We start from the raw sequence: 144,179 nt of genomic DNA, 5'->3' as shown, positions 1-144,179 counted from the left end.
ACCAGCTTCAGTGGCTCTATTAGTTCTCAGCCCAGTTGGGTACTTTCTATCTCTCAGGCTGAAGAAGTACCACTCTTTCTCTCCCATTTTTGCTTTCTCTGCAAAATATGGAATAAACAACAGAAATTTAGAAACTTTAATATGTGGTTGGTTATTTTTGTGCATCTCACTGAACAAGGACTCAAGTGAAGAGAATTAATTTATTACCAGGAAGCTCCCATGGCTCGCACTTGTTCAGATCCACTTCAGCAATGGCTCTACCAGTGAAGTTGCTATCAAGAACCTTCTTGAGTAGATAGCATGTGATAAGCTCCTCGTCGGTTGGGTGAAACCTAAAGCCAGGAGGTAAACGGGCATCACCGGTGTCAAAATGGCGGTAGCTATCCATAGAATTAAATAAACCCCAACTTCAAGAAACAAGCCTAGTTAAGCTCTAATACCTAGAAGAAAGACAAAGTAAGTAAAAATCCTAAACACAATATCAAGTAACAGTCAAAACGCACATGGCAAAATGTCTAAAGACCAAAGCCACGGAACGCCATGCAAAAAGTTCAAACCTAGAAAAGAAAAGAAGAGAAGAAGAGGAAGAGGAAGAGGAAGAGGAAGGGGAAGAAGAAGAGGGTATTCTTAACTTTGTTATCTAGTTAGAAGGTTTGGTTTGATTGGGCTAACAAAGAGTATTATAAGGGGGAGATGAGCAGAGGGTTTCATGGGGATTTGATGAATCGAGCGGCAGATGTAAAAAGGCAAGAAATGATAATGAGGAAGTATATGATTTGGGCTGGCTTGCAAAATCTCTGTGTTTTCTCTGCACTGTCTCTCTCTCTCTCTCTCTCGCTAGTGGATATGATAAGGGCCAAAGAAGAGAGAGCGATGAAGGTGATGTATGCGTCTGAGGAGTGGGGCTCTGAGTATGCGTGCGTGCGTGAGAAATTGTGCAGGTATTCTCTGTCAGTGAAGAAAATGAAGGGGAGGGAACAGAAAGTAGTTTTAATGAGAGAGGTCCATTTTCAAAGATAAAAGAGAAAAAAACAAAACAATACAAATTGTGAGATGGAAAGAAAAAAAGAAAAGAAAGAAGAAACAAGAGATGAGAGGGAGAGATTTCACCATGAATCGATAAAGCTGTTTGATATCTCCTCTGTCAGCATAGTACAAATATTAAATTATTATCTTGTCAGAGACATTGTGATTACACGCCATCTCTCCCTATCTTCCCACTCTCGTGTGAGAGATTAGATTTTTTCATTCACTGGCTGCTTATTGAGCACGATCATCTGTATTCTCTTGGTTTTCTCTTCATTTTTTAAGCTTTGATGAGAGGTTTAATCTAAGAACCCAATTTGTTTGATGAGAGATTCTTTGTTTTGCATATTTAATTTGATGGTGGACAATTTATTTGGCTAATAAAGGTAGGCAAGTCACAGTTTGACACATGAGGCAAAAGAGATCTCCTCAGGAGTAGCTAAATAAGCCAGATCGTAGATGAGCTTTTTACCCTCACACCCATCCCCCTACTCTCTACCTTCTCAGCCTCGCTTGTTTAGGGCTTGTTGGGTTGGATAACTCAGCAAGGAAAATTTAAGTCCATGTAGGGTGAGAAATATTAGTTTATTTGATTGAATTGATTATGGAAAATTTATTATTTAATTTTTATATTATAAAAAATTTATTAATTAGTCTATTAATTTTAAAAATATATTAAAATATTTTTAACATTTTAAAAAAATTATTAGTTAATTTTTATATTAATTTTACTTATTAATTATTTTATTATTAAATTTTTATAATTTAAAAAATTTATTAATTTATCATTTTTAGGAAAATTTTAACAATTAGTCATTATTAGTTAATTTTTATATTAATTTTACTCATTGATTATTTTATTATTAAATTTTTATAATGTAAAAAATTTATTAATTTATCATTTTTAGGAAAAATTTAACAATTAGTCATTTTCTACTGTGGGTATTATAAATTTTTTTTAATATTTAACAGATAAAATTAATAAAAAATTAGTTAATAAATTTTTTCAAACGTTAAAAATATTTTAATTTATTTTTAAAATCAAAATATCAATTACTAGTAAATTTCTCCATAATAGATGAATTAAATAGTTTTTAATTTATTCAAAGCTTATTTATTATCTTATAAAATTATATTTAAAATATAATTATCTTTTAAAATTTAAAAAAAAAATTATTCAAAAGCTATTTTGTAAATCAAATATATTTTTTGTTGTACATTCTAAGAAATAAATTCTTTGAAAAATATACCTCCTAGAAAATAAATCATATTGAATCAAATAAAGTCTTAATATAATAAGTAAATTCACATATTTAATCTAAATATTTCTTATTAATACTTTGTTTGGTTTAAATTGATTGTTTTTTCAAAAAATCATTTCTTATTAAGTGAATTAAATGGATTAAGAGAAGTGACTTATTTCTTTTACTCCAAATAAAATAAATAAATTTAATTTTCCATAAAATTAAGAAAAAAATGATAATTTAATAAGTATAATTTTAATAATTTCTTAAAATTTACATTTTTTAATTGAGTTATTTTCAACTAAACAAAATCTAAGTATTAAATTTGTATACTTTCATTTTTTTAATCCTTTCATTTTTCTTTATAATTGAGTTTTTTATCAAAAGATTAGTGGAAAATTAATGAATTGTCCTATCTATTAATAACAGCAGTTTATAAAAATCTCAATATCAAAATCTAGAATAAGATCATCAAAAAAGCATAAGCGCTAAAAATAAGAAACAGAAGAAGCTCGAATTGGACAATCTAGTGAATGGACAATCCACGGTGAGGAATGATTTTATATACGCACATGGAGATAGCTCTAAAGAATTCTAGAAGTTACTGGATCTATTTACTGTGCTATTTGTTACAACAGATTAATAAACTTGCTTCCTATTGCTGCACACCGTCTCATCTTAATTGCTGCACACCGTTTTACAATTTTTCTTTTTTTTATCTGTTGTGCACCGTTTTGTGTCGCTTCACACGCTATAGAGAAAGAAAAGACGATTCTTTAATAAACATTCATCTCCGAGTCAATTTGATTGATTCATTTAACTGTTTATTCTGCTTTTTTTTTCAGATTGTAAATCTTGCAAATTCCTCATATTACAAACAACACGTGACATCCATTATCCATCTCTTTCACTCATCACATCGAAAAATAGCAAAGATCACTGCTCATTTAAACGGAGAAAACGCCATGCTTGGGGATAATGGATTATAATTGGTTTAAAATGAATTTAAATTTGAAAAATAAAATATTTCTGTGGAATTTAGATCTAATTTGAATTTTACATATTCATATTTAGTATTTAAATATATTCAAGTAAATAAATATTTTTTTATATTTTAAGATAATATTTATCCTTAATTTATAAATTATATTTTATTCATAAAATAATATTTTCATTAAATTTCACCTTTTTTTCATTAAATATAAATAAAAATTTAGTTTTTTCCAAAATCTAGAGACTTACCTTCCTTCCCAAATCCGTAACTCCTCTCTTTTTCCTAAATCAATAAATTTCTATTGTCCTTTTCTCTATCATTCATCTCATTTGATTCTTCTCATCTCGAGATAAATCATAATATTATCATCCAAAGTATGGCTTGAATCAGTGAGAGAGTCACCAATGCATGCCTAGCATGGCCTTCATCTCGGCAAAGGGAAGTTTGCTGCGTCCCATGGTCTACTTGTCGATGTTGCATACAGATAAATACTTATCTGGTGGAACAAGATAAGGCCAAAGGGCATGTGTCTCTCTGAGAATTTTTAATTTTTTTAAGAATATTTAGATAGTTTTATATAAAATAAAAAAATATAATACATTTTTATGTATTTAAAAAATTTATTAATTAATCTTTATTTTAAAATTATTTAATTAAACTCTTTAATCTGTTTATTGAATAAATTTTTCATTAATTTTAATATTTATACTATTTAGTTCATATATTTATAGTTATACATATTATATTATTTCATTCCTTTCTTTATTTATTATTTTTAATTTAAAATTTTTATTTTTTATTTTAATATTTCAATACTTTAAATAATAAAATTTTTATTAAATTATTTACTCGTTAACTATTATTTTATAAAAAAATACACCATTAATTATATTTTGTTAACTCTATACTAAATATATATTAAAAAGTAATAATTTTTTTATTTCATTAAAATTATATGTTAAGCTATTTAAATTTAGAGATAATAAATTTTTATTTTTTAAAAAATAAAAATATTATGAGTAAATGTTAGATTATTTAATAGATTTTACTAACCATTTAAATTTAAAAAAATAAAATTTAAAAAATTTATAAATATAAATTTAATAGGTAATATATTAGATAATAAATAAGAATTATTATAATTTAATTATATTATTTTATTAATTTAAAAGAATAATTCTAAATATAATAGGTTTTTTATATATTTTATTTTATTTAATCACTTATTTAAATTGAATTTAAATTTCTACATCCACCATTAATTTTTATGGGTTCAAGATTCCTTCTCCCTCACAAACGGAAAGAAAGGAAGAGATTTTGAAAGAGAAATCTTGGCATGCATGCATGAATTTGCATATGTAGTGGGAAAATGAGGGCCGCAATCACGGATGAACAGAGGTGAAAGACAGTGGCAATGACATATATATTATATTTGTTATGTTCTTTTCTTTTTAATTTGTGGTTACAGCAGGAAGTGATGTATATTGATGCTGTTGAATTTGGAAATGATATTGTTTTTGGATTTATGAATTTAATTAATCAATTATTGAAGTTAAATTTGAGAAATGATATTAATTTGAGAGAAAATTTCAAATTTCAACCCTTTTCTTATCTACACTCAGTACAATGAAACAGGAAAAGAAAAAAAAAAAAAAAAATCTTACTCGAAGTGGGCAATATCCAATCAAGAAAGTGTAGAATAAAGAGAAATACCCAAAAAGGCTGAGAGAAGCAGTAGTTCTTAATCCTTGACTATTTGAAATATTATGGTAATGAAAAAATAAAAATGGTTAAATCAGCATGCATGCATCAATTCAAGCAATCCAATCCCATCCATCAATAAAATTGAAGAAAAGAGAGATTGATGGTATGGGATTTTGACACATCATGCTCGGATTTTGAGAGAAATCTGTAGCAGCAAACCTCTTCTCTTTCTCTTTTCTACAGGCTTTACATCAAATCATTTCTCACGTTACCAAATATATCTGTTATCTTTTTCTAGTTGTCAAGGCTTTTGCTTGCAGAACCTACCCAAAAAGGCCTATATAAAATCCAAATCCCTTCTCTGCTCACCTCAGTTTTTTTTCACTTTTTTACTTTTGCATTTTCCTCTTCTCTCCTTCATAAAATTATTTAGACTATCAACCATCAGAAATTAATATACAAAATATATATTTTTTGTTTTTATTTAGATAAAAAAACTAAATGAATGAGGAATGAAAATAAAGTGATTTTATCTTATTTGGAAATATAAGAAATAAATGAATCAGTATTTTTATAGTTTTAATATACAGAATATATTTTTTTTAATTTGATATTTTCTTTTAAACATGGAAAAAGTAATAAGAGAAAATTTTTTTTTTCATCTTTTAGACAAAAAGTAATTAAATATTTATTTTTTATAAAGAAAGAAAAAGAAGAAGAGGCGCAGTTATCAAGAAGCTGCCTTAAGGGTTACGCATGACGACAATATTATGTCAGCCACAGCTTCCCCTTTCCCTTTCTCCCTCCCTCCGCCGCCCTCCGCCTACGGCGCATCGTAGCGCGAGCCATCCCTTCTCTCCCTTCCAAATTGCGCAGTACGCACCCCCCTTCTTCTTAATAATAAATGCGCTGCGTTGGTGTTGTTTTATTATTATCATTATTAGTGTATACTGTCAGTCCAATAATTGTGATCGTATGTTTATGATTCGCACGGCTGTGATTAAAGATACGTCTACCTCTGATGTGGGCCCCTATTTCCTTTTATTTTTGTTTCCCTCTTTTCCTGAATTGTTTCTTCTCACGCCTACTCTAAGTAGTGTTTTTTTTATTTATTATTATTTGAAAATAGTATTTAGTCACCACTTATAAAAAGTTTTACTAATTAAAATATTTTTAAATCTGTTAATTAATTCTTTTATTATTTAATTTTTATAATATAAAAAAATTAATTAATAAATTTTTTATAAAATTAAAAAATTAATTAATTAATTTTTTATATTAGAGAATTTTAAAATTTTTTACAATATTTAACAATTAAGAGAATAATTAATAAATTTCTTTTATAAGCCATTTATAAATTTATTATATTATTATAAATAAAGGGATGATTGAAGTGCTAAACACTCTCTAATTATAATAAAAAAAATAAAAAATTTAATAATTCAACCAATTCAGTTAATAATTAATTTTAAACTTTTTTAACTCAATTTAATTACTTTTTTCAGATAAACTCAAGTTTTTCTTAATTTTTTTTCAAAAAAGGCTACCCAGCCAACAGAGGCCCAGTATTTGAAGAAAAGAAAAACTCAGGCCCAGTGCCGGCCGAGCACAACCCACCATACACCTCCCAACCCTTTTATTATTTGAAAAACTAAATATATTTTTTTATTTAATAAACTTAGTTTACATTAAAAATCATTTTTTTATATGGTATTCATTTTTATAATATAATTTGAATTTTTAATAATTTGAAATAAAATTATTTAATTTTTAATTTGTAAAAAATTGCTATTATGTGGAAAATCCTTTTGGTTGTGGTATAATATTGATTTACATATGAAAAATCATAACATTTGTTATAAAAGATGATTAAAAAATTAATATTTTTGTGTAAATATAAAAACGTATATAATGCATTTAATAAATAAATGATATGTCATTGAAATTATTTACATTTTAATAATTATATTTAGATAAAAATTTATTATTTTAAAATAATACCTTATTATATTAATTTTAGAGCCCAAAAAAATTATTTACAATGAAATATATTTTATTTTCATTTTTAGAGCCCAACTAAATATATCTCACTATGTCTTGTTAATTTCAAATTCGTGTCAAACTCACGTAGACGCCAACACGACTGGCCAACCTCAATTGCCACCTTTCGAGTGTCGTACTTGACAAAAAGGGAACAAAGGTTGTTTTCTCTCATTAAGAACAAGGGAATAATATTTATTTTTTTTTATAATAAATAAAAGTGTAATTTTTTTTTTTGAAATAGGGATCGGAGAGTCGAACTTAGACCTTTTAAGGCTACAAGATACACTTTCCACCAGACTAAGTCTTGGAGTGCAATAAATAAAAGTGTAATTAAAATTATAATTTTATTGAATGTAAAATAAATTTTTAATTAAAGAATATTATTATATATAGTAAAAATATTAAAATTTTTTTATAATAATTTTAAAATACCGTAAAACTATTACTTTAATAATATAATATTAAAATAATAATTTCACAATGATAATACCATTTACAACGCAATAAAATTAATAGTGGAAGCCCATAATATAGATGAGCAAGCCGACAGAGAATGAAGATGCAACGAAGCTCATTTATCAAGATCAAGTATTCTGATCATAGGCAATGGAGCACTTATATCCACTGCCTATAGGGAATTCTTTGCATATAATTCCAATATTATAATGCTAAATTATCAATTTTGTCCTCATAGCTAATTCAATACTTTAAATACCTTATTTATTACACTCAGATACAAATCATTATTTTAATTTTAATTATAATGCTACTCAGACCTTGAAAACAAATAAAATTATCAATATATCAGATCAATTTACTATTATAACACATATTTTTTATTCAATTTCATTAATAATATTTCAAAAATTTAAATTAAAAATATATGTATTATCTTAAACAATAAAATATTATGTTGAATTTAACATCAGTTTGGGAGGCGAGTAATGTGTCTGATTCATCTCTCTTAGTTAATTTTTGAAAAGAGTTAGATTTCACCCAAATTTAACATGATATTAAAATCTCTCATAAATATTAAATCTCTTTAAATAAATTATTTTTTGAATAAATTACGTCTAATTTAAATTTTTTTAATAATATCTAAGTTAAATAAAAATATTATTTTATATAGTTATTATATATATATTATAGGGTGATTTATATAAGTGTAAAATTTTTGAGGATTATGAAATTATAAAAATTTAACATGATTTTCAATTTTTGTGATTTCCTTTCTTTTTCAGACAATATAACTCCATTTATGTGGGTAATGTGATAAATATGGTAGACGTGCAAAAGTTGTACACTAATTCGTGAAATTTAATTTTTAAAAGAAAAATATGAATCAGCAAACTTATCCTCAAAGATTGAGATAAAAATGCCTAAATAATTAATTGCAAACCTCAATCCAAATCCATATATAACAGTATCCTTGGACATCGGTTCCCATTCACTGCTTCGCTCAAAGAAACAAAGATTCATCTTACAAATTACAAGCACTTACTCAGGTATGTTCTGTATTCGAATTTTTTATTAAAATATATTATTATTTTTTCATTCGTGTTAATTTATAAATTACTTTCGATTTTAAGAAAATAGTTTATTGATTAATAGTAATTATTTCATTGAATAATATGAATTGAGAGTATAAAGAAAGGGTTTGAATAAATGTTATTATATTTATGAAAAGAAAAATAAATTTATTTTTGTGGAAGTGTTAGTATTTTTCTTAAATGTTGTAATGTAAATTACATTTTAAGACCCAAAAGCTAGAAGCATATAATCAATAGATCATAAAAGTCCAAAAACAATCCATCGAATTGATCCAAACAAAACAAATGGTCCATCCAAACAAAAACAATTATCAAACATCATCTTTCCCGATCCTAGAAAACTAGCAACAGGAAAACCAATGTCCTCGACAGCTTAAACAAAACTACCATACACTTCAAAACCATCAAGCCTACCAGAGCTGTGAGAGAAGGCCAAAATTGCAGAGTTACAACTTTCAAAAAAGACAGCAATACAAAGCAAGTAAAGGAGAACAAAAACTCTATAACAGCGGAGATTCCAAGCTATTCATCGAAAGAAAGCTGAGCTATACGAGAGGATGCGATAGAGCTCTGAATCCATTATACATGCGATAGAGCTATGCATTGAAAGAAAAGCCACATCAAACCTCACCATTGGCTCACCCAGACAAACCATAAATAAACCATTATACATATCTACTTACTCACAAACTCTCAAAATCATAGCAAATTTAAAATACAACTTTATAAATTAAAACAATCACAATTGGAGGAGTTGCCGATATACAACCAAATCCTCCATTCCTCCATTGGCGACTAAAAAACTCTCTGGCTATTTCTCTTTCTCGTTTCTCTCTCTCTCGCCGACGGCAATCCAAATACATTTACATTCCTACTTCATGATTTTTCACAATTCAATTTAAGAATGGAATGGCATAAAACAAAAATAAAATATAAAATTCTTTATTCCCTATCTTAAATAAAGGAAAATTAATTATAGTTAAGGGGCCGCATCACGAGGCGTTTGTCAATATCTAACGGTGACGATGTACTTGGAGAGCATGGATTATCTGCGGCAATTCTACAAATGCACCAAAAATAGTATCCAATTAAAAAGCCGGTTACATATAACTGCTGCCCGCTTTAGAAGTTATAAGACGAAATTGGGATATGCCACGTTCTGATTGGACCCCACCATGATAGGTCTTATCCTTGTCCAATCATCTCGTGCTGTCCCTTCCGTAGTTTGCGTCCTTCCTGTCAAATTTATCATCGTCCTTTTTGCCATTAAATTATTGAATTTTAATTTATAATATCTATATTTTTATTTTAAGTATTATTTTAACTTATTTTGCTCAATTAATGCCTTTTTTATTTAAAAAAAAATTTGTGGAATGCACACATTGATCATGTCCATATAACTTTTTCTTTTTTCTCAATCAAAATTTTTAATCTCTAAATTAAATTTTATTTTCAAATACTTTGCAAAATTTTTATATATTATTTTTAGTCCATCTATTCATTTCATATAATCTATTTCAACTTATTTTGTAACTTAAAATGAATAGTTTTTATTATTACTATTATTTTTCCTAATAATACCCGCCTTTCTATTTCCAGCAATTTGAAGTAAATTCAAGCACCTTTCTCCATAGCTAATGATTACGCACAAAAAAGTCCAATTTCAGAAAATTTAATCAATTGATCGAAAGTACAATAAATATTTTAAACATTTAAAATATTTTCGTGTATAGTCAAATTATTTTTTATGTGTAAAAAAATTTGGTATTGTGTAAATTATATTTTTAAAATTAAAATTTTAAATATTTTTATATTTAATTTATTTAAAATTAAAATTATTTTATCTATTATAAGTATTAATTTAAATTTAGTAGATAGTTACATTTTTTTTCAAAATATAATTTTTTAAAATATTTTTTATAAAAATTTATGACTTATTTAAAAGTTATTTAGTATTACTTAAAAATAACTAAAATTATAAATAATTTTAAAAATATTTGATGTTATAAGCGTTGAAATATTTTAATAATTAAAAATTAAAAAATAAAAAGTGTTAAAAATTAGTTAAATGAGATATTATAATTAATGAAAAAACTTAAGTATTATTTTAAATACAAAATGAATAATTAAAATATTTAAATTATAATAGATAAGAATATATCGATTATAGAGAGATTTAAGTATATAATTTAAAAAATATAAAAACAGATGTAAACTCAATATTGTGATTTATTTATTTAAAAAATAATAAAAATATTTTTATATTTTTAATAATAAAAGTAAAGAGAGATATTTTTAATTTGAAAAAATAATTATAAATAAATTTAAATATTTGATTTTTAAAATATATAGAATGATTCATTAATTATACTAATACTCAAATATTAAAGTGTAATTTACAGATAAATATAAATAAAAATAATCACAGTTACCTTAAACAATAATAGAAACAATTATGAGCCCGCTAATAAATCACCCATCACCACTACACAGTTAAAGGAATCCTTCAAACTCCACAAGGAAATCAATGCACATAAATTAAATAAACCTTTAATCAGTATGATGTTGAGAAAGATCTATCTGGGATTGAGCTCGTGGGAAGGATGATGGTAGTGGTATTTGATGCTTTTGATTTTATTTATTTAAATTTTTTTTTGTTAAAATCAAATTGAATTCATAAAATTTGAAAATTTTAAAAATTAATATTAAATTAAACTCAACATAAAATAAAATAAAATAAAATAAAATAAAATAAAATTTTAATTTTAATTTTAATTTTAATTTTAATTTTAATTCGATTCGATTAATTTAGTTTAATTTGAATTGAATACCGCTGCATCCCATCAAATAGGAAAGAAACAAGGGAATGGAGAGAAATTAAAACAAGGGAAGAAACAAGCAAAGCCCACGTGCCATATAATCCAAAGCCCCAAGCAATTTGAAACTCGACGCCATTGATCCAGCGTCACCGCTTCTATCTCAGCCATGGCCAGAGAAGAAGAGAACAATCAGCTCAGAGCAAAGAACACAACATGTATGCCCAAATAATTATTGATTATAAGCTATATATGTAATTAATATATAAAATTATATTAGCAAATTTAAATTCACTGATATAATTAACAACAATAAATAATTAATATATTTAGGAATAAAATAATAAATATATACAAACATAAACACATATATAAAATTAATTTAAATAATATAAACTATAATTAATTATTTAAATTATATTGTTAGATATTTTTAATAACTATTAGAATATATAATTATTTTATAATATTATTAATAACGATTTAATAATCGAAAGGATAATTATATTTAAATTATATAAATAATTTATTTTAAAAAAATGATTAGATAATATTAAATATAAAAATAATAAAATAAAAAGTGCATGGATACACAATAAACTAAATTTTTATTTAATCAATAACTCACAAATAATTATTTTAATTATATCTATATTTATTTATGATTTTCATTATATATTATTTAAAAAATTTATTAAATTAGGACTTATATTCTTTAAATATAATTATATAATTTTTATAATATAAATTTATCAAATTATATTAAATTATATGAAATATAAAATATATTATTGAAACTATAAAATAAATTTATAATATCATTAAAATCATTATATATAAAAAATTAAATTTTCCGTAAATAATTCCAAAGTGTGGAGGCATCTGTCGCAGAGACTTGCCTTCCTATCATCAACCCAGAAGATCGCTATCCGCGACACAACAAATCGGGAAAAGCACGACATACACCGCTGTAACCGCTTCCATACACCGACTGACTAGGCAGGGGATTCCAAACTCTCAAAAAGTGAAGACTAACCACTGAGAAACTACAAAACAACAAATAACAGTAAAAAAAAAAAAGAAAAGAAAAGAAAACAGGGGAAAAGGGTGGGCAAAACGCCCACCAGAACCCCTTTCTTTAGTACTGAACCATAAACAAAAGGAGCTGTGTTTTTAGAGAAAAATTGGAAAAAACTGTAGAGATTGACTTGATGGGTTTATTTCTTCAAGTAGTATTACACGAGTTGCGCCTAATTGAGTTAATAAGTTTGAAAAGTATCCTTGAAATTATTGATATATTTGTAGAATTTTGATAATGATGATAAATGACTTACTTAATTTGTATTTATTTATTTTTTGTGAATTTAATATTTTTCCAATTGTGATGCAGCATATTTAGAAAGAATAAAATTGAATAATAAAGGTTTACAAAATCTTTTATTCTTATTTTACAATTTTATTTTTTTAATAAATTGATGTTATTTTTAAATAGCCCATAACTCAGCTCCTAAAACTGATGACCTAACAAAATTAGTCACAAATCCAAACTATCCGAAATTAAACCATCACGAAATGCAATACTATTTGCACCAAATGGAAGAGAACCATTTATAATTTAATTTAGTTTACCAGGAGAAGGATATTTCCATAAAACTCATTGCAATTCTCTTATCTGTATTGGTTGAGAAATTTCATCAAACACTTGCTGAGCGTCATGAATCCGACTGTTGTATTGCACAATCTGCCCGCCAAACCTTCCACCTGCACAATTTTTAACATTAATTAAAGTAAATTAGTAAATAACTTTAAAAATTTGGCATAAATAATGAGTTAGCTTCAATAAACTTTTAAAAGATTATTTATCATATTCTAATATTTTAAAACCATTAATAATTTATTATATCTTAAATTAACCATTAAAAAGACATCAATATCCTTATAATTATATTTATTCCTTCACTCTCCCCCTCCTTGGCTCCTTTCCTGTATTCTCTCTCTCTCTCTCTGTCAAACTCTCTTCCTCGGACTCTTTTCCACCCACGAATTATTAGGTTGCGTGTCCGATAACTAAGAAGCAAGCAAATGTGGTGCTTGTTATTTTCCCATTTTTTCCTTTACATAGAAATTGACATGTCAATCTCTTTTTTTCCACAAAGGTTTTCTTTTTTTTTTTTTCTGTAAAAAAAAAAAAAAAAAAATGAAATGAAACATCTCTATCAGAAGAAGAGTTTTTGTGGAAGCAAACCCATTCTATTTTAATTTCGTGATTAATTTTACATGGACTTAACTGGTTAACTACGTAACTGAGTTTTCTTATTGCATGTGGCTCACAAAATTTAGTTTGAGTAATAAATATATTTGGTTTGATTTTGTTTTTTTTTATTATAGATAAAAAAATATATATTAATTCTAATTCTATATAAACTTTTACTCGTACAATCTTTATAATCAACATGAAATTCCGAAGAATCACCTAATGAACTTCAAATAAAGTAAAGAAAGAAAAAACATATTTTTGTATGATTTATTTATTTATTCAGTCATTTCGGTATAGCAGTTATCTTGGAAAGAGAAGCAAAATGAAAATTTTGTAGCATGTGCAATTAATTGAAGAAAAAAAATAAATAACAAATTACGTCAGTCTTTTAGAGGAAAACTAATTTGGAAAAGAAGACAATTTTCTTTTGTTTTGATGTACTAATGAGAACTGTTTCCAAGCAACTGCCAAATTTTGTATTCATGCATGGATTACAGGTGGAAAATTCAACGTGTGGTCTCACAAATTCACTTACTTCAATCCACCAGTTTATCTCTGCAACTCCCTCTTGTAGAACCCCAAAAATCCCAGCTTTCAAGACACCACAGCAGATTCAAAAAACCCAACAAGCTTATCAACATAGATGATAGAAAGGATAGGATTGTCGATGGAGAAGGTGAAGGAGAATGGAACCATGAACAATTATGAAGTGGAGACGCCCAAAAATATAACCATCAAAGGAATTCTAAGTTTGCTGATGCAAAGTATTGAAGAGAAAGATGGTAGGAGTGTGATTTCTCTGGGCATGGGTGACCCTTCTGCTTATTCTTGCTTCCACACAACACCCACTGCTCAACAAGCTGTTGCTGATGCTCTTCTCTCTGATAAGTTCAATGGCTATTCCCCTACTGTTGGCCTTCCTCAAACTAGAAAGTAATCTGCTATTTTCTCCATTCTTCTCTTTTATGATTACTTTGTGAATTATTGATTTTGTAGAGTTTTGTTCAATTTAATGTTAACTCTTGCAGGCCAATTTGGGTTTCTAGGTTTAGATTTGAGAATTTTCTTCATTTCGAATTGAATTTGATGTTCTAAATGGCCAGTTTAATGTGCTCAAATTATTGGGTTTCTTTAATTTAGCTTAATTGCAATTGCAGCTCAAACAACTCAAAATTACTACTTGGGGTTTGAATCATTAAATTTCTTTGTCTGTTTCTTACAGTTGGTGTGTTGAAATTAATCTTTCTAGTAGCCTTTTTTGCGTTTTTAAACATTATTTCTGTGCAATTGTTGTTTAAAGTGATGGAATCCTATCTTAGTTTCTGAAAATAGGGCTTAATTCTAGAGTTATGGTAGGAAGAATTAGAGCACATGAAACTTCTAGTTCAAAATTAGAGAAGCCTCTTCTGCAAATAATGTGATGTATATTATTATTTATTCATTTAGGTTTTGGCTTTCTGTTATTCTACAGGGCGATTGCTGATTACCTATCGCGTGATCTTCCTTACAAGTTGTCATCTGATGATGTTTTTATCACATCTGGTTGTACACAAGCCATTGATGTTGCTTTGACAATGCTTGCTCGTCCGGGTGCGAATATCTTACTTCCAAGGCCATGCTTCCCTATTTATGAACTTTGTGCTGCATTCAGGGGTCTCGAAGTTCGACACTTTGATCTTCTTCCGGAGAAAGGTTGGGAGGTTGATCTTGATGCAATTGAAGTTCTTGCAGATCAGAATACTGTAGCATTGGTCATTATAAACCCGGGGAATCCTTGTGGGAATGTATACTCTTATCAACATTTGAAAGAGGTTAGTGCTCCTGAAAAAACATGTATCAAGTTAGATTGTATGGTTTGCTGTATCCATGGTAGTGAGTCTTATTTAGTTGCTTACTGAATTTAGATTGCAGAGACAGCAGAAAAGCTTAAAATTCTTGTTATTGCTGATGAAGTTTATGGACATCTTGCTTTTGGGAATAATCCATTTGTGCCAATGGGAGTTTTTGGATCCATTGTTCCTATTCTCACACTTGGTTCTCTATCAAAGAGATGGATTGTGCCCGGTTGGCGACTTGGCTGGTTTGTGACGACTGACCCTTCAGGCATGTTTAGAAAGCCAAAGGTTTATTCTCTTCTCTTTGCTTTCTGTGTAATAAGGACATGGCATTTTGTTGGTAGCCAGTTTCTCTAATCAATATGGTGGTTCCATTATTTGCATCAATAAACAAAATGGTTCTATATTCCGAATGTACCGAATAATCTGCTTGGAAATCTGTACAAATTTGTTGAAAGTATATATGCAATCAGCTTATCCATTATACCAATTCTTCTATTCAGGTTGTTGAGCGTATTAAGAAGTATTTTGATATTTTGGGAGGACCAGCGACCTTCATCCAGGTTTGTGCATTTGGATGCTTATATAATATACCGTGATTCTATACTGTCATCTCCCTCTCCTATCCTCTAGTCCCCCACCCACCTCTTTATTTTTGTTCAAAATTTTATTCTCTGGTTGATGTCAATATGCTAGCTGTTTGTAGAGAGATTTGATGGAACATAATCTGCATGCATACTGTTCCTTGTTTCTAGAAATAAGCAATGGCAGGGGAGGGATATTGAACTTGATTAGCTGCGGTTAATCTTCTTTGAATAAGTTAATGAATTTGCCAAGCTTGAGTTAGATGTTGTTGTCCTGTTTGAGCCAATCCTGGTTCAAATGACTTGAATTTTGGGACGGGCTGATAACATAGAGTTTTTGTTTAGATTTTATTCATGCAAGTACCATCTACCCCCCCCCCCCCCCCTTCCTTCTTTGTTTTTTCCCTCTGATTTGCATTGAATCATTCTGGCATGTTAGGCAGCAGTACCTTGCATTCTTGAGCAAACGGATGAAGCTTTTTTCAAGAGAACCATCAATATACTGAAGCAAGCATCGGAGATTTGTTATGATAGGACAAAGGAGATCCCTTGCATCACTTGTCCACACAAGCCTCAGGGATCTATGGCTGTTATGGTGAGCAAATGGAAGAATTTGCAGTTCTCTTTGCATTTAAATAAATGAGATTACATTACAACTGTGACCTTGCTTGTTGAACCGTCAATGTAATGCAGATGAAACTGAACCTTTCACTATTGGAAGATATATATGATGATATTGATTTCTGCTTCAAATTGGCCAAAGAAGAATCTGTTATTATTCTTCCAGGTAAGAAATATACGATCAAAGAACTGTGTATTTGTAAGCATAACAGGTCCTAGAGGCTAATAAGTGCACAGTTCTGTCATTTCTTTTGCAGGAACGGCGGTGGGGCTTAAAGATTGGCTTCGCATAACTTTTGCAGCTGATCCAGCTTCGCTCGAAGAAGCTTTAGGGAGGGTAAAATCTTTCTGTCAAAGGCACACCAAGTATATACGCTAAACTACAAAGTCAGGCAGTGGCCAGAGCAAGCTACAGTGATTACATGATAGATTCTTCCTAGTTGTGAAGCAATTGAAACTTGAAAAAGGATTAAATGCAATTTATTAATGGCCATTTTGTTAAATTTCTAAACAAAAACAGACCTTAAAGTATCTGTACCAGTGAAAGACATGAACTTAATCGGAGTTCAATGCATACAAGTCCAAGTTACATATAGATGATAAGTTTTACCATTTGAAGATCTTACTGATCAAAAGATCTTTCATTTGTTTCATGGGAATGCAAATTTCTTAGAGGTCAATGAATTCTATTCAATTTAAGATTTCTCTCCCTTTTTCTTTTTGTTTAATTCTGACCGACTCAACAATAAACTGGCTGATGCCAAGTATAATTCTCATTTGTTCTTTCCACTATTTGAATGTAGTATAGAGATATTTTCTAATTTCCCTCTTCTTATAAACTCTCCATTTCCCAAAATTCAAAGGTTATTTTTAAGAAATAATTGGTCATCACTAATTTGTCTATTGTTATGAACAGTAGACATTAATTTGTCACAAAGAAATAAGCTATTTTTTCAGTTTTCTTTACTGACTCTTAATCATATAATACAAATTCTCCTCTGTTGGGTACAATAAAATAATATGAACTCATTAATCCTTTTTCATCTAAAGTTCCATTCCTATCTCTCATCCAAGTGCAGTGCAGGCCATATGCTGACATGGCCAACCCATGTTTGGTAACAAAATTCCAAGGAAAAAAAAAAAAAGAAACCAAAACTCCCACTTCTGTGGTTATTGTCAAGTCTCTAGTGCATGTTCTCAATCTCAAAGGTTGTCCAATTAAGAGACAAATTGAAACTATCTTGCTCTTCTTCATTATTGATCAATTATTTGCTTGAAAACATACATGAGAAATGGAGTTCAGTGAAAAGCAACCATACCCAGCAATTTATTCCATTGTGCACGGTGGAATTATTCTTGGTCCTGCAATAATGGTGATTCTTATAGATCATCACATGGTTCATTGAGGGCATTGCGCGTTTCTTACAGCTATCATTTTTATGGCTATGCATAAACATTTTTGTGAAGATCTTATACTAAAGCCAACATCCTTTCAATTACACTTCTCTTTTCTGCTATCTCTTTTGAAGTACAATTGGAGTTGCAATCTTTGAACAATATGGTATCTATATGAGCTCGATGTTCATTTGGACCTCTATAATCAGCAGCAAAAGCAAATATATCCTTTCAATTCCCTTGCTCAACTGTTTAAAGCATTCTTATTCAAATGACTGTAGCATCAAAATACAAGAAATAACACCAAGATTCTGGGTCAGTGCAGGCTCAGGAGAATTATTGCTTTCACCTTCTGGGTGCCCCACTTCTGTTTTCTATGCTGTAGTTATTGATGATGGGTTCTCCCAGCTCAAGGAAGGGGGTTAAAGTGATAACTTTCACTATTCCCATGAGGTAAACGATTTCTGCAACTGTGAAGAATGTGAACTATCTTCCAATTATCTCTCGATAATGGAAGCTGAGAAAAAGGAGCATTAATTTTTTTTTTTTGATAAAAAAGATTTTTATTAAAGAAACCAGGAAAACTTAGCATAGTGATGGTGAAACCATACTAAAAACCCAAATACATCCATCCAATCCTTGGTCATGCTAAGTACTCAAAGATACATCATAGTGCACAAAACAAAAGTAACGAGCAAAAGAAGTCAGGACAATATGTACCATACAAGGAACATAAGAAACCAGTTGCACAAAATCAAAGAAAACAAAGAACAATTTCACAACCATCCAACAAAATCCTATGATCTGTTTAGACCTTGTTTAGCCAAAGCATAGCTTCACGCGGAATATGATAGATGGAGAAGGCAGGAAACAAGCTTGAAAGGGTGGAAATATAGTTGTGAATACTTTGGCAAGCTTCCATGGATGTTGTGTATTGGATTGAACCCAAGATACAACAACTTGAGAATCAGATTCAAGAATCACACCAAGTTTTGAATTCCAAACGTCAGGTCTTGATGCTAACACTAAGAGCTTTTTCAATAGCAAGAAATTCTTCAGTGCTGAGTCCCCTAAACCTGTTGAGCAAGAAAAAACACACAAAAAGAGTTGATGAAAGCTAATATCGGTGAGGGTCCAAACGTGAATGTGGCTTTAACACAAGATAATGAGCTTATCTTGCCTTCGTTTGCAGTAAGGCTTCTTCAACTAGCAGTACCTAAATTGGTCGAGCAAAGGCGGCCGCTAGAAAGCGTTAAACAACTGATCTTACTGTTGAGGAGGCTGAAAGGGCAGCTCAAATGATGTGTATTGGAAGCAAACTTCCTCTCGTGCCAATTCTTATGTGGGATGAGAAACCCATTGAAGATGTCACACACTTGATTTTTTGTGGTTTTTCATTTGGAAGCTCCTGATTAGAACTAGAAGAAATATAAACCTTTTAAATGCTCAATTATTCGTTGAAATATATTCAGCTTTCCTTCTTGCATAGCATGAGCACGGTTTAAAAGAACTGCACTCTCTTTGCACTACGGACTAGGTATTAATTCCTATAGGAACTCGCCTATTTGCTTTGGGATTGCAGGCGTTGGTACGCAAAGAACGATTTATACTTATTATCAAGTTCTTGAGAAAAAAAAAGAAAGAAAAAGAATGATTTCAACTCAAACTTTAGCTTCTACAATTGCTCAATGATCTTTTGGCGTTAACATTTATGAGGATTTCCTTTGGATAGTTCATTGTTCATGTTGAAGTATAAAATCAACATACTTAATTAGACCTTCAATCACCACCACAGCAACGAAGTAAGAAACTTTCTTTAATGCCTTGAAAGGCATTTTTAGCAAGAGAAACTGATAAGTTGAGACTACCCTTAAACTGGTTTTGTCAACTACACCATTTGTAACCAAACTTGCACAGTTTCACTTGCAGATAGACAGATCTATGCTTGCAGCTTCTAAATCTATTAAGAGTTGAGTCCTCTACAATTCTTTCTCCTAGGAAATAGCCCTCTTCTGCGACATTGAACATCTAGCATTTTTGAAGGAAATCATAAAACCTAATCGAAATTTGTAGACAACATTCTATAGCACAGACTAAGAATTAAGAAAATGATAAAGTCATATCTGAACTCAAAGATTTATTGGGATACAATCATTATATAAAAATAAAGTTCGCATTGTAAACAATCCATAGTAGATTGAACTGCTACTATGCAAGTAAAGTGCATATCTGATACAGCTTAGTTGCTAACAAATCTCAAGAGCTGAACCAAAATACAAGAAAACGCATGAAAGTTTCTAACTTAATCACATGTTTATATATATCTATATACCATTAAAACACTGGTAATGTAAAATAATTTAGCTCAGCACTTGCACTGATAGTCTCCACAGAACGAAAAGAAAATGAAGAAGTTGTCTCGTTGAAGACAACTCTCATCTCTTTTCCACATCTCTGGAGACAGCCAAGAAATTTCCCATGTCACCCATTTCGAAGAAGGAAGACTTAGTAGCAATGAATAGCGAAGCAGTACTAGGCTCTAAGGAATCATGAGAGCCAACAGAAGCAGGAGGCCTGAGGCTGAGTTGCATCATGTGGGATACAAGAAAAGGAGGTAGCTAGGAGAACGTATTTAAAAGAGTGCAAGGATCAAGGAATGTGAAAAACACGAGTTTTTTTTTGTGGTTGAAGTTGGTAGAAGGAAGCTGTGGTGGTCTATGAAGTGGACGTATAAAATGATTTACATATTTTTTTAATAGCTTTTATGATGTAGGTAGTTGTGGGCTTTTATGTGAAGTCACAGTGCTTTTCTTTTTGGAATTATTTGAGGAATCATCCAGCCTAACATACCATAATTGTAAGTATGTTACAATTATTTTAGGGTAGAATCTCTCTTTCTTTGCCCCTTTGTGAGCGTTTTGTTTAGGATCCTTCCCTTTATCTGTCACCTATCAGTCTCACTCTGCTCCTTGGTGCAGAGGGAGGCCTCACCTCCCCAATTCCATATGGGAGAGCTGAGATATAGATAATTTTAATTTTTAATTTTTTACTTTTGAATGGAGCGGGGTTAACATGTAGAGGGTTCTTTTTGTCTATTTTGTATTTTTCTTTTATTTGCAGGTTCAAAAACGAGGAATCATTTTTCCAAAGGGGAGAGGAGGCTGACTAGTGTTTGGGCTGAGCGGAGTATCTTCTGCTGGTCCGAAATCTAGCTAGAGGTTCTTGCCTTCTTGATCCGCTTGTTTCTTCATTCCTATTGTCTCATATATTTTGAGGTGCTGAATAGCATTTGGTACGGAGCATCTCTAGGATCTTTTGCTGCTTTTTGCTTCATAGACGGTAAATCCAGAAGGCAAATCGTCATTGAAGAGCGCTGCTTAATATCCCCACTTATAGCTAAGATGTTTTTAGGCATTGATCTTTTCTAATTGGCAATTGGGTTTCTTGTTGATCTATAGTCCTCTCACTTTGATCCGTGGTCTCATATAAAATGTTATTACAAATTAAGTAGTTATGATATTGTTATTTAATTTATTTGAATTATTAATTAAAACATGTTAAAATTTTTATACGTAAAATTAATTATCTAAATGTAAGCGGTAATAGACAAACAAATGATTTATAACCTTTTCGAAGTTATAAATTTAAAAAGATTAAAATAACTATTAGTTTATTAAACCTAATAAATATATCTATTCGAAAGTTGAACCGCTATCAGCGTTAGAATTTAGATCGACTTAAAATTATTGAAGCCCATAATAAGTCTACTATACATCACGTTACACCTGATATAATTTCATATATGATCATATAACATATAAAAATATTTTCATTTTATGAATTAAAACCGACATGTGCATACATCATAACTAAAAATATAAAATCTATACTAGAGTTCTCATCATATGCACCAATATGGTTAACCTTACATATTTTAATTTTGGTTTAAAAGTAATTTAAACTTTAAAATTTTTACATAGAAATATCATAAGTAAAGGATTATAAAAAGAAATTCGGGTAAAATATAATTCTAATTTATGATAAGAATTATATGTTCACAGCTAAATTATTATATCAAAACTATACCAAACAATTCTGCTGAACTTTCAAATTAACTTTTAAAAATAAATTATGAAAAAGAGAGCCAGAGACTTATCTCTGCTATGTTTAAAATGGAGAAAAAGTTATTTTCTTTTCCAGTAGAGCCTTTTTATAGGTGGCCGAAAAAGTTTTTAAATTTTTAAATTTTTTTTTTACATAATTTCAATAAAAATTTTATTGAAAAATTAAAATTTTGATACTACCGAATATTATTAATGGATATTACAATAAATATAAATATTAATATTAAGCTAAAATAATCGATAGTTTAATAAATTAATGAGAGCAAAATTTTATTTTTAAGTGAAAATAATGGTAAAAATTATATATATCTAAATTTTAAAAACATCGGATAAAATTTTATTTTTAAGTGAGGAGGATGGTAAAAAATATATCTACTTATAATAAAGATTTTAAGATTAATAGAGGGAAAATTTTTAATTTTGAGTGAGGATAATGGTAAAATTATGGTAGAAATTTCAGAAGTAAAGAATAAAACTTACATATAATTATAGAGAAATTCTTGCCTCACTGCTCTGACTGTGTATCCGCCCCTGTGACTCTAATTATTTCTCTCCTAGTCAACCTGATGAAGGACGTTGTTCGGCGAAAAGGGCTCTGGTTCATGTCTAAAAAGGCAAAAACTGAAGAAATAAATAAATAAAAAGCAATTATGGCAGATTGCAGGCCTTTAGGGTTCTTGATAAGTTTACCATTTGCTTTCCTTTCTTTGATATTATCCCTTGTTGGTCTCATTGTCTGGATCATCGGGTGAGTTTCCTTCTTCTTCATTCTTTTAAATATATTGATTAATTACACAACCAATAATCAAGAATTCTGTAAATGGGTTTAAAATTTTAAATTATTTTTCAATAAAATTTTCTTAATTATTTTAATATGTTTAGATTAATTAATTAATTATTGTAAAATATTGATAACAGGAGTGTATTGACTTGCATCTGTCCTTGTTGCATATGCTGTGTCGGAGTTGCAAACTTTGCGATTGAGCTTATAAAGCTTCCTGTAAATATCATTTTGTGGTTCATTGAACTTATTCCTTGTTGATTATAGTTATTTAATGTATATCATAATTCTGCTTATTTAATGAATTTGAATTTATATTGATTGGTTAATTTTTTATGGAAAAGGTTGGCCTGTTTATTATATCGTTTTTCTTTCATTTTCGTTTGTCTGAAATAGCACTTCTCTTCGATCAATGGAAAAGTGTGACGCTGACAAACCTGTCCTCTTCACTCTTTTTGTTGCGGATAGTACTACTTGGTGGTTTTGGGTTTGCCTTATTCTGTTGGTAGCACTCTCTCAGAGTGATTGGCAGTTTGGAAGTTGTGGATGAGTTGGGTTATGGCCTTATGGGTGGTTGCTCTAGATCGGATTGAGTCTTTGGTTGTATGGTTTTGAGATATGCAATTGAGCCCATACGTACAGATAACTTTTTAAGTTTAAGAAATTTAAGTGGAAAAAAAAAATAAAACAAGAAAAAAATAAATTGAGACTAGTTCAAAAGCAAGAGACCAACACAGACGAGCTGGTCAGCAACGCGCATTGGCTTATGAAAGTCAGGTCCAACACAAGTTTTAAATCTCAAGCCCAATAACTCTCCCAATTAAAGATCACTCGGTAAAAATATATATATTTTTTAAATTTAATAAAATTAAAATATAAAAATTAAACTATTTATTTTTTAAAATTTAATTGACATAAAAATCAATTTGAATATAGTGCAGGAATTAAAAATTATTATGTATTTCAAAATATTTTAATAATTTCATAGTTAGTTAAAAATCGAAACAAGTGCTCTGATGAAACTTTTTTTTAATAAATGCTAGATTTATAGCATTGGTGAAAGGCGTATAGGACTATAAAGGGGGCAATAAAAAAAATTAAATAAGAAAATAAATTGAATCACAAAATTAAATTAGAATAGATAAAATAAAATCAATTCAAAATAAACTATTCAAACCAACTCGACCGATTAGAACAAATGCGAGTGAGTGCAAAACCCCAAAAAAATCAACCACGACAATCTTAACATGGATATACGTGTTAACGTTCTCTTGTCAATGTGTCATGTGTGGCACTCATACTTTATTTAAATTTTAGAAAATTATCAATTGCTTTTGATATATCACTTTATTATTTTTAATGATATAATAAATTAATAGTTTATTAACAAATTATTAAAAAAATTTATAATTAATCTCTAAGTTCAAGTTTACCCATTACTAAAAAGTGCATGATCACAAAGAAGATAAACTAAATTTAAATTTATTAAGTCTTAAATTTTTGAATGATGATAAAAAAAATCTGAATTATTTACAGTTTAACAAAACACTTCAAATTATAAAAATTAATATATTGTAAATTAATAATTTAAATTTATCTGTATTCTATTATTAAATTTAACGGTTAAATTTAATAAAAAAATTACATTATCATCCTAATCAAAACTAAAAAGATAATTTTTTTTTTATATAAATCATTCGATATTCAAAATTTATTATTCCTTTTAAATTTTTAAAAATTATTCCATTTCACTCTTTTAAGATAAAATAATAATAATAATAATAATAATAATTTAATACAACTCAAAATAGATAATTATAAAAAAATTTAAACTTTATTAATTTTAATAATTATATTTTGCATTCATAAGTCTTGATAGAGTGCATCCAAGAAATTTCAGATTCTACCATTTCAATTTCATTTCAAAAAAAATTATACTTTAATTTTTTTTAATAAATATACTCTAAATTAATTTTTAATTTGGTTTGATATTTAATATTATTTCGATTTATTTATAATTTTAATTATATTTATTATATTCACCTTAAATAAATTGAAAATCAATAATTACTTTAATAAATTCAAAATGACTAAATTTATTAGAGAATATATAAATCGTAATTATAAATTGAATTTAACTTAATTATTTATTTTCAGCTATATTAAAATATATGTATAATTAATTTCTCTTGTAATTTTAAATTCAACATTAAAAATCAAACTAAATCGAAAAACTGATTTGTGAAATATATTTGTTAAAATAAGAATTTTAAAATATAATTATTAAAATTGTTAAAATTTAATTTTTTAAATATTTATTTATTTTAAGTTATTGAAATATTAATTTAAATATTTCAGATAGATTTAATAATTAAATTTAATGGTATGATATAAATAAATTTAGGTGATTAATTTATAATATATTTAATAATTTTTATAATTTGTAATTTACGTGTTAAAATATTAATAATTTTGCTTTATAAGGTTCACTTAATTTTTTATTTGAATTTTAAATAGTTAACTCTAATTAAATTACAGTAAAATCTCCGATTAGGTGTATATATGATTTTTCCAATGTGGATTAAATTTAAAAGGAAAAAATAAAATTCTTTGAACTTATATAGTAAATAATCATTTTTTTTTAATTTATTGCGGAGAAATAACTTAAACATCCAACTGGAGATTTCATTGGATTCTTATTAGAATTACTAATTAAAATTCAACTAGGAAATTTAGTGTCGGTTATGAAATAAATGCTAAAGTTTAATAAATGCGAGTAAAAATTATCCTTTTTTTTTAAAAAAAGTTTTTTTATTGGGTTATTTGTCAATTAAACAAAATTATGCTCATTCAATATAAATAAAAAATAACAATAATTTCGTAATTTTGTATTTATTTTTATACTATGCTTACTAAAAGTATATATATATATATTTTAAATATGAAAATTCACCACTTACTAAACACCAATTTAATTAAATAATTACGTTAATTGGTCTTAATTAACAATTACACACCCATCAAGATGTCGGGTTTAAATAAATTCTGAATCCCAATTTTGTGGGAAAGTTTCAGACGTTGTCTTGAAACTTTAGGCATCATAAACTGATGATGAATTTATAAACGTAACAAAAAAATCTTTAATCTTGAATTTTTGCATGGTTAAATATTTTTAAGCCCAATAATTTATTTATTTTTATATATTTTTAGTTATAAATTATCTTTTTAAAATAGTAATTAATTTATTAGATTTTACATATATACTCCTATTAATATACACTAAAAAATATAAAATTTATTAATAGTAAATTAAATTTAATAATAAAATGATATAAATATAAAATATATTAAAATATAATAAAAAATTTATTATTTTTAAAATCAATATATTATTTATTTTTACCATCATACTCGTGTTAAATATTTAAAATTTTGAGCGTAATATTTGGAAAAAAGAAAAAGCGACTCGATTTCAGAAAACCCGAAACTAAGTATTATGTCTTTAACTATTAATGTGATTATTACAGTCCGTTCGTTCGTGCTATATGAGAATATACTTTCGTTCCACTAGAGATTTTGCATGTGCCTATAATAATATCTCGAAACTATTTCGTTTAGTAATATACTTTTTAATTGTAGTTGTTTAAAGCGCCGTCGTTTATTGTTTCAGTGATATGCGTTTTATACCCTTATGTGATTCATTGAATTTATTTCTTATTGATTATAGTTATTTAATATTAATTATTATATTAATCATAGTTCTACTTATCTAATGAATTTAAATTTGTATTTTTTATCAAAATTGGTTAATTTTTTATGAAAAAAGATGGCCTGGTTATTATATGGTTTTTCCTTCATTTTCGCACTTCCCTTCAATCAAAGGGAAAAGTGTCACGCTGACAAACTTGTCCTCTTCACTCTTTTTGTTGCGGATAGTACTACTCGGAGGTTTTGGGTTTGCCTTATTCTGTTGGTACTTGGTAGCACTCTCTCAGAGTGGTTGGCAATTTGGAAGTTGATTGAGTTGGGTTATGGGTGGTCGTTCTAGATCGGATTGAGTCTTTGGTTGTATGGTTTTGAGATATGCAATTAAGCCCATACTCACGTACAGATAACTTTTAAGTTGAAGAAAATTTAAGTGGAAAAAAAAAAAAAGAAAAAATAAATTGAGACTAGTTCAAAAGCAAGAGACCAACACAGACGAGCTGATCAGCACATTGGCTTATGAAAGTTAGGCCCAACACAAGTTTTAAATCTCAAGCCCAATAACTAGTAAATAACGTCAGATATATTTCCACTCATAATTAAAGGAAATTATTTTTACATAGAATATGTATGTTTCTTTATTTTTAAAATTTAAATTTTAAGTTTTTATATTTTAACTCTCCCAATTAAAGATCACTCGGTAAAAATATTTTTTTTTCAAATTTAATAAAATTAAAATACAAAAACAAAACTATTTATTTTTTAAAATTTAATTGACATAAAAATCAATTTGGATATAGTGCAGTAATTAGAAATTATTATGTATTTCAAGATATTTTAATAATTTCAAAAGTTAGTTAAAAATCGAAACAACCAAGTGCTCTTATGAAAATGGTCGATTTATAGCATTGATACAGGGCCTATACGATATAAAGGGCAATAAAAAAATTTAAAATAAGAAAAGAAACTAAACTATGAAAATAAATTAGAATAAATATAAAATAAAATCAATTTAAAATAAATTGTCCAAATCAACCTGTCCGACTAAAACGCGAAAATTAAATATCCGAATATCAAATATCACTAAAATTAATCCAACGCTACCGCCACAAAAAAAAAATTAAACACTATTAAAAATTCGAAAAAAAAATTAGAAGAAATCGACATTTAAACACACATATTCAAACACATATAATAAGAGGCCAACAAAAGATCACGCTGAAGAGCAACGGAAGAGAGGATGCAACAGAGTTGAGCCTATCAATAGCGTTTAAGAGTGTTAGTCGCTAAATTTAGCAATGCAGTCTTTATATGTTTATATCACCGAAAGAAAGCTGTCAGACACCTCAAAAGCATATTCATATAAACATTTCTTGTCATGCAAACTCATAATGTAAAAAAAAAAAAAGGAAAATCACCAAAACAAAACAAAATAAAGACCAATCCAGATTTCATGAAGGACGAACGAAAAGAGAGGCTCAAACAATACAAAGAAAATATGAAAAGAAAAGAAAACCATCTCTCCTCTACCCAAAAATATGGGAAATAGTAAAACCCAAAAAATCAACCACCAATAGAAGAAAACAACAAAATAACAGAGCAAAACAACGATAATCTTAATATAGATATGCGAGTTAACGTTGGCCTTGTGGATATGTATGTGGCCTCATACTCTAGATTTAAATTTTAAGAAATTATCAATTGCTTTTGATATATCACTTCATTATTTTTAAGGATATAATAAATTAATAATTTATTAACAAATTATTAAAAAAAAATTATAATTCACCTCTAAGTTCAAGTTTATCCATTATTAAAAGGTGCATGGTTACAAAGAAGTTAAACTAAGTTTAAATTTATTAAGTCTTAAATTTTTGAATAATCACAAAAAAAATTTTGAATTATTTACATTTTAACAAAACACTTCAAACTATAAAAATTAATTAATATATTATAAATTAATTATTTTATCATGTTGTTATTTTAGTTAATATTAAAAAATATGTTTTATATAAATTATTCGATATTCAAGCTTTTCTTAAATTTTTAAAAATACTCCATATTAAGGATTTGCGATATCCCATTTCACTTTTTTAAAAGTAAAATAATAATAATAATAATAATATTTTAATATAACTCAAAATAGATAATCATAAAAAATCTCAAATTTTACTAATTTTAATAATTATATCTCAAATTTTTTTAACAAATATATCACAAATCAATTTTTTTGTTTAGTTTGATATTTATTATTGTTTTAATTTTTTATAATTTTAGATAACACATTTTTAAAAGCCGATTAACTCATTTTTTAATTTTTTTTACGATTACAAGTGTAACTTTTTGTATAGTTATGAGTCATAATTATGATAATATTATTGTTAGTAAATTAAAACTCACGAATCTATTTATTTAAAAAATTAATTATATTTATTATATTCATTATAATTAAACTGAAAATTAATAATTATTTTAATAAATTTAAAATGATTAAATTCACTAGAGAATATATAAATTATAATCATAAATTTAATTTAATTATTTTAGGTTAATTAAACTTATTGCTGATTTTCAGCTCTACTAACGTATATCCTATAAGTATGATTAATTTCTTAAGTAATGAGAATCGTAATTCTTAATTTACTATATACGATATTATTACAATACTTATAACCAATAACTATGTAAAAACTTGCACTTATTATTATAAAAAAAATATCAAAAAGTAAATTATTGGGACTAGAAATATTTCATCCAAAATTATAAATAATTCAAATCAACATTAAACATTAAACTAAATTTGTCGAATATATTTGTTAAAGTAAAAAATTTAGTGTAGAGTTATTAAAGTTGATAAAATTTAAATTTTTTTGACATTTATTGAAATATTAATTTAGTATTGACTGAAATAGTGACGTGATATTTTTTGTTAAATTTAATAGTTAAATTTAATAATAGGGTATAAATAAATTTATATGGTTAATTTATAGTATATTAATTAATTTTTATAATTTGTGATATATGTATTAAAATATAAATAATTTAATATTTTTTAATTATTATTCTTAAATTTTTTTAATAATTATAAAACTATCAACTTATATTTTAATTAATAATTTATTTAAAATATATTTTTTATTAAAAAAAACATGATGGAAGAGGATGGTCCTGTGCACCGGAGCACACGTAAACGGAGGAAAGAACTGGATGGTGAGTCAGAATTGGAAGATACTGACGAGGATATGGAGGACAGTATTAAGTGGAGAATTGATGGATGTAACGACCCGAAAATCGGACCGCTACCGGCGCTAGGATCCAGATCGACTTAAGGCCGCCGGGACCCGTAGCAAGCCAAACATTCATCCTGAATACCTGTTTAATCCCATACATAACCAACAACATACATAAAAATTTTGAACTTTTCTTTCCATTCAATCACCAAACTCAACCTGTGCATGCACTATTCATGAACATAAACATTAACTCCACCTTGGAGTCCTCATCAATGCTCCAATGGGGTGACATAACATAAATTAAGTTTGGTTTACAATAATCATCATTAAACATTAAGATCATGTACTAGAAAGGGATTAACATAATACTATGGTCAAGCACAACTCTAAACTTTCATAAGCATCATTACATAACATTTCTATATCATACTTTTACATTACATCATATCCATGCCCACATCTAGCTATTACATAATACACAACTCTACTCCTGCTGACCTCCTGGTCTACCCTGTACCTGCAAACCTGGGGGTTAAGGGAGAGGGGTGAGCTATAAAGCCCAGTGAACAGAATAATAAAACATAGTATTTAAAACATATGATAACATGGAATGCATCACAGCACAAACAAATCACATCAAGGATGAACTTGTCACCATTTAACCCTCCATACAGTCTAATCATGCCAGGGGCGTAGTGTAGGCACGCCTGGACTTCCGTAGCATAACATACATATCCAATAGTGCCGGAGGCGTAGTGCAGGCACGTCTGGACTTCCATATCACAACATCATGTCATAACATGTGAGGGCTAATGGATCATTCAACATTCATCCACATCAACAACATAATATGCAATGCAACATATTCGTGAATTCTAATGCAAGCACCCTAGTATATCTCATGGCATTCATGATGCGTGTATCATGCTCAAAATTTATTTATTTACTTTGAAACCAAATGTAACGACCCGAAAATCGGACCGCTACCGGCGCTAGGATCCAGATCGGCTTAAGGCCGCCGGGACCCGTAGCAAGCCTGACATGCAACCTGAAAACCTGTTTAATCCCATACATGATCAACAATCATGCATAAAAATTTAAAACTTTTCTTTCATACATTCTATCATACACCAAACTCAACCTGTGCATGCACTGAACTTATACATAATCATAAACTTGACCCCTCTGTGGGATCTCATCAATGCCCCCAATGGGGTGACATAACAAGTGTTGAGTTGGCTAAACATGGGCATCAATAAACATTAAGATCATGTATCAAAATGGATTACAATATACTATGGTCAAGCACACTTCTAACCTCAATATCGATACATTACATATCTATACATCATTATACAATCTGTCATGTCCACTTTCTAACTATTACATACATAAGACTTCATTACTCTTCTTGACTTCTCTGTCTAACCCGTACCTGCAAACCTGGGGAATTTGGGAGAGGGGTGAGCTACTAGAGCCCAGTGAGCAGAATAGTAAAGCATTTAAAACATATGATAACATGAAATGCATCACATCACAACTAATCATATCAAGGATGAACTTGTCACCATTTAGCCCTCTACATAATCCAATCATGCCAGGGGCGTAGTGCAGGCCACACCTGGTCTTTCTCTTATATATAACATAACATAACATACATAATCCATAATGCCGGGGGCGTAGTGCAGGCCACTTCCGGTCTTTCTCTTACATAGTGCCAGGGGCGTAGTGCAGGCCACACCTGGACTTCCATATCATATCATCATGTCATAACATATGAGGGCTAATGGATCATTCAACATTCATCCACATCAACAACATATTATGCAATGCAACATATTCGTGATTTCTAATGCAAGCATCCTAAAATATCACATGGCATCCGTGATGCATGAACATGCTCAAAACTGATTTATTTATTTATTTAAAAGCATAAGAGTCATTCCACTCACCTCGGCTAGCTCTGACACTGACTGAAGCAGCTGACTCACTGCTGGGGTCCTCGGTTCCTCGGGTCCGAACCTACACAGGTGGACTCAAATGAGGGACCAAACAACTAGAACATAACTCTAAAAACATCCCCCAAAAACCCCCTAAAACACCTCAAAACAATCATGTAAAAACATGCAAAGGAAGGCAGAACAGGGCAGGTTCGGCGGCACCTTCAGCGGCCGAAAGTCCCTCCAGAGCCGAAACCCAGGCAGGTTCGGCGGCACCTTCGACGGCCGAAAGTCCCAGACAGAGACGAAAGTCTCTTTTCGGGGGCAACTTCGGCAGCCGAAAGGCCTGCCTCCCCAGCCATGTTCGGCGGCCGAAAGTTCCTTCGGCTGCCGAACCTGGTTTCTGCCAAAGGGTAGAAACTTGGCTCCTTCAAGCACATTTGCCTCCAAAACCTCCAATCATGCATTTAGCTCAACCAAAACATGCAAATATACATACATTGGCTCCTAGGGGCTTCAAACTAACTTAAACCCCAACTACAACACACAACAACAACACAAATCCAACATACATTGTTCAAAACATAACATTAACTCAAAGACCTAACTATGAGCTAAACATGCATTCTACCCCATAGATCTTGCATAAAACTTACTTTAAACATGAAATGGGCTTAAGATCGGCTCTTACCTCTTGAAGATCGAGGGAGAGACGTCCTAAACTCGGAGGTGGGAGATTTTGAGTTCTTGAACTTCAAAGCTCCAAAACTTGCTTTAAACTCGAAAATCTTCAAAACAACGTAAAAACTTGTGAGAATCTTGAAAGATTTGAAGGAAAGAACTCAAGAATGGTGAGGAACGGCGGAAGGGCTCACCTTGGCCGAAAATGGGGAGAAAGCTCGCCCATTTCGGCTAAGGGGCTCTTTTATAGTGGCTGGCCAGGCCACATTCGGGAGCCGAACGTGCCCCCGCATGCATGCCATGTTCGGCGGCCGAACTTGAGGTTCGGCGGCCGAACCTGGGCTTCCCTCACTTATGCCTTCGGGGGCCTAAGGCTCACCCGAAAAGCATGCATGTTCGGCGGCCGGACTTTGAGTTTCGGTTGCCGAACCTGAGTTTCCTCCAAGGGTGTTTTTATTCTAAAAACTCATTTCCTCTTTACTTAAAATCATCAAAAACATTAAAACATTTCATGAAAACATGGTTTTACCCTTCTAGAGGTTTTCGACACCCGAGATTCCACCGGACGGTAGGAATTCCGATACCGGAGTCTAGCCGGGTATTACATTCTCCCCCCCTTAAGAACATTCGTCCCCGAATGTTCCTCAACTAACACATAGCATGGCATACACACATCATACACATAAAACACATGAAACAAATAAGAAACTAACCTTAGAAAAGGTAAGGGTATTGCTGGAGCATGGACTCCCGTGTCTCCCAAGTGCATTCTTCCAAATTGTGGTGGTTCCATAGGACTTTCACCATCGGGATTTCCTTGTTTCTTAGCTTTCTGATCTGGGTGTCTATGATCCGCACTGGCTGCTCAACATAGGTGAGATCCTCTTGGACCTCCACATCAGGCTCACTAAGAACCTTGCCCGGATCTGACACAAATTTCCTCAACATTGAAACATGGAAAACCGGATGGATTCTTGCCATTGAAGCAGGCAAATCTAGCTTGTACGACACATTCCCAATCTTCTGCAAGATTTCGAAGGGTCCGATGTATCGTGGGGCTAGTTTACCTTTCTTCCCAAAGCGAACCACTCCTTTCATTGGAGACACCTTGAGCAATACCAGATCCCCCTCCTGAAACTCTACCTGTCTTCTGCGGATGTCTGCATAACTCTTCTGTCTGCTTGCAGCAGTCTTGATTCTCTCTCTGATTATGGGTACCACCCTGCTGATGATCTCTACTAGCTCAGGCCCTGCCAAGGCCTTTTCTCCAACTTCTCCCAGCAAACAGGTGACCTGCACTTCCTCCCATATAAAGCTTCATATGGAGCCATCCCGATGCTAGCATGATGGCTGTTATTGTAGGCAAACTCCACCAAAGGTAGATGCTGCCTCCAAGAACCGCCAAAGTCCAGCACACACATTCTAAGCATATCCTCGATAGTCTGGATGGTCCTTTCGGACTGTCCGTCCGTCTGGGGGTGGAAGGCAGTACTGAAATCCAATCTAGTACCCATGGCATTCTGCAGACTCCGCCAAAATCTGGAGGTGAACTGGGGCCCTCTATCCGACACTATCGAAACCGAAACCCCATGCAGCCTGACGATCTCATCCACATATACCTGCGCCAACTTGTCCACAGAGTAGCCACTCCTGACAGGGATGAAGTGAGCAGATTTGGTGAGTCTGTCCACAATCACCCATATGGAGTCCAATCTGTTGGACGCCGCCGGTAACCCCACTACGAAGTCCATAGCTATATTCTCCCATTTCCACTCTGGAATAGGTAGCGGGTTAAGCATTCCAGCCGGCTTCTGATGTTCCAGCTTCACCCTCTGACACACTTCGCAGGCTGACACAAACTGTGCCACTTCTTTCTTCATCACTGGCCACCAATAAACTTTTTTCAAATCTTGATACATCTTGGTGGCTCCGGGGTGAACGCTGTATCTTGCATTATGAGCCTCCCTCATAATGTCTCCTTTTAGCCCTATGTCATCTGGTACACACAATCGACTCCCATAGCGGAGGATCCCCTTACTGTCAAATCTGAACTCACTATCCTTGCCCGACTGAACAGTCCTGGCAATCTTCACTAACTCTGGGTCCTCATGCTGTTTCTGAGCCACTTGCTCCATAAACACAAGTGTCACTCTCATCTGGGCCACTAAAGCACCGGTACCAGACAACTCCAACTGTAGACCTTCATCAATGAGCTTGTAAAACTCCTTCATCACTGGTCTCCTCTCTGCCGTGATGTGGGATAGACTGCCTAGTGACTTCCGGCTTAGGGCGTCTGCCACGACATTCGCCTTACCCGGATGATACTGAATCTTGCAATCATAGTCACTCAGCAGCTCTACCCATCTCCTCTGTCTCAAGTTCAAGTCTCTTTGACTCAGGATGTACTGCAGGCTTTTATGATCTGTGAAGATCTCACATTTTACCCCATAGAGGTAGTGCCTCCACATCTTGAGTGCAAAGATTACTGCTGCCATCTCAAGGTCATGTGTGGGGTAATTCAACTCATGCTTCTTTAGCTGCCTAGAAGCATAAGCAATCACCCTCTCATTCTGCATCAGTACACAACCCAGTCCCACACGGGACGCATCACAAAAGACTGTAAAGTCCTCATCACTAGATGGCAGAGCTAAAACTGGTGCTGAAGTCAACCTCTTCTTAAGCTCTTCGAAACTCTCTTCGCACTGGTCGGTCCACAGAAACTTCTGATTCTTCCTGGTTAGTCTGGTCAGAGGAGCTGCTATTTTCGAGAAGTCCTGAACGAACCTCCTGTAGTAACCTGCCAAACCCAAGAAACTCCTGATCTCTGTCACTGAAGTGGGTCTAGGCCAGTTAGCCACAGTTTCTGTCTTCTTGGGGTCCACCTCTATTCCATTTTCTGACACTACATGCCCCAAGAAGGAAATGCTCCTCAGCCAAAACTCACACTTGGAGAACTTGGCGTATAAGCCATGTTCCCTCAAGGTCTGCAGAACCAACCTCAGATGATGGGCATGCTCCTCTGCATTCTTGGAATACACTATCATCTATGAAGACGATAACAAAGTGATCCAGGTACTGGCTAAACACTCTGTTCATGAGGTCCATGAATGCTGCAGGGGCGTTAGTTAACCCGAACGGCATTACAAGGAACTCAAAATGCCCATATCTGGTCCTGAAAGCCGTCTTTGGCACATCCTCATCTCTGATCCTCAACTGATGGTACCCAGATCACAGATCTATTTTGGAGAAACAACCCGCTCCTGCTAGCTGGTCGAATAGATCGTCGATCCTTGGCAAAGGGTACTTGTTCTTGGTAGTGACTTTGTTCAACTGCCTGTAGTCGATACAAAGTCTAAGGGATCCATCCTTCTTTCTGACAAACAAAACTGGAGCACCCCAGGGTGAGGTACTCGGTCGGATGAAGCCCTTGTCTACCAGCTCTTGCAACTGTTCTTTCAATTCCTTCAACTCGGCTGGAGCCATCCTGTAGGGAGGGATAGAGATCGATCGGGTTCCAGACATCAATTCTATCTCGAACTCTATCTCCCTAGCAGGTGGTAAACCTGGCAACTCGTCTGGGAAGACGTCTAGAAACTCTCTAACCACTGGCACCGAGGCGGGCTCTCTAACCTGACTGCTAAGCTCTCTCACATGAGCCAAATACCCCTGACATCCCCTCCTAAGCAACCTACGAGCCTGAAGAGCTGATATCAGACCTCTAGGTGTACCCCTCCTGTCTCCTCTGAAGACAACCTCTGACCCATCCTGACCTCTGAACCTGACTACCTTGTCCCTGCAGTCCAAGGTAGCACCATGGGTAGATAACCAGTCCATCCCTAGAATGACGTCAAAATCTGTCAAGTCTAGAACCACAAGGTAGGTGGACAAGCATCTCCCCTCAACAAAAATAGGACTACACTGGCAGACTGACTCTGCCACTGATGGATCACACTTGGGTCCACTGACCCAGAGAGGACACTCTAACTCAGAGATCATCAACCCTACCCTCTGGACGGCTCTCGGTGCAATAAAAGAATGAGATGCGCCCGGGTCCATCAAGGCATACACATCTGAACAACCAATGACTAAATTACCTGCCACCACGGTGTTAGATGCATCTGCCTCCTGCTGTGTCATTGTGAAGATCCGTACTGGAGCTGATGGACCTTCACCTCTGAAACCCGCTGAAGAAGAGGCTGCCCCTCTCCCTCTACCTCTGCCACTGGCCTGAGTCGCGGCTGGAGCTGCTGGCTGCGCTACACTACCTGAAGCTGTCTACTGGAACTGTGCCATCGGGGCTGCTCTTGGACATTCTCGAGACATATGCCCCTCCTGACCACATCTGTAACAGGCCGTCGTCCCAAACCGACATACTCCTCGGTGTGGCTTACCACACCTTACACAAACTGCATTATCCGCACCAGAGCTTGAGCCACTCCCTAGTCCCAGACTGGACTTAACCTTGTTCCAAAACTTGTTCTTCTTAGACTTCCTGGGACCTCTGTCCCACTTCTTGCTACCTGAAGTTGCTGCACTCATTGAAGAAGAGCCTGGGGTCTTAGAACTAGAAGGCTGTGCCACTGACTGTTTAACTGTCCCCTGAACGATGGCACTGGCCTCCATTTTCCGGGCCATATCCACTATGGCATGGAAGCTCTCCCTATCTGCTGACTAGATCAAGGAGGAATATCTGGAGTGGAGTTTCATGATATACCTCCTTGACCTTTTCTGGTCTGAGTCTAGGCTTTGCCCTGCAAATGGCAACAGCTCCAAAAATCTGTCTGTGAACTCCTCTACACCCATCTCATCAGTCTGCCTCAACTGCTCAAACTCTATCATCTTCAGCTCCCTTGAACTATCTGGGAAAGCCCATCCTGCAAACTCATTTGCAAACTCCTCCCAAGACATGCTATCTACTTTCGGGTTCACATAATTCTTGAACCATTCTCGTGCCTTCTTGCACTTAAGTGTGAACCCAGCCATCTGAATGGCTCTACTATCATCAGCCCCAATCTCATCTGTGATCACCTTGACCCTCTCCAGATACACAAACGGGTCATCCCCTTTTTCATACTGGGGAGCACCCAACTTCATGTAGTCAGTCATCTTGACCTTGCTCCCACTGGCTGAGCTAGGTCTAGGAGGTTGGGTAGCTGGGGCTGCTGTTTTTGTTGGAGGAGGAGGAGGTGCAGCATCCCCTGGGGTAGGGTTTGCTGGATTTGGATAGTAAGGTGGGGGTGGATACATTGGGTATTGTGAATATGGTGGATAATAAGGTGGGTATGGCATCTGTGTGGGATAAGGGCTAAAGCTGTGGTAGTCCGATGTGCCTCCCATCGAATACCCAGGGTTTTGTGAGAAGGGTGGGTAGTAAGGTGGCTGAACAAATCCCGAGGCCTGAGTGCCTCCTTGGGATTCTCCCATTCCTTCTTCTGACATACTGACTCCCAGACTGCCATCCCTCCTCTGCTCTACATCCATATCATCCCCCAAGTCCTCTGACGCTCCTCCCTGAACTGTTCCTCTGACTGATCTGCTTCTACCCAGATCCAAAGACCTTCTAGGGTCTCTTACTGCTCTTTCTCTGCTAGACCTACTAGACATTGCCCTGGGCAATGCTGGAGGACGGGCGCTCGTGCCCTCATCCTCAGGGGGTACTCCAGTCAATCTTGCTGATCGACGAGTTCCTCTCATCCTGTTTTCTGAAAACAGTACACATCACATAAACATTAGCATCATATGGTTCATGTGGGCACACATGAACCCGCATCACACATCATAGCATATCATTAATGCACATGCATATAATCATGGCATTTCACATCATCATGTAAGACAGGACTCCACATCCTATCCTAGTGGACATGACCTTTCCTATTGTGCTTGACCTTCTATAACATCTATGAGCCCGACACTCTAGGTCCGACCATATGAACCTAGGGCTCTGATACCATTCTGTAACGACCCGAAAATCGGACCGCTACCGGCGCTAGGATCCAGATCGGCTTAAGGCCGCCGGGACCCGTAGCAAGCCTCACATGCAACCTGAAAACCTGTTTAATCCCATACATGATCAACAATCATGCATAAAAATTTAAAACTTTTCTTTCATACATTCTATCATACACCAAACTCAACCTGTGCATGCACTGAACTTATACATAATCATAAACTTGACCCCTCTGTGGGATCTCATCAATGCCCCCAATGGGGTGACATAACAAGTGTTGAGTTGGCTAAACATGGACATCAATAAACATTAAGATCATGTATCAAAAGGGATTACAATATACTATGGTCAAGCACACTTCTAACCTTAATATCGATACATTACATATCTATACATCATTATACAATCTGTCATGTCCACTTTCTAACTATTACATACATAAGACTTCATTACTCTTCTTGACTTCTCTGTCTAACCCGTACCTGCAAACCTGGGGAATTTGGGAGAGGGGTGAGCTACTAGAGCCCAGTGAGCAGAATAGTAAAGCATTTAAAGCATATGATAACATGAAATGCATCACATCACAACTAATCATATCAAGGATGAACTTGTCACCATTTAGCCCTCTACATAATCCAATCATGCCAGGGGCGTAGTGCAGGCCACACCTGGTCTTTCTCTTATATATAACATAACATAACATACATAATCCATAATGCCGGGGGCGTAGTGCAGGCCACTTTCGGTCTTTCTCTTACATAGTGCCAGGGGCGTAGTGCAGGCCACACCTGGACTTCCATATCATATCATCATGTCATAACATATGAGGGCTAATGGATCATTCAACATTCATCCACATCAACAACATATTATGCAATGCAACATATTCGTGATTTCTAATGCAAGCATCCTAAAATATCACATGGCATCCGTGATGCATGAACATGCTCAAAACTGATTTATTTATTTATTTAAAAGCATAAGAGTCATTCCACTCACCTCGGCTAGCTCTGACACTGACTGAAGCAGCTGACTCACTGCTGGGGTCCTCGGTTCCTCGGGTCCGAACCTACACAGGTGGACTCAAATGAGGGACCAAACAACTAGAACATAACTCTAAAAACATCCCCCAAAAACCCCCTAAAACACCTCAAAACAATCATGTAAAAACATGCAAAGGAAGGCAGAACAGGGCAGGTTCGGCGGCACCTTCGGCGGCCGAAAGTCCCTCCAGAGCCGAAACCCAGGCAGGTTCAGCGGCACCTTCGGCGGCTGAAAGTCCCAGATAGAGACGAAAGTCTCTTTTCGGGGGCAACTTCGGCAGCCGAAAGGCCTGCCTCCCCAGCCATGTTCGGCGGCCGAAAGTTCCTTCGGCTGCCGAACCTGGTTTCTGCCAAAGGGCAGAAACTTGGCTCCTTCAAGCACATTTGCCTCCAAAACCTCCAATCATGCATTTAGCTCAACCAAAACATGCAAATATACATACATTGGCTCCTAGGGGCTTCAAACTAACTTAAACCCCAACTACAACACACAACAACAACACAAATCCAACATACATTGTTCAAAACATAACATTAACTCAAAAACCTAACTATGAGCTAAACATGCATTCTACCCCATAGATCTTGCATAAAACTTACTTTAAACATGAGATGGGCTTAAGATCGGCTCTTACCTCTTGAAGATCGAGGGAGAGATGTCCTAAACTCGGAGGTGGGAGATTTTGAGTTCTTGAACCTCAAAGCTCCAAAACTTGCTTTAAACTCGAAAATCTTTAAAACAACGTAAAAACTTGTGAGAATCTTGAAAGATTTGAAGGAAAGAACTCAAGAATGGTGAGGAATGGCGGAAGGGCTCACCTTGGCTGAAAATGGGGAGAAAGCTCGCCCATTTCGGCTAAGGGGCTCTTTTATAGTGGCTGGCCAGGCCACATTCGAGAGCCGAACGTGCCCCCGCATGCATGCCATGTTCGGCGGCCGAACTTGAGGTTCGGCGGCCGAACCTGGGCTTCCCTCACTTATGCCTTCGGGGGCCTAAGGCTCACCCGAAAAGCATGCATGTTCGGCGGCCGAACCTGAGTTTCCTCCAAGGGTGTTTTTATTCTAAAAACTCATTTCCTCTTTACTTAAAATCATCAAAAACATTAAAATATTTCATGAAAACATGGTTTTACCCTTCTAGAGGTTTTCGACACCCGAGATTCCACCGGACGGTAGGAATTCCGATACCGGAGTCTAGCCGGGTATTACACCAAATAAGGTATTCCACTCACCTCTGGCTGAAGCTCTAACAGACTCAGAAGCAGCTGAACTCACTGCTGGGGTCCTCGGTTCCTCAGGTCTGAACCTACACATGTGGACTCAAATGAGGGACCTAACATACATAAACATGACTCTAAAATACTCTCCAAAAACCCCCTAAAATACCTTAAAACAATCACATAAATCATGCAAAGGAGGGCTGAACAGGGCACTTTCGGCGGCAGGTTCGGCGGCCGAAAGGCCCTCCAGAGCCGAAAGTCATGCACCTTCGGCGGCCGAAGGTTCCCTCCAGAGACGAAACTCATACATGTTCAGCGGCACCTTCGGCGGCCGAAAGTCCCTTCCAGAGCCGAAAGTCCTCTTTCGGAGGTAGGGTTCGGCAGCCGATACATGCTACCACAGGCAGGTTCGATGGCCGAAAGAACCTTCGGCTGTCGAACCTGAGTTCTTCCCAAAAGGGCAGAAACTCAGCTCAACATGCATAAACGCCTCCCAACTCATTCAATCATGCATTTTCCTATTCTACAACATGCATACTCAAGCATACAAGCTCCTAGGGGCTTCAAACTATCCTAAACCCCATCTACAACACATCAAACATACATAACCAACATACATTGTTCATAAACGCACAGTAAACCCATAAAATCCACATAGACCTACACATGTATTTCTACCCTAAGAAACTTCATAAAACTTACTTAAAACATTAAAGGAACTATGGATCTACTCTTACCTCCTGAAGAACGAGAGGAGAGACGATCCAACTTGGAGATGGGAGAGATCTCAACTCTTTGGTCTCCAAGCTTCCAAAACTCGCTCTTTTGTTTAAATATCTTCAAATCAACATAAAGCTTGTTAAAAACGTGAAAGATCAAATGAAAAACATCTAAAATGAACCATGGGAGAGCAAGAACTCACCGTGGCCGAAAATGGGAAGAAAACTCGCAGCCTAAAGTGCCTCCAAAACTCATGCAAGTTTGGCGGCCGAACATGAGGTTCGGCGGCCAAACCTTTGAAACTTTCGGAAGCCTAACTTGCCCCCCTAAACCATCCCACGTTCGGCGGCCGAACTTGAGGTTCGGCGGCCGAACCTGGAAATGTCTCATTGGTCTTTTTCATTTAAAACTCAATTTCCTTTTTGCTTAAAACCATAAAATACATTAAAACATTTTGTGAAAACATGATTTTACCCTTCTAGAGGTTTCCGACATCCGAGATTCCACCGGACGGTAGGAATTCCGATACCGGAGTCTAGCCGGGTATTACATTCTTCCCCCCTTAAGAACATTCGTCCCCGAATGTTCACCAAACAAACACATGGTATAGCATAAAACATAAACATTCATACAAAAGCACATAAAAACTCACCTTAGAAGAGATGAGGATATTGCCGGAGCATAGACTCCCGTGTCTCCCAGGTACACTCTTCGATGTTGTGGTGATTCCAAAGGACTTTCACCATCGGGATTTCCTTGTTCCTTAGCTTTCTGATCTGGGTGTCTAGGATCCGTACTGGCTGTTCGACATAGGTGAGATCCTCTTGGATCTCCACATCAGGCTCACTAAGAACCTTGCTCGGATCTGACACGAATTTCCTTAACATGGAAACATGGAAAACCGGATGGATTCTCTCCATTGAAGCAGGCAAGTCCAGCTTGTACGATACATTCCCAATCTTTTGCAAGACTTCAAAGGGTCCGATGTACCGTGGAGCTAGCTTACCTTTCTTCCCAAATCGAATCACCCCTTTCATTGGAGACACCTTGAGCAATACCAAATCCCCCTCCTGAAACTCTACTTGCCTTCTGCGGATGTCTGCATAACTCTTCTGCCTGCCTGCAGCAGTCTTGATCCTTCCTCTGATGATGGGCACCACTCTGCTGGTGATCTCTACTAGCTCAGGCCCTGCCAAGGCCTTTTCTCCAACTTCTTCCCAACAGACAGGCGACCTGCACTTCCTTCCATACAAAGCTTCATATGGGGCCATCCCTATGCTGGCATGATGGCTGTTATTGTAGGCAAACTCCACTAAAGGTAGATGCTGCCTCCAAGAACCGCCAAAATCCAGCACACACATTCTGAGCATATCCTCTATTGTCTAGATGGTCCTCTCTGACTGTCCGTCCGTCTGAGGATGGAAAGCAGTGCTAAAATCCAACCTGGTACCCATAGTGTTCTGTAGACTCCGCCAAAACCTGGAGGTGAACTGGGGCCCTCTATCAGACACTATTGAAACAGGAACCCAATGCAGCCTGACAATCTCATCAACATACACCTGCGCCAACTTGTCCACAGAATAGCCACTCCTGACAGGGATGAAGTGAGCAGATTTGGTCAGTCTATCCATAATCACCCATATGGAGTCCAATCTGTTGGACGCTGCCGGTAACCCCACCACGAAGTCCATAGCTATATTCTCCCATTTCCACTCTGGAATAGGTAGTGGGTTAAGCATTCCAGCCGGCTTCTGATGTTCCAGCTTCACCCTCTGACACACTTCGCAGGCTGACACAAACTGTGCCACTTCTCTTTTCATAGCTGGCCACCAATAAACCTTCTTCAGATCTTGATACATCTTGGTGGCTCCAGGGTGAACACTGTATCTGGCATTATGAGCCTCTCTCATAATGTCTCCCTTCAGCCCTATGTCATCTGGTACACACAATCTGTTTCCATAGCGGAGGATCCCCTTGCTGTCGAATCTGAACTCACTATCTTTGCCTGACTGAACAGTCCTGACAATCTTCACTAACTCTGGGTCCTCATTTCTGAGCCACCTGCTCCAGAAACACGGGTGCCACTCTCATCTGGGCAATCAAAGCACCTGTACCAGACAACTCTAACTGTAGACCTTCATTCATGAGCTCGAAGAACTGCCTCACCACTGGCCTCCTCTCTGCTGAAATATGGGACAAACTGCCAAGTGATTTTCGGCTTAAGGCGTCTGACACAACATTCGCCTTACCCGGATGGTACTGGATCTTGCAATCATAGTCACTGAGCAGTTCTACCCATCTTCTCTGCCTCATATTCAGCTCTCTCTGACTCAGGATGTACTGCAGGCTCTTATGATCTGTGAAGATCTCACATTTAACCCCATAAAGATAGTGCCTCCATATCTTGAGTGCAAAGATCACCGCTGCCATCTCTAGGTCATGTGTAGGGTAATTCAACTCGTGCTTCTTTAGCTGTCTAGAAGCATAAGCAATCACCCTTTCATTCTGCATTAGCACACAACCCAGTCCCACACGGGACGCATCGCAAAAGACTGTGAAGTCCTCATTACTAGTCGATAGAGCTAACACCGGTGCTGAAGTCAACCTCTTCTTTAGCTCCTCAACGCTCTCTTCACACTGGTCGGTCCATACGAACCTCTGGTTCTTCTTAGTCAATCTGGTCATGGGAGCTGCAATCTTAGAGAAGTCCTGAACGAACCTCCTGTAGTAACCTGCCAAACCCAAGAAACTCTTGATCTCTGTCACTGTAGTGGGTCTAGGCCAGTTAGCTACAGCTTCCACTTTCTTGGGGTCTACCTCGATTCCATTTTCTGACACCACATGCCCCAAGAAAGAGATGCTCCTCAGCCAAAACTCACACTTGGAGAACTTGGCATACAAGCCATGTTCCCTTAAGGTCTGCAGAACTAACCTCAGATGATGGGCATGCTCCTCTGCATTCCTGGAATACACTAAGATATCATCTATGAAGACAATAACAAAGTGATCCAGGTACTGGCTAAATACTCTGTTCATGAGATCCATGAATGCTGCAGGGGCGTTGGTTAACCCGAACGGCATCACAAGAAACTCATAGTGCCCATATCTGGTCCCGAATGCTGTCTTCGGTACATCCTCTTCTCTTATCCTCAGCTGATGGTACCCCGATCTCAGATCTATCTTGGAGAAACAACCTGCCCCGGCTAGCTGGTCAAATAGATCGTCAATCCTTGGCAACGGGTACTTATTCTTGGTAGTGACCTTGTTCAACTGCCTGTAGTCGATACAAAGTCTAAGGGATCCATCCTTCTTTTTCACGAATAACACTGGAGCACCCCAAGGTGAGGTACTCGATCGGATGAAACCCCTATCTACCAGCTCTTGCAACTGTTCTTTAAGCTCCTTCAATTCTGCTGGTGCCATCCTGTAGGGAGGGATAGAGATCGGTCTAGTTCCAGGCATCAATTCAATTTCAAACTCTATCTCCCTAGCAGGTGGTAAACCTGGCAGCTCGTTTGGAAAAACATCTAAGAACTCTCTGACCACTGGCACTGAGGCGGGCTCTCTGACATGACTATCCAGCTCCCTCACATGAGCCAGAAAACCCTAACAACCCCTCCTGAGTAGCCTACGAGCCTGAAGGACTGATATCAAACCTCTAGGTGTACTCCCCCTGTCTCCTCTGAAGACAACCTCTGACCCATCTTGACATCTGAACTTGACTACCTTGTCTCTACAATCCAAGGTAGCACCATGGGTAGATAGCCAATCCATCCCTAGAATGACGTCAAAATCTGTCAAATCTAGAACCACAAGGTCGGCGGACAGGCATCTTCCCTCCACAAAAACTGGACTACACTGACAGACTGACTTTGCCACTGACGGGTCACACTTGGGTCCACTGACCCATAGGGGACACTCTAACCTAGAGACCATCAATCCCAACCTCTCGACGGCCCTCGAAGCAATGAAAGAATGAGATGCACCAGGGTCCATTAATGCATACACATCAGAACAACCAATGATGAGATTACCTGACACCACGGTGTTGGATGTGTTTGCCTCCTGCTGAGTCATGGTGAAGATCCGTGCTGGAGCTAACGGGCCCTCACCCTTGAAACCCGCTGAAGAAGAGGCTGCCCCTCTTCCTCTGCCTCTGCCACTAGCTTGAGTCGCGGCTGGATCTGCTGGCTGAGCCATACTACCAGAAGCTGTCTGCTGAGACTGTGCCATAAAAGCTACTTTAGGACACTCCCGAGCCATGTGTCCCTCCTGCCCACATCTGAAGCAGGCTATCGTCCCAACCAGACATACTCCCTTGTGCGGCTTCCCACACTTCATACATGCTGCATTATCTGCACCCGAGCTCGAGCCACTTCCTAATCCCAAACCTGACTTGATCTTATTCCAGAACTTGTTCTTCTTTGACTTCTTGGGGCCTCTGTCCCACTTCTTACTGCCTGAACTCAGAGAAGAAGGGTCTAACCTTCCCCCACCTGGGGTCTTGGAACCAGAAGGCTGTGCCACTGACTATTTAACCCTTCCCTCGATTATTGCACTAGCCTCCATCCTCCGAGCCATATCTACTATGGCATGGAAACTCTCCCTCTCTGCTGACTGAATCAAGGAGGAATACCTGGAATGGAGCTTCATGATATACCTCCTTGACTTTTTCTAATCTGTATCCAGATTTTGCCCGGCAAACGGCAACAGCTCCAAAAACCTGTCTGTGAACTCATCCACACTCATCTCATCTGCCTGCCTCAACTGCTCAAATTCAATCATTTTCAGCTCCCTGGAACTGTCAGGGAAAACCCATCCTGCAAACTTATTGGCAAACTCCTCCCAGGATAGACTATCCAACCTCGGGTTCACATAATTCTTAAACCACTCTCGGGCCTTTTTGCATTTTAGTGTGAACCCAACCATCTGAATGGCTCTACTGTCATCAGCTCCTATCTCATCTGTAATTGTCTTGACCCTCTCAAGGTACACAAACGGGTTTTCACCGGTTTCAAACTTGGGAGCACCCAGCTTCATGTAATCGGTCATCTTGACCTTGCTTCCCCCAGATGAGCTAGGTCTAGGCATTTGGGTTTCTGGAACAATAGGTGCTGCTGGTGGTAGAGGAGGTGCAGCATCCCTTGGGGTAGGGTTTGCTGTACCTGGATAGAAAGATGGGGGTGGGTACATGGGGTACTGTGGGTATGGTGGGTAGAAAGGTGGGTATGGCATCTGAGAGTGATAAGGGTTAAAACTGGGGTAATCCGATGTACCTCCCATCGAATACCTGGGATTATGTGAAAAGGGTGGGTAGTAAGGTGGCTGAACAAATCCCGAGGCCTGAGTGGCTCCTTGGGACTCTCCCATTCCCTCTTCCGACATACTTACTCCGAGACTGCCATCCCTCCTCTGATCCACATCCATCTGATCCCCCATATCCTCTGACATATCCCCTTGCACTGTTCCCCTCACTGATCTGCTTCTACCCAGATCCAAAGACCTTCTAGGGTGGACCTACTTGACATTGCCCTAGGCAATGCAGGAGGATGGGCATCAGTGCCCTCGTCCTGGGGTGTTACTCCAGTCAATCGTGCAAATCGACGAGTTCCTCTCATCCTGTTTCTGAAAAACAGCATACATGACATAGAACATTAGCATCAAATGGTTCATGTGCAAACACATGAACCCGCATCACATACATCACATACATAGCATATCATTAATGCACATGCATAAAATCATGGCATTTCACATTATCATTCAAGACAGGACTCTTCATCCTATCCTAGTGGACATGGTTTTCCTATTGTGCTTGACCTTCTAGAACATCTATGAGCCCGACACTCTAGGTCTGACCATATAAACCTAGGGCTCTGATACCAATCTGTAACGACCTGAAAATCGGACCGCTACCGGCGCTAGGATCCAGATCAGCTTAAGGCCGCTGGGACCCGTAGCAAGCCAAACATTCATCCTAAATACCTGTTTAATCCCATACCTGACCAACAACATACATAAAAATTTTGAACTTTTCTTTCCATTCAATCACCAAACTCAACCTGTGCATGCACTATTCATGAACATAAACATTAACCCCACCTTGGAGTCCTCATCAATGCTCCAATGGGGTGACATAACATAAATTAAGTTTGGTTTACAATAATCATCATTAAATATTAAGATCATGTACTAGAAAGGGATTAACATAATATTATGGTCAAGCACAACTCTAAACTTTCATAAGCATCATTACATAACATTTCTATATCATACTTTTACATTACATCATATCCATGCCCACATCTAGCTATTACATAATACACAACTCTACTCCTGCTGACCTCCTGGTCTACCCTGTACCTGCAAACCTGGGGGTTAAGGGAGAGGGGTGAGCTATAAAGCCCAGTGAGCAGAATAATAAAACATAGTATTTAAAACATATGATAACATGGAATGCATCACAGCACAAACAAATCACATCAAGGATGAACTTGTCACCATTTAACCCTCCATACAGTCTAATCATGCCAGGGGCGTAGTGCAGGCACGCCTGGCTTCCGTAGCATAACATACATATCCAATAGTGCCGAGGGCGTTGTAATACCCGGCTAGACTCCGGTATCAGAATTCCTACCGTCCGATGGAATCTCGGATGTCGGAAGCCTCTAGTAGGGTAGAAACATGTTTTCATAAAATGTTTTAATGTATTTCATGGTTTTAAATAAAAAGGAAATGAGTTTTTGCATGAAAACAACCTTGGAGGAAAACTCTGGTTCGGCCGCCGAACATGCATGCCTTCGGGAGCGCTTTTAGGCCCCCGAAAGCATAAGTGAGGGAAGTCCAGGTTCGACCGCCGAACCTTATGTTCGGCCGCCGAACATGGCATGCATGCGGAGGCACTTTCGGCTCCCGAACGTGGCCTGGCCAGCCACCTATAAAGGGGTCCCTTAGCCGAAAACGGGCGAGTTTTTCTCCCCATTTTCGGCCAAGGTGAGCTCTCCGCCATCCCTCGCCGGTTTTGAGTTCTTTCCTTCAAATCTTTCTCGATTTTCATTAGTTTTACCCTTGTTTTGAAGATTTTGAGCATTTGAGCAAGTTTTGGAGCTTGGAGGTTCAAGGAACTCTCTCTCTCCCATTTTCCGAGCTAGGGTCGTTCACCTCTCGATCTTCAAGAGGTAAGGGTCGATCTTGAGCTTATGGCATGTTTTAAGTAAGTTTTAAGTAGATCTATGGGGTAGAATGCATGTTTAGCTCATGGTTAGGTTTATAGGTTTATGTTATGATTTTGGACAATGTGAATGCTTGATGTGTTGTAGATGGGGTTTAAGTTAGTTTGATGCCCCTAGGAACTTGTATGCTTGAGTATGTATGTTGTAGATTAGGAGAAATGCATGTTTGGATGGTTTTGGGAGGCAAATGTGCATGAGGAACCAAGTTTATGCCCTTTGGCAGAAACCAGGTTCGGCAGCCGAAGGACTTTCGGCCGCCGAACCTGCCTGGGAGGCAAGCCTTTCGGCTGCCGAACCTGCCTGGGAGGCAAGCCTTTCGGCTGCCGAAGCCTGCCCCCCGAAAGAGGACTTTCGTCTCTGGAGGGTAGTTTCGGCCGCCGAAAGTGCCGCCGAACATGCATGAGTTTCGTCTCTGTCTGAGAGTTTCGGCCGCCGAAGGTGCCGCCGAACCTGCCTGACTTTCGGCTCTGGAGGGACTTTCGGCCGCCGAACTTGCCACCGAAAGTGCCCTGTCCAGCCTTCCTTTGCATGTTTTCCTATGATTGTTTCATGATGTTTTAGGGGGGTTTTTGGGGAGTAGTTTAGAGTTATGTTCATGTATGTTGGTCCCTCATTTGAGTCCACCTGTGTAGGTTCGGACCCGAGAAACCGAGGACCCCAGCAGTGAGTCAGTTGCCCCAGTGTCTGGTCAGAGCTATCCAGAGGTTAGTGGAATAACCTATTACGTTTTTAAAGCAAATAAATGGACATTTTAGCATGATTCACGCATCATTAATGCCATGAGATATACTAGGTTGTTGCACTAGAATTCACGAATATGTTGCATTGCATACTCTACTGTTGTTGTTGTGGATGAATGTTGGATGATCCATAGCCCTCGATCTATGATGTGACGATGTGACATGTACGGTACGGAATGTAAGACCAGTCTATGCTCCAGCAGTACCCTCATCTCTTTTAAGGTTAGATCTCTATGTGTTTATGTGCTATGTGTGTATGTTATATTGATTGCTATGCTTGTGCTAGTTGAGGAACATTCGGGGACGAATGTTCTTAAAGGGGGAGAATGTAATACCCGGCTAGACTCCGGTATCGGAATTCCTACCGTCCGGTGGAATCTCGGATGTCGGAAGCCTCTAGCAGGGTAGAAACATGTTTTCATAAAATGTTTTAATGTATTTCATGGTTTTAAGTAAAAAGGAAATGAGTTTTTGCATGAAAACAACCTTGGAGGAAAACTCAGGTTCGGCCGCCGAACATGCATGCCTTCAGGAGCGCTTTTAGGCCCCCGAAAGCATAAGTAAGGGAAGTCCAGGTTCGGCCGCCAAACCTTATGTTCGGCTGCCGAAGATGGCATGCATGCGGAGGCACTTTCGGCTCCCGAACGTGGCCTGGCCAGCCACCTATAAAGGGGTCCCTTAGCCGAAAACGGGCGAGTTTTTCTCCCCATTTTCAGCCAAGGTGAGCTCTCCGCCATCCCTCGCCGGTTTTGAGTTCTTTCCTTCAAATCTTTCTCGATTTTCATTAGTTTTACCCTTGTTTTGAAGATTTTGAGCATTTGAGCAAGTTTTGGAGCTTGGAGGTTCAAGGAACTCTCTCTCTCCCATTTTCCGAGCTAGGGTCGTTCACCTCTCGATCTTCAAGAGGTAAGGGTCGATCTTGAGCTTATGGCATGTTTTAAGTAAGTTTTAAGTAGATCTATAGGGTAGAATGCATGTTTAGCTCATGGTTAGGTTTATAGGTTTATGTTATGATTTTGGACAATGTGAATGCTTGATGTGTTGTAGATGGGGTTTAAGTTAGTTTGATGCCCCTAGGAACTTGTATGCTTGAGTATGTATGTTGTAGATTAGGAGAAATGCATGTTTGGATGGTTTTGGGAGGCAAATGTGCATGAGGAACCAAGTTTCTGCCCTTTGGCAGAAACCAGGTTCGGCAGCCGAAGGACTTTCGGCCGCCGAACCTGCCTGGGAGGCAAGCCTTTCGGCTACCGAAGCCTGCCCCCGAAAGAGGACTTTCATCTCTGGAGGGCAGTTTCGGCCGCCGAAAGTGCCGCCGAACATGCATGAGTTTCGTCTCTGTCTGAGAGTTTCGGTCGCCGAAGGTGCCGCCGAACCTGCTTGACTTTCGGCTCTGGAGGGACTTTCGGCCGCCGAACCTGCCGCCGAAAGTGCCCTGTCCAGCCTTCCTTTGCATGTTTTCCTATGATTGTTTCATGATGTTTTAGGGGGGGTTTTTGGGGAGTAGTTTAGAGTTATGTTCATGTATGTTGGTCCCTCATTTGAGTCCACCTGTGTAGGTTCGGAGCCGAGGAACCGAGGACCCCAGCAGTGAGTCAGTTGCCCCAGTGTCTGGTCAGAGCTATCCAGAGGTGAGTGGAATAACCTATTACGTTTTTAAAGCAAATAAATGGACATTTTTGATTCATGCATCATTAATGCCATGAGATATACTAGGTTGTTGCACTAGAATTCACGAATATGTTGCATTGCATACTCTACTGTTGTTGTTGTGGATGAATGTTGGATGATCCATAGCCCTCGATCTATGATGTGATGATGTGATATGTACGGTACGGAATGTAAGACTAGTGGGACCCATTCTACGTTCGCTGGCACTATGTAAGAGAAAGACCAGGACCCATTCTACGTTCTGGCACATTGGAATGTTATGTTATGCCATGTAAGGGAAAGACCAGGACCCATTCTACGTTCTGGCACAGTTGGACTATGTAGAGGACTATTGGTGACAACTTCATCCTTGATGTGATTAGCTGTGATGTGATGCATTCCATGTTATCATATGTTTTGAATGTTTTATTATTCTGCTCACTGGGCTCTAGTAGCTCAACCCTCTCCCTAATTCCCTAGGTTTGTAGGTACAGGGTAGGCCAGGAGGTCCGCAAGAGTAGTGAAGTCATGTGTTTGTAATAGATAGTGTGGACATGATAAATGTATTTGATGTTATGTAAAAGTACAGTTTAGACATGTAATGTAATGAGGCTTATGGATGATAGAGGTGTGCTTGACCATAGAATGTTGTTATCCCTTTAATACATGATCTTAGATGTTTTATGATGTTTATGTAAACCAACTCAACATATGTTGTATTGCCCATTGGGGCATTGATGAGATCCCACAGAGGGGTCAATGCTTATGATTATGACTATGTTCAATGCATGCACAGTTTGAGTTTGGTGTATGATAGAATGTATGAAGGAAAAGTTTTAATTTTTATGTATGTGGTTGATCATGTATGGGATTAAACAGGTTTACAGATTGCATGTCAGGCTTGCTATGGGTCCCGGCGGCCTTAAGCCGACCTGGATCCTAGCGCCGGTAGCGGTCCAATTTTTGGGTCGTTACAGAATGGTATCAGAGCCCTAGGTTCATAGGATCGGACCTAGAGTGTCGGGCTCATAGATGTTCTAGAAGGTCAAGCACAATAGGAAGATCATGTCCACTAGGATAGGATGTCTAGTCCTGTCTTGTATGATGATGTGAAATGCCATTATTATATACATGTGCATTGATGCTATGATATGAATGATATGTATGTGATGCGGGTTCATGTGTTTCCACATGAACCATATGATGCTAATGTTTGTGCGATGTGTACTGTTTTTCAGAAAACAGGATGAGAGGAACCCGTCGATCTGCAAGATTGACTGGAGTACCACCTGAGGATGAGGGCACGAGCGCCCGTCCTCCTGCATTGCCTAAGGCAATGTCATGTAGATCAAACAGAGAAAGAGTGTCAAGGGACCCTAGAAGGTCTTTTGATGCTAGCAGAAGGGGGACTGATAGAGGAGGAAGTTCTTCAGATGTGAGGGAGGTTATGGAAGAGGATCAGAGGAGGGATGGGAATCTGGATGTCAGCATGGCGGAAGAAGGGACAGGGGAGTCACAAGGAGGCGCTCAGGCCTCGGGGTATGGTTTTCCACCCCATTATCCACCCTTCCCACAGGGTTCAGGGTATCTGATGGGAGGCACATCAGATTACTCTAGCTTTAACCCCTACCCTACCTACATGCCTTATCCACCTTTCTATCCACCTTACACACAGTACCCAGCTTATCCACCCTCACCCTTCTATCCTAACCCGGCAAACCCCACCTCGGGGAATGCTGCACCCCCACCTCCACCACCTACAGAACCAGCAGCCCCAGTTACTCAACCTTCTAGACCTAGCTCAGCCGGTGGGAGTAAAGTGAAGATGACAGATTACCTTAAGCTGGATGCTCCCAAATACAAGTCAGGGGATGATCCCTTTGAGTACCTGAGAGTAGTGAAGACAATAACTGATGAGCTAGGGGCAGATGACAGCAGGGCCATTCAAATGGCAGGGTTCACTTTAAAGTGCAAAAAGGCACGGGAATGGTTCAAGTGTTATTGTAATACCCGGCTAGACTCCGGTATCAGAATTCCTACCGTCTGGTGGAATCTCGGATGCCGGAGACCTCTAGAAGGGGTGAATCATGTTTTATAAAAATGTTTTAATGTGTTTTATGATTTTAAGTATGAAATTAAATGAGTTTTTGCATGAAAAGTCCTTGGAGGAAAACCCAGGTTCGGCTGCCGAAAGTCAAGTTCGGCCGCCGAACATGCATGCGTTTTGGAGGCACGTTAGGCCCCCGAAAGCATGAGTTAGGGAAGTCCAGTTTCGGCCGCCGAAAGTCAAGTTCGGCCGCCGAACATTGCATGGATGCGGAGGCACATTCGGCCCCCGAACGTGGCCTGGCCAGCCACCTATAAAAGGGGCACTTAGCCGAAATGGGCAAGTTTTCTCCCATTTTCGGCCACAGCAAGCTTCCGACCTTCCCTTTGCAACTCTTGTGTTCTTCCTCCAAATCTCTTCCATTTTTCTTGAGTTTTAAACTCACATTGCAAGTTTTGAGCATTTAAACCAAGTTTGGAGCTTTGGGAACTCAGGAGCTCATTTTCGTGGATCTCCAAGTTTAGGTCGTCTCCCTCTCAATTTTCAAGAGGTAAGAGCCGATCTTAAGCTCCTTATGTGTTTTTAAATAAGTTTTATGCAAGATCTATGGGTAGAAATGCATGTTAGGTTATATGTTGAGTTATGGGTTAATATTGATGTTTTGAACAATGTGTGTTGATTGTGTATGTTTGAAGTGTTGTAGTTGGGGTATATGACTGTTTGAGACCCCTAGGAACTTGTATGCATGTTTTGGTTGAGATTTATGCATGATTTGAGGTTTTGGGAGGCAAGGGGTTCATGTGAACCAAGTTTCTGCCCTTCTGGCAGAAACCAGGTTCGGCCGCCGAAGGGAGTTTCGACCGCCGAACCCCCTTGTGGAGGCAGCATTCGGCTGCCGAAGCTTGCCCCCGAAAGAAGACTTTCGGATCTGTCTGGGAGGTTCGGCCGCCGAAGGTGCCGCCGAACCTGCCTGACTTTCGGCTCTAGAGGGACTTTCGGCCGCCGAACCTGCCGCCGAAAGTGCCCTGTTCAGCCATTTCTTGCATGTTTTTATGTGATGTTTTCAGGATGTTTTAGGGGGTTTTTGGGGAGTATTTTAGAGTTATGTTCAAGTATGTTTAGTCCCTCATTTGAGTCCACCTGTGTAGGTTCGGACCCGAGGAACCGAGGACCCCAGCAGTGAGGTCAGCTGCTTCGGTGTTGTCAGAGTCAGCCAGAGGTGAGTGGAACTAAACTTAATCTTTTAAATTAAATGTTTTATCATGTTTCATGCATCATGATTATGCTATAGGATGATTGCATTAGCTTCACGAATATGCCGCATTGCATCTATTGTTGTTGATGTGGGTGAATGTTGGATGACCCAATTAGTCCATGACAGGAAGACCAGGACCCCATGCTACGGCCTGGCACAATGTTAGCTTGGACTAATTGGTGACAAGTTCACCCAACCCTTATGTGAATTGTCTGTGTTATGATGCATTTCATAGAGCATAGTGTTAATATGTTTTATAGTCCTACTCACTGGGCCTTTAGCTCACCCCTCTCCCTTTACCCCCAGGCTTGCAGGTACAGTATAGTGCGGGAGTCCGGATAGAGTAAAGAAGTCATGTTTATGTAATAGCTAGTAATGGACATGATCATATTGTAATGTAAAGTCTTAATCAGTATAGTTATGTAATGAGATGATGTATATGGATGTTAGTGGTGTGCTTGACCATAGATTGTTGTATCCCTTCTAATACATGATCTTAGAGATTTTTATGATGTTTATGTAACCAACTCAGCATATGTTATGTCACCCATTGGGGACACTGATGAGATCCCACAGAGGGATCAATGTTATGTTAATGTTTATGCACAGGTTGAGTTTGGTTGATGTTCATGTAAAGAAAAGTTTTAATTTTTATGTATGTTGTGGATCATGTATGGGATTATACAGGTTTACAGGTTATATGTCAGGTTTGCTACGGGTCCCGGCGGCCTTAAGCCAATCTGGATCCTAGCGCCGGTAGCGGTCCGATTTTCGGGTCGTTACAGAATGGTATCAGAGCCCTAGGTTCATATGGTCGGACCTAGAGTGTCGGGCTCATAGGTGTTATAGAAGGTCAAGCACAATAGGAAAGATCATGTCCACTAGGATAGGATGTGGAGTCCTGTCTTGTATGATGATGTGAAATGCCATGATAATATGCATGTGCATTAATGATATGCTATGATATGATACGTATGTGGTGCGGGTTCATGTGTGCCCACATGAACCATATGATGCTAATGTTTGCTTGTGATGTGCACTGTTTTTCAGAAAACAGGATGAGGGGAACTCGTCGATCAGCGAGATTGACTGGAGTGCCACCTGAGGATGAGGGCATGAGCGCCCGTCCTCCTACATTGCCTAGGGCAATGTCAAGCAGGTCCAACCGGGACAGAGCAGTAAGAGACCCTAGAAGGTCTTTGGATCTGGGTAGAAGTAGATCAGTCAGAGGAACAATTCAGGGAGGAGCGTCAGAGGATATGGGGGATGATATGGATGTAGAGCAGAGAAGGGATGGCAGTCTGGGAGTTGGCATGTCAGAAGAGGGAATGGGAGAGTCCCAAGGAGGCACTCAGGCCTCGGGATTTGTACAGCCACCTTACTACCCACACTTCTCACAACACCCCGGGTATTCGATGGGAGGTACATCGGATTACCCTAGCTTTACCCCTTATCCCACACAGATGCCGTACCCATCATACTACCCACCATACTCTCAGTACCCAATGTATCCACCTCCGCCCTACTATCCAAATCCAGCAAACCCTACCTCAGAAAATGTTGCACCATCTCCACCACCAGCAGAACCAGCAGCCCCAGTTACTCAACCTTCTAGACCTAGCTCAGCCAGTGGGAGCAAGGTCAAGATGACTGACTACATGAAACTGGGTGCTCCTCAGTATGAAAAAGGGGATGACCCATTTGTGTATCTTGAAAGGGTTAAAGTAATCACAGATGAGATTGGGGCTGATGATAGTAGAGCCATTCAGATGGCTGGGTTCACGCTTAAGTGCAAGAAGGCACGAGAGTGGTTCAAGAATTATGTGAACCCGAGAGTGGACAGCATGACTTGGGAAGAGTTTGCAAACGAGTTTGCAGGATGGGCTTTTCCCGATAGTTCAAGGGAGCTGAAGATGATAGAGTTTGAGCAGTTGAGGCAGACGGATGAAATGAGTGTAGAGGAGTACACCGACAGATTTATGGAGCTGTTGCCTTTTTCTGGACAGAGTCTGGACACAGATTCAAAGAGGTCAAGGAGGTATGTCATGAAATTCCATTCCAGGTATTCCTCCTTGATTCAGTCAGTGGACAGGGAGAGCTTCCATGCCATAGTAGATATGGCCAGGAAAATGGAGGCCAGTGCCATTGTTCAGGGGACAGTTAAGCAGTCAGTGGCACAGTCTTCCGGTTCTAAAACTCCGGGTGGGGGAAGATTAGATCCCTCTACCTTGAGTGCAGCAGCTTCAGGCAGTAAGAAATGGGGTAAGCCCAAGGGTAAGAAGAATAAGTTCTGGAATAAAGTCAAGTCTAGTCTGGGATTTGGGAGTGGCTCAAGCTTTGGTGCGGATAATGCAGTTTGTGCGAGGTGTGGTAAGCCACACAGGGGAGTATGTCGGTTTGGGACGAACACCTGTTTCAGATGTGGTCAGGAGGGGCATATGGCTCGAGATTGTCCAAGAGCAGTCCCGATGGCTCAGTCCCAGCAGACAGCTTCAAGCAGTGTAGCGCAGCCAGCAGCTCCAGCCATGACTCAGGCCAGTGGCAGAGGCAAAGGGAGAGGAGCAGCCTCTTCTTCAGCGGGTTTCAGAGGTGAAGGTCGATCAGCTCCAGCACGGATCTTCACAATGACTCAGCAGGAGGCAGATGCATCTAACACCGTGGTGGCAGGTAACTTAATCATTGGTTGTTCAGATGTGTATGCCTTGATGGACCCTGGTGCATCTCATTCTTTTATTGCTCCGAGAGCCGTGGGGAGGTTAGGTCTGATGACTTCTGGGTTAGAGTGTCCTCTCTGGGTCAGTGGACCCAAGTGTGATCCATCAGTGGCAGAGTCAGTCTGCCAGTGTAGTCCTGTGTTTGTTGAGGGAAGATGCTTGTCCGCCGACCTAGTGGTTCTAGATTTGACAGATTTTGACGTCATTCTAGGGATGGACTGGTTATCTACCCATGGTGCTACCTTGGACTGCAGGGACAAGGTAGTCAGGTTCAGAGGTCAGGATGGGTCTGAGGTTGTCTTCAGAGGAGACAGGAGGGGTACACCTAGAGGTCTGATATCAGCTCTTCAGGCTCGTAGGTTGCTTAGGAAGGGATGTCAGGGGTATTTGGCTCATGTGAGAGAGCTTAGCAGTCAGGTCAGAGAGCCCGCCTCAGTGCCAGTGGTTGGAGAGTTCTTAGATGTGTTCCCAGATGAACTGCCAGGTTTACCACCTGCTAGGGAGATAGAGTTCGAGATAGAACTGATGCCTGGAACCCTACCGATCTCTATCCCTCCCTACAGGATGGCGCCAGCAGAATTGAAAGAGTTGAAGGAGCAGTTGCAGGAGCTGGTAGACAAGGGCTTCATCCGACCGAGTACCTCACCCTGGGGTGCTCCCGTTTTGTTTGTGAGAAAGAAGGATGGATCCCTTAGACTTTGTATCGACTACAGACAGTTGAACAAAGTCACTACCAAGAACAAGTACCCATTGCCAAGGATCGACGATCTGTTCGACCAGCTAGCAGGAGCGGGTTGTTTCTCCAAAATAGATCTGAGATCTGGGTACCATCAGCTGAGGATCAGAGAAGAAGATGTGCCAAAGACAGCTTTCAGGACCATATATGGGCATTTTGAGTTCCTTGTGATGCCGTTCGGATTAACCAACGCCCCTGCAGTATTCATGGACCTCATGAACAGAGTGTTTAGTCAGTACCTGGATCACTTCGTTATTGTCTTTATAGATGATATCTTGGTGTATTCCAGGAATGCAGAGGAGCATGCCCATCATCTGAGGATGGTTCTACATACCTTGAGGGAACATGGCTTGTATGCCAAGTTCTCTAAGTGTGAGTTCTGGCTGAGGAGCATTTCGTTCTTGGGGCATGTAGTGTCAGAGAATGGGATAGAGGTGGACCCCAAGAAGACAGAAACTGTGGCTAACTGGCCTAGACCCACTTCAGTGACGGAGATCAGGAGTTTCTTGGATTTAGCAGGTTACTACAGGAGGTTTGTTCAGGACTTCTCGAAAATAGCAACTCCTCTGACCAGACTGACCAGGAAGAATCAGAAGTTTGTGTGGACCGACCAGTGCGAAGAGAGTTTCGAAGAGCTTAAGAAGAGGTTGACTTCAGCACCAGTTTTAGCTCTGCCATCTAGTGATGAGGACTTTACCGTCTTTTGTGACGCGTCCCGAGTGGGACTGGGTTGTGTACTGATGCAGAATGAGAGGGTGATTGCTTATGCTTCTAGACAGCTAAAGAAGCATGAGTTGAATTACCCCACACATGACCTAGAGATGGCAGCAGTGATTTTTGCACTCAAGATGTGGAGGCACTACCTCTATGGGGTAAAATGTGAGATCTTCACAGATCATAAAAGCTTGCAGTACATCTTGAGTCAGAGGGATTCGAACTTGAGGCAGAGGAGATGGGTGGAGCTGCTGAGTGACTATGATTGTAAGATTCAGTATCATCCGGGTAAGGCGAATGTCGTGGCAGACGCTCTAAGCCGGAAGTCACTAGGCAGTCTATCCCACATCACGACAGAGAGGAGACCAGTGGTGAAGGATTTTTACAAGCTCATTGAGGAAGGTCTACAGTTGGAGTTGTCTGGTACAGGTGCCTTGGTCGCTCAGATGAAAGTGACACCCGTGTTTCTGGAGCAGGTGGCTCAGAAACAGCATGAGGACCCAGAGTTAGTGAAGATTGCCAGGACTGTTCAGTCAGGCAAGGACAGTGAGTTCAGATTTGAAAATAGGGGGATCCTCCGCTATGGGAGTCGATTGTGTGTACCAGATGACATTGGGCTAAAAGGAGACATTATGAGAGAGGCTCATAATGCAAGATACAGCATTCACCCCGGAACCACCAAGATGTATCAAGATATGAAGAAAGTTTACTGGTGGCCAGCTATGAAGAAAGAAGTGGCACAGTTTGTGTCAGCCTGCGAAGTATGTCAGAGGGTGAAGCTGGAACATCAGAAGCCGGCTGGAATGCTTAACCCGCTACCTATTCCAGAGTGGAAATGGGAGAATATAGCTATGGACTTCGTAGTGGGGTTACCGGCAGCGTCCAACAGATTGGACTCCATATGGGTGATTGTGGACAGACTCACAAAATCTGATCACTTCATCCCTGTCAGGAGTGGCTACTCTGTGGACAAGTTGGCGCAGGTGTATGTAGATGAGATAGTCAGACTGCATGGGGTTCCTGTTTCTATAGTGTCAGATAGAGGGCCCCAGTTCACCTCCAGGTTTTGGCGGAGTCTGCAGAATGCCATGGGTACTAGGTTGGATTTCAGCACTGCCTTCCACCCCCAGACGGACGGACAGTCGGAGAGGACCATCCAGACTATCGAGGATATGCTTAGAATGTGTGTGCTGGACTTTGGCGGTTCTTGGAGGCAGCATCTACCTTTGGTGGAGTTTGCCTACAATAACATCCATCATGCTAGCATCGGGATGGCTCCATATGAAGCTTTGTACGGGAGGAAGTGCAGGTCACCTGTTTGCTGGGAGGAAGTTGGAGAAAGGGCCTTGGCAGGGCTTGAGCTAGTAGAGATCACCGGCAGGGTGGTACCCATAATCAGAGAGAGAATTAAGACGGCTGCAAGCAGACAGAAGAGTTATGCAGACATCCGCAGAAGACTAGTAGAGTTTCAGGAGGGGGATCTGGTATTGCTCAAGGTGTCTCCAATGAAAGGAGTGGTTCGGTTCGGGAGGAAGGGTAAGCTGGCTCCGCGGTACATCGGACCCTTTGAAGTCTTGAAAAAGATTGGGAATGTATCGTACAAGCTAGATTTGCCTGCTTCAATGGAGAGAATCCATCCGGTTTTCCATGTTTCTATGTTGAGAAAGTTCGTGTCAGATCCGGGCAAGGTTCTTAGTGAGCCTGATGTGGAGATCCAAGAGGATCTCACCTATGTTGAGCAGCCAGTACGGATCATAGACACCCAGATCAGAAAGCTAAGGAACAAGGAAATCCCGATGGTGAAAGTCCTTTGGAACCACCACAATTTGGAAGAATGTACTTGGGAGACACGGGAGTCTATGCTCCGGCAATATCCTCATCTCTTTTAAGGTTAGTCTCTATGTATTTCATGTATGTATGCTATGTTGTTTGCTATGTATGTACTAGTTGAGGAACATTCGGGGACGAATGTTCTTAAGGGGGGGAGAATGTAATACCCGGCTAGACTCCGGTATCGGAATTCCTACCGTCCGGTGGAATCTCGGATGCCGGAGACCTCTAGAAGGGGTGAATCATGTTTTATAAAAATGTTTTAATGTGTTTTATGATTTTAAGTATGAAATTAAATGAGTTTTTGCATGAAAAGTCCTTGGAGGAAAACCCAGGTTCGGCCGCTGAAAGTCAAGTTCGGCCACCGAACATGCATGCGTTTTGGAGGCACGTTAGGCCCCCGAAAGCATGAGTTAGGGAAGTCCAGTTTCGGCCGCTGAAAGTCAAGTTCGGCCGCCGAACATTGCATGGATGCGGAGGCACATTCGGCCCCCGAACGTGGCCTGGCCAGCCACCTATAAAAGGGGCACTTAGCCGAAATGGGCGAGTTTTCTCCCATTTTCGGCCACAGCAAGCTTCCGACCTTCCCTTTGCAACTCTTGTGTTCTTCCTCCAAATCTCTTCCATTTTTCTTGAGTTTTAAACTCACATTGCAAGTTTTGAGCATTTAAACCAAGTTTGGAGCTTTGGGAACTCAGGAGCTCATTTTCGTGGATCTCCAAGTTTAGGTCGTCTCCCTCTCGATCTTCAAGAGGTAAGAGCCGATCTTAAGCTCCTTATGTGTTTTTAAATAAGTTTTATGCAAGATCTATGGGTAGAAATGCATGTTAGGTTATATGTTGAGTTATGGGTTAATATTGATGTTTTGAACAATGTGTGTTGATTGTGTGTGTTTGAAGTGTTGTAGTTGGGGTATATGACTGTTTGAGACCCCTAGGAACTTGTATGCATGTTTTGGTTGAGATTTATGCATGATTTGAGGTTTTGGGAGGCAAGGGGTTCATGTGAACCAAGTTTCTGCCCTTCTGGCAGAAACCAGGTTCGGCCGCCGAAGGGAGTTTCGGCCGCCGAACCCCCTTGTGGAGGCAGCATTCGGCTGCCGAAGCTTGCCCCCGAAAGAAGACTTTTTGGATCTGTCTGGGAGGTTCGGCCGCCGAAGGTGCCGCCGAACCTGCCTGACTTTCGGCTCTGGAGGGACTTTCGGCCGCCGAACCTGCCGCCGAAAGTGCCCTGTTCAGCCATTTCTTGCATGTTTTTATGTGATGTTTTCAGGATGTTTTAGGGGGTTTTGGGGGAGTATTTTAGAGTTATGTTCAAGTATGTTTGGTCCCTCATTTGAGTCCACCTGTGTAGGTTCGGACCCGAGGAACCGAGGACCCCAGCAGTGAGGTCAGCTGCTTCGGTGTTGTCAGAGTCAGCCAGAGGTGAGTGGAACTAAACTTAATCTTTTAAATTAAATGTTTTATCATGTTTCATGCATCATGATTATGTTATAGGATGATTGCATTAGCTTCACGAATATGCCGCATTGCATCTATTGTTGTTGATGTGGGTGAATGTTGGATGACCCAATTAGTCCATGACAGGAAGACCAGGACCCCATGCTACGGCCTGGCACAATGTTAGCTTGGACTAATTGGTGACAAGTTCACCCAACCCTTATGTGAATTGTCTGTGTTATGATGCATTTCATAGAGCATAGTGTTAATATGTTTTATAGTCCTACTCACTGGGCCTTTAGCTCACCCCTCTCCCTTTACCCCCAGGCTTGCAGGTACAGTATAGTGCGGGAGTCCGGATAGAGTAAAGAAGTCATGTTTATGTAATAGCTAGTAATGGACATGATCATATTGTAATGTAAAGTCTTAATCAGTATAGTTATATAATGAGATGATGTATATGGATGTTAGTGGTGTGCTTGACCATAGATTGTTGTATCCCTTCTAATACATGATCTTAGAGATTTTTATGATGTTTATGTAACCAACTCAGCATATGTTATGTCACCCATTGGGGACACTGATGAGATCCCACAGAGGGATCAATGTTATGTTAATGTTTATGCACAGGTTGAGTTTGGTTGATGTTCATGTAAAGAAAAGTTTTAATTTTTATGTATGTTGTGGATCATGTATGGGATTATACAGGTTTACAGGTTATATGTCAGGCTTGCTACGGGTCCCGGCGGCCTTAAGCCGATCTGGATCCTAGCGCCGGTAGAGGTCCGATTTTCGGGTCGTTACAGTTATGTGGACCCGAGACTAGACGGCATGACATGTGAGGAATTTGCGAATGAGTTCGCTGGATGGGCTTTTCCAGACAGTTCCAGAGAACTGAAGATGATTGAGTTTGAACAGCTGAGGCAGATAGAACACATGAGTGTAGAGGAGTTCACGGATAAATTCTTGGAGCTATTGCCTTTTTCAGGGCAAGCTCTAGATACAGATTCAAAGAAAGCCAAGAGATATGTTATGAAACTGCATTCTAGGTACTACTCTTTGATTCAGTTAGTTGAGAGGGAAAGTTTCCACACTGTGGTGGATATGGCGCGAAGGATGGAGGCTAGTGCTATAGTTGAGGGGTCAGTGAAGCAGTTAGTGACACAGTCTTCAGGTGTTAAGACCCCAGGCAGAGGAGGGCCAGGTCTCTCTTCTCAGAGCTCAGGTAGCAAGAGGTGGAATAACACCACCAAGAAGCCGAAGAAGAACAAGTTTTGGAGTAAGTTGAAATCCGGTCTGGGATTAGGCGGTGGCTTGAGCTCAGGTTCAGACGGTACAAAATGCCTAAGGTGTGGGAGGCCACACAAGGGAGTGTGTCGAGCTGGGACTAATACATGTTTCAGATGTGGACAGGAGGGACACATGGCTCGGGAGTGTCCTAGAGCACCTTTTATGGGCCAGCCCCAGCAGACAGCTTTCGGTAGTGTGGCGCAGCCAGCAGCTCCAGCCACAACTCAGGGCAGTGGCAGAGGTAGAGGAAGAGGGGCAGCCTCTTCTTCTGGTTCCCGAGGTGAAGGTCCATCAGCTCCAGCCAGGATCTTCACCATGACTCAGCAGGAGGCTAACACATCCAACACCGTGGTGTCAGGTAATCTCGTCATTGGGTGTTCTGATGTGTATGCATTAATGGACCCGGGTGCATCTCATTCTTTTATTGCTCCGAGAGCCGTTGAGAGGTTGGGTCTGATAGTCTCTGGGTTAAAGTGTCCCCTATGGGTCAGTGGACCCAAGTGTGACCCGTCAGTGGCAGAGTCAGTCTGCCAGTACAGTCCAGTTTTTGTTGAGGGAAGATGCCTCTCCGCCGACCTTGTGGTTCTAGATTTGACAGACTTTGACGTCATTCTAGGGATGGATTGGCTATCTACCCATGGTGCTACCTTGGACTGCAGAGACAAGGTAGTCAGGATCAGAGATCAGAACGGGTCAGAGGTCGTCTTCAGAGGAGACAAGAGGGGTACACCTAGAGGTCTGATATCAACTCTTCGGGCTCGTAGGTTGCTTAGGAAGGGATGTCAGGGGTATTTGGCTCATGTGAGAGAGCTTAGCAGTCAGGTTAGGGAGCCAGCCTCGGTGCCAGTTGTCAGAGAATTTCAGGATGTTTTTCCAGACGAGCTTCCAGGTTTACCACCTGCTAGGGAGATAGAGTTCGAGATAGAGTTGATGCCTGGAACTAGACCGATCTCTATCCCTCCCTACAGGATGGCCCCAGCTGAGTTGAAGGAATTGAAAGAACAGTTGCAAGAGCTGGTAGAAAAGGGCTTCATCCGATAGAGTACCTCACCTTGGGGTGCTCCAGTCTTGTTTGTGAGGAAGAAGGATGGATCCCTTAGACTTTGTATCGACTACAGGCAGTTGAACAAAGTCATTACCAAGAACAGGTACCCTCTACCAAGGATCGATAATCTATTCGACCAGCTAGCAGGAGCGGGTTATTTCTCCAAAATAGATCTGAGATCGGGGTACCATCAGCTAAGGATAAGGGATGAAGATGTGCCAAAGACAGCTTTCAGGACCAGATATGGGCATTTTGAGTTCCTTGTGATGCCGTTCGGGTTAACCAACGCCCCTGCAGCATTCATGGATCTCATGAACAGAGTGTTTAGCCAATACCTAGATCACTTTGTTATTGTCTTCATAGATGATATCTTAGTGTATTCCAGGAATGCAGAGGAGCATGCCCATCATCTGAGGTTAGTTCTGCAGACCTTGAGGGAACATGGCTTGTATGCCAAGTTCTCTAAGTGTGAGTTCTGGCTGAGGAGCATTTCATTCTTGAGGCATGTAGTGTCAGGAAATGGGATAGAGATGGACCCCAAGAAGATAGAAGCTGTGGCTAACTGGCCTAGACCCACTTCAGTGACAGAGATTAGAAGTTTCTTGGGTTTGGCAGGTTACTACAGGAGGTTCGTTCAGGACTTCTCAAAGATTGCAGCTCCTCTGACCAGACTAACCAGGAAGAATCAGAAGTTTGTGTGGACTGACCAGTGCGAAGAGAGTTTTGAAGAGCTTAAGAAGAGATTAACATCGGCACCAGTGTTAGCTTTGCCAGCTAGCAGTGAGGACTTCACGGTCTTCTGTGATGCATCCCGAGTGGGTTTGGGTTGTGTGTTAATGCAGAATGAAAGGGTGATTGCTTATGCTTCTAGACAGCTGAAGAAGCATGAGTTGAATTACCCCACACATGACCTAGAGATGGCAGCAGTAATCTTTGCACTCAAGATGTGGAGGCACTACCTCTATGGGGTTAAATGTGAGATCTTTACAGATCATAAGAGCCTGCAGTACATCCTGAGTCAAAGAGATTTGAACTTGAGACAGAGAAGATGGGTGGAGCTGCTGAGTGACTATGATTACAAGATTCAGTACCATCCGGGTAAGGCGAATGTTGTGGCAGACGCCTTAAGCCGGAAATCACTCGGCAGTTTATCCCACATATCGGCAGAGAGGAGGCCAGTGGTGAAGGAGTTTTACAAGCTCATTGAGGAAGGTCTATAGTTGGAGTTGTCTGGTACAAATGCTTTGGTAGCCCAGATGAGAGTGGCACCCGTGTTTCTGGAGCAGGTAGCTCAGAAACAGCATGAGGACCCAGAGTTAGTGAAGATTGCCAGGACTGTTCAGTCAGGCAAAGATAGTGAGTTCAGATTCGACAGCAAAGGGATCCTCCCCTATGGGAGCAGACTATGTGTACCAGATGACATAGGGCTAAAAGGAGACATTATGAGAGAGGCTCATAATGCAAGATACAACGTTCGCCCCGGAGCCACCAAGATGTATCAAGATCTGAAGAAGGTTTATTGGTGGCCAGCTATGAAGAAAGAAGTGGCACAGTTTGTGTCAGCCTGCGAAGTGTGTTAGAGGGTGAAGCTGGAACATCAGAAGCCGGCTGGAATGCTTAACCTGCTACATATTCCAGAGTGGAAATGGGAAAATATAGCTATGGACTTCGTAGTGGGGTTACCGGCGGCGTCCAACAGATTGGACTCCATATGGGTGATTGTGGACAGACTCACCAAATCTGCTCACTTCATCCCTATCAGGAGTGACTATTCTGTGGAAAAATTGGCGCAGGTGTATGTCGATGAGATCATCAAACTGCATGGGGTTCCTATTTCGATAGTGTCCGATAGAGGGCCCCAGTTCACCTCCAGGTTTTGGCGGAGTCTGCAGAACGCCATGGGTACCAGGTTGGATTTTAGCACTACTTTCCATCCACAGAGGGACAGACAATCAGAAAGGACCATCCAGACCATAGAGGATATGCTTAGAATGTGTGTGCTGGACTTTGGCGGTTCTTAGAGGCAGCATCTACCTTTGGTGGAGTTTGCCTACAATAACAACCATCATGCTAGCATCGGGATGGCTCCATATGAAGCTTTGTATGGGAGGAAGTGCAGATCACATGTTTGCTGGGAAGAAGTTGGAGAAAAGGCCTTGGCAGGGCCTGAGCTAGTAGAGATTACCAGCAGGGTAGTACCCATAATCAGAGAAAGGATCAAGACTGCTGCAAGCAGACAGAAGAGTTATGCAGACATCCGCAGAAGACAGGTAGAGTTTCAGGAGGGGGATCTGGTATTGCTCAATGTGTCTCCTATGAAAGGAGTGGTTCGCTTCGGGAAAAAAGGTAAACTAGCCCCACGATACATTGGACCCTTTGAAATCTTGCAAAAGATTGGGAATGTGTCGTACAAGCTGGATTTACCTGCTTCAATGAAAAGAATCCATCCGGTTTTCCATGTTTCAATGTTGAGGAAGTTTGTGTCAGATCCGAGCAAGGTTCTTAGTGAGCCTGATGTGGAGGTCCAAGAGGATCTCACCTATGTTGAACAGCCAGTACGGATCATAGACACTCAGATCAGAAAACTAAGGAACAAGGAAATCCCGATGGTGAAAGTCCTGTGGAACCACCACAATTTGGAAGAATGCACTTGGGAGACACGAGAGTCTATGCTCCAGCAGTACCCTCATCTCTTTTAAGGTTAGATCTCTATGTGTTTATGTGCTATGTGTGTATGTTATATTGATTGCTATGCTTGTGCTAATTGAGGAACATTCGGGGACGAATGTTCTTAAGGGGGGGAGAATGTAATACCCGGCTAGACTCCGGTATCGGAATTCCTACCGTCCGGTGGAATCTCGGATGTCGGAAGCCTCTAATAGGGTAGAAACATGTTTTCATAAAATGTTTTAATGTATTTCATGTTTTAAGTAAAAAGGAAATGAGTTTTTGCATGAAAACAACCTTGGAGGAAAACTCAGGTTCGGCCGCCGAACCTCAAGTTCGGCTGCCGAACATGCATGCCTTCGAGAGCGCTTTTAGGCCCCCGAAAGCATAAGTGAGGGAAGTCCAGGTTCGGCCGCCGAACCTTATGTTCGGCTACCGAACATGGCATGCATGCGGAGGCACTTTCGGCTCCCGAACGTGGCCTGGCCAGCCACCTATAAAGGGGTCCCTTAGCCGAAAACGGGCGAGTTTTTCTCCCCATTTTCAGCCAAGGTGAGCTCTCCGCCATCCCTCGCCGGTTTTGAGTTCTTTCCTTCAAATCTTTCTCGATTTTCATTAGTTTTACCCTTATTTTGAAGATTTTGAGCATTTGAGCAAGTTTTGGAGCTTGGAGGTTCAAGGAACTCTCTCTCTCCCATTTTCCGAGCTAGGGTCGTTCACCTCTCGATCTTCAAGAGGTAAGGGTCGATCTTGAGCTTATGGCATGTTTTAAGTAAGTTTTAAGTAGATCTATGGGGTAGAATGCATGTTTAGCTCATGGTTAGGTTTATAGGTTTATGTTATGATTTTGGACAATGTGAATGCTTGATGTGTTGTAGATGGGGTTTAAGTTAGTTTGATGCCCCTAGGAACTTGTATGCTTGAGTATGTATGTTGTAGATTAGGAGAAATGCATGTTTGGATGGTTTTGGGAGGCAAATGTGCATGAGGAACCAAGTTTCTGCCCTTTGGGAGGAACCAAGTTTCTGCCCTTTGGCAGAAACCAGGTTCGGCAGCCGAAGGACTTTCGGCCGCCGAACCTGCCTGGGAGGCAAGCCTTTCGGCTACCGAAGCCTGCCCCCGAAAGAGGACTTTCGTCTCTGGAGGGCAGTTTCGGCAGCCGAAAGTGCCGCCGAACATGCATGAGTTTCGTCTCTGTCTGAGAGTTTCGGCCGCCGAAGGTGCCGCCGAACCTGCCTGACTTTCGGCTCTGGAGGGACTTTCGGCCGCCGAAGCTGCCGCCGAAAGTGCCCTGTCCAGCCTTCCTTTGCATGTTTTCCTATGATTGTTTCATGATGTTTTAGGGGGGTTTTTGCGGAGTAGTTTAGAGTTATGTTCATGTATGTTGGTCCCTCATTTGAGTCCACCTGTGTAGGTTCGGACCCGAGGAACCGAGGACCCCAGCAAGGAGACAGTTGCCCCAGTGTCTGGTCAGAGCTATCCAGATGTAACGACCCGAAAATCGGACCGCTACCGGCGCTAGGATCCGGGTCGACTTAAGGCCGCCGGGACCCGTAGCAAGCCTGACATGCATCCTGAAAACCTGCTTAATCCCATACATGATCAACAACATACATAAAAATTAAAACTTTTCTTTCCATATACATCAACCAAACTCAACCTGCGCATATACATCATACATAACAGTGATCCCTCTATGGGATCTCATCAGTGTCCCAAATGGGTGACATAACATATGCTGAGTTGGTTACATAAACATCATAAAAATCTCTATGATCATGTAATAAAAGGGATAACAACAATCTATGGTCAAGCACACCTCTAACATCCATAAACATCCTTACATAACTATACTGTACTTTTACATTACAATTTGATCATGTCCATTGCTAGCTATTACATAAGCATGACTTCTTTACTCTATCCGGACTCCCGCACTATACTGTACCTGCAAGCCTGGGGGTGAAGGGAGAGGGGTGAGCTAAAAGCCCAGTGAGCTGAACTATAAAACATTTTAACACTATGCTTTAATGAAATGCATCATAACACAGACAATTCACATAGGGGTTGGGTGAACTTGTCACCAATTAGTCCAAGCTAACATTGTGCCAGGCCGTAGCATGGGGTCCTGGTCTTCCTGTCATACATATATTACTTACCATTATTCCAGGGCCTCCTCTGGGCTCCTGGTCTTCGAGTCCACAATCGTGCCAGGCCGTAGAATGGGGTCCTGGTCTTTCATTTACGTGCCAGGCCGTAGAATGGGGTCCTGGTCTTCCTGTCATGGACTAATTGGGTCATCCAACATTCACCCACATCAACAACAATAGATGCAATGCGGCATATTCGTGAAGCTAATGCAATCATCCTATTGCATGATCATGATGCATGAAACATGATAAAACATTTAATTTAAAAGATTAAGTTTAGTTCCACTCACCTCTGGCTGACTCTGACAACACCGAAGCAGCTGACCTCACTGCTGGGGTCCTCGGTTCCTCGGGTCCGAACCTACACAGGTGGACTCAAATGAGGGACCAAACATACTAGAACATAACTCTAAAATACTCCCCAAAAACCCCCTAAAACATCATGAACCAATCATACAAAAACATGCAAAGAAGGCCTGGATAGGGCACTTTCGGCGGCAGGTTCGGCGGCCGAAAGTCTCTCCAGAGCCGAAAGTCAGGCAGGTTCGGCGGCACCTTCGGCGGCCGAACCTCCCAGACAGATCCGAAAGTCTTCTTTCGGGGGCAAGCTTCGGCAGCCGAATGCTGCCTCCACAAGGGGGTTCGGCGGCCGAAACTCCCTTAGGCGGCCGAACCTGGTTTCTGCCAGAAGGGCAGAAACTTGGTTCACATGAACCCCTTGCCTCCCAAAACCTCAAATCATGCATAAATCTCAACTAAAACATGCATACAAGTTCCTAGGGGTCTCAAACAATCATATACCCCAACTACAACACTTCAAACACACACAATCAACACACATTGTTCAAAACATCAATATTAACCCATAACTCAACATATAACCTAACATGCCTTTCTACCCATAGATCTTGCATAAAACTTATTTAAAACACATAAGGAGCTTAAGATCGGCTCTTACCTCTTGAAGATCGAGAGGGAGACGACCTAAACTTGGAGATCCACGAAAATGAGCTCCTGAGTTCCCAAAGCTCCAAAACTTGGTTTAAATGCTCAAAACTTGCAATGTGAGTTTAAAACTCAATAAAAATGGAAGAGATTTGGAGGAAGAACACAATAGTTGCAAAGGGAAGGTCAGAAGCTTGCTGTGGCCGAGAATGGGAGAAAACTCGCCCATTTCGGCTAAGTGCCCCTTTTATAGGTGGCTGGCCAGGCCACGTTCGGGGGCCGAATGTGCCTCCGCATCCATGCAATGTTCGGCGGCCGAACTTGACTTTCGGCGGCCGAAACTGGACTTCCCTAACTCATGCTTTCGGGGGCCTAACGTGCCTCCAAAACGCATGCATGTTCGGCGGCCGAACTTGACTTTCGGCGGCCGAACCTGGGTTTTCCTCCAAGGACTTTTTATGCAAAAAATCATTTAATTTCATACTTAAAATCATAAAACACATTAAAACATTTTCATAAAACATGATTCTACCCTTCTAGAGGTCTCTGGCATCCGAGATTCCACCGGACGGTAGGAATTCCGATACCGGAGTCTAGCCGGGTATTACATTCTCCCCCCCTTAAGAACATTCGTCCCCGAATGTTCCTCAACTAGTACATACATAGCAAACAACATAGCATACATACATGAAATACATAGAGACTAACCTTAAAAGAGATGAGGATATTGCCGGAGCATAGACTCCCGTGTCTCCCAAGTACATTCTTCCAAATTGTGGTGGTTCCAAAGGACTTTCACCATCGGGATTTCCTTGTTCCTTAGCTTTCTGATCTGGGTGTCTATGATCCGTACTGGCTGCTCAACATAGGTGAGATCCTCTTGGATCTCCACATCAGGCTCACTAAGAACCTTGCCCGGATCTGACACGAACTTTCTCAACATAGAAACATGGAAAACCGGATGGATTCTCTCCATTGAAGCAGGCAAATCTAGCTTGTACGATACATTCCCAATCTTTTGCAAGACTTCAAAGGGTCCGATGTACCGCGGAGCCAGCTTACCCTTCCTCCCGAACCGAACCACTCCTTTCATTGGAGACACCTTGAGCAATACCAGATCTCCCTCCTTAAACTCTACTAGTCTTCTGCGGATGTCTGCATAACTCTTCTGTCTGCTTGCAGCCATCTTAATTCTCTCTCTGATTATGGGTACCACCCTGCTGGTGATCTCTACTAGCTCAGGCCCTGCCAAGGCCCTTTCTCCAACTTCCTCCCAGCAAACAGGTGACCTGCACTTCCTCCCGTACAAAGCTTCATATGGAGCCATCCCGATGCTAGCATGATGGCTGTTATTGTAGGCAAACTCCACCAAAGGTAGATGCTGCCTCCAAGAACCGCCAAAGTCCAGCACACACATTCTAAGCATATCCTCGATAGTCTGGATGGTCCTCTCCGACTGTCCGTCCGTCTGGGGGTGGAAGGCAGTGCTGAAATCCAACCTAGTACCCATGGCATTCTGCAGACTCCGCCAAAACCTGGAGGTGAACTGGGGCCCTCTATCTGACACTGTAACAGCCCGGCCCCGTACGACCGGCCCTGTTACCGCTCACACCCCGTGACCTTCCTCTAGGCCCAGCCACTGTGAGCAGCTCTTAACATCCCTTCACCCTCACGGGTTCCGGGCAGGATTTGTCCCCTTGGGTTCTCGTCAAACGCATCCTTCCCCAAGTGGATTTGGCCCAAATTTCCCTTAGGAAATTAGGTCGCCTCCCCCACTGCTCGAACCCTTGACCTCCCACTTTAAGGGAATAGTCTGGTGAGAGTGAGTACCACTCTGGAACTGGTACTCACTCTCACCAGACTATTCCCTTAAAGTGGGAGGTCAAGGGTTCGAGTAGTGGGGGAGGCGACCTAATTCCCAGAGGAAGGAATTGGGCCAAATCCACTCGGGCTAGGGCGGGCCGTAATGGCTCCCCCGAGGGACAAATCCTGCCTGGAACCCGTGAGGGTGAAGGGATGTTAAGAGCTGCTCACGACGCCAGTGGAAAGCCCGAGGTGGCAAGAGGCCAGGCGAGGGATAGCCCTGGGCCGTGAGCGGTAACAGTGCCGTGCGAGAAGGGCCGGGCTGTTACAGACACTATAGAAACAGGAACCCCATGCAGTCTGACTATCTCATCAATGTACACCTGCGCCAACTTGTCCACAGAATAGCCACTCCTGACAGGGATGAAGTGAGCAGATTTGGTGAGTCTGTCCACAATCACCCATATGGAGTCCAATCTGTTGGACGTCGCCGGTAACCCCACTACGAAGTCCATAGCTATATTCTCCCATTTCCACTCTGGAATAGGTAGCGGGTTAAGCATCCCAGCCGGCTTCTGATGTTCCAGCTTCACCCTCTGACACACTTCGCAGGCTGACACAAACTGTGCCACTTCTTTCTTCATTGCTGGCCACCAGTAAACTTTCTTCATATCTTGATACATCTTGGTGGCTCCGGGGTGAATGCTGTATCTTGCATTATGAGCCTCTCTCATAATGTCTCCTTTTAGCCCAATGTCATCTGGTACACACAATCGACTCCCATAGCGGAGGATCCCCCTATTGTCAAATCTGAACTCACTGTCCTTGCCTGACTGAACAGTCCTAGCAATCTTCACTAACTCTGGGTCCTCATGCTGTTTTTGAGCCACCTGCTCCAGAAACACGGGTGTCACTTTCATCTGAGCGACCAAGGCACCTGTACCAGACAACTCCAACTGTAGACCTTCCTCAATGAGCTTGTAAAACTCCTTCACCACTGGTCTCCTCTCTGCCATGATGTGGGATAGACTGCCTAGTGACTTCCGGCTTAGAGCGTCTGCCACGACATTCGCCTTACCCGGATGATACTGAATCTTACAATCATAGTCACTCAGCAGCTCCACCCATCTCCTCTGCCTCAAGTTCAAATCCCTCTGACTCAAGATGTACTGCAAGCTTTTATGATCTGTGAAGATCTCACATTTTACCCCATAGAGGTAGTGCCTCCACATCTTGAGTGCAAAAATCACTGCTGTCATCTCTAGGTCATGTGTGGGGTAATTCAACTCATGCTTCTTTAGCTGTCTAGAAGCATAAGCAATCACCCTCTCATTCTGCATCAGTACACAACCCAGTCCCACTCGGGACGCGTCACAAAAGACGGTAAAGTCCTCATCACTAGATGGCAGAGCTAAAACTGGTGCTGAAGTCAACCTCTTCTTAAGCTCTTCGAAACTCTCTTCGCACTGGTCGGTCCACACAAACTTCTGGTTCTTCCTGGTTAGTCTGGTCAGAGGAGTTGCTATTTTCGAGAAGTCCTGAACGAACCTCCTGTAGTAACCTGCCAAACCCAAGAAACTCCTGATCTCCGTCACTGAAGTGGGTCTAGGCCAGTTAGCCACAGTTTCTACCTTCTTGGGGTCTACCTCTATTCCATTTTCTGACACCACATGCCCCAAGAATGAAATGCTCCTCAGCCAGAACTCACACTTGGAGAACTTGGCATACAAGCCATGCTCCCTCAAGGTCTGTAGAACCATCCTCAGATGATGGGCATGCTCCTCTGCATTCCTGGAATACACTAGGATATCATCTATGAAGACAATAACGAAGTGATCCAGGTACTGGCTAAACACTCTATTCATGAGATCCATGAATGCTGCAGGGGCGTTGGTTAACCCGAACGGCATCACAAGGAACTCAAAATGCCCATATCTGGTCCTGAAAGCTGTCTTTGGCACATCTTCTTCTCTGATCCTCAGCTGATGGTACCCAGATCTCAGATCTATTTTGGAGAAACAACCCGCTCCTGCTAGCTGGTCGAACAGATCGTCGATCCTTGGCAATGGGTACTTGTTCTTGGTAGTGACTTTGTTCAACTGTCTGTAGTCGATACAAAGTCTAAGGGATCCATCCTTCTTTCTCACAAACAAAACGGGAGCACCCTAGGGTGAGGTACTCGGTCGGATGAAGCCCTTGTCTACCAGCTCCTGCAATTGCTCCTTCAACTCTTTCAATTCTGCTGGCGCCATCCTGTAGGGAGGGATAGAGATCGGTCGGGTTCCAGGCATCAGTTCTATCTCGAACTCTATCTCCCTAGCAGGTGGTAAACCTGGCAGCTCGTCTGGGAACACATCTAAGAACTCTCTAACCACTGGCACTGAGGCGGGCTCTCTAACCTGACTGCTAAGCTCTCTCACATGAGCCAAATACCCCTGACATCCCCTCCTAAGCAACCTACGAGCCTGAAGGGCTGATATCAGACCTCTAGGTGTACCCCTCTTTTCTCCTCTAAAGACGACCTCAGACCCATCCTAACCTCTGAACCTGACTACCTTGTCCCTGCAATCCAAGGTAGCACCATGGGTAGATAACCAGTCCATCCCTAGAATGACGTCAAAATCTGTCAAATCTAGAACCACTAGGTCGGCGGACAAGCATCTTCCCTCAACAAACACAGGACTACACTGGCAGACTGACTCTGCCACTGATGGATCACACTTGGGTCCACTGACCCAGAGAGGACACTCTAACCCAGAAGTCATCAGACCTAACCTCTCCAAGGCTCTCGGAGCAATAAAAGAATGAGATGCACCAGGGTCCATCAAGGCATACACATCTGAACAACCAATGATTAAGTTACCTGCCACCACGGTGTTAGATGCATCTGCCTCCTGCTGTGTCATTGTGAAGATCCGTGCTGGAGCTGATGGACCTTCACCTCTGAAACCCGCTGAAGAAGAGGCTGCTCCTCTCCCTCTGCCTCTGCCACTGGCCTGAGTCATGGCTGGAGCTGCTGGCTGCGCTACACTGCCTGAAGCTGTCTGCTGGGACTGAGCCATCGGGACTGCTCTTGGACAATCTCGAGCCATATGCCCCTCCTGACCACATCTGAAACAGGCGTTCGTCCCAAACCGACATACTCCCCTGTGTGGCCTACCACACTTCGCACAAACTGCATTATCCGCACCAGAGCTTGAGCCACTCCCAAATCCCAGACTAGACTTGACTTTATTCCAGAACTTATTCTTCTTACCCTTGGGCTTACCCCATTTCTTACTGCCTGAAGCTGCTGCACTCAAGGTAGAGGGATCTAATCTTCCCCCACCCAGAGTTTTAGAACCGGAAGACTGTGCCACTGACTACTTAACTGTCCCCTGAACGATGGCACTGGCCTCCATTTTCCTGGCCATGTCTACTATGGCATGGAAGCTCTCCCTGTCCACTGACTGGATTAAGGAGGAATACCTGGAATGAAGTTTCATGACATACCTCCTTGACCTCTTTGAATCTGTATCCAGACTCTGCCCAGCAAAAGGCAACAACTCCAAGAATCTGTCGGTGTACTCCTCTACACTCATTTCATCCGTCTGCCTCAACTGTTCAAACTCTATCATCTTCAGCTCCCTTGAACTATCGGGAAAAGCCCATCCTGCAAACTCGTTTGCAAACTCTTCCCAAGTCATGCTGTCCACTCTTGGGTTCACATAATTCTTGAACCACTCTCGTGCCTTCTTGCACTTAAGCGTGAACCCAGCCATCTGAATGGCTCTACTATCATCAGCCCCAATCTCATCTGTGATTACTTTAACCCTTTCAAGATACACAAATGGGTCATCCCCTTTTTCATACTGAGGAGCACCCAATTTCATGTAGTCAGTCATCTTGACCTTGCTCCCACTGGCTGAGCTAGGTCTAGAAGGTTGAGTAACTGGGGCTGCTGGTTCTGCTGGTGGTGGAGATGGTGCAACATTTTCTGAGGTAGGGTTTGCTGGATTTGGATAGTAAGGTGGGGGTGGATACATTGGGTACTGAGAGTATGGTGGGTAGTATGGTGGGTACGGCATCTGGGTGGGATAAGGGGTAAAGCTAGGGTAATCCGATGTACCTCCCATCGAATACCCGGGGTGTTGTGAGAAGTGTGGGTAGTAAGGTGGCTGAACAAATCCCGAGGCCTGAGTGCCTCCTTGGGATTCTCCCATACCTTCCTCCGACATGCTAACTCCCAGACTGCCATCCCTCCTCTGCTCTACATCCATATCATCCCCCACGTCCTCTGACGCTCCTCCCTGAACTGTTCCTCTGACTGATCTGCTTCTACCCAGATCCAGAGACCTTCTAGGGTCTCTTACTGCTCTTTCTCTGCTAGACCTACTAGACATTGCCCTCGGCAATGCTGGAGGACGGGCGCTCATGCCCTCATCCTCAGGTGGTACTCCAATCAATCTTGCTGATCGATGAGTTCCCCTCATCCTGTTTTCTGAAAAACAGTACACATAGCACAAACATTAGCATCATATGGTTCATGTGGGCACACATGAACCCGCATCACATACACCACATATCATAGCATATCATTAATGCACATGCATATCATCATGGCATTTCACATCATCATACAAGACAGGACTCCACATCCTATCCTAGTGGACATGATCTTTCCTATTGTGCTTGACCTTCTATAACATCTATGAGCCCGACACTCTAGGTCCGACCATATGAACCTAGGGCTCTGATACCATTCTGTAACGACCCGAAAATCGGACCGCTACCGGCGCTAGGATCTGGGTCGACTTAAGGCCGCCGGGACCCGTAGCAAGCCTGACATGCATCCTGAAAACCTGCTTAATCCCATACATGATCAAAAACATACATAAAAATTAAAACTTTTCTTTCCATATACATCAACCAAACTCAACCTGCGCATATACATCATACATAACAGTGATCCCTCTATGGGATCTCATCAGTGTCCCAAATGGGTGACATAACATATGCTGAGTTGGTTACATAAACATCATAAAAATCTCTACGATCATGTAATAAAAGGGATAACAACAATCTATGGTCAAGCACACCTCTAATATCCATAAACATCCTTACATAACTATACTGTACTTTTACATTACAATTTGATCATGTCCATTGCTAGCTATTACATAAGCATGACTTCTTTACTCTATCCGGACTCCCACACTATACTGTACCTGCAAGCCTGGGGGTGAAGGGAGAGGGGTGAGCTAAAAGCCCAGTGAGCTGAACTATAAAACATTTTAACACTATGCTTTAATGAAATGCATCATAACACAGACAATTCACATAGGGGTTGGGTGAACTTGTCACCAATTAGTCCAAGCTAACATTGTGCTAGGCCGTAGCATGGGGTCCTGGTCTTCCTGTCATGCATACATTACTTACCATTATTCCAGGGCCTCCTCTGGGCTCCTGGTCTTCGAGTCCACAATCGTGCCAGGCCGTAGAATGGGGTCCTGGTCTTTCATTTCCGTGCCAGGCCGTAAAATGGGGTCCTGGTCTTCCTGTCATGGACTAATTGGGTCATCCAACATTCACCCACATCAACAACAATAGATGCAATGCGGCATATTCGTGAAGCTAATGCAATCATCCTATTGCATGATCATGATGCATGAAACATGATAAAACATTTAATTTAAAAGATTAAGTTTAGTTCCACTCACCTCTGGCTGACTCTGACAACACCGAAGCAGCTGACCTCACTGCTGGGGTCCTCGGTTCCTCGGGTCCGAACCTACACAGGTGGACTCAAATGAGGGACCAAACATACTAGAACATAACTCTAAAATACTCCCCAAAAACCCCCCTAAAACATCATGAACCAATCATACAAAAACATGCAAAGAAGGCCTGGACAGGGCACTTTCGGCGGAAGGTTCGGTGGCCGAAAGTCTCTCCAGAGCCGAAAGTCAGATAGGTTCGGCGGCACCTTCGGTGGCCGAACCTCCCAGACAGATCCGAAAGTCTTCTTTCGGGGGCAAGCTTCGGCAGCCGAATGCTGCCTCCACAAGGGGGTTCGGCGGCCGAAACTCCCTTCGGCGGCCGAACCTGGTTTCTGCCAGAAGGGCAGAAACTTGGTTCACATGAACCCCTTGCCTCCCAAAACCTCAAATCATGCATAAATCTCAACTAAAACATGCATACAAGTTCCTAGGGGTCTCAAACAATCATATACCCCAACTACAACACTTCAAACACACACAATCAACACACATTGTTCAAAACATCAATATTAACCCATAACTCAACATATAACCTAACATGCCTTTCTACCCATAGATCTTGCATAAAACTTATTTAAAACACATAAGGAGCTTAAGATCGGCTCTTACCTCTTGAAGATCGAGAGGGAGATGACCTAAACTTGGAGATCCACGAAAATGAGCTCCTGAGTTCCCAAAGCTCCAAAACTTGGTTTAAATGCTCAAAACTTGCAATGTGAGTTTAAAACTCAATAAAAATGGAAGAGATTTGGAGGAAGAACACAAGAGTTGCAAAGGGAAAGTCGGAAGCTTGCTGTGGCCGAGAATGGGAGAAAACTCGCCCATTTCGGCTAAGTGCCCCTTTTATAGGTGGCTGGCCAGGCCACGTTCGGGGGCCGAATGTGCCTCCGCATCCATGCAATGTTCGGCGGCCGAACTTGACTTTCGGCGGCCGAAACTGGACTTCCCTAACTCATGCTTTCGGGGGCCTAACGTGCCTCCAAAACGCATGCATGTTCGGCGGCCGAACTTGACTTTCGGCGGCCGAACCTGGGTTTTCCTCCAAGGACTTTTTATGCAAAAACTCATTTAATTTCATACTTAAAATCATAAAACACATTAAAACATTTTTATAAAACATGATTCTACCCTTCTAGAGGTCTCCGGCATTCGAGATTCCACCGGACGGTAGGAATTCCGATACCGGAGTCTAGCCGGGTATTACACCAGAGGTGAGTGGAATAACCTATTACGTTTTTAAAGCAAATAAATGGACATTTTAGCATGATTCACGCATCATTAATGCCATGAGATATACTAGATTGTTGCACTAGAATTCACGAATATGTTGCATTGCATACTCTACTGTTGTTGTTGTGGATGAATGTTGGATGATCCATAGCCCTCGATCTATGATGTGACGATGTGATATGTACGGTACGGAATGTAAGACCAGTGGGACCCATTCTACGTTCGCTGGCACTATGTAAGAGAAAGACCAGGACCCATTCTACGTTCTGGCACATTGGAATGTTATGTTATGCCATGTAAGGGAAAGACCAGGACCCATTCTACGTTCTGGCACAGTTGGACTATGTAGAGGACTATTGGTGACAACTTCATCCTTGATGTGATTAGCTGTGATGTGATGCATTCCATGTTATCATATGTTTTGAATGTTTTATTATTCTGCTCACTGGGCTCTAGTAGCTCAACCCTCTCCTTAATTCCCTAGGTTTGCAGGTACAGGGTAGACCAGGACGTCCGCAAGAGTAGTGAAGTCATGTGTTTGTAATAGATAGTGTGGACATGATAAATGTATTTGATGTTATGTAAAAGTACAGTTTAGACATGTAATGTAATGAGGCTTATGGATGATAGAGGTGTGCTTGACCATAGAATGTTGTTATCCCTTTAATACATGATCTTAGATGTTTTATGATGTTTATGTAAACCAACTCAACATATGTTGTATTGCCCATTGGGGCATTGATGAGATCCCACAGAGGGGTCAATGCTTATGATTATGACTATATTCAGTGCATGCACAGTTTGATTTTGGTGTATGATAGAATGTATGAAGGAAAAGTTTTAATTTTTATGTATGTGGTTGATCATGTATGGGATTAAACAGGTTTACAGATTGCATGTCAGGCTTGCTACGGGTCCCGGCGGCCTTAAGCCGACCTGGATCCTAGCGCCGGTAGCGGTCCAATTTTCGGGTCGTTACAGGCGTAGTGCAGGCACGCCTGGACTTCCATATCACAACATCATGTCATAACGTGTGAGGGCTAATGGATCATTCAACATTCATCCACATCAACAACATAATATGCAATGCAACATATTCGTGAATTCTAATGCAAGCACCCTAGTATATCTCATGGCATTCATGATGCGTGTATCATGCTCAAAATTTATTTATTTACTTTGAAACCAAATAAGGTATTCCACTCACCTCTGGCTGAAGCTCTAACAGACTCAGAAGTAGCTGAACTCACTGCTGGGGTCTTCGGTTCCTTGGGTCCGAACCTACACAGGTGGACTCAAATGAGGGACCTAACATACATAAACATGACTCTAAAATACTCCCCAAAAACCCCCTAAAACACCTTAAAACAATCACATAAATCATGCAAAGGAGGGCTGAACAGGGCACTTTCGGCGACAGGTTCGGCGGCCGAAAGTCATGCACCTTCGGCGGCACTTTCGGCGGCCGAAGGTTCCCTCCAGAGACGAAACTCATGCATGTTCGGCGGCACCTTCGGCGGTCGAAAGTCCCTTCCAGAGCCGAAAGTCCACTTTCGGAGGCAGGGTTCGGCAGTCGATACATGCTACCATAGGCAGGTTCGGCGGCCGAAAGAACCTTCGGCTGCCGAACCTGAGTTCTTCCCAAAAGGGCAGAAACTCAGCTCAACATGCATAAATACCTCCCAACTCATTCAATCATGCATTTTCCTATTCTACAACATGCATACTCAAGCATACAAGCTCCTAGGGGCTTCAAACTATCCTAAACCCCATCTACAACACATCAAACATGCATAACCAACATACATTGTTCATAAACGCACAGTAAACCCATAAACTCCACATAGACCTACACATGCATTTCTACCCCAAGAAACTTCATAAAACTTACTTAAAACATTAAAGGAACTATGGATCTACTCTTACCTCTTGAAGAACGAGAGGAGAGACGATCCAACTTGGAGATGGGAGAGATCTCAACTCTTTGGTCTCCAAGCTTCCAAAACTCGCTCTTTTGTTCAAATATCTTCAAATCAACATAAAGATTGTTAAAAACGTGAAAGATCAAAGGAAAAACATCTAAAATGAACCATGGGAGAGCAAGAACTCACCGTGGCTGAAAATGGGGAGAAAACTCGCCTGTTTCAGCCATGGAGCTCTTATATAGGGGCTGGCAGACCACCTTTCGGCAGCCTAAAGTGCCTCCAAAACTCATGCAAGTTCGGCGGCCGAACATGAGGTTCGGCAGCCGAACCTTTGAAACTTTCGGAAGCCTAACTTGCCCCCCTAAACCATCCCACGTTCGGCGGCCGAACTTGAGGTTCGGCGGCCGAACCTGGAAATATCTCCTTGGTCTTTTTCATTTAAAACTCAATTTCCTTTTTGCTTAAAACCATAAAATACATTAAAACATTTTGTGAAAACATGATTTTACCCTTCTAGAGGTTTCCGACATCCGAGATTCCACCGGACGGTAGGAATTTCGATACCGGAGTCTAGCCGGATATTACAATGGAGCTCCGTCTTTTTGTGATATGGTGGTTAATGGAGGCGGAGACACTAGGGTTCCTGAGAATATTGGTATTTCTAATACTGATAATGCGACTGATGTTCTCTCGGATAAGGAGGATGATGAGGAGAAAGATGAGCTTTGCCCTGAGATTTGGTTGTCTAGGGAAAAGAAAGAGAGGTTGTATAAGCCATGGTCTCGTTCCTTGTTGACCAAGTTAATGGGAAAAATAATATGTTATACCTATTTGTTGCGGAGGATCAAGGAGCTGTGGAAACCTACTTCCCCAATAGATATTATCTCTATTGAGAATGGGTTTTACTTGGTGAAATTCAACAGTGCTGATGATTATGAACATGCACTCCTAGAGGGACCTTGGGTTATCGCAGACCATTATTTGACTATTAGCAGATGGTGCTCGGAATTTGATCCTTTCCAAGCAACTTTTGAGAAGCTTACAGTATGGATTCGGTTTCCTTGCCTCCCGATAGAATATTATGATGAGAACTTCCTTATGAGAGTGGGAGCTAAGGTGGGTAAACCAATAAGGGTGGATACAAGGACGAGTTTGGTTTCTAGAGGCCGGTTCGCTAGGATGTGTGTTGAAGTTGATCTTTCTAAACCTCTTCTTTCGAAATTCAAACTGCAAAAACGTATTAGAAAGATTGAGTATGAGGGTCTGCACATGATTTGTTTCAAATGTGGGAGATTTGGTCATGTTGCTGATCATTGTCCGGCGAAGACTCATAGTAGCAACCCTGACGTGCCGGTGACGGTGACTGTGGTTAACGATGAGGGTGTTGACGCGAGATTCAAGGATGTTAATCCGAAAATTTTGGAAGATTTTGGCGAATGGATGATGGTCCGGAAGGAAAGAAAGCGTAATCCTAGGGGACAAGGAAGGCAACAAAATAATCAAGATAATGCCAAACAATGAGATTCCGGGAAGAAAGATCTGTCGGATAAGGATGGGAATCGATTTCAGACTTTGAATGAGGTTGTAGAGGAAGATGTGATGGTTAATGAGAAAGGGTCTGATCAAGTGCATGGGGCTACAGAACAACACATTTCTACTGCTGGGTCGAAAGGGAAAGGGGTCCAGGTTGAAAGAAATTATGGGCCTAAGAATATTTCTGCTACTACGCTGAAAACTCATAGTGGTAATAGAACTAGCCCTCCTGTTCCAAGAGCGCAACCAGTGAGTATTAGTGGTAAGGAAGCGATCCCTTATGCTTCAGGGACAACACCTAGGTCTTCTAGCGTGAGACCTGCTGTGTCGAGACAGGCAGCTGCCGAGAAAGAACAAGTGGTGGTCAGGGGTAGTAGAGGGTCGGATGAGGTTCATAAATGGGTGGTTGCTCAGAAGGATGGTAGAGTAGGTCTTGCAAATTTAGAGAACCCTGCCGTGTCTGTGGATAATCATAAAGACCCTCAATTCCCTCATCCTTCTGCCCTGGATAATGTTGGTATAATAGAGCATAATACTATGGAGATGGATACTGCATTATTAGGAGCATCGACCTCAGTTAATATGGGTACTGATCAGGCGGAAAGGAATGGAGATGTGGAGGGCCCTGTGGATGACCCTATGAGTATTTGATTTCTCTTAGTTTTTCTCCTTTTGAAACTAAGATATCTCGTGGGTATATGGTGCTTTTTATCCTTTTCCTTTGTTATTACTATTTTTTTAATGATTATTTCTTCTTGGAATTATCAAGGGGCAGTTTCGCCAAATTTTAGAAGGGCTGTTAATGAATATAGAAGGCTTTATAAAATTGATGTGATAGCCTTATTGGAGACTCGTGTTTCTGGATCCCAAGCTGATAAAATTTGTAGAGACTTGGGGTTTAAACATTGGCTCAGAGTTGAGGCTTTTGGTTTTAGTGAAGGCATTTGGGTTTGCTGGAACAACAATGGATTTGAGTTGGAAGTGCTAAACACTCATCCTCAATTTATTAATTGCAGAATCAAGCCTACTTGGGGTTCTCCTTGGATTGTTAGCTTTGTATATGGGAGTCCCAACACTGGCCTTAGACACTTATTATGGGAGGACCTTAGACTTTCTTGTTTGAATATGGATGAGGAATGGGTGGTATTGGGAGATTTTGATGCTGCGGTCTCTATGGAGGAATAATATGGGTATCGTACTTATAATGCCACTGGTTCTAGAGAGTTTCAGGATTGGCTTTTTGATACTGCTTTGGTGGACATGGGGTATGAAGGGGTGCCTATTACTTGGAGTAGGAGTGATGGGAGAGATGGTATTAAGATGGCTAGATTGGATAGAGGAGTATGCACAATGGCTTGGCAGTGGAGGTTTGCTGAGGCTATGATTATTCATCCTCCTAAATTCCATTCGGATCATTGCCCTATTATTTTATCTTTGGGAGAGCAACCTTTGCCAAATGGTAATTTCTTCCGTTGCCAAGCGGCTTGGTTTGCTCATCCTGATTTTGTTGATTCTGTTCGTACTATTTGGAATCATTCTAATGAGCTGTGGAGCAATATTGAGAGTTTACAGTAAGGATTAATGAAATGGAATAGAGAGGAATTTAGAAATATTTTTGCTAAGAAACGTTAGCTTTTGAGGAGAATTGAAGGGGTACAGCGTGCTCTTGCTTTGATCGGGTACTCTCCTAATTTAGTCAAGCTGGACTTTCTTTTACGTCAGAAGATGGAGGAGGTTTTAAAACAAGAAGAGCTCTACTGGTTCCAATGATCAAAGGAAGAATGGATTGTCTCTGGTGAGCGAAACACTAAATTCTACCATTTGGCTGCTAAAGTTAAAAAGAAGAGAAAATTAATTTCGGCGCTTCAAGACTCTAATGGGCAGTGGGTGACTGATGAGGCTTCATTAGAAAATTTGGTTGTTCAGTTTTATAAGGGCTTGTTCACTAATGATTTGACTTATGTGTTGTCTAATCTTGAAGGCATTGCTTGTCGTCGAATCCCTGAGGAGCTTCGTGCTGACCTTGATAAACCATATCAAAAAGAGGAAGTGGCTCGAGCTTTATTTCAGATGGCATCTTTTAAAACTGCTGGTGAGGATGGTTTCACAGCAGGCTTTTTTCAACGTGCCTGAAGTGTTTTAGGTAATGTTGTGTGTGATCTTGTTTTGGGTGTTTTGCATGGTAATCCCTTGCCTGATGGGCTAAATTCCACTTTAATCACTTTGATTCCGAAGGTTGAGAATCTGACCCATATTGCTCAGTTTAGACCAATTAGTCTTTGTAACGTTTTATATAAAATTATTACAAAGACTATGGTTAATTGGTTAAAGTATGTTATGTCATTCTTGATTGGCCCGGAACAAAACAGTTTTGTACCAGAAAGGCAAATTGTGGATAATATTGTTATATATCAAGAGGTGCTCCACTCGATCATATATCAAGAGGTGCTCCACTCGATGAAAATAAGGCTAAAGGGGTTAAGGGTTATATGGCTTTGAAGATCGACTTGGAAAAAGCCTACGATAGATTTAATTGGGACTTTCTTGAATTAGTGTTATCCAATACTGGGTTTTCAGATGCTTGGATCAATAATATTATGAAGTGTGTCAGCTCGGCTACGTTGAAATTACTATGGGATGGTAAAAAATTAGAAGGGTTCAAGCCTTCTCGAGGGGTTCGGCAAGGTGATGCTATGTCCCTTTATCTTTTTGTTTTATGTATTGAGCAGTTGAATAATATGATTGCTGCATCGGTCAATGAGGGGTTATGGAAGCCTATACCTATATGTAGAGGAGGACCAGCTATATCTCATTTGATGTTTGCCGATGATATGGTCCTCTTCGCTGAAGCCTCGGTTGAGCAGATGGGTTGTATCTTGAAGATTTTGAATGATTTTTCGCTTGTGTCTGGGCAGCAAATAAATTTCAGCAAGTCCTCCATATTTTTCTCTCCAAATATTACTTCAGATTTGGCTGAAAATTTAGTGAATATGGCAGGGATGGCTAGAACTGATAGTCTTGGCAGCCATCTGGGGATGCCTTCGTTTCATGGGAGAGTGGGTCCAATTTCATTTTGGGAGGTTATTGACAAGATGAAATATAGATTGTCTGGCTGGAAGGCCTCTACGCTTTCTAAAGCAGGGAGGGTCACTAGGATTAGCTCGGTTCTTAATGCAATTCTGGTGTTCTTAATGCAGACTACAGTGCTTCCTGTTTCAGTTTGCAAAGAAATGGAAAAGATATGTGGAGACTTTTTATGGCATGGAAATTCTAGTGATAAGAAGTTGCACCTAGTCAATTGGGCGACGGCGACTAAGCCTAAACATATGGGTGGACTGGGTATACGTTGTATGAGACACATGAACCAGGCGCTTGTGGGCAAGCTAGCATGGCGAGCTTTGCATAGTTGTGATGAGTTTTGGACTAAATGTTTGTTTAAGAAATATACTACTGGTAGAGCTTCATAGGATATGAAGATGAAAAGTGGAGCATCTATGAATTAGAGAGCGGTGTGTTTTGGTTTGGAGCTTCTTCGTAAAGGAATCAGTCACAATGTGGTTTCTAGGAATGAGATACTCTTTTGGACAGATTCATGGCTGTCTATAGGACCTTTAATTGAGTTCACTTTGGTGCCTGCTTCCCATTTGAGTCTATCAGACAAGATTCACAACTACTGGATTGAGGGTGTAGGATGGAATTGGGATGTCTTGAGGGAAGTTCTTCCCCAAAATATTTTGAGCTTCTTGCAACCGTTAACTCTATCTAATGGTGTTGAGGATATTGATGGCGTGATTTGGAGCAAAAACTCATCGGGTAGGTATTCTGTTAAATCAGGATATGAAGTTCTTTTAAATTCTAATGGGGAAGACCTTCAGCGGGTTTGGAAATGGATATGGAAGGCTAGAGGAACACAGCGGGTTAGAATGTTTACGTGGGAGGTTGCTCATGGAAAAATCATGTGTAACATAGAGAGAAACTCGGTTTCACTAATTTTGATGGTTGTGGCTTATGCTCTTCTACACCAGAAATGATCTTTCATGCTTTGAGAGATTGTCCTTTGGCAATGCGATTATGGAATTAGCTTGGTGCTGAACAAATTGAGAATAATTTCTTTCGTATCAATGATGTGTTTAGGTGGCTGGCCTCTAATTTACAGAGTATTAATGCTCAGATCAATGGTGTTTCTTGGGATATTGTGTTTGCTGTCGGTCTATGGTGGCTATGGAAGTGGTGAAATTCCTTTGTCTTTGATCGTGATTCTCACCACTCTGAGCTCTCATCGGATTTTATTTTGAAGGAGGCTAAAACGGTTCAGGTGGCATGGCAGAGAGACTCGCTGCACAAGGATGGGTTGAAGTATTTATCTTTCATTGCTTGGCAACCAGGTGGCTTAGGATGGGTAACTGTTAACACAGATGGTAATGTGAATTCTCGTGGTGGAGGTTGTGCTGGTGTCTTCAGGGACCATTTCGGTCGCTGGCTTGGCAGTTTTACGCTTGCTTTGGGTAGATGTGATCCTTTGGAAGCGGAGTTGTGGGGGATTTACAGTGCTTTAAGGTTGACTTAGGAAAGAGGGTGGAAGAAGATTGAATTACAATCTGATTGTACAGCTGTTGTGGCTTTAGTTCAAGGACAAGGTCAATGAGCTTTTAGAATTGTTAATTTATTAAGGAACATCAATAGCCTTTTGCAGTGGCTTTAGTTCAAGGACAAGGTCAAGGAGCTTTTAGAATTGTTAATTTATTAAGGAACATCAATAGCCTTTTGCAGTAAGGTTGAGAGGTGGAAGTTAAAAAAATTTTTAGAGAAACTAATAGTGTTGCGGATCATTTTGCGAGATTAGCAGTGGGAGGAGAGGTTGAGCTTGTGTGGTTGGATAATTCCGACTGTGAGACTGACTTACTGCTAAATGCATATTATATTGGAGTTATTTTACCTATATTAATTTAATTGGGATCGCTCCTTTCTATATATATATATATATATATATAAACTATCAACTTGATATACCATTTCAATATGATGATATAATATAACAGGAGTCACTTCGTTTTCAACATCTCACACAGTAAAGTATTTTTCATGAGTAATACTATCATTTTATCTATTTTTAACAGTAAATTACATTTGAATAGACAGGTAGACTTTCAATATTAAAATAATTAAAATTGAAAGACTAAATCATTTATTTTTAAAATTAAGATACTATTTTATTATTAATAGATAATTAAGAGGAAATAGTAAATTTTCCTTAATAAACAAAATATAAATGGATTATTTCTATGTTTCATTAAACTAATCACACATGCTGTTAGAAATCAGGTTAAATAATATTCATTGATAAAATTAGGTTTATTTTTATTTTTCTATCTATATCAAATTATAAGTCACTTTCCTTTTTAATATTTTATATACATTGAAAAGTAAAATTTATTAATTTTAAATTAATTTAATAACATGATAATATATGTGGAATGTTTATTAAAAATATAATATAAAATTTATTATTTTAACTATATTAATTATTTAAATGAAAAATTAAATAGATACATCTTTATAAAACATAAATTATATTAATACATTTCAACATGATAGTAAAACTTGAAATTTATCAGATTTATTTAGATATATTTATGATTCGATTAAGTTTATGAGTAATTAATAATTTATTTTATAATTATTTATTTCAAAGAGAGTTAATATAATGAATGTTGGATTTTTAATAATTTGTCTTATAATTAAAAAAATTGTTTTTCAATTAAAAAATAGAATTAATATAGTCGCCACCTGTTTGCAATAAAATCAAATTAATCTCCACATATGAAAAAAAAAGCATAATGAAAAATCTTAAGGGCATGATCAAAGTTGACTGCTCATATGAGCATGCATGCATTTGGGAATATTATTCTAGAAGAAGAAGAAGCCATCAAAATTAATGCTTTTACCACTTGAAAACAAAATTAATTAATCAATTAAAATCATCACCTAAATCTTTTAATTTATCCGATTATAATATATATCCAAACCCTAATCATTAGACCAAATTAAATGCCAAACACATCACCATTAAGAGATGCATGAATACAATTTTCTTCTAACCCCACCAATCACCATATCATCAACAGCACAAGTGTGGGGATGAGTGTATCCCTCCAAACCACGCTATCTTCTTTTTATTTAACCCATCAAATATAATTAATTATATTTAATATAAATACCATATCCTTATACTCTTTTCTATTTTGTACTTTCTATTCATTTTATTTTTTTATTAAGAAAGATTATTTTATTTATTAATTTTTTATTATATTTATTTTCAATATATTAAGTTTTATTCAATATTAAAAGATATTTTTAAAATTTTTTGAAAAAAATAAAGTTATAATAGTGCCTCTCTTTCACTTAATTTATGGACTAAACTATTATTCTAATACTACTTGAGAAATATAAAGCGAAAAGAGAAGAGTAGAGATGAGCATCGTGATTTTACATCCGCGATTGGGGCTCGATTTTGATTATTTTTTTCGCTTGGTGATTTAGATTTCGTGTTTATACATTTTGTAAATCTTTTATCCGAAAGTCAATTTGAATATAAAATTTAAGTCTTTTTTTGTGTTATTGAGATTTTTTAAGTTTTTGATGGATTGTCGAGATTATTAATTTTCTTCTTTTTTTTTTGGTGGCTATCATCTCGACGGTTCTGTATTGCAAATTCTATGGCTAGGAGTTCGATGGTTAGAGATTGTTTTAAGGAGAGAATTCACGTTGTCATTTCGATGGAGTTTCATCGCATGTGTGTGATGATAATGGCTCTAGAGTTTCCATAACCATACCATAGTATGTCTGATTTCTCTTAAGCTGCAATGAATTTTGTCGGTGAGTATTTTCATCGCTCTGTTGAACTGTATTTTATGCTACTCTTAATTAGTGCTTTCTTTAATTTATATTGGTTGTCGATCTTTTTATTTACTTATTGGCTTTTAATAATATTTAATTTTGCGATTATTAAATTATTAGTTGATTTTTTTTTATCATAAAATTAAGGTCTCACTTGAGTTTGATTTCGCGTTACTATTATCGGTGCAGATGAGATACCGAAATGATTTTTTACGACTGATTTTGTCTGTGATTTATTTGCTTTTGGTTTTGAGACCATTGAATTGGGTTGTATTTGTTGGACTGGGTTGTATTATTAAACTGAGATGTTTTGTTTTTTTTTTTTTTAACCAAATTTACATGGGCCATAAAATGTAATTTCAGTTGCAGATAAAAAATAAAAACTATTAGTCTAATAGATATTAATAAAAAGCTATCTATTTATATGGTAAGAAAATTATAAATCAATTATATTAAGATTTGCATAAAATAAAGTAAAAATATTAATAATAAATATACGAATCTGAATTTAAATATTTCTTTAAGAAATTTGAATTCTGCATGAGATTACCAAACTCTGACAGGAACTCAATTTCAAGAAATTAAATTCAGCTTTGGTGGGCATAATTATTTTTTAATTCGTAATTAACTCTATACTTAATAAATAAAATTAACGCCATTTGATTTGCTATTAATGTGGGTCAAGATTAGGATGTGTAGGTCCCACTATGATGCATCAGCAACGGTCCACATAATTACTTAGAATCATGCAACTGACAAACAGGGAACATGATTGGATTTTCACGACACACTTTTTCTTTATTAATAGTAACAATCGTCTTTCATTAGAGTAATTTTACGTGTGATTACCGATTTTAATGCTTATTTAATTGTAGTCACTCAATATAATTTTACTTTAAAAGATTCATTCAATTTTTTATTTAAATTTTAAATAGTTAACTCTCATGAAAATACAGTAAAATTTTTTATTAGGTGTCTATATTTCTCCTACATAGATTAAATTTAAAAGGAAAAAATAGAATACAGTGAAATTTTCGATTAAATATCTATATGATTTCGTAGATTAAATTTAAAAAGAAAAAAAATAAAATTCTTTATTATGTAAAATTATAAAGGCTATAAATATTTCCCAAACTTATATGGTAAATAATCCTTTTTTTTTTTAATTTAATGAGAGAAGTAACTTTAAACATCTAAATGGAGATTCCATCAGATTTTTATTAGAATTACTATTTGAAATTCAACTAGGAAATTTTGTGGCCGTTATGAAATAAATACTAAAATTTAATAACTGCAAGAAAAATTATCCTTTCTTTTTTAAAAAATTCTTTCTTTGTTATTTCTCAGTTAAACAAGATTATGCTCTGTCAATATAAATAAAAAATAACAATAATTTCGCAATTTTGTGTTTATTTTTTACTATGCTTACTGAAAGTATATATATATATTTTAAATATGAAAATTCACCACTTACTAAACACCAATTTAATTGAATAATTACGTTAATTGGTATTAATTAATAATTACACACCCATCAAGATGTGGGGTTTAAATAAATTCTGAATCCCAATTTTGTGGGAAAGTTTCAGACGTTGTCTTGAAACTTTAGGTATCATAAACTGATGATGAATTTATAAACGTAACAAAAAAATCTTTAATCTTGAATTTTTGCATGGTAAAATATTTTTAAGCCCAATAATTTATTTATTTTTATATATTTTTAGTTATAAATTATCTTTTTAAAACAGTAATTAATTTATTAAATTTTACATATCTACTCCAATTAATATACACCGAAAAATATAAAATTTATTAATGGTAAATTAAATTTAATAATAAAATATATAAATATAAAATATATTAAAATATAATAAATAATTTATTATTTTTAATATCAATATATTATTTATTTTTACCTGTTGAATATTTAAAACTCTAAACGTAATACTCGAAAAATGGAGAAAGTGACTCAATTTCAGAAATTCTGAAACTAAGTATTATGTCTTTAGTCATTAATGTAACTATTACAGTCTGTTCGTTCGTGCTATATGAGGATATGCTTTCGTTTTACTGAGAATTTTGCATGTGCCTATAATGATATCTCGAAACTATAATCATTTCGTCTAATAATACATGTCTTACAAGCGAAGTTGTTTAAAGTGCGTTCGTTTGCTCTCGTTATGTTATGCGTTTTATTGTTTCTAACCTAGATTTCATGCTGAATATCCTGTTTTGGATCTTAAAATAACTTATTTGTTGGCGGTGCTAGCCACTGGTTTTGATGGCGAGTGTTTCTTTGGCAACTTTTAGTCTTAGGCGGTTGCCGCTTCAATCTTCTCCTTTTTCTCGATTTTGGTATAGTTCTTTTAATAGGTTCCTTTCTATATATACTTTACCTTGAGGTAAGGTTAAATACAATTATCAGTGCATTGGTAAAAAAAAAAATAAAGTTTATATTTTCGAAACTAATTAATTAAAATGGCCCCATAATATATTATATCATCATGACTCATGAGTAGGCCCATCTTCACGTGAAGACCACACATCCATATATGACTCCTTAATTAGCTCTTCCTCCTCTTTCTTCAAATTGCTTTGCAGGCTCTCTCCCCCCCACCCTCCTATAAATTAAACCCTTAAAGGATCAAAACAAACCCATCTGCCTCTCATTTCTCAGCATGGATTTCTTCCACCACGCTCAAAGCCAACAAAAACGCCGGCGCCCACCAAAACACAGCAACAAAAGGGGGCTAACACATGACCAGGTGAGGCTTCTAGAGAGAGCCTTCACCACCACCAAAAAGCTTGAGCCTGAGCTCAAGCTTGAACTCGCTAATCAATTGGGTGTCCCTCCAAAACAAGTTGCTATTTGGTACCAAAACAGGAGAGCGAGATGGAAGACACAAAGCTTGGAGCTTGACCACCGTAGGCTACAAGTGAAGCTAGAAAATGCATTGGCTGACAAAAGGAGATTAGAGAGAGAAGTTGTTCAACTCAGAGACGAGTTAAGGGAGGCTCAAATAATGGCGTTTGCTTTCAGCCCTGAGATGGTTCCTTCTCATCCTGCTCCTTCTCCTCTTCCTTTTCACTCTTGTTTTGAAGGAGGTAGCTTAGCTAGTTTGCATGAAGACGTGAATGGTGAGGTCTTGCAATTTGATGAGCTTTATGCTTGTTTGATTGGCTCTGGTTGATCAAGCTGAGGTTAGTGGGTTCTTGGCTGAGTTAAACTACGTCTTGTTTTCTGGAAAAACAAGTTTTTGGGGCCACTGTTGTGTAGCTCTGGGAATTGAAACGCCCTGCTGCAGAGATTTTGGCTGGATAATTGAGTAGGTGCATGGTCTGCTGATGAAGGTGACGAAATAATGTATAATTTCAATCACTACTCTACTCCATATATGTTTAATATCATTATGAGTTATGTTATGAGTTATGCAATTAGCGACCACAGGAGGTTTTTTTCTAATAACATATCTATTTGGAATAAAAATAATATCGTTTTATAAAGATTTTAAATATTTTTTTTTAAATTAATTTTTAACTAGTTGTTTCTCTGAACAACCGTCTTAATGACAATACCGAACAGGCCTGTTCTTATTCCCACCGGTATTGACTTGCTCGATCGTTCATACCGCTATTGACTCCTGATAGAAGGTTAATTTGTCAGGTGAGGAGAGGAAGTTGGGATTTAGTTTGACCAGAGAGAAAATTAAATTTATATATAATTATGAAAAATTTAGATAATCTTATTTTCCAACTTTTTAGGATGGATATGAAGTATAGACCATCAAGAAGGAAAATCAGTTTCCTGTAAGATTACGCTCTACTTGATCCAACTCGTCTTATTTAATTACATTTAATCACTGACTAAATATATAATTTATCTAAATCAAGATGTAAAACTTTTAATTTAGAAATAAATTCCTATTTTAATAATACTATATGTCGTAATAATTATTTTAGTTGATAATGTTTAACTAAAATTTTAATTTTTATAAGATTAAATTATATTTTAGTTCATTTAATGTAATTTTAAAATTAAATACTTAAATTTTTATATAATTATTTTGTTCAAATTGAAAGTTCCCCTATCTATAATTTTATTAGTCAATCGATAAAAAAAATATTTTAAATATCTAAAATATTCTTATAAACACTTAAATATTTTTCAATAAAAGTGAGAACTTTATATTGTATAAACTACACTTTAATTTTTAAGTTTTAGCATAATTGACAAATCAGTCAATATATTTTTTAAACTAAATTCTTAAATTTTCTTTATATTTAATTCATCTAAAATTACAGTTCTTTCATTTATTAGAGATATTAGTTTAAAACTAGTGATCAAACTTTAAAGGTTACCAGTACCACTTAAAAATAGTTGAAATTGTAAGTATTTTCTGAAAGTTTTGAGATTATAAGTATTGAAATATTTTAATAAATAAAAATTAAAGAAAAAAATATTAAAAATTAATTAAATAAGATAATATAGATAAAAGTTAATAAGGATTTGAGTGTTATTTGAAATAAAAAATCAATGATCAAAATGTTTAAATTATAATAGATAAGAACAGACTGATTATAGAGGGATTCAAGTATATGATTTAAAAAATGCAAGGATTTGAGTCATTGCCCTTCTTTTGGTGATTTTGTTGTTTTCCTTCAAATCCCTTAAAAAAATTCATGAGTTTGTTTTGTTTTTGAAGATTTGAGCTTGAATCTAAGTTTTGAAATCTTGGAGACCTCCGGAGACTGTTTTACCTCATCTCTACGTTGGGATTGCTGTCACCTTTAGATCTCCAAGAGGTAAGCCTAAATCCTTGTTTTCCCTTGTATTTTAATTGAGTTTTAAGAAGGGCTAAGGGGTTAATAATGCATGAAATGGTTAAATCTAATGTTTTAGGGTTTGAGTTGGGTTGTTATTGAATGTTTGCTTCTATGTTGTTTTTATGGTTGTTATTGGGGCTTAGGCTAGTTTTTATGCCCCTTATGCTTGATGAGTGTGTATGCATGTTTTGAGGAGTTGGGTGTGAGGATTTGAGAGTTTTGGAGGCTGTATACATATGGCAAAATTGGGCTCTACCTTGCTGGAGAACCCAGGTTTGGCCGCCGAAGCAAGATTCTGCCGTCGAACCTGCTTGTGGAGGCAGCCTTTTGGCCGCCTAACCTGCCCCTGAAAGTCCCTGACTTTTAGATCTGTGAAGGACCTTCGGCTGCCGAACCTGCCGCCGAAAGTCCCCTGCCCAGCCTTCCTTTACTTGTTTAATACGCATGTTTTGATATGTTTAAAGGGGTTTTTGGGGAGTTGCTTAGAGTCATATAATAGTTATATGTGGTCCCTCATTTGAGTTCATCTATGTAGGATCAGACTGGGGAGACCGTAGAGACCTTCAGTGAGTTAGCTGCGTCATTGATAGGCAAGCGTCAGCCAAAGGTGAGTAGAACTAAAATATTTTTTCAAAGTAACTAAACTTTTAAGCATGTTCATGCATTACGAATGCCATGTTTATGTATTAGGATGTTTGCATTAGAATTCACGAATATGATGCATTGCATAATTTACTGTTGATATGGATGGATATTGGATGACTCACTAGCCCTCGATATGATATGATATGATATGATACGGAAGTCCAGGTCGAGGCCCATTCTACGCCCCTGGCAATATGTAAGAGAAAGTCCAGGTCAAGACCCATTCTACGCCTCTGGCATTATGGATATGTCATGTTATGTTTAAGCGAAAGTCCTGAGGAGCTCCGTCGAGGGCTGGGCACATTGAATTATGTAGAGGGTTACTGGTGACAAGTCCATTTTGATGTGAATTATTTGTGTTGTGACGCATTTCATATGAACATATGTTTATTAAACTGTTTTTATGTTATGCTTACTAGGCTCTTGTAGCTTATCCCTTTCCCCTAACCCTAGGTTTGTAGGGTCGAAGATAGCTCGGGAAGCGAGCATAGTAGCTAGTATAATTCATGTAATAGTATAGTGTGGACATGTAAATTTTAATGGATTAGAATTGTGTTTGGCCCTAGTTTTCTTTACCTTGTAATCCCTGTTAACATGATCCTTACATAAAAGTTTTAACTATGAGTTATGTTTGAACCAAGCTTGAGACATGTAATGTTTACCATACTAGAGCATTTGATGAGAGCTCTAGCATGGGTTTTATATTTTCAGTATGATGCATGTACAGGTTGAGCTTGGTTTCATGGAATGTTTAAGTTTTTGTGAAGATGTATGATCATATATGGGATTTTATCAGGTACCCAGGATGCATAGTAGGCTTGCTACGGGTTTCGGCGACCTTAAGTCGATCTGAATCATAGCGCCAGTAGCGGTCCGATTCCCGGGTCGTTATAGAGTGGTATCAGAGCCCTAGATTCATATAGTTGGACCTAGAGAGTGTCAGGCTCATAGATGTTATAGAAGGGAAAGCACATTAGGAAAAATCATGTCCACTAGGATAGGATGTAGAGTCCTGTCTTGAGAAATGTATGATGATGTGTGATGCTGTGTGATGCCATGACTATATGCATGTGCATTGATGATATGTGATGTATATGATGTGGGTTCATGTGTGTCCACATGAACATTATGATGCTAATATTTATGTGGTTTATGTTGTTTTTCAGAAGACAGGATGCGAGGCTCACGTCGATCTACACGATGGACCGGAGTTCTACCTGAGAATGAGGGCATGGATGCCCTTCCTCCTACTGCTCCGTCAAGGGCACGATCGAGTAGGACCAATAGAGGTGAAACATCAAGGGACCCTAGAAGGTCTTTTAATGTAAACAGAAGGAAAACAGATCAGGGTAGGATGTCTGCGGATGTGAGGGAAACAGTAGAGGATGAGCAAAGAAGATACAGAAGTCTGGGTGTAGGTTTGTCAAAAGAGAGTATGGGAGAATCGCAAGGAGGCGCTCAGACCTCGGGTTTTGCTTACCCGCCTCAGTACCAACCCTACCCACAGGGACCGGGGTATCCGATGGGAGGCACATCAGATTTCTCTAGCTACAACCCATGTCCCTCATTCATGCCCTATCCTCCCTACTACCCACCATATCCACCCTACCCCATGTCGTTTTCGCCTCCACCCTTTTATCAAAATCCAGCAAACCCTAACCCAGGGAATGCTGCACCACCTCCTCCTCCCCCAGCAGAACTAGGAATTTTTGAAACTCAACCACCCAAACCTAACCCATCAGCAGGGAGCAAGGTTAAAATGACGGACTATCTGAAGTTGAATGCTCCCAAGTATAAAACAGGTGATGATCCATTTGAGTATCTCAAGACGGTGAAAATGATAACTGATGAGTTTGAGGCTAGTGACAATAGAGCCATTCAAATGGCGGGGTTCACCCTCAAATGCAAGAAAGCAAAGGAATGGTTCAAAAATTATGTGGACTCGAGAGTGGATAGCCTATCTTGGGAGCAGTTTGCAAATGAGTTTGCAGGATGGGCTTTTCCAGATAGTTCGAGGAGTTGAAGGTGATAGAGTTTGAATAGTTGAGGCAAACTAAAGATATGAGCGTGGATGAATACACAGATAAATTCTTGGAGTTACTTCAGTTTGTGGGTCAGGTATGTGACACTGACCAGAAGAAGGCTAGGAGGTATACCATGGGACTGTACTCTAGGTATTCTTTCTTGATCTTAGCAGCAGAGAGGGAGAGTTTTCACACTATCATGGATACAGCCAGGAAAATGGAGGCTAGTGCCATCATTCAGGGAACAGTAAAGCAACAGGTGGCACAGTCCTCGGGTTCCAAAACCCTGGGTACAGGGAAGTTTGATCTCTCCTCTCTAAATAGAGCCGCCACAGGAAGTAAAAAGTGAAACAAATCCAAGCCGAAGAAGAATAAGTTCTGGAACAGATTGAAGTCTGGTCTGGGAATGGGCGGTGGTTCAAGCTCTGATTCGGATAGCTCCGGATGTATGAGGTGCGGTAAGCCGCACAAAGGGGTCTGTCGGTTTGGGACTACAGCATGTTTCAGATGTGGACAGGAGAGGCACATGGGGCGTAAGTGTCCCAATGCAACTTTAATGGCTTAGTCTCAGCAGACAGCTTCTGGCAGCGTGGCTCAGCTAGCAGCTTTGGCCACATCTCAGGGCAGAGGGCGAGGTAGAGGGAGAGGGACAGCCTCTTCTTCAGCAGGTTTCCAAGGGGAAGGTCCTTCAGTTCCAGCACGAATCTTCACTATGACACAACAGGAGGCTAACACGTCAAACACAGTGGTGTCAGGTAAACTCACTATTGGGTTTTCTGATGTGTATGCTCTTATGGAACCTGGTGCCTCTCACTCTTTTATTTCTCCAAGAGCCGTAGAGAGTTTGGGTTTGATAGCTTCTGGGCTAGAGTGTCCTCTTTGGGTTAGTGGGCCCAAGTGTGATCCATCTGTGGCAGAGTTAGTCTGCTGGTTTAGTCTAGTTTTTGTTGAGGGTAGGTGCCTTCCAGCTGACCTTGTGGTTATAGCCTTGACCGATTTTGATGTCATTCTAGGGATGGATTGGCTCTCTACTCATGGTGCTACCTTGGATTGCAGAGACAAGGTAGTCAGGTTCAGAGAACAAAATGGGTCAGAGTCGTCTTCAGAAGAGACAAGATAGGTATGCCTAGAAGTTTAATATCTGCCCTGAAGGCTCATAGGTTGCTTAGGAGGGGTTGTCAGGGGTTTTTTGCTCATGTCAGAGAGCTAAATATTCAGGTTAGGGAACCTGCTTCAGTGCCCGTCGTCAGAGAGTTTCTTGATGTTTTTCCAAATGAGCTACCAAGTTCACCACCTGCTAGGGAGATAGAATTTGAAATTGAAGTAATGCCTGGAATCAGATCCATCTCTATTCCTCCCTACAGGATGGCACCTGCAGAGTTAAAGGAGTTGAAAGAGCAGTTGCAAGAGTTGGTAGATAAGGGTTTCATTCGACCTAGTACCTCACCCTGGGGTGCTCTGGTTTTGTTAGTGAAAAAGAAGGATGGATCCCTAAGACTTTGTATCGATTATAGACAGTTGAACAAAGTCACTACCAAGGACAAGTATCCGTTACCCAGTATCGATAATCTGTTTGACCATCTAGCAGGAGCCGGTTGTTTTTCGAAGATAGATTTGAGATCCGGGTATCATCAACTGAGAGTCAGAGAGGAAGACGTACCCAAGACAGCTTTCAGGACCAGATATATGCATTATGAGTTCCTAGTGATGTCGTTCGGGCTAACCAATGCCTCTGCAGCATTCATAGATCTCATGAACAGAGTTTTTAGCCAGTTTCTGGATCACTTTGTTATTGTTTTCATTGATGATATATTAGTGTATTCCAGGAATGCAGAGGAGCATGCCCATCATCTGAGGATTGTGTTGCAGACCTTGAGAGAACACGGCTTGTATGCCGCGGGATCTCCCCTTTTGGCCCCCGAAGATGGTTTCGTCCAGCCACCTATAAGAGGCCTTCAGCCCGAAGATAAGGGAGTTTTCTCCCCATTTTCGGACATAGGTGAGTCCTTACCCTTCCTTTGGTGATTTTGTTGTTTTCCTTCAAATCCCTTAAATAAATTCATGAGTTTGTTTTGTTTTTGAAGATTTGAGCTTGAATCCAAGTTTTGAAATCTTGGAAACCTCCGGAGACCGTTTTACCTCATCTCTACGTTGGGGTTGCTATCACCTTTAGATCTCCAAGAGGTAAGCCTAAATCCTTATTTTCCCTTATGTTTTAATTGAGTTTTAAGAAGGGCTAAGGGGTTAATAATGCATGAAATGGTTAGATCTAATATTTTAGGGTTTGAGTTGGGTTGTTATTGAATGTTTGCTCCTGTGCTGTTTTTATGGTTGTTATTGGGGCTTAGACTAGTTTTTATGCCCCTTATGCTTGATGAGTGTGTATGCATGTTTTGAGGAGTTGGGTGTGAGGATTTGAGAGTTTTAGAGGCTGTATACATGGGGCAGAATCAGGTTCTGCCTTGCTGGAGAACCGAGGTTCGGCTGCCAAACCTACTTGTGGATATAGCCTTTTGGCCGCCTAACCTGCCCCCGAAAGTCCCTGACTTTCGGATCTGTGAGGGACCTTCGATCGCCGAACTTGCCGCCGAAAGTCCCCTGCCTAGCCTTTCTTTGCTTGTTTAATGCGCATGTTTTGGTATGTTTAAAGGGATTTTTGGGGAGTTGCTTAGAGTCATATAATAGTTATGTGTGATCCCTCATTTGAGTCCATCTATATAGAATAAGATCGGGGAGACCGTAGAGGCCTTCAGTGAGCTAGCTGCGTCATTGATAGGCAAACGTCAGCCAGAGGTGAGTAGAACTGAACTATCTTTTCAAAGTAACTAAACTTTTAAGCATGTTCATGCATCACGAATGCCATGTTTATGTATTAGGATGTTTGCATTAGAATTCATGAATATGATGCATTGCATAATTTACTATTGATGTGTATGGATATTGAATGACCCACTAGCCCTCGATATGATATGATATGATATGATACGGAAGTCCAGGTCGAGACCCAATCTACACCCCTGGCATTATGAATATGTTATTTTATGTTTAAGCGAAAGTCTTGAGGAGGTCCGTCGAGGGCTGGGCACATTGGATTATGTAGAGGGTTACTGGTGACAAGTCAATTTTGATGTGAATTATTTATGTTGTGACGTATTTCATACGAGCATATGTTTATTAAACTGTTTTTATGTTCTGCTCATTAGGCTCTTGTAGCTTATCCCTTTCCCCTAACCCCAGGTTTGCAGGGTCAAAGATAGCTCGGGAAGCCGGCATAGTAGCTGGTATAATTCATGTAATAGTATAGTGTGGACATGTAAATTTTAATGGATTAGAATTGTGCTTGGCTCTAGTTTTCTTTACCTTGTAATCCCTGTTAACATGATCCTTATGTAAAAATTTTAACTATGAGTTATGTTTGAACCAAGTTTGAGACATGTAATGTTTACCATACTAGAACATTTGATGAAGGCTGTAGCATGAGTTTTATGTTTTCAGTATGATGCATGTACATGTTGAACTTGGTTTCATGGAATGTTTATGTTTTTGTGATGATGAATGATCATGTATGAGATTTTATCAGGTACCCATGATATATAGTAGGCTTACTACGCATTCCGGCGATCTTAAGTCGATCTGAATTCTAGTGCCGGTAGCGGTCCGATTCTCGGGTCGTTACATAAATAATGTTGATTTTGAAAATATAGGAAATATAGACCCTTAGTTGTACAATCGATGCTTGTTTAGAAGGAGATATAAAGTATGGGATTTTTTTGTAATTTTTTGACATTTTGATGGTTGTTTTTCGGTTAACAAATAAGGATTGGGAGGAGGTTTAATGTGGAAGAGTAACATGTCTTTTTGAAAAAAAAAAAAAAATTAATTATATATTATTTTTAATTAAAATAAAAAAACTCAAGCACATCATAAGGAACTTGTAAATTATCTTATTTTTAAAATAAAATAATTTTTATAATAAAATATTATCTTATGAAGAAAATCATAAAAATAGAAAATCCAACGGCGCAAGCACATGAAATTTAAAATCCAATAATTTAAACCCAGCAATTCAAGAACATCAACAATCCACGAACTCACCAGAAAATCATATACTACAAACACCTTATTTAAAATTAAAAAAAAATCACAAAAATTTAATTTAATTATTTTTTAAAAAATATTTTTTTAAACTTACAAAATTTTCATATTTTATAAGAATTCATTTTAATTCTTTTTTTTTTTTATTTTTTTCAACAAATTTCAGTTTTTAAGTAATAAATTATTAACACCTTGTTTGAAATTCAAGTTTTGTAGGAAAAGGATTTTATTATATTTATAAAAAAATTATTTGCTTATAATATATTTTTAAAATAATAGAATTTAATTAAATTCTTTTATTTTAAATAAATTAATAATAAAATTAGATTAATGTATTTATTTCATCATCCTTATTAATTAGTTTTAAACTAAATATAAATATTTATTTTTATAAATGATAATCGTTTTTATCACCTTAAAAATATTTTAGAAAAATCGTTATTAAAATTTTCACAATATTTAAAATTTAAATTTTACAAAATTTGCTCACCATTAAAAAATATATATTAAGATAGACTCTTTTTTTAAAATCAATTATAAATGTATTAAATTAAATTCTAAAAAAAGTATTTATTAATTAAAAATAAAAATAAAATTTAAAATTAAAATAAATAAAAAATAAAAAAATTTATCGAAAGCTAATCAAGTAATTTTAATATAAATAATTTTTAAGTGAAATCATTTTTTTTTATAAATTTTAACAATACGAAAAGATTTAGTTTTAATTCGAAATTAGTTTTCATTAAAAAAAGAGTTAAATTATTATATTATTGGTTATCCTAAATTGAATTCATTTGAATTATTTCAAAATTTGTAATTTTAAATAATGAAAACTTAATTTGTACTGAAATTATCAATAGCTAGATTTTAAAATATATCACTACTAATAATCTCCTGTTAATTAAAATTTTTTTTAATAAATTATCAACAGATTTTACATCAGCTAGTATTTTAGCAATTTATTTTTTTTATAATTTGATTGATAAGTTTTATCATTAATTTTTATTTTTTTTATAATTATAATGATTTTTATTGTTTATTATTTTAATTTTGTGAATTAATTAAATGAGGAAAAACAATATTAATTAAATGAGGAAAAACAATATTAATAAAAATGAAAAATATATAGTAAAATTATGAGGTGTCTTTAAAAAAAAGAAAGTGAGAAAAATAACAGAAAGTAAAAAAAATTGTAAATTAATATTCTAATATACTCTCTATTTATATCGTTGTATTACTTAATTATTTTTAAAATTAATAAATTTTATTTTTTAATATATATTAAATAGGAATATAATATGAAAATATTAAATAAATTAACATTTTTTTAAAAAATAATATGTAATTTGGAATAAAAAAATAAAGGTTATAATCTTAAATTAGATTAGTCTCTTAATTTTATCAACAATTATTTTTTTTATTTTATTGAATAGATAAAGAGATTACAATTACTCTCTCAAAGAATTAAAATTAAAATACACTAAAAGCATTGGCACTAAAAACTCTAAAATTTGTCCAATAAGCTCTAAGAGGTGATGCGGTGTAAAATGTCAGAGCGTCGTTGAAGAACTCAAATCAAAATATCCAAAAAGCAGAAATAATTAATATTGGCACTAAAAACTCTAAGCTCTTTTTTTTTTTTTTTTTGAAAGCTAAATAAATTTATTGTTTTTTACTAATTAAGTCATGAATTTTTAATACTGACCAAATAAGTCCTACTTAATAAAACATTATTTTTAATAATAAAATATTATTTTATAATTTAAAATATAAAAATTTAGTATTTTAATTAACATAATTTTTAATATATATATTAAATAAATTAAATTTTTTTTAAAAAATGATATGTAATTTGGAATGAAAAATAAAATAAAGGTTATAATCTTAAATTAAATTAGTCTCTTAATTAATAGTGATGATCTGATATTCAGAAAATAGGATTTTACAATGGGTTCTGTAAAACTGAAAAAGTTTAGATCTAAAAGAAACAGAACGTGTATCATTGGACCACCTTTCCCTGCTACGTTGATACGGACGTACGAGGGAATCAGATCTCTGTCCCATGTGTAACGGCCCCTAATTCTCCCGAGCGCACATGCGGATGGTCCCACAGAGCAAAGGGGCTGAACTCCTTCCTGGTTCTTAGCTAGGCCGGAGGATGAGGTTAAGACTAGGCTCAGAGAGGATCTGTCCATCGAGCCGGAAGAGCTAGGCCTGCCTGTTTGAAGAAACGGACTGAAACTCGATCTTTGAACTGAATGGACTGGACCTGTTTCTTGGAAGGAGCTTAGAAACCTTCAAATTATGAGCTGCCCTAATGAACCTGACCTTAAATCGGGGTGAAGAAACCAGCTGCCCTAATGGACCTGACCTTAAACCGGGTGAAGAAACCAACACTAATCAAATAGTTTCCCTAAGAAGTATATATATATTTTAAATTTTTCATAAGTGTATAAAGATAAAGCTATTTATTTTTTTAAAAGTAGTTAATTTATAATTTATTAATATATCCTATTAAATTGCTTCGAAAAACCTATTAAATAATATTAATTTTAAAAATAATACAGTAAAATGAGTCATGAGTTATTTAATTTTTAATTTAATAATATGAATGTAGAATAAATTAATAAGACAAATAAATTATTAATATCTTAATTATATTTGTTATATTTTTATGCGGAATAGAAAATAGTTTTTTTTTTTTATTATGATGGATTTATATTAAATAAAAATTCAAATTAATCCTCTTCCAAATTTGTAGTCGGTCCACAGTTTTCTTAGTTTTTCCTCCCTCCTCAAAACTCCCTCCAAATTCCAAAGTATCTTCCACACAGATTCCACCAAACCTCCATCGCTGAACCGGCATTCCAACCTGCGCTTCGACCAAACCCATCGTACATGGCATCGACCTCAGCTTCGCGTCACGGTGGCGCTGCCGGAAGAATTAAAAATGCAGCCACAACCCTCTCTGCTGAAAGCCAGTCTCTCGTTGCCGTAAGTCGTGAGTCGTGATAGAATTCCACTTTTCTGTTGTGATATTTCCATTTCCGAAATTTCTTGGTTTTTTCGAAAAAAAAAAAGATGTGGAATTCAATTTCGGCTTCCCTAAGGCAAAATTGAATTTTTATGCCGAATACTGATTGGTCATAGTAATTTGATTCAGTTCAAAAGTGACTGTCTCATGCTAAATTGTTCTATGTATTGTTAAATGTAGGGTTGTTCTTTATTTTTTCTAAAAGTTTCCTGGCTTTAGGCTTAACTCAAAATTATTGAGGGCAAATTAGTGCGTCTTGAACGCTACAAAAAAAAAAAAAAAAAAAAAATCAAAACACTGCACCTTCTGTTATGAATCAGGCAAAGCTCAACTAAAGTGTAGTATCCCTAAATTGCATATTTTTTTCCTATTTGTTTGGAATGATTACATGGGCGTCCCTTGAAATGGATCCAGTAGTAATGTAGTTCCTCTGGTTTTTTGCCATAGAATCACAAGTTTTCAATGCACAATAACGTGGTAGGCAGTAATACTTTGCTTTTGCTTCTAATGTCGTAGTTGAGCAGTATACTATGGCAATATTAAGCAGGCTTACTTATGCACTCATTTTAAAACTTGAAATTGTGTATCTCTTGCTTTTCAATTTGTGGGCAAAAGGAGTTCTTTGTAGCCATTAAACAAATGATTTCTAGCCGTCATCGCATATTTAAACCTTAGTGTTCTGTTAAGAACATTGAAAGTAGTTGATGATTATGGAACTAAATCTCACTCATTCCGAATCTTGAGATGGTACTTGCTAAGACAACTATTTCATTGGTTGGGGAAGAAGGGGAAGGCCGTCAGTTATTTCTTCAAACCTATGTTATCAGCCATGCTAGCACAGGTCTTAACACTAGAAGCAGGATTATTTTTCTTTTTCAGATTTTCCCTTCTAGGACTTTGCTTGTGATAATTAGATGATGTCCTCCCAAAGAAGAGCTCCTAAGGATAGAGTCAGGAGGAGCCAAACAAGTTAGATGGACTACTTCTTGCAATGACACGTGAACTGGGCTTGTGAAACCTAACCTAAATCCAATGTCACTCATCCTTGGATGAGGTGGCCCATCTAAAGGGTCTAACTCCTCCTTCCTCTGCCCTCACAGTCTAGCTCTTATTTGACTAACCCATAGGTCCACAAGTCTTGCTCATCTTTGGCTCAGATCATGAGTCTATCTCCTTCAAGCTCAACTCATAATACTTTTGGATTATGGATCCATGGCGTTTGGGCCGTGCTGCTTCTATACCCTGTTGAAAATCACAAGCGCAAGAGTGGAGATCAATAAACAAGCAAGCCTCTATGGTGAACCCCCATCACTAAAATGGCCTAAGCCTTTTTTGTTTGGTTGACTTTAACTTATATACCTTTTGATTTTCTTGTACCCTGCTGATGTGGGATGTGTACTCACAAGCCATATTCCAATATTCCTTAATAGCTTTAGGTGATATTTGGTTTGTATAAGAAGTCTTGAGATCAAGCTAATTACTTTAAATGCTATTAAACTATGATGTTTTTAGGTATAATGTCCTTTGCCTTCTTGGTTAGCATTTAAATGCACCTCTCTTGCTTTCAAGAGCTAAAGTTGATGTCAATATTTTGCTCCTAATTGGCAATATAGGCACTTCAAAAAGTGCTAATCATTTAATGGGACTTCATTTCATTTTGTATCTTACAATGATTGACTTTGATTCGTTGTTTCAGGAAATACGGAAGGCTTTGCATATGATGATGGACATTGCAGTTGACTTGGAGAAAGATAATGAATCCGCAAAGGTGTTCTATAGCTTTTATTTAATGCCATTTGCACGTGGAAGGTTTCGTTGTATAACTTATACAATACCTAAATTGATTAAGACATTCTAGTTCAGGTTGTTTGGCAACTAATGCAGTAAAAATTACCATGTCTTGTGCTAAGAAAATCCAACTCGATGAAGTGAAGTTAATTTTTGAATTGTAATCTTTTTCCCAATTATCAGCACTTAAAAACAATACCCTGCTCAACTAATCCTGGTTTCTTTATTAGGAGAATTATACTTTGTCTCAAACGGCATAATATGATTTCCTGACTTGTTTCTTTCTTGCGTTTAAGTTTGACAACAACTAGATATATTGAGGGCTTGAAGCATGCTTTTCTGCTAGTTTGTTTTGCTGTTTATCTTTCACTTCTTGTTTGTGTTGTTCAGTCTTTTGCTGGTTGGATCAAGTACCTTGCTTTCCTAGGTTGTTTACCTGTTTAGCTACTTAGCTAGGATTTGTCTATTATCTGTCTTTTGCTATGTGCCTAACATCTGATTTTTCTTTTGCCACTGTGTTGTCTCTTGTCTATGTATTTACCATCTAGTTTGTTTTTTTGCTTATTTTGTTTGTTGTTTTTCTGTACTTGTCCTAAAAACTTTGACAAATGACATCCAGCATTTCTTTTGGGCATATATGTGCTATAACTAACAAATAACATATTTAAGATTTTGGAGTTCTTTTTTTTCCGGGATCTTAAAATCATTTGACACTTACTAATTCCAGGTAAAAGACCTTGAAAATGCTGTTGCTGAGTTGGTGGAGGCTTATGAAAATTGTGCAACTTATGCAGCAGCAATTGAATCTGTTGGAAATATATACCAGCCTGGTGCAGAGGTGCTTGAATTATTTCTTTCATACTCATTTTTGTTTGTTATTGAATCATAGATTTCTGCTTTTATTCACGTTATAGGATGAACTGTTGGTTTAATGTTTAACTCACAGTTAACTGATTTCAAGAAGTTGCTTGAGGATGAATTCGAGAAGCTCAAGTCTAGTTCATCTTCCGCTTCACAAAATCATCAGCTGATACGTAAATTTAGAGAAGCTGTTTGGGTATGTTTTTCAGGTTTTTGGGATACTGTTTAGGTTGTGCCTATTGGTAATATCTTCATTTCTTGTTAATTATCACAGCTATCCTTTGCTGGTAGATTGCTATTGTTTTCTATATTCCTCAAATGAAAACAAAAAACCTCTCTTATCGGACTGCTGCTTTCCTCTTAAGAATACAGATTTACCATCTATACATCTTTTTTTCCTGTGATATAACACTGTTTGATGCCTAATTAGTTCCTTGCAAGTGAAAGTTAAAAATATACATTCAAGTTGTAGAACTGGGTAGTTAGTCCCAAAAAGGAGGGAAAAGAAAGGTTGTTGATAAAATAATCCAGAAGTATCATTTCAACTGATAAATTTACCGGTCAATTATCGATTTTCAAGTTTAAGCATTTGTGCTTGTTCCGCATTGTGAACTCAAGAGTAGTGAGTACTGAGTAGTCTAGATCAGAAAAGGACAGATAATTGTAGCACAACGTACCCACAACCCAAAATTTTGCTACCTGAGGTTACTTTCCCATCATTGAGATGAACAAACAAATCAAGGTAACCTGTTTCACTACTGATGTGAGATATAGGTCATGATAAGAGTTGTAAAAAAATATTTCTGTCTGAGAAGTGAGATCATTTGAAGTATTCTTGCTGAAGGAAGATGATATCAGTGGTCAGGTAGCATGTTTTTGAGAGATATGTTTGGATGAAGAAAAAAGAAGGTAAGTGTTATTGAACTTTTTTCAAAGGTATTAAACTGTAACTAGGAATTCCTTATTGATCTTCTCATTGTTTATTGTCATGGGACTGGGATGTATGGGTTGGTATGTTTTATATTTAAATTTCCTGGTTTCTACTGCGTAAATGTGGTGCTGGTGTTGCTGGTTGCTTTATTGTACATGTTATCATCTTGTTGGCTGCTTAGATTATAGAACTGTCTCTCTTTCAAATAAATCCATACATAAATACAGTTTTTCATTGTTCTTTGCCTGATCCATGTTTACTTTTTTATTATGGGTAATCACTTGCTTTTTGTGCTTTACTTCTTCTCTAGAATGTTCATCATTCAGGGCAGCCAATGCCAGGAGAAGAGCAAGAAGACATCATAATGACCAGCACCCAGTCTAGCCTTTTAAATGTCGTTTGTCCATTAAGTGGAAAGCCTGTTACTGAATTAGCAGAGCCAGTTCGCAGGTACTGAGTTGCTTGAAATTTATGAAATCTTTTTCCATTAATGATGATTGTTTTGTTGTGTGGGTAACTATTGGCCCCACTTTAGCCATATGAGGTTTTTTCCTTCTTTAATTTTTTAATGCAAATTTTGTTGATTGCAATCAGAGAAGCCGTTGGCCGCTTGTTTAGAATTTTAGCTAGTTTCTAGGGTGCCTATTCCGTTAGAACTTAGGAGGTCTATCAGCTTTTTCACTACACATCCCTTTGAGAAGGTAGGAACCAAGGGAAAGAAAATAATTATCAGTCTGATTATACACCGAAAGAGTAATGTTATGGTCTTGAGTTGTGGATTGCATCATGGTATGATTGATAGGGAAGGAGCTCAATTAGATGGAGCTCTTAACACCTCAAGACTCAAAAGGAGAGAGTCTCAATCTCACAATTCTTAAAATAAATTTGCTTAATTTTATTGAATAAAACAAACTCCTTTTATAATGGAGGTTCTAGAACTTCTAATCGAAGTAGAAGTCTAAATCAAAATACAAGCAACCATTAGGTCTAGGATAAGATAATAGAAAATATAATAAGATAGGATAATAAAAATCTAAAAAGAAACTACCAGATAAATAAAATTTGTTTGTTATGGATTTAGGTTATCCATTATCCACAACAAGTAACAATCTCAAAATATCTCATCCACATGCCCAAAATTCCAATCATGTTTGTGTTGGTGTATCATCTTTGTTCAGTTAAAGACAAGTGTCATATGCTCTTAAATCCTAAATTTTCCATGAAATATTTATACATGCATTCCTTGCAAAGTACCCCCATCTTTAAGCAGTTCTTGTTGCTGTTGATTCCCCTCTTACTGAACCTTGATTGTAATGACACCAATATTCTTTGGCAAAATCAAACCAGTAAAGCTACCTGTTGGTTTTTTGTGTGTACCTTGGTCTAGTGGATTAGTATCACACTATTGAAGTAATATGGAGTTACGTGGGTCATTATTTTTATAAATGGACATGGGGATTTGAAATTTGCACAACAGCCACTATTGCATGGTTATTGTAACCGAATCCTGTAACCAATGTTCTAAATAAAATTTTTTCCTTCTTTGTTCCTCCGTAATGAAGTAACACTTTGTAATAAAGAAACTAATATTATCTCACCTTACCATGTCTTTATTAGCAGTAAAATAGAACACAAACTGATGAGTGACATAAAATAGAAAAATGATGTGCATCATCTTAGTCAACAGAAATAACAGGTATAACGAATTTGGAACTGCAATGATTTTTGTTGCTTGTCAGCAAATTTAGGCGCATAGTTCTGAAGACTGAAAAAGTCATGGGTCATTTTGAAATGTATTGGCAATGGTATGACAAATGTGGTAATTTCCCGTTGGAACATGGGAACTTCAGTTCTGGTTGTTGAATTGTCCATTGTCCTGAGCTGAAATTTATTTTCTGGCTTGGAATGGATTTGCCATTCAGAAAACCATGTTGGAGGGAGCTGGACAATCTAAATGGCAGAACAGCTGTTTGGGATATTTGACATAGTTGTTTGAAATTAAGGTTTCTTAATGTCGTCAAGCTTATTTATTTTGTTCAAATTTTAATCTTTCTTTTTTCTTGCATTCCTGTAGTGTGCTATGCAAGCATATCTACGAGAAGAAGGCAATCATGCTCTATATATCATCAGAAAGGGGCCAACCAAAATGCCCCATAGCAGGTATTTATTATTTATCTATTTTTTTTAGCTTGTATTTTAAATGCTACTCAGTCTTACAACTAGTTTTCTTGCTTCCAGGTTGCCCTAGGATTCTGCAGGCGGAAAAAGTAGTATGTGATCCGTTGTTAGTTGTTGAAATTGAGGAAATGAGATGTATAAGTAGACAAACTGCTAGGGCTAATGTGGTAGAAGATTTCACAGAGCTTGATGAAGAGGAGGATAACTGATAAAAGAGTTTTGATCAGAATTTAATCATTTTCTTTTTATAATTTCTACTCTCTACTGTATATGTGCAGCTCGTTAGGAACGATGAATGGACTAAAACAGTATCATTGTCCTTTGTAGTCGGAGAATTGTCTCTTCCTATCATATTTTCTAAAGCCTTCAAATTAATATTCAACGAATTTCGTGTTACAAGTTTCATGGCATTAACATTAAGTATCTGCCCTTTTCATTTTAGCTAGTTTCTTGCCATTTTAAAGTAATATTTATAACTTATAATTCCTGTGTACCGAGAAATAATTTAGAGATTTCCTTTTAAAAAAAATATATTAATATATTGGATGGAATTTATTGCACGATGAAAATGGATTGATAAGTTATTCTTAAATGAAATTTGATTGTGATTTAATTTTAATTATCTTCTTAGCAAAATTAATTGACAAATTCATAACCATCGCCAAAGAATGTAGTCTAGACAAATGAAATAGACAAAGTAAATATATGAGTTAAATATGAGGATTTTTTAAAATAATTTGAAAGGTTTATTTTAATTTATTTTAAAATTTAAATAACTTGTATATTTATAAAGATTTATTTCTAATTAAAACAAATTAAAAAAAAAAAAAATCTTATCTGCATTGGTCCAAAAAAAAAAAAAATACAAAAACAAAACCCGGGGGGGGGGGGGGGGGGGGAGAGAGGGTGCGGGTTCTTGTCTCAAAACCGCAGTAAGCTATCCAGTAGAGCAGTGGGAAGCTTATGTCTTTCCTTAAGGTTCCTCCGTGGAGGGCTGTTCGCTCCTTCCGCGGAAGAATTGTCCCAATCCTCGAAATCCTACCAAAACCCGCAAATCAAATATTCCGTCCATATCGAAGTTTCCCTGCAACTTATGCCCAATGTAGTTTGTCTCCTTCAATTCCTTACTCTTCTTCGCCTCCTGCTGTTCCTGATGCTAGTTGCCGTTGGAGACCTATGTGCTTGTATTATACACAAGGCAAATGCACCAAGGTAATCTCTAAATACCCTATTCCTGGCTTATTAGAACTTTAACTACTGCTTGCATTCAACCTGTTTGATCGATTGTCGCTTTACGTATATTATATTTCCTAAATATTTTTTGTCCATCTATTATCTGCACATACAAACTAGTTTTGTATTTAGAATATAATGTCCCCTTTTGCTTCACACTGTCACCTTCTTTTTCACAACTAGGTACTGGAAAAGAATATGATTTGTTGCTTAGTTCTTGTAAGTAGGTCTTTACAACATGTAAAATGGATGAAAATATGATGTTTATCTGTTAGAATATCAACTTGATATAATTATCAAATATTCAATCAGATGCATTAGATGTTGGTTACCGAACATTTTATCTTGGGAGTGTACTAAGGGAACTGAAGTTAATTTCTTCAAAACATGATCGTTTCTTTAATTGTTATCTTAATAGAAATTATCATGCTTCTTCAGATGGATGACCCTACCCACCTAGAGAGGTTTAATCATGATTGCTCTAGGGACCTTTCAGTGAATGCTGCTGACGTTGAACGCATGCGCCCCCAAAACTTTGATTTTTTCTTGGTCTTTGATTTGGAGGGGAAAGTTGAGATTCTCGAGTTCCCTGTGCTGATTATAGATGCAAAAACCATGGCTGTTGTGGACTTCTTCCACAGGTTAATCGCTTATATGGATTACTTATTTGGAATGCTTGGCGTCATTTATAATGGCTTTCTCAATGTAACAGAAATGATAGTTTATTGTAAACTAATTGGGAAGTATAATACTTTTTTCGCCATTCATGGTGATGCTTTGGGACTATTGTTGGTACCAAAGTACTGTGATCTTTTGAGCATTCTTGTTCTGTATTCTCAAAATTCCTTAATGCTTTTACAGGTTTGTCAGGCCCTCAGCTATGACCGAACAAAGAATAAATGAATATATAGGAAACAAATATGGCAAGTTTGGAGTTGATCGGTATGCTACTTATATAGGAATCTCATGCTTAATTATGTGTTATAGTGTTATTGGTAGTTAGAGAATCTTTCCACCTGACATGAAGACTTTATTAGTAAGAAAATCTATGAGATGTACTTGTGTTCAATTGTTTTATATATGACAGCTGTCAACAAAATACTTGGTTATCCTTGGTCCATAGTATCATGCATTTTGTTACATTGTCAGTTAATGCTGACTGGGTCAAGTTGGGTGCCATAGGCAAGGTAGCAATTTTCTCAAGCCAGTAAGTAAGGGCGCTCATAATTCAGATAATTGAACTGTTGAGCATTTCTTGAACTGAACTTTTGGGACCAGTTAATCACTTGACCTTTTTCTTTTGAAGATTAATTCAGTCTTTTATCAGTTGTTTTTAATCAATAAACTTCGATTTATAGTCGATAGTGTAAACTTAAAAGCTAGTTTTTAAATTAAGTATAAAGGACATTAAATATTTTAATCATAAATTATAATAATTTATAGTTAAAAATATAACGTGATAATTGTATAATGTATTAAATTTGTATATAATAAATTAGAAAATATAAATGCATATGAGGATTTCGGGTTCTTTTCCCATTTCGGATAGCATTGGTTTCTAAACTTAAAAGCCATAACCAAATTCATTAGTTCAGTTAACCAATTGTTTCAAATAATGAGAGTTTTTTGCTCACCCCTGGTGGCCAGTTCACGTGTGATTGATATTTGTTGAATCCCACGTCGATTGTGACAAGGGGTAATGTGCCCCTTGTATGGGCCATAGACACTCATTCCCCTTGAGCTAACTTTTGAGGTGAGGTAGGCCTGTCCTAAATTTAACATGGTATCAGAGCCTCCCATCCGATGTTGGGCCTCCCATAAATATGTCTCTGGACGTGAGGGGGTGTTGAATCCCACATCAGTTGTGAGAAGGGGTAATGTGCTCCTTACATGAGCCATTAGTTTGGTCATATGTACAAAAAACCTGTTTTTTGTGTGAAAATTTAAAAGTAACTACTATATTGTAAGCAAATGTAGATGCAAAATCAATTTGGAATGTGACAATTATTTATTTTCAAGTGTGGCCTTCTGTGCCCGTGATACTGGCAGTAGCTGATATATCCATCATGCATTTGCAGAGTTTGGCATGACACAGCTCTCCCATTTAATGAAGTTATTCAACAATTTGAAGCTTGGTTGATTCATCACCATCTGTGGGAACCAAGGCATGGTGGGCATCTTAATCGAGCAGCATTTGTAACTTGGTGAGTCTGAACTTCTTTTTTCAAATAAACAGTTAATTTTTCCTAATGCTAATACTTCTCTAATGAAGCTTCTAAATGGTGTCCATCAACTGTTTTCTGGACATATATCTGTTGTTTTGAATTTATTTCTCTCATCCAATTTATTTTTACTTCCAAATTCCTATAACTCTCTCTTCCATTTTTGCCTTCAATTCATGTAGCTCAGCCATAACCTCTTTTAAACTTTTCATTAAAGCCTCATTTGCGTCTTTAAAATCTTCCAAGTCAATTTTTTGCTTCGTATAATTCTCTTTCATTTGCATCATTAATGACCACTTTACTTTTGAAAATCTTCAAATCTGTGAGGCTTCATCAGAACTGCAAATGCTAGTCTTCTTTTGGCTTGACATGGCAACACTTCTTCATTACTTCCAAATTCCTCTAATCCTCTTTCTTCCATTTTTGCCTTCAATTCATGTAGCTCAGCTATAACCTCGTCTAAACTTTTCATTAAAGCCTCATTTGCATCTTTCAAATCTTCCAAGTCATTTTTTGCATCGTATAATTCTCTTTCATTTACTTTATTAATGACCACTTTATAAAAATATTTTAAATACCTTATCACATGTGAAGCAGTTTCATTTTCAACTTCTTTCTTGGTGTACACCTTGAAACTATGTTGTTCGTGCCATTCAAATTTGTCGTCAAATATTACATTTGCCAAAAAATTTGGTTGATGATTTGGACAAAATTTTTCACGCACATACTTTGCTGGAGTAATCTCAATTTTTCTAGTATTTCCTCAAGTATTGCCTTAAATTGAACAGTCACTGCAAGAGGCTCTTCATTCTCCATTGGCTAATGCAAATATTTTGGAGGTTCTCCTTTAATTCTCGCAATTTCTTTTCTTTTTTCTTGAAAACATCTTCTATCTAATGGAGTCACTACTCTCTTTCAACAGGTTCTCTTTACCAAGAGATTTCACACTCAAATAGATCTCAATTTTTCTAGTATTTCCTTAAGTATCACCTTAAATTGAACACTCACTACAAAAGGCTCTTCATTCTCCGTTGGCTACTGCAAATACTTTGGAGGTTCTCCTTTTAACCTCTTAATTTCTTTTCTTGAAAACTTCTCTTATCTAGTGGAGTCACTATTCAACCCTTTTTCAACAGGGTCTCTTTACTGAGAGATTTCACATCGTTACTAAGAGACTTCACACTCTCTCAACTAGTCTTCTTTACCTGGAGATTTCACAATACTTTCTCAACTAATCTTTCCTTTTCAGATCTGGAGATGCATAGCTTCCTTGATACCAAGTAACTTACCTCTGAATATCTCTTAATAATCTTTTCTCAACTCTAACTAACCAAGCTCTGAATTCTTGGCTCTTAATCTGCTACTCCTTGGATTGAGAACTAGACTTTTCTTGAAGACTTCTCTTGTCTTCTATCTAGTGGAGTCACTACTCAACACGCATTCAACAAATTCTCTTTACCAAGAGATTTCACAATCTCTCAACTGGTATTCTTTACTTGGAGATTTGATAATACTGTCTCAATGGATCTTTTCTTTTCAGATTTGGAGATGCAATTCATGCAAATAGCCAAATAGCCTTCTTGATACCAAGTAACTTACCTCTAAATTTCTTTTAATAATCTTTTCTCAACTCAAACTAACCAAGCTGCTACACCTTGGATTGCGAAATTACATATTAATAGCTAGACATAATAAACTTAGTCACACACTAGTCTAGATTCATGCATCTAGAAATTACAAATTATTTATTATTTAACACATTGGAGTTGGAACATTAAACTTGATGGTCCATAGAATGTCTCATTAAGATTGCGTAGTGTCAAAAATACATAATGAGATTCTACTCATGCATCATTATCATCTGTTCAGTTGAGTAACAGCACCATTGAAATTCATTTTCTGATAGATTTTTTTTGTATTGCTATCAGTGGAAATTGGGATGTGAAAACACAGATACCTCGGCAATGCCAAGTGTCAAAAATCAACCTTCCCTCATACTTTATGGAGTGGATCAATCTGAAGGATGTTTATCAGAATTTCTATAACCCAAGAAAAGAGGCAAGTTCATTGATTTGTTTAGTTCTCATGTTTCATGAAAGGTCGTATGTGTTTTACCTTGAGCTTTAGCTTAATGGTACTGCAGTTGTCTCTACCTCAATTGAAGCTAATTGTACCAAGAAAAGAAAGATCATCAGTTCCCCCCCACCCCTAATTTGCTATATTGGAGCTTAAACTTAATGCTGGAGTAAAACAATATCTGGCATTTATCTATGGTGAGATGCTGTTGATGCTTGAATAAACCAAGCCAATAATTGAGAGTATAATTAATTCTGATGATAGACCATATGTTAGGGTGATGAAAATCCCAATAGTAGATGCAAGTTCCCACTTATACAGTAAGCTACATCTGTTCTTATTTATTGAACAAGATCTCCTTGGACATCGTTTTGATTGATACTGGCAGTGTGCTGGACATGCACTTTTGCTGTATATTGAGCCTTTTATCATAGTTTTCATTAGCGTTCTTATTTCTTAAAGAGGTCCCTTCATCTATGTATGTGCTTTTTTTGTTTGTGGCGGACAGGCAAGAGGAATGAGGACGATGATGGAGCAGCTGAAAATACCAATGCTGGGAAGTCATCATCTGGGATTTGATGACACAAAGAATATAACGAAAGTCTTACTAAGGATGCTTGCAGATGGTGCAGTAATTTCAATTACTGCAAGAAGGTATCCCGATTCCCCTGCAAATGTTCATTTTCTATTTAAGAATCGCATACGTTAAATACGTTTTTTCTAGTTTAGCTACGTAACTAATTTTTCAAGGTCTTATTTGTGTATAATATTTTATACAACGAAGGATCTAGCAATCGTTCTTTTTGGTGGCATTTCATTCTATCATTGCGTTTTATCTAGAACTATAAGAGTACAACTGCATGCAAAAGTTGACTGTGACCGGCAATAATAGCGGTTATAGTAGCTGATAGCTGTTATAGTAGTGGATAGCTGTTCAGGTAATATTTAATCAAATTATACAAGAATTAGTTTTTTTATAAATCACTCTCTTAACCTCTTTTTAACTGGGTCAAAATTTTGAACATTGTTTTGATTGTGAAACGGAGTCTATAAGTTATAAAGGTTTAAGATAAGGTGATGACCTAGGAATTTTTTTAATATTTAGCTTTTTTAAATTATAAGATAAGGTGATCCAATCTTATATGATATAAATATAATTAAATCATTTAAATTAATGAATATGTGTAACATGGTTTAATATGAGAATATGATCTATCATATAGAAAATTTGTATCCATTTATCATTTTTTTGTAAAAAAAAAATGGAAGATGTGGTTAAGTTTTGTCATCTCCATGCTGGTGGTGTATATAATACTTGGGAGTTTTGAATCGATCTCGAGAGCACATTAAATTGAACATTGTTTTTGTCATTTTATTTTATTAAAACCCAAATAATCTGTTTTTGTATGGGTTTTAGGAGATATTCTCTCATTTTTCGATAAGGGATGGAGATTGAGCTATTGAGCCAGCATCGTTCCAAAGTTTAATTATATGCATTTATCGTGGAGATAAAACTGTGAATGCTTTAAGATATATTTTAATTCTTAATTATTATGAATATTATTATATATGTGTATACAGGTATTGGTAAAATCATATATTTAAATAGTAGGTTATAAGTATATTGTAAGTGTATCCTAGTAAATTTGAGAGATTTTAAATTTTATTTTTTAAATTTTTAATTTTCATTTGTTTATATTTATAATCACATATTATCATAAATTATTTGATAGTTAAAGATTATACAATTAAAAAAGAAATAAAAACTATATTATAAGTTACATATTATATATTAACGGTTTTTAAAATTTTTACAGTAATTTAAAATTTACTTAATATCTGTAAAAGTTCAATTTAGTTATTTATTTTTATTAATTTTTATGTTTAAAATAAAAACAATCCATTTAGAAAAATTTTATTAAAAAATAAACTAAAATTTATACATAATTCTTTTGAATTCTCTTTTTGTACATGATTTCTTTCGAACAAAGTGCATACCTTAATATCATTATTCTATATATAATTTATATAAACATGGTAAATCATTTTTTAATTAAAAAATAATAAATATATTGTAACTATTTAAAAATATTTAAATAATTATTATATTTGGAGATTTACACACATTTATATATATATAACAATTTATAAACTAGTAATTTTATATAAACTAATTGACATAGGATCAAGGTCTGTACTAGTGAGTGTATAATTGAGTTATTTCAATCAAATAAAATTGCTTTTGTAATTAAATATGATGGATGTGTTGGTCTCTTAGCATATATCTGGAAGATATGGTCAACAGCTGGGCACATGATTTTTTTGATTTGTCTTTTGCATATTCTTCTTCTCCCAACAATGATTTTTTTGACACCCTTAACTGTATTTAGTTAAATTTTAAAAGATATCAAATTTCTGTTTTTTGTGTCTTTAGAAATCATAACTCAACAGTGGTAAAGTATCATATGAAAACCTTTAAGAGGAGAAGTTACAAAGAAGAGGCCATCGACATATTTACTTCATTGATATTGAAGTTGTTAGAATTCTAATATTTCAAGTTTAAACTTCAATCAGAATCAGTTTGAAAAAAAAAAAAAAAGAAAAAAGAAAAAGGAGAAGAAGAGGAAGTTAGAAGCCTGAAACAAAACATAAGACAAAACAACTATTGATGCAAAATTGTTGAAAAAGAAATAAAATTGAATACGATTAGGCCCAACTCAAGGTGAGTAAGCCCAAAAATGAAACGAGTAAGAATCCCACAAATCCATAGGACAGGACCTGACAAAAAGAACAATACAACTTCACCCGATAGGAGAGAAAAGAAATTTCACTACTGGATGAAATGGAGAAGCCACCTCTGTCCAGAAGGAGTTGGAGCAACGGCAAAAAATCCTACTGCCTCTGAGGTGGAACCTTAACGGAGAGAAAATCCTCTCTAAGAAAACTTAAGAGAGATGGAAAACACAACAAAGCCAAAGTTTACTTAGATTTTTTTATACACATGAAATATACAGTAATTTGTCCTTTTCTTTTCCTCCAATAATATTAGGGAGGAATGCCATACCTAATCTTTGGGGTTTAGCACATTTTTTTTTAAATGATTACCTTTTTTAACCAGTTGGCTTTACCTGAAAGTAAGGCCAACAGCCAGAAAGACTCAAAAGCTTACTTTAATCTCATAGTTAAAGCATATTTAAGCAGCCTTTGATACTAACTTTTGTCTGCTTGTAGTGTAAATGTTTGGTCAATTCAATCTTCATTTCTTTACAATTTCCACTTGGACCCCACTTATTATTTCCCTCATCAAGTTAGGGTTTCCCTTTCATTTCTTGCTCTTTGCTTTTTGCAGTCTCAGTCTGCCTTCTCCATTGCTCATGTACACAGTCATAATTCTCTACAACCTACTACACTAAAATCCCTGAAAATTTCTGCTTCTCCATTCGCTAGCTGCCACGTCGGTGAGGCTCAAATGTCTTTTGACGTGGCAAGTGATTTATTGGGTCTTTTGGGTTAGAGTACGGTGATCACTTTTGCAGAGGATAAGAAGTGAACCTGCCCTTTATAGACTTCACGCGCCCTTTTGTTTGCGATTCTCTATGTTGTGCGTGTAGTGTGGATACAGGCACTTTGGCACTTTTGGTTCTTCGAATATTATTATGATTGCTACTCGCTTTTCTATGCGCGTGCCATATCTCTGAACATTGCCCGAAGAAAGCTCTAATAATATATATATATACTATGTTTCAGAATAATAAATTAGACGATATTGAAGAAAATGCACTAATTTCAACAAGCTTTTAGACTAATAAATTATACCACCCACTTCTATTAACGGTTAATTTTGATTTATACCCTCTCTTTAATTATTATAAATTTCTCTTTTATTTATTTTATAAATTTTCAAATTAATTAAAAATATAATAAAATTGAGAGACTATAAATAAACATCAATTAAAAGTGTGTTGTAATTAGGGAGCTATTTTTAATAAATTATTTTAATATACCTTAATTATTTTAATAATCCACCATTAAAATAAAATAATTAAAATCTATAAACTAAAATTCTAAATTAATAAAAAATAATTCTTTATGTTTACTAAAATACTAGTAAAATTTAAAAATATTAATTAATATTCTTTTAAATTTTTCAAGCAATAAATAATTTGAGCAAAATAATTTTTAAAAATATAATAAAAATTAATATTAATGAAGAGAGTAATAATTAAATTAGTATCAAAATTATGATATTACTTAAATTAATTATATAAAAAAAATAAATTACAAGGTAATGACAACAATTAAATTAAATAAGTGGGTTCAATTTACTTTGTAAGTTCATATTTTTAATTATATTAAATTTATTATGATAGAATAATTAAAATTAATTTTTATTTAGTTAAAAACATATCAAAATATAATGATTATAAAATAAAAAATGTATCCCCTGCAATTAGATTTAAAATTCAAACATCTGAATCAACAAATAGAAAATAATAAAATATACTTACTCTCTTTAATTTTTCCTTTTTTAATTATTTTAAAATTATTATATATTTTTAAATTTTTTATATATGATTAATATATAAATTAATTATTATAATCTTATTTTATTTTATTTTATTCTAAATAATCTCTTATTAATTACTAAAATATATTTTAATATTTAATAAAAAATTTAATATTTTATGATGAGTATAACTAAAATGTTAAAAAAATTAATAAAAAATTTTAAGTGGGCCTATTTTTTCTAATTTTCCTTTCTATTTGTGCAACATAGTATATTAATTTTAATATTTACTCATTCCCTTCTAAGTAACGTTGGTTAGTTTAGTAGTTATTAATTATTTTAATAATAATTTTAAATACGGTGTGAAATAATTTTTTATAATTCATTCATTTTACATTTAAAATTGTTATCAAATAAAGCATATAAATGGTAATTTAGAAAATTAATTTTATATCTAAGAGATTGTAATGCACGTATGCATGGGTGCGAAGTAGGGAGCAAAAACGATATTTGAGGCTAATGTGGTCACGTGCATCCTTGAATTCTTCACTGTTTTTTTCACCTCGTCGCTATCATTTATCAACCCTTCTGTGATGTGAGAGTGAGAAAAAGGCCCACCATTTCCTGCAAAATATCAAGAATGCCACCTTGTCGTTTACCTTCAGAAAACGGCTAATTTGTTTTCGGGTCGGGTTTTAAAGCGGGTTCAAAGATGGCGATTGATATTCTCAATACATGAATGTTTTGGTTTGTTCAATATGAAACTGACCTGGCCACGTTCATCAAGGGCTCTATAGAACATGGCTTTCTACCTATTGAGGTTGATGTTTCGTTTCAATTATTTCTTAATAATTCAAAGTTCATTCTCATCTTCAGCTTTCGTTTTCTTGTAAATTAGATATTTAATAAGTAAAAAAAAAAGTTGAATTAATTAGACTAATCAGATGAATCGCTCAAAATTTCAAATTAACTTTTAAATCGGAAATCAGGCTACTTGAAAAACTTAAACCGAAGCGGAGGACTGCAGAAGAAGGTAGAATAGAGAAGAGGGAAGAATACAAGGCTTGTTCAAAGAAGGGGGAAGAATACAAGCAAATGATGAAAAGCTCCAAAGGCTAAAATCTACAAGTAGAGATTTCCAATTTATTTTAGAAAAAAAAATCTATATTGTTTTTGAAAAATTTAATCATTATATTTAATTAAAATGGTTAAAGTTGATATAGAAGTTACGGTGGGAAACCCTTAAATTTGGTTCCAATCATGTCGACTTTTGAATCGGAACTCTGAACCTTGTTCCCATTCCGGTGGCTACAGTGGTCGGCTTGGCCCCAGGTAAGTCTACGACACAATCCCCCACTTTGGAAGCTTATGTTGGATGACAGCTGTTCGTTGCAAGAATTACCACCGAGGGCAAAATTGGTATTACATAATTATCAAAAGAAAACCCAACATCACTTCTCACCGCACTCAGCTCAAGTCCTGTGTTTACATTCTGCTAAAGACAAATACCACTTCACTATCATCATCATCATCTTCCATTCCCTATTTCTTCTCTGTTCATCACTGCACATTCATGTCTTTACCCTAACACGCAACACTCCACTCTGTGATTTTCCATCACCTTTCCTTCCAAAAATCTCATATCTTGCACTGTTCTCCATGTTCAAATACGCCAAAAACCCAAAAAAGGAAAATAATGGACAATGATAGGAACCCCTCGACCCAACACCACCAACAATTCCACCAGTACTAGCACCACAAGCGAGCTCTTTATTTGATTCACTTCTCGCTTCTCTTCTTCTTCTTCTTTTTCTTCTTCCATGAAGATCTCTTCTAAATCTATTGTTAGTCCTGGCCGTGCCAGAGAACCTTCTCAAATCTCTCTTTCCAACTCTCTTAGTAGAAGATTGAGAACTAATGGTAGCATGAAGGGTGGCCAAGCTTCTCCTATGTTCCCCACCAATGGCAAGAAACGTGGCTGTGCCTTTGAAAATCCTGAACCTTCTTCCCCAAAGGTTACCTGCATTGGACAGGTCAGGGTCAAGACCAAGAAACAGGGCAAGAAGCTCAGGCTTAGATCTCACTCTCAGAGAAGAGGTGAGGTAAGTTTTAGAAGAGTAGACCAAACCAACAGCACCAACACTAACAATCTTGAACCCAGTATCCATCAAGATTTTGCTCACAATGTAAACAATCAGTTTCTCAATCAGCAGCAGCAACAGGAGCGCTTACCGCACAGGAATCAGAGATGGGTACATTTGCCTTTGACCATATGCGAAGCTTTAAGGGCATTTGGTGCCGAGTTCAATTGCTTTCTACCCTGCCGTTCCTCCTGTACGGCAAGCGAGAAAGAGAAGGAAGAGAAGGCTGCAGGATCCAGCAATGGAAGCTCTTGTGTGGCGGTGTTAGCGCGGTGGCTGGTGACCGTGCAAGAGGGAGAAGGAAAGGGAAGAGAAATAGAGTTGGTGGTTGGAGAAGATGAAGAGGACAGAGAAGAGTATACAGAGAGGAGGAGCTACAGGAGGCATGTTTTTGAAGAGATAGAATTCAAAGAAGAGAAATATGGAGAAGGAAATGAGAGTATGCAAGAAGAGGAAGCAAGGTTGAGCATTTGCATCCCACCAAAGAATGCTTTGTTATTGATGAGGTGCAGATCTGACCCTGTGAAAATGGCTGCTCTTGCTAACAAATTTTGGGAAGCACCTGTTCCAAATGTTGAGGATGAGGAAGATGGTGAAGACGATACAAATAAGGGAGAAGAAAAGGATCATGCAGAGGTTGGAGGAGGTGGTGATGAAGAGGCTCAAAGACCAGTGCTTGAGCAAGAAATGAAGCATGAAGAGGATTTGATGAATGAAAACTGGGTTTCTTGTGAAAACGCTGAAGAGCATCAAGTTCAAGAACATGAAGCAAATCTAGTTGTTTTGGATATTGGTGTTGTGGAGGAAGGAAATTTAGGGGAGCAAGAAGAGCAAACAGAAGAAACTCCATTGGAGGGTCCTTCTCCCTTACGAGAAGAAGGTGAAGATACAGAAAACTCGAAGAAAGATGAAAATGAAGAGTTGCTCCAAGAAAGTGAAGATAACAAGGAAAATGAACTCGTTAGAGCAGAAGAAAACGAACAAGAAAGCAATCCCAGCGATGATAATGTGCCCATACATCAAGAGCAAGAACCTAAAGAAGCTGGCCAAGAGTTACCAGAAGAAGACCGAGATGAATCAGAATCAGCTGAGACTGCTCGAGCTTTAGCAGAAGAAGTTGCAACACAAGAAGCACGGGAAGAGAAAGATTCAATCTGCATGCCTGAAGAGGGTGGAGGAGAAAGTGAAGAGACGGCGACCCATGAAGGATCCGAACCGGTATACCCGAAAACCCAAGAAGACGAAATGAACTTGAAGTCAAAGGAGAGAGAAAGTCAGCCAACGTTACCAGATTGCTTGCTCTTAATGATGCGTGAGCCTAAGCTGTCAATGGAAGTATCCAAGGAGACCTGGGTCTGCAGCACGGATTTCATCAGATGGTTACCAGAGCATTCAAGGCCCATTAAGAAAAAGGACGGTAGAGATGAGCCCAAGAAAAGGATTAGCATTGACATCAATCCTCGGCCGCTGCACAACAACTTGCAGCAACCACCTAGGTCTTCATGTTCATATCCGGCTAAGCCGCCAGTTCGAGCGGCTGGCTCAGAGTCTATGTCCACAGCGATTGAGCAGAAGCTGGTGGGAAGCAAGGTTTATGAGCCGTTTGTGCTAACGCGCTGCAAGTCAGAGCCGATGAGGTCAGCAGCTAAGCTTTCACCGGCAGTAGCACCAGAGGCTTGTTTCTGGAAGAATAGGAAGCTGGAGCCGCATCGTCCGGCGACGATTGGGGTCGGCGCCGCCGAGGTTGGGTACTAACTATTAACTAAAGCGAGTCTAGTGAAGTAATCTTGGCAAGAAAAGGGCGTGGTAAGTTGTAATGGTAAATCAGTAATTTTGTAGTTGATTAATAGTGTTTTTTTACTGCAATGGCATCCATGTAAATGTATTTTGCTTTAGTTTTTAATTTTATTATTATTATTATTATTTTTAATTAGTCGAACATTCATAATTGGGTGAGACTATAACTAACATAGACGTGATATTTGTTAAGGTGGTGGTGTGAATGGGTAGGAGGATTATCTTGTCAAAAACATGAGCCATCATGTTGTTATGAGTCTTGTTGATTGATATATGAATATGATTTTGTTTGAATTGGAATGGTTATGGGTGAAGATTTGTACTTGGACTTAACAATTATCACAAAGTCTACAGGCCATTTGGGATCATGATGTTACACATTTAAGAGTAATTTATACGGACTGTATACCAATTATTTAAGTAACATAAAACTCATGATTTTCTTGTAATGAGTGATGAAGAAATGAGGAGGGCTACTGGCAGATTTGGCTGCAAAAACACTAGTATTGTGTGCGAGTAGATCAAGTTCCAAAGCATGATGGGTGGTTAGCTTTTAACAGAGATAAATGCAGGCTTTTTAACTTTGCAGGACAAGAATTTCTTTGAGAGAGTGATGGTAGTATTGGCACATTTTGTTGTCTTCTGCCAAGATTAGTACATGAATAATTTAGCATCAAAGCCAAAACCAAAGAAAAGTTGGACTCCACCTCTGCCTGCCTCAAAATCCTTTTTTTTTCTTTCATGTGGGTAGATTAGATGCATGTTCATAAAGTAGTCCACCAGCTCGGTAGTTCCTCCTGCTTGCCTCAATTTGAACACCTTTCTCATTGGCTTTATTACTATGTGTTCTTCTATTTTGAGAAGTTTGTGGATCCACCCATTTGAAAAGAATCTCGGGATTTTTAGATTTTTCACTTTTTTTAAATTATAAATAATTCTTCTACCATTTATACAGTAATTGGATCTTAAAATAATGAATCAATCACGCACCAAAAAAATTTATAATTACTAAATGAAGGTCAATCAAAATTATCATATTTTTAGTTACTTAAGAACAATCGTTTCAAGTAAAAAAAAAAAGTATTAAGATATATAAAATGAAAATATTGAATATTAAAGTACGGTCAAATACTAAAATTAAAAGTTGATTTAATAAATTTCAGAACAGATGGGTTTTTTGTGATGTATAATATGATAATAGAAAAAAAAAACATGGGATTATGTATATGTTTCTCTTTTGTTGTGCCACATGCACAAAACTTGATTCTCAATAGTATTCAAAATCTTATTCAATTTAAGCAAAATTAATAACTTATAAATTGTATTTACAGATGTTGAGATAACACCATACCCCTGCTGAATTTATTAAGGACTATTTTTTAATTTTTTTTTAAACACATAAATATATAATATTTTTTAAATATATTCTTTTAAAAAATTTTTAAAAAAAATAAAAAAATTTTAGCTGCAATAAATTTGACTAAATTGATTAATCACTTTTGTCTGCTTATTAATTAATTAATATTGCATGTTTTCCATCTCTCATGTGAATAATAGTAAATTTATGATAAATGACTAATTCCATATGGCACAAATTTATTATATTTTTAATTTTATTTTTATATAAAATAATAATTGATGTATATTAAATAAATGTATTATTTTTATTATCACATATGATTTTTTGATTTCTTATTTTTTAATATAATAAATATAATTTATTATTAATTATTTTTATTATTAAAAAATTTATAATATATTTTTTATTTTAATAATAAATTAAATGTTAAAAATATATTTAAAAAAATCGGAACCACCATATAAAAAATATTTAAATAATAAATAAATTACTGTCAAAAAATATATAAATATATATAAGTCTATAATAAAATATTATGTAAATATTAGTTTATTGATTTGATATTTTTTAAAATCATATCTTATATATTTTTATTCATTTAATGTGAAAAATTATATAGATAAATATATATAATTGATTAAAATTATTATAAAAAATATTAATTGTGATAAAGCATAAAACAATTAAAAATTTAATAGAAATATTATATAAAATTTTATTAAAATAAAATTTTATTCTATTCAAATAATTTATACACAAAATAAATAAATATAAATAATTAAAATATAAGAAAAATAAAATAATATTTTTAATACTCTTGTTACAAATCTTAAACAACTAAATTATTAAATTTAAATTATTATAATTTATTACATTAATAAATCTTCACCTTATTCAATTCCTTTATTTTTTTTATACATCTTTATTTTTTATATTTTTAAATGACTTGTATTTTAAAATTTTTTTATTATTATTCCTCGATATTTAATATGAAATACATGTCTGAACAATTTTTGCTGGCCAACTCAATTCGTTGGACGATAATTGTTCAAATGTTAAGAAATTTTTTTAATTCAAATGATTCAATCTTCCACTACAATTAAAATTTAGTAAATTTTATTTTTTTTAAATATAATTTTTTAAATAGAGTATATTATTGAATATTAATAACATATAATAATCAGTAAAATTTTTAATTTTTTTATATAATAAAAATTAATGATATATGACTTTATACTTAATTAATATTTGAGATTTTTAAATTTTTTATTTTAAAATTAAAAATATGCATATTAATTAAATTTTTAATTTTTCTCTAAAAATGTTTTTTTATTTGATGATAATAAATAGTATATTTAACCAATAGTTCTTTCTTATATTATTTTGAATTTCAAAAAATAAAATAATATATTATGACTTATTCTCTATTAATCAATAATTTTAAGTTCAAAATTGAATATAAAAAGGAAAATAATTCTCCTTATTTCTTTTTTTTTTAAGAAAAGTGAATTCATATAAAAAATATATTATTTTATATAATAATAATATAAAATATTTTAATACATAAATGATGCGTGGACAAACGACTAGTTTTACAAAAAGAAAAAAAAAAAAATCAGTGATGCAAATTCGGAGACTAGCATGTTCAGTCGGTACCAAAGGAGGAAATGGACGTTGATAGTTGGTAGTAAAATTATGCATTAGTAAATGTAATTTGTAATGGAATTATATGGACATGTGAGTTCTCTGGCACCACTTGGATCTAAGTTCCTCAAATCCGTCCCCAACATGACCAAACATTCCCAAGCTTCCAAGTTTGCCGAGGCTTATTCTCTAAATCATCACATGGACAACTACCCACCAAATCACATGTCCTACTAGCTTTGCCTTATTCCATATGCAATCATTTTAGTGTGTAACCAAATCCACTACACAGAGCATTGGTTGGCTAAACTATGAAATTTTAACAGCATTATACAAGTGATTATAATTGCAAGATCAAAATTGATTATGCCCATCCCTGTTCCCCTTCAAAATACAAACGATTTAAAAGGACAGAGACCTACTCTTTGATTCTCTCTTTTGCTACTGTGAATTGTCTGGATTTTGATCTCCCTGGCTGCTGTTCAATTCAGCAGTAGAACTCTCAGTTGTTGACTTCAGCGAACCTGACTTTTCATTGCCTTTACTTTCACTTTCTTCACTAGTAGAATCTTCCATGAAAGAGTTGATGGCAAGCTGGGCAGAATAAAGGATTAAACCAACTGCATTGATGCCAAAAACGAATGTTGCAAGGTAGCATAACCCGTTTATAATTGTCCTGCAAACAGCAAGGAGATTTCACAACTTCCTCATACAAATGAAATTGAATATGTTAGAAGATTGTGCTAAGGGAGGCTATGGCTACCTGATTGTTATAGTTATTTGACGAACCTGAAAAGCAGGAAAATGAGAAGAATGTGAGAATTATACAAGTTCAATGTGTACTCACCAACAATGATCAAGCATTTTATTTCAACAGGTGAGCATATTCTGAAGTATGCAATAAGAAAAGGGTTAATTACTATCAAATCCCTGAGTTTTTATGAAACTAACTAGTTCCTATTTCAAAATCACACAATTAAAACGCTCATATATTTTGTATAATCCAACTCTTTAGTCTTTCCATTAAAAAAACTGTCAGTTGCTTTGAATTATTTATACTGTTTAGTCCTATATCTTTATCTATAGCTATTATTTAGTACCCTATAATTTTAAATATTCTTACTATTTAGTCCTTCTGACCAATGATAAAATAAGTTGACTCATGTATTTTTTTGACAAAAGGACTAAAGAGTATGATTTTACAAAATATGAAGACATTTTAATTGAGTGATTTTGAAATAGGTTAACTAGTTAATTTTCTAAAAACCTAGGGACCTGACAGTAATTCTCCCATATAAAAAATACAGGAGATCTTAGTATTACCATTAGACATTATTTGGATAAGATTTTAATTGATTGGACTTCTTTAGTTTTTGCATTAGCATAATGAAACTGACCAAAATTGATAAGCAAATGAAACCATACAAAGAAAGAGAAAAAGGTTAAGTAATGGAACTAACAGAGAAATTATCTGACATAGTCTGGCGGTTAAGAGATGCCTCAATAGTAGTAGTGAACTTATAGAGTATAAGTGCAATCACTGCTGCTGATATTCCTCCTAAAAATGCCTGAACTGGTGAAGGAGGCTTCTTGGCATCAATGGTAGCTGATCCCATTGCTTTCAAGCTATCTAATGCTTCCTCTTTTATTGTTTTCTTTGCTCCAGAAGACCTAAATCTCTAAAAAACACATAATACACTTGCTCAAAATTCCTGAAGGAGCTGAAGTTTAAAAAGAAAGTGATTAAATTTAATAAATTGAACAAACCCCAATTTTATCAAATGCCCATTTGAATCATTATACCAGATACTAATACAGATGCACTTAGAATTCAAATTGAATCATGATAACAAGTAATTTGATATGAAATTTCATGGGAAGGCAATACTTAACACTCAATTCTGATAAAAATTCAGCAAACCCATCTACCAAAATGCACTTCTTAAAAGCATAACAGCAAGACAACACAGATTTGCTGCAATATCATCAAGAAGAAATTCAAAAGTGAAATACCAGTTCTTTAGCGCGCTTAGCTCGGCGACGAATAGAGCGAAAGAGGAAGACAGCAATGGCTCCAGTGAGGAGGACGCTAGTAGCCACCTGGAGAGGAGTAGGGTCATCTGTAGTAGCAAAAATGGAAGGAGATGAGAGTGGGAGCTCTACGGGACCACCCTCCTCCAGTGGAGTAATGGGTGTCACGGTAGTCGCCAGGTCGGGGAGCTCCGCAAGCCATAAGTCGGGTCTGGGAGGCGGAAGCGCTGAGAAGGAGAACGGAGAGGTGGGTTTGTAGAAAGAGGTGGAAGCAAGGGAAGGGCTACGGCGGTGGAGGGAGAGGGGGAAGAACCGAGTAGAGAGTGTGTGGTGATGGCAATGCAACATTTGATGAATGTTTCAGAGAACAATGGAAATGGATTTTTCTTTTTATTACTTATCTTCTTATTCCTTTGTTTTTGGAGCTCTATCATAATAATATCTTCTTGTCTGCAATTTTTTTTTTGGAAATTTTGTATGGAAATTCATAAAATATCTTCCTTAATTTTTTTTTTAATTCTCTTTTTTCCTCCTTGTAAAATAAATTTCTATGCTCTGTAAAAGCAAAATAAACTTGAGTCAATTATTAAATCAATGGATTTTTCTCTTTTACATAAATCAATGAGCTAAATCAACAAAATTAAGAGAATTATGAAATCAGAATAATGTTTTATTATTGCAAAATAAAGCAAATATCAGAAAAATGAATTATTTATTTTACAGATTTATCGAATCTCCAAATTATTAGAGCAATATGGAGTTAAAATTTCACAAGACCAAGAAAACTGAATCAGCTAACAGCGACTAATTGTCAGAGTCTTTGCTAAAAGTTCAGAGTTTAGGCCATCAAATTTAGCGCACATTAGAGGCCACTGCTCTGGCCCAACACTTGAGTTGCGCCTTCATTTCTTGTGCAGAACCTTTGGCAGCCCAAATGGGAGCTGGAGGTGCACAGCCTTGCATTGGCACATGCCATGCCTTGGAAGGATAAGGACTCCTCCTCACTACATCTTGGTCTTGATGATATCGGTTTTGTGTTTTCTTTCCTTGCAAACCGGGGAATCCCAAGTCCTTGAATCCTTGTACTTCTCGAGATTCCAGATTACTTAGGCTTCTCTGCATAGTTCTTTGATTAGAGGATCCTTGATTCCTTGTTTCCTTTAGGCTCCCTTTAACTGTATCTATGGTTTCCAGCTTCCAGTTTCTTGGTGGCCTGCACCTTGGTATGCTGGAACTTTGTGTTATGCCCTGCATACATTGTGTTTGCATTAATTTTTTGGGGAAGAAACTGCATAGCCAGTGATGAATTTAAAATTTTAAGTTGGAGGGATTAATTTCACTTTTTCGGTAAAATGTTTAAAATTTTTTTTATTAATATAGATATTAAAGACAGTTTTCAAGTTGAGAGTTTTCAAGTTGAGAGTTGAAGTAATGGATAAAATTTATATAAATAAAATTTTGCGAGTTGAATGAATTTTTTCATTTAATTTTTTTTTAGTTTGAATAGTTTAACCTATTACCCACATAAATACTATTTAATTATTTATTTTTTAAATAAATTTAATACAACTTATAATTTACTAAACTCATTTTTTTATTTATTTTTTATATTTAAATAATTTATTAAAATATTAAATAATTTAAACCATTACTCATGTAATTTTTTTCTAAAAATTCAAAATTTATTTTTTATAAATTTAAATAATCTAATATATAATTTTAATTATATAAATAAAATTAAATAAAAATAATTATTATTAATTATTATTAGAAAGTAATTATAAAAAATAAATATGAATAATTTAACTTATAAATATTTTTGAAAAGGGAAAATATTAGTATACGCCGATGATGTTGAAATATTGAAAATTAAAAGTAAATTTTTTGGATTGAAATAGAATAGAATAGTTTATTATTATAAAAATAATATCTAGCGTTCCGATTTTATTTAGTGGAGAATTACTATTAAATTTTTGAATTTTTAAAAATTTATCAATTTGTTTTTACATTAAAATTACACGAGTAGAAATATTTTTATATTTTATAAAATTAAGTTATTTAGTAATTTATTAAAAAATTATTAGTAGATTTATTTAGATTTGAATAAAAAAATTAAACATAGATATTTAAACTACTAAATAATATATATATATTTAAAATTATATGAATTAAAAATATAAATATTTAATATAGGTTAATGATATAATTTTCAAATAGAGATGAACTAATAAATTTTTTAAAGATTTAAAGACTTAATAATAATTTTTCTCTTATTTATTTAGGGTTGAAGTAAAATTATCTAAATACACTTAAATAATTTAAAAAATTGCAGAGGGTCACTCAAGGGATACTAAATATTTAAAATTATGTAGATTAAAAATATAAATATTTAATATAAGTTAATGATATAATTTTTAAATAAAAATTAATTAATAATTTTTTAAAAAATTTAGAAATTTAATAATAATTTTTCTCATTTATTTAGAGCTAAAAGAAAATTAGCTAAATATATCTAGATAATTTAAAAAATTTCAGGATCACATCAATAGATATTAAATAATATGTATATTAAAAATTATATGGATTAAAAATATAAATATTTAATATAGATTAATAATATAATTTTCAAATAGGATGAACTACCAAATTTTTTAAAAACTTAATAATAATTTTTTTAAATAATTTATAAAATTTCAGGATGCTATGCCCCTTGCTTAGCACTCTTGATCCCACTGTACATCCGTCGCTGTGCTGTGCGTAAGTGATTAATTTTCAAATGTTCTAATTATTGCTCTAATCGTGCCTCTTATATGATTAGTACTCCATTGATTTGCTGATCCATTCTTATTAAAACAAATCGAAGTTAACAGATAATGAATATCTGAAATTCTCCTATAGATTTATCAACCATGGAGGAAATAAGTATGTCAGCTTGCAACACAGCAACGAATTTTAGCATTGAACAATAGGCCTAACATTTTTGAAGAGCTGAAAAATGCAAGTTTTGGTAGGTACCTTTGGAGTTTGACGAGGAGGCATTGCTAGGCGAATCAATCTGCTCATTGTAATATCACTGTCGTCTTCTTCTCCTTCTTCATCCCTCCCCATACTAGCCGGTAGAGATGGTGTTCTAAGTAACGTGGGTTTTGATGGTTGCCCTGTGATCCCTTTGCTCCTCCTATTCTCTTGAATACCTTCTTTACAAGCAATTGATTTAATGGGTTGTTGTCTGCAGGTGAGTTTTATATCTTCAATTTTCTCTTCTCTCCTGCCTATACAAGGTGGCAAGGATGGTGCACGAGTCAACTTACCTACAACTTTCTTTGATGAAGATTTGTCTAAACAGGGACTATTCTCTACTAAAATTGCTTGATCATAGTTTGGAGAAAGATCAGAGTAACACCTCTGCATTAATGATGATTTTCTTGGTTTTCTGGTAAGCAATTTCCCAAAGAACCAACCCTCCTCTAAAAGCTGATGAACACCATCCACCTTTTCTTCCCTACTGGCTAAGGGCTCAAAAGGGTCATTATCAAAACAATCCATCAGCTGTTTTTTGGCTGAACCTATGATCAATCTACTACAAGTGGAAAGAAAAATACCCACAGAGAAAGAAACACATGGGAGAGTTGGTGGTTGTGATTTGTTTTCCTTTATATTCTGGCATTTTACTGGAAGCTGCTGCACAGCATATGGGGGATTGACTTGGGGACTCATGTGGGGCAGAGCACCCATGTGGATATAGCTCATAGAATACAGCAATCTCTTGTTTTTTTTAATTCAAGAACAGAAATTTATCATCAACTACTCACGGGTATTGAACTTTTAGTTCAAGATTATGAAATTTACTATGTTAGAATTCAGAACTGCTGATATATTGTCCGAGGTAGTGAAGTATGGAGGAAGTAATTTGTTTTTAATAAATTGAGCACAGGTGTTTATGAGAATGTGTCTGAAACAGAAGTATATAAATTGAATTGTAACTTAGAGACATGGAGATTGGGCAGGATTGAGCAGATGTCATTATTCCACATTGCCCATGTGAAGATGTGATTGTCGTTTTGTTTGTGAAGCAACAGAAACTGGTTTTGTGCTTTTGTTTTTATTCCCACTTGTTATGTGACAGCTAAGCTCAATGTATGCTGAGAAATTATTTTTTTTTATTTGAGAAAGATGGATGTAAGAAAATAATTTAATTTAATTTAATTTTTACACTCACAATTAAATCTAATAATAACTGTTTTTAAGTAAATCCGAAAAATTTAAATTCTACTCTTCTAATTTCTATTTTAAAAAAATAAAATAAAAGTAAAATAACATAAAAAATTAACATTCTAAGTGCATTTTCAGTTAGAAGGGCAAAATAAAAATAAAAATAAAAATAAAAATAAAAATATGCATTGATAGATAAGGAAAGGAGATAATTTAGAATATATGATCTATTTATATCTAATAATTTTTTATAACAAACAAATTTTTTTCATTTTCTTATATGATCCAATCAAATATTGATTGCAGGCATTTGTCAGTTTAGTATTGTTGTGTTATTATTATTGTTAAATTAATTTTCATTGGATTTTCTTAATTAATTTAATTTGAATAGTTTTTCACTTTATTTGTAAATAAATTTTAATTAATTTATGTCATAATTAATTAAAAAATATTTTTTATTCCTCCATTGCTTTCTTAAATTATTTTAGTTATAAAAATATCTGGACAAAAAACTATGCATCACTTCATATTTAAATTTTAAATTTTAAATAATAAAGTTATTTTTTAAAATTTATTTTATTTTAAATTATGAATAATAAAGTTATTTTTAAAAATTTATTTTAAGGAATAAATTAAATTTTAAAAAATAATAATAAATTAAAGTGTGTCTAATTAGACTTGATTGTAAATTTTAAAACAAACTAATATGGCTCCTTTATCTTATCACGGATGGTCATATATTATGCTCATTTGGAAATTTTAAAACAAAATTAAAGTTATTTTTCTTTTTCTTTTTTTGCATAGTTTTGTAATTTGATTTTGCATAGGTTTTTTTCATTCTTTTATTATATATTCAAATTTTATAACATTAATCGGACACTCTTCAAAAAAAAAAAAAAAAATCTAGCCTATGTGCTTTCTTGTATGGTATTTCTTTCTTTCTTTTTTTTTTTTAAGAATTTTGTATGGTATTTCTTACTATGGATAACATTCACCTTTCAAAAGATATATTCCCTTCTTTATAATAAAAATTTAATTCAATTAATTTTTTAATAAAAATTTTCATTTAAATAAAAGAATTCATTTTTAACTTACGTAATTTTTTATTTAAAAAAAATGTAAATAATTTTTGTTTTTATTAAAAAAATAAATTATGATAATTTTACTTAAATTTACTTGAATTTTTTTATATAAAATAAATTATTCCTTTATTTAATATGAATGATATTATAAAAAAATAATTCAAATAAATTCTTATAAAATCATTTATAATTTTATTTCAGAAATTTTATATTTTTTTATTTTAAATAAAAGTTTATAAAAAAATTAATTAAATTAAATTTTTATAAAATTATATCTATCGGACTAATATCAATTCTAAAAAATTCTTTTCTTATGTAGTTAACCATTCATCGAATCTATTGTATATATAATAACAGCTCTAAAGAATTTTTAAAATTAAGTTGAATTAAATTTCTGTATTTTTTACTAAATAACTTCAATTTATTTTATTTTTCAGTTAAGCTAAAAATTTTGCTGAAGGTAAAATAAATTATGATCTAATATAATATCTTTAATAATATATTATTATTTTTTAATTAAATATTTTTTATATAATAAAATTTTATGTTCATAATTTTAAAAATTATTTATTATATATATTATTTTTATGTTGATTAAAAACTAATATATATTATATTATATCGAAACTTATTGGTCTTCGAAAGTGCATATGCTTAATTAATTGGTTAAAAAAATTAAATTGAAATTATTTCACCATTGAGCAAAAGTATAATTGAATTTATTTTCAAATATTTTCTAACTCTTCATCAAACGCTAATCATTTTATATTTTTTATTAGGGGTAAATAAATCAAATATTAGGGGTAAATAAATTAAATTGTAAAAGAGATATTCAAAGTTTAATTCGATTATACATAATTTGTTTTTGGTATTTTTGTTCCGGTAAATGATGTTTAATGGAGAGAGTTCTTCTTTCGGTCTGCCTGTTTGTTGCATGCAGTTGTGTGTATTTTCTTACAGTTTCTAATTCCAAATCAGAGTGTCAAAGCCAACGAGTTTGCTGCAAAATATCTTCCTTCTTCGGCTGCCTTCTTTGTTTTGATAACACCTCGGCTCTAGAGATAGCTTGCATGAAACGATTGAGAAAGCAGCCTTTCCTTTCATATGCGTCTTGCATCTTTTTTGCAAGACTCAATGGATATATTGTTCTTCCTCCTTTATTTCTGGTAGGCTGCAAATGCTTCTTGATGGGTGGATCCTAGGCTTTATTTGTATGCCCCAATTTCAACCATCTTTCTTGAGGTTCCAGTCTCTTAGTCTCCTGTGTTTGTGACGACTATGGCGATAGTTGCAGGGATGAAAGCATCGGTCTTTTGCACCTGTTCGATTGCATCAGTTGTAGTTGGGGAGTCAGAGTTGGATTTGCGTCACTGGGTCTAGGGTTTTATAGTTATTTTCTTATATTTTTTTGAGTCTTTTGTTTCTGGTGTTTTATGTATTTAGACAGCTTTGTAAAGGGGTTTTATGGTTCTTTTCTTATGTGTTTTTTGGACCCTTTATTTCTGGCGTTTCATGCATTTGAACAGCTCTGTAATGTAGATCTTGAGCCTTTCATTTATGAATTATATATATATATATAAAAAAAAAGTAAACTTGAACAAAAAAATTGAAAATGTAATTATGGAAAATGAAGTGAAGAGAAATATTGAAAAATAGAATTAGAATGTTTGGTTTAACTTTTTCACTCAATTACTAGCTAATATATTTTCAAATAACTACTTTATCAATTTGGTAAATTTAAGACAACTGATAGGTAATGATATTCTATTAACTATATTTTCAATTAACTCAAATTCTAGAGTTTTTTGCTCATAGCTGATAAGATCTATCCATTTAGTATATATTACTTATAAAATTTTTATATTCAAATAAATTTTAATATATAATAAATTATTTATAAAATTTTTATATTCAAATAAATTTTAATATATAATAAATTATTTATAAATATAAAATATTATAATGATTATTGATAACTGCTGGATTTCTCCACCCCGGTCCGGGGCCAAGTTCATGATATCAGCCCATTACTTAGAGGCCCTCAAGTCTCCCTTATGATTCAGGCCCAGCCCGTCAGTCCGCTCCGCCTTGAGACCGGGCTCTATTCCGACTCCACAATCAGGCCGGCCCAGCTTTTGTGGCCCGGTGATCAGATCCTCTCTAAGCCCAGCTCTAATTCCATCTTTCAGTCTAGCCCAGAGGAAGAAAGGCGATCAGCCCACTCGCCTAGTAGGCCCATCCGCACGCGCGTCTGAGAGAATCGGAGGCTGTTACGCATTGAACAGGGATCTGATTTCCTCATACGACGATATTAACGTGCCAGTGACAAGTGGCCCAATGACATACATTATGTTACACGTCATTAGCAGACAAAAGAAAACATATAAAAGGGGATATACTCTCCTCTAGGTCTAAGCTTTTTCCAGTTTTACAGAACCCTTGTAAAACCCTATTTTCTGGATCTCAGATCATCAATTGGCGCCGTCTGTGGGAACGAAGGAGATCTTTTCATCGCCGAAGTTCCACTCTTATAATGCCCACTGAGATCCACAATGGCTAACCACAACGAAAACAACGTCACTCCAAATGACCTGAGCTATGCCCAAGAGGGGCAGCAGTTCTCCTTTTCCAGTCCCACAACACCAAACAACTAAACACCAATCTCTTTCAACCCCTCGCCAAGTTTGGCAGGGAATGCTTCCGCCGCTACCTTGTCCAACCAGGACCTCCAAACCATGGCCCTCCAACTACAAAACACCGCCCACTGGTTGGGGCAGATAATGCAGCAACGGGGCCTTAGCACCCCAGCAAACGTATTGCCAGTGGTAGAAGAGCCCCAGACCAACGAACCTCAGCCTACCTTCAACCACCCCCGAACTGTCGGCCAAGAAACCGGAGACGGGAGGAGAAGAGTCGGAGAAGAGGAAGAGCCGGAAGCTCGAGTTTATGGAAGGAGGGTGAGGGAGCTTATAGAGGATGATGAAGTCGATAGCTACTCTGCCGGAACCACCGGAAGAGCGGAGAGCGAGACATGAGAGGAGGAAGGTCGCGCAGAGAAGAGGCCCAGGCAGGAGGAAGAAAGCGTAGACTGAAAGCTGCAGAAGATGATAGAATAACTTTTGGCTGAGTTAGGGGCGAAGGACCCCAGCCAAACTCTTTTGCCTACCTCTTCACCCTTCTCAACGTGGGTACAACAAGAGACCATCCCGAAGAAATTTATGATGCCACCTATGGCCGTGTACGACGGAGCTGGGAACCCCCGGGAGCACGTCTTGAACTACAAGATCTTCATGAAGTTGCAGACTTTGTCAGATACCTTGATGTGCAAGGTATTCCCTACGACGCTCTCAGGGCCAGCACGGGCGTGGTTCAACAGCCTTGAAACCGAAAGTATCAGCAGTTTTGGAGATCTGGCCACTCGTTTCATCAGCCGGTTTGTCGCCGGGGTACCCACAGATAGAAAGACGAGCTACCTAGAGACGATCAGGCAAAAGAGAGATGAATCGCTCAGGGAGTACGTCGCCCGTTTCAATACGGAGGCCCTACAGATTCCCGAGCTCGATGAGGGAAGGGCGGTGGAAGCCGTGCAGAAGGGGACGACCTCTGCCGAGTTCTTTGGCTCATTGAGCAGGAAGCCTCCGACCTCACTGGTCGAGCTGATGAAGCGGGCTGAAAAATACATAAGGCAGGATGACGCCTTGGTGACAAACAGGTTCGCCAGGGGAGCGACAGATAGGGGGAAAGCACCGGAGGAAGGGAGGCCGGAGAGGCATGAGAAAAAGCATGGCAAGAGGCCTGAGCCTTACAGATAACCCTGGGAGCGAAGGGACCAAAGACCTCTCCCTCCTCGAGTCTCAGAACAGAGGTCACTCCCTCCGTGGGTTCCAGAGACGCCGACCCCACTCAATGCCTCTAAAGCTGAAGTGCTTATGGCCATCCAGGATAAGGAGTTCCTTCAATGGCCCAGGCCGATGAAAACGGAAGCAAACCAGCGAAATCCTGATAAATATTGTCAGTACCATTACATGCACGGCCATGACACCAATAACTGCTTCCAGTTGATTGCTGAGATCGAGAGGCTGATAAAGAGGGGACACCTCAAGAACTTTATAAAGAAACCGGAAGAACAAAGGCCTCAGCCCAACCCAGCAGGGCAGACACTCAGGAGAACGGGAGCAGGGCCGTGAATGACGGGTCCAGTGGAACCATCAACATGATCGTTGGAGGAACAAAAGGTTGAACAAGCTGGAGAGGTACTTTCTTTAGAATATTTGTGAAAAGGAAATTCTTGTACTATGAAAACATGAAATAACACCATCTTATAATAATGCAATGATTATCTCTATTATTGTGAGTATTAACTCTCTCAGAAAAAGAAAAGAACAGATATCAGAAGACCTCCTTGAGACAGAGAGACCTCCAGGAGGTAGAAGACCAAGATCTCGTCAGATCTCCTGGAGCAAAAACGGCCAGGATCCCGTAAGATCTCCTGGAGCAAAAACGGCCGGCGGGATCATCAAGATCTCCCCGGAGCAAAAACGGCCAGGATCCTGTAAGATCTCCTGGAGCAAAAACGGCCGGAGGGATCACCAAGATCTCCCCGGAGTAAAAACGGTCAGGATCTCGTCAGATCTCCTGGAGCAAAAATGGCCAGGATCTCGTAAGATCTCCTGGAGCAGAAACGGCCGGCGGAGTCTCCAAGATCTCCCCGGAGCAAAAAACGGCCAGGAGCCCTGAAACATAGCTCATATAAGGCTCGACAAGAAAGCAAGAAATTAAATATTGACTTCAAAGTGAGGAAGATGAAATTCCGAACTCCTGAACCCGTCGCAAAGATAGCACAAAAGTCTAAGCAAAGAACAAAAATCTGAGCTCCTTAATCCGCTGAATAGACGGACTCACGACAAAAGCAAAAGACCCTGCCCACAGCTCGGATCAGCTCACAGTAAACAAACACTTAGCAAAAATGACCCTAAAAAAAAAAACAGAGCTGACCTCCCCATCCCAGTGGAGCATACAGCCCAGACCGCCCCGACTAACAAAGGGTCACTTCAAGAGGCACCAGATATCCGAGCTCATAACCAGAAAGAGAGGTAAAATCGTCTGAAATGGAGCCGCGCAGCTACAAATAAAGTCTTGGGATTTACCCCCTCACCACCCATGTAATAAATGCTGAGGAGGTAAAGGGGGCAACTCGAGGAGAAATCCAAGGGCATGAGTAAATGAGACCCCAGCTTTAGCTCTTATCAAATCAGAACTAAAAGGCAAAAAGGCCAGCCCTGCTCATCACCTTTAAAGGTACATGATCTGACTTATTATTATTAAACAAAGGATGTATGCCCGAGCTCATAATAATGAAGTAATAAGAGAAAAATGAGGATGTCCTTACAAGAATCATAAAAATTCGTAGGTTGAGAGTTCAGCCCACTGTTAAAAACAGAGCTCGTGGGTACGGCTAGTCCAGTTCGGAAAGAGCTTACAGATAAGAAGACCTTAGTAAAAATAGATAAATTTATAAGTCAGAGACTAAGTCTCTTGCTATGTTTTCAGCCCTGATTAACTGAGGGGCAAGAAATGAAAGACGACATAGTCAATTCCTTACAAGATTTATTAAACACCTCCTAAATGTTTTATTCGCCAATTAAACAAATTAGACTGCTTAGACAGAATAAGTAGCCCGGTGAGGAAGTAAGAACAACTCAAATATGAATAAAGCCAGAGAAATGAATGACAATAAAAATAACTCAAAATACCAACACAAAAATTAAATTTCATTAAAAGGAAAAGTAATTACAGCCTGTTTTAAAGTCTACTCTACTGAAGGAAAAACAGTCCTTAAAGGACTTACATGTCTAGAGGCATTAACATCTACATTACCTTCTGTACTATCTACATTTACATTATTTACATTACTGTCTATGGGAGGCCCAGCACCTTCTGGCTCAAACCCCCCGATGCCCACAAAAGGCACGACCTCCAGCCCCCGAGACCCAGCATCTCCATCTCCCAGCTCGGCGCCTGCCTCAGAAGGCCCAGCTGCAGTATGAGGAGCCTCTTTGGGCAAAGATCTGTCATCCTCCCCGTAAAGCACCTCCTCACCATCAGAGTCTTCCTCTGCAGCTCGGAGTTTAGCCAATGGGATGGACAGGTTATGTCTGGCTGTCCTTAGGCTCCGATTGTACCCAGAGACGAATATGCGGAAGCCCTTCTTCCATACGGCAGTTTTCATTTCATCAAAGCCTTGGAATTCCGCAAGTCGCTTCTCACAGGCCTCAGCTATCTTGGCTTTAAATTCAGAAGAACTTTTATAATCCTGGAGATGAGCTTCACAGGCCTGCTGGATCTCCTTCTTCAGCTCAGGGGACTCCTTATACTCCCTTAGACACTTCCCGACCTCCAGCTGGACCCTATCCTCAGCCAATTTGACCTCTTCAAGAAGAGCTGAGCACCTCGTCTCCATGGATTTGACTTGTTGGCAGAGTTGCTGATTCTGAAGTTTGGACTCCTCTACCGCCAAAGTCAAGCCCTTAACACTATCAGCTTGCTTGCTCAGCTCCTGCTTCAGGACCACAACCCGAGCTACGGCTTCACTCTTTTGAGCCAGCACGACATTGAATTTTACCTTCAGCTGCTCATGCTGGCACTGGATCTCCTCCTTCTGGCTCACGGCCTCGTCCCTCTCACGCAGAGCATCCACTGTGGAGGACAGCTGCTTCAGAACTTCCTCACAACGGACCTCTACTGCAGCTGCCCTCTCGTCAGACTCTTTAAGAACCCTCCGGGCGTGAGATAACTCCGCCTTTAGGGACTTGGCATGCTCATGGGCTGCGGCCAGATTACCCCGAGTGTCACTAGTGGCAGACAGATTTTTCTCTAAACGAGCCTCCTCAACCCGGCGATCCACAGACTCCCGGAGAGAGTGGTCACGAGCGTCCACCTCCATGAAGAGGCCCATCACCTAGCGCAAAAAGAAAAAGCTGTCATAACAAAGAAACAAAGAAAATTAGAATACGAGCAGAAACCAGAACGAACGACTTACCATCAGGAGCATCTCCCTGATTGTATCTCCCAGCTCCCCCCGAGGTCGAGACCGGAACGCTGCCTGCTCCCTGGTAGAACTAGCTAGAAGACCAGTGAGAGCAAGCAAGCGTGGGTCTGAAGCCTCTGTGACGCCACCAAACATTCGCTCCTTGATAATTTCAGCGACAACACTTGCGGGAGACTAATGGGTGATGTCCTCTGCGTTCAAAATGTCGTTGTCAGGAGCAGACAATAGGGGTATCACAGGAACATCCTTCTTCTTCTCAAGAGGAGGGAGAGCTGGAGCTGATCCCTTGGAAGCCCTGGATTTCTTCCGAGCAGGAGCTGGGACCGGCACTTCGGAGAGGGCAGGACGCTTGTCCCCAGCCTTCTCTATGACACCTCCATCACTAGCAAGGCCGGATATACCCTCATCAAGAGCAGGGGCATCTCCGGTAGGGGCCTCCTGAACATCTTCGTCTACAAGAATAACCTCTTTTCTTTTTCCTAGAGCTTCCTCTTCAGTAATGGAGACCTCAAGTCCCACAGCAGAAGCATCCACAGGAGGAAGGATAGGGTTCATCCTCGCCAGCCCGGTTTCCTCAGCCACTTCAAAAATAACTCTTGGAGCCTCTTCCGTCCTCTCAGTAGAAGAGCGTCGAGGCCGGAGGGCTTGAGGAGACTGGTGAGCCGAGCTCGATCTGCTGCGGCTAGAGGGCCGAGAAGACTTGCTACGTCGGAAATTCGGTCTGGGAGCCTGAGAAGATGCTGGGGGAGGAGGAGGTCGAGTAACCGACCTGGAAGAAACAACCTCAGCTACTCTTTGAGTAGCCTCCTTCACAGATTGCCCAGCCAAGAGAGCATCCAGAGCAGCGTCCATGCTCTCCCAGGACAGTATAAGGTTCTTCGGGGGCTTGATCTGGTCCATCTTCACGTCGGAAGCTGCAAAAGTCCAAAATCAATACAAAGTAAGATAACAAGCCACACAGATTACAAAGGCAAAACGACACAACTAAGTGGAGTAAAGTACCCGCGTCTCTAATATCACGAAGATTAGATACAAACATACACTTCTCGACATCATACTTCTTTTCAACAGAAGTCAGTCGAATATACCCGACCTGCTCAGTAAGGCTCAGCTGGGGCAGGTCATTGCAGTTCAGTGAAACATCCTCCCAGGAGAGTTCTAGGTCCTAGATGAGCCCGGACTCCTTCTTGAGCTCCACTACTGCAAAGCCCTCCATCTAGCCCTTTATTGAGTCTTTATGACCAGAAAAGATTGAAAGTCCCCCCCCCCGAGGGGAAAAATAATAAAATCCCTGGATTGCTCTGACTAATCGGAAGAAACAAACAAACAAATGCACCATGGGTGTGAACCCCCAGCTCAGACATACAGATTTAAAGGAAGACATGAACAGAATGAAATTGGGAACTAGCATCCGAGGGGTTATCCTAAAGTACCGGAAGACCCCAGTAAAGAAAGGAGAAAAGGGGAAGGTTAAGCCAAACTCCCTTTGTTTAGCGAAAAAGACCAGGCTAAGATCCTTTTGGGGATCGATTAAGTCGGAGGGAGGAGGATCAGGAAGAGCGACCCTCTTGTTCGGGTAGGGGGTCCGAATACGAAATAGAGGGGTATCTAAATACTCCCTAGAGAAGAAATTTTTTTAGGACAGACGGAGTGACACTAGACTCTACTCTAAGAACGTCGGGAAGTTTTGGGCTATCCATGGAAGGACAAAGAGAAGAGCGTACCTTGAAAGTGGCTGGGGCAGAAGGACGCTGTAGGCAAATCGCGAAGAAGATAGAAGAGAGCAAAGGTTTCGAGAAGACAGAGAGAATTTGAAATTTGGAACAGTGACAAAACGAGGAGATGTTCTGAATAGACTTGTCCTTTAGGCTGCGCGGTCATTATTACTCTCGGTATTTACCCCCTCATCAGTCAGACAATAACTGACGAGAAGGTAAAGGGGCAATTGATGACCGCTGGATTTCTCCACCCCGGTCTGGACCAAGTCCATGATATCAGCCCATTACTTAGAGGCCCTCAAGTCTCCCTTATGATTCAGGCCCAGCTCGTCAGCCCGCTCCGCCTTGAGACCGAGCTCTATTCCGACTCCACAATCAGGCCGGCTCAGCCTTTGTGGCCCGGCGATCAGATCCTCTCTAAGCCCAGCTCTAATTCCATCTTTCAGCCTAGCCCAGAGGAAGAAAGGCGATCAGCCCACTCGCCTGGTGGGCCCATCCGCACGCGCGTCTGAGAGAATCGGAGGCCGTTACACATGGAACATGGATATGATTTCCTCGTACGATGATATCAACGTGCCAGTGACAGGTGGCCCAATGACATACATTCTGTTACACGTCATTAGCAGACAAAAAAAAAATATAAAAGGGGATATACTCTCCTCTAGGTCTAAACTTTTTCCAATTTTACAGAACCCTTGTAAAACCCTATTTTTTGGATCTCAGATCATCAATTATAATATTTATTCTTTATACAATAAATATATATATACATAAAAAAATTTTAACAAATCATAATTTTAAATTATATATTAAATATTACAATAGCCTATTAATTATTATAGAAGTCTACTGTATATGGAAAACTCAAATTGAGTTTATTTTCTGTATTGTATTAACTATATATAGAGTATAAGTTACAGCTGTCTTTGTTACAAGTGATAGTCTTTGTTACAAGTGATAAACATAAATACAAAAAATTATAAAGTATAACAGAAACAGTTAGCTTAACCTTATCAGACCCCCACAATTCGAGCTTCGGATGCTGAAGATCGAATTGTTAATTGTTGCATTAAGGCTTGATGTCTTGCCTTAGTCAAAGGCTTCGTTAAAATATCTGCGAGTTGATCTTTGGAGCATATATACTGAACACAAACTTCATTCTTTTGGACTTTATCTCTAACAAAATGAAAATCTACTTCCAGATGTTTCGATCGAGCATGAAAGACAGGATTTGCAATAAGATAATTAGCACCTATATTATCACACCATAAATTAGGGACTGTTGAAGACATGCACCCTATGTCTTGTAGCAGCGATTGAATCCAGGTAAGCTCAGTTACTGCTAGCCCTATTGCACGATACTCAGCCTCATTAGAGGATTTAGCTACTGTTTGTTGTTTCTTCGAGCTCCAGGATACTAAATTTTTGCCCATGAAAATAGCATAGCCTAAAGTAGATTTTCGGTCATCCACACAACTGGCCCAATCAGCATCAGTATACACATTTAGATGTGTATTGAGAGACTTAGAGAAAAACAGTCCATAATTTGATGTTCCCTTCAGATATCGAAGAATCCGTTTGACTAGCACCCAATTGTCGGTTGTAGGAGCATGCATGAACTGTGAAGCTCTATGAACAGAGTAAGTGACTTCCGGTCGTGT

The 144,179-nt window shown here is 37.5% G+C and overlaps 11 protein-coding genes and 1 long non-coding RNA gene across 15 annotated transcripts in view; 8 read left to right on the top strand and 4 right to left on the bottom strand.

Annotated features, from left to right (window-relative positions):
• Nucleotides 1–1,038, bottom strand: part of LOC110611167 (protein CUP-SHAPED COTYLEDON 2) — a 2,640-nt gene extending 1,602 nt beyond the window's left edge. Inside the window, exons 1-3 of one of the 2 annotated variants that reach the window (XM_021751321.2) lie at nt 504–1,038; nt 208–332; nt 1–98 (exon numbers count right to left, since the gene is read on the bottom strand). The exon at nt 1–98 is cut by the window's left edge and continues 186 nt beyond it. In XM_021751321.2, the coding sequence (XP_021607013.1) occupies nt 1–98; nt 208–332; nt 504–505 (225 nt within the window). In that variant the 5' untranslated portion in view covers nt 506–1,038. Of the gene's footprint in view, nt 99–207 lie in introns of both variants that reach the window. The other variant, XM_021751320.2, reaches the window with a different exon arrangement.
• Nucleotides 1,039–8,383: 7,345 nt separating this feature from the next.
• LOC110611399 (probable aminotransferase TAT2) lies at nt 8,384–17,402 on the top strand. Of its 2 annotated transcripts, XM_021751708.2 has the most exons (8): nt 8,384–8,516; nt 14,132–14,567; nt 15,106–15,445; nt 15,539–15,757; nt 15,973–16,032; nt 16,493–16,648; nt 16,747–16,840; nt 16,932–17,402. In XM_021751708.2, the coding sequence occupies exons 2-8, from the start codon at nt 14,278–14,280 to the stop codon at nt 17,051–17,053; spliced, it is 1,281 nt and encodes a 426-aa protein (XP_021607400.1). In that variant the 5' UTR covers nt 8,384–8,516; nt 14,132–14,277; the 3' UTR covers nt 17,054–17,402. The 2 variants fall into 2 exon arrangements, with proteins under 2 accessions (XP_021607400.1, XP_043811178.1); XM_043955243.1 differs by lacking the exon at nt 8,384–8,516 and having other exon boundaries at nt 13,914–14,567.
• Nucleotides 17,403–19,812: 2,410 nt separating this feature from the next.
• LOC122723335 lies at nt 19,813–20,718 on the bottom strand. Its single transcript, XR_006350271.1, has 2 exons — nt 19,938–20,718; nt 19,813–19,846 (listed from the first exon to the last, which is right to left on the bottom strand). It is a non-coding gene; the product is annotated as an uncharacterized LOC122723335 (long non-coding RNA).
• A 2,125-nt stretch (nt 20,719–22,843) lies between these two features.
• On the top strand, nt 22,844–23,235 carry LOC122723191 (signaling peptide TAXIMIN 2-like). The gene is made up of 2 exons (XM_043954651.1): nt 22,844–22,941; nt 23,112–23,235. The coding sequence occupies exons 1-2, from the start codon at nt 22,844–22,846 to the stop codon at nt 23,233–23,235; spliced, it is 222 nt and encodes a 73-aa protein (XP_043810586.1).
• Nucleotides 23,236–81,246: 58,011 nt separating this feature from the next.
• LOC110611579 lies at nt 81,247–82,158 on the top strand. Its single transcript, XM_021751969.1, has one exon. The coding sequence runs from the start codon at nt 81,247–81,249 to the stop codon at nt 82,156–82,158; it is 912 nt and encodes a 303-aa protein (XP_021607661.1).
• Nucleotides 82,159–84,659: 2,501 nt separating this feature from the next.
• Nucleotides 84,660–86,737, top strand: LOC110611578. Its single transcript, XM_021751968.1, has 4 exons — nt 84,660–85,599; nt 85,759–86,087; nt 86,252–86,374; nt 86,468–86,737. The coding sequence occupies exons 1-4, from the start codon at nt 84,660–84,662 to the stop codon at nt 86,735–86,737; spliced, it is 1,662 nt and encodes a 553-aa protein (XP_021607660.1).
• Nucleotides 86,738–91,626: 4,889 nt separating this feature from the next.
• Nucleotides 91,627–92,497, top strand: LOC110610389 (homeobox-leucine zipper protein ATHB-52). Its single transcript, XM_021750297.2, has one exon. It carries the CDS (start codon nt 91,746–91,748, stop codon nt 92,256–92,258), a length of 513 nt encoding a protein of 170 aa, XP_021605989.1. The 5' UTR covers nt 91,627–91,745; the 3' UTR covers nt 92,259–92,497.
• Nucleotides 92,498–103,404: 10,907 nt separating this feature from the next.
• Nucleotides 103,405–109,846, top strand: LOC110610758 (E3 SUMO-protein ligase MMS21). Its single transcript, XM_021750823.2, has 7 exons — nt 103,405–103,649; nt 105,386–105,457; nt 106,205–106,315; nt 106,424–106,534; nt 107,580–107,719; nt 109,344–109,429; nt 109,508–109,846. The coding sequence occupies exons 1-7, from the start codon at nt 103,554–103,556 to the stop codon at nt 109,654–109,656; spliced, it is 765 nt and encodes a 254-aa protein (XP_021606515.1). The 5' UTR covers nt 103,405–103,553; the 3' UTR covers nt 109,657–109,846.
• Nucleotides 109,847–110,351: 505 nt separating this feature from the next.
• Nucleotides 110,352–115,790, top strand: LOC110610710 (uncharacterized exonuclease domain-containing protein At3g15140). 2 transcript variants are annotated; one of them, XM_043954571.1, is made up of 7 exons: nt 110,352–110,659; nt 111,119–111,321; nt 111,542–111,622; nt 112,759–112,884; nt 114,831–114,960; nt 115,367–115,382; nt 115,468–115,790. In XM_043954571.1, exons 1-7 carry the CDS (start codon nt 110,411–110,413, stop codon nt 115,497–115,499), a joined length of 837 nt encoding a protein of 278 aa, XP_043810506.1. In that variant the 5' UTR covers nt 110,352–110,410; the 3' UTR covers nt 115,500–115,790. The 2 variants fall into 2 exon arrangements, with proteins under 2 accessions (XP_043810506.1, XP_021606448.2); XM_021750756.2 differs by lacking the exon at nt 115,367–115,382 and having other exon boundaries at nt 115,487–115,790.
• Nucleotides 115,791–120,970: 5,180 nt separating this feature from the next.
• LOC110611824 lies at nt 120,971–123,717 on the top strand. The gene has a single exon (XM_021752330.2). The coding sequence runs from the start codon at nt 121,306–121,308 to the stop codon at nt 123,379–123,381; it is 2,076 nt and encodes a 691-aa protein (XP_021608022.1). The 5' UTR covers nt 120,971–121,305; the 3' UTR covers nt 123,382–123,717.
• Nucleotides 123,718–126,725: 3,008 nt separating this feature from the next.
• LOC110610741 lies at nt 126,726–128,876 on the bottom strand. Its single transcript, XM_021750799.2, has 4 exons — nt 128,441–128,876; nt 127,888–128,106; nt 127,191–127,216; nt 126,726–127,103 (listed from the first exon to the last, which is right to left on the bottom strand). The coding sequence occupies exons 1-4, from the start codon at nt 128,804–128,806 to the stop codon at nt 126,869–126,871; spliced, it is 846 nt and encodes a 281-aa protein (XP_021606491.1). The 5' UTR covers nt 128,807–128,876; the 3' UTR covers nt 126,726–126,868.
• Nucleotides 128,877–129,154: 278 nt separating this feature from the next.
• Nucleotides 129,155–132,252, bottom strand: LOC110612454. The gene is made up of 2 exons (XM_021753252.2): nt 131,474–132,252; nt 129,155–129,706 (listed from the first exon to the last, which is right to left on the bottom strand). The coding sequence occupies exons 1-2, from the start codon at nt 132,206–132,208 to the stop codon at nt 129,311–129,313; spliced, it is 1,131 nt and encodes a 376-aa protein (XP_021608944.1). The 5' UTR covers nt 132,209–132,252; the 3' UTR covers nt 129,155–129,310.
• Between the last annotated feature and the right edge of the window lie 11,927 nt (nt 132,253–144,179).

Source organism: Manihot esculenta, chromosome 3 (assembly GCF_001659605.2).
Source record: "Manihot esculenta cultivar AM560-2 chromosome 3, M.esculenta_v8, whole genome shotgun sequence".
In the NCBI taxonomy this organism is placed as follows: domain Eukaryota; kingdom Viridiplantae; phylum Streptophyta; class Magnoliopsida; order Malpighiales; family Euphorbiaceae; genus Manihot; species Manihot esculenta.
The sequence above is the reverse complement of the archived record's forward strand: the minus strand, read 5'-3'. Positions and strand labels throughout refer to the sequence as shown.

What these genes read in the sequence shown, in the direction of transcription:
- LOC110611578 (XM_021751968.1), top strand. Translation starts at nt 84,660, where the DNA reads ATGGCTTTGAAGATCGACTTGGAAAAAGCCTACGATAGATTTAATTGG. An exon ending in AGGCTAGAGGAACACAGCGG is followed by an intron (nt 86,088 to 86,251) that starts GTTAGAATGTTT and finishes TTATGGAATTAG; the next exon opens with CTTGGTGCTGAACAAATTGA. An exon ending in CTTGGGATATTGTGTTTGCT is followed by an intron (nt 86,375 to 86,467) that starts GTCGGTCTATGG and finishes TTTATTTTGAAG; the next exon opens with GAGGCTAAAACGGTTCAGGT.
- LOC110611399 (XM_021751708.2), top strand. Translation starts at nt 14,278, where the DNA reads ATGATAGAAAGGATAGGATTGTCGATGGAGAAGGTGAAGGAGAATGGA. An exon ending in AGGGATCTATGGCTGTTATG is followed by an intron (nt 16,649 to 16,746) that starts GTGAGCAAATGG and finishes AATGTAATGCAG; the next exon opens with ATGAAACTGAACCTTTCACT. An exon ending in ATCTGTTATTATTCTTCCAG is followed by an intron (nt 16,841 to 16,931) that starts GTAAGAAATATA and finishes TTTCTTTTGCAG; the next exon opens with GAACGGCGGTGGGGCTTAAA.
- LOC122723191 (XM_043954651.1), top strand. Translation starts at nt 22,844, where the DNA reads ATGGCAGATTGCAGGCCTTTAGGGTTCTTGATAAGTTTACCATTTGCT. An exon ending in CTCATTGTCTGGATCATCGG is followed by an intron (nt 22,942 to 23,111) that starts GTGAGTTTCCTT and finishes TATTGATAACAG; the next exon opens with GAGTGTATTGACTTGCATCT.
- LOC110612454 (XM_021753252.2), bottom strand. Translation starts at nt 132,208, where the DNA reads ATGAGCTATATCCACATGGGTGCTCTGCCCCACATGAGTCCCCAAGTC. An exon ending in CTCCTCGTCAAACTCCAAAG is followed by an intron (nt 129,707 to 131,473) that starts GTACCTACCAAA and finishes CAATGTATGCAG; the next exon opens with GGCATAACACAAAGTTCCAG.
- LOC110611824 (XM_021752330.2), top strand. Translation starts at nt 121,306, where the DNA reads ATGAAGATCTCTTCTAAATCTATTGTTAGTCCTGGCCGTGCCAGAGAA.
- LOC110610741 (XM_021750799.2), bottom strand. Translation starts at nt 128,806, where the DNA reads ATGTTGCATTGCCATCACCACACACTCTCTACTCGGTTCTTCCCCCTC. An exon ending in CTAAGCGCGCTAAAGAACTG is followed by an intron (nt 128,107 to 128,440) that starts GTATTTCACTTT and finishes TGTGTTTTTTAG; the next exon opens with AGATTTAGGTCTTCTGGAGC. An exon ending in CTATGTCAGATAATTTCTCT is followed by an intron (nt 127,217 to 127,887) that starts GTTAGTTCCATT and finishes CCTGCTTTTCAG; the next exon opens with GTTCGTCAAATAACTATAAC.
- LOC110610710 (XM_021750756.2), top strand. Translation starts at nt 110,411, where the DNA reads ATGTCTTTCCTTAAGGTTCCTCCGTGGAGGGCTGTTCGCTCCTTCCGC. An exon ending in GTTGTGGACTTCTTCCACAG is followed by an intron (nt 111,322 to 111,541) that starts GTTAATCGCTTA and finishes ATGCTTTTACAG; the next exon opens with GTTTGTCAGGCCCTCAGCTA. An exon ending in CGAGCAGCATTTGTAACTTG is followed by an intron (nt 112,885 to 114,830) that starts GTGAGTCTGAAC and finishes TATTGCTATCAG; the next exon opens with TGGAAATTGGGATGTGAAAA.
- LOC110610389 (XM_021750297.2), top strand. Translation starts at nt 91,746, where the DNA reads ATGGATTTCTTCCACCACGCTCAAAGCCAACAAAAACGCCGGCGCCCA.
- LOC110610758 (XM_021750823.2), top strand. Translation starts at nt 103,554, where the DNA reads ATGGCATCGACCTCAGCTTCGCGTCACGGTGGCGCTGCCGGAAGAATT. An exon ending in AAGATAATGAATCCGCAAAG is followed by an intron (nt 105,458 to 106,204) that starts GTGTTCTATAGC and finishes TACTAATTCCAG; the next exon opens with GTAAAAGACCTTGAAAATGC. An exon ending in TATACCAGCCTGGTGCAGAG is followed by an intron (nt 106,316 to 106,423) that starts GTGCTTGAATTA and finishes TTTAACTCACAG; the next exon opens with TTAACTGATTTCAAGAAGTT.
- LOC110611579 (XM_021751969.1), top strand. Translation starts at nt 81,247, where the DNA reads ATGGTGGTTAATGGAGGCGGAGACACTAGGGTTCCTGAGAATATTGGT.